Source organism: Megalops cyprinoides, chromosome 14 (assembly GCF_013368585.1).
Source record: "Megalops cyprinoides isolate fMegCyp1 chromosome 14, fMegCyp1.pri, whole genome shotgun sequence".
NCBI lineage: Eukaryota > Metazoa > Chordata > Actinopteri > Elopiformes > Megalopidae > Megalops > Megalops cyprinoides.
The window spans coordinates 28622634-28764177 of NC_050596.1; the positions used below are offsets into that span (position 1 = coordinate 28622634).

General features: G+C 46.5%; 9 protein-coding genes across 14 annotated transcripts in view; 6 read left to right on the forward strand and 3 right to left on the reverse strand.

Moving 5' to 3' along the window:
• LOC118788741 (CAP-Gly domain-containing linker protein 2-like) overlaps window positions 1-1169 on the forward strand; it is a 7908-nt gene extending 6739 nt beyond the window's left edge. Inside the window, exon 11 of the mRNA XM_036544775.1 lies at window positions 156-1169. Within this exon, the coding sequence (XP_036400668.1) occupies window positions 156-365 (210 nt within the window). The 3' untranslated portion in view covers window positions 366-1169. The remainder of the gene's footprint in view (window positions 1-155) is intronic.
• Window positions 1170-3185: 2016 nt separating this feature from the next.
• On the reverse strand, window positions 3186-32981 carry tlk1a (tousled-like kinase 1a). Of its 4 annotated transcripts, none has more exons than XM_036545384.1 (23): window positions 32915-32981; window positions 32624-32760; window positions 19077-19198; window positions 18842-18913; window positions 15897-15935; window positions 14192-14267; window positions 14048-14091; window positions 13580-13675; window positions 13118-13204; window positions 12920-13012; window positions 12367-12477; window positions 10042-10178; window positions 9100-9288; window positions 8854-8920; window positions 8258-8355; window positions 7632-7713; window positions 7420-7511; window positions 6995-7084; window positions 6407-6576; window positions 5628-5763; window positions 4988-5099; window positions 4775-4882; window positions 3186-4142 (listed from the first exon to the last, which is right to left on the reverse strand). In XM_036545384.1, the coding sequence occupies exons 2-23, from the start codon at window positions 32754-32756 to the stop codon at window positions 3951-3953; spliced, it is 2346 nt and encodes a 781-aa protein (XP_036401277.1). In that variant the 5' UTR covers window positions 32757-32760; window positions 32915-32981; the 3' UTR covers window positions 3186-3950. The 4 variants fall into 4 exon arrangements, with proteins under 4 accessions (XP_036401277.1, XP_036401276.1, XP_036401279.1 ...); XM_036545383.1 differs by having other exon boundaries at window positions 32624-32763; window positions 32915-32979; XM_036545386.1 differs by lacking the exon at window positions 32915-32981 and having other exon boundaries at window positions 19077-19245; window positions 32624-32737.
• A 3030-nt stretch (window positions 32982-36011) lies between these two features.
• Window positions 36012-51952, reverse strand: mettl8 (methyltransferase like 8). The gene is made up of 10 exons (XM_036545829.1): window positions 51877-51952; window positions 49428-49591; window positions 48496-48587; window positions 47264-47544; window positions 46842-46891; window positions 43268-43325; window positions 40856-40995; window positions 39227-39333; window positions 36580-36645; window positions 36012-36408 (listed from the first exon to the last, which is right to left on the reverse strand). Exons 2-10 carry the CDS (start codon window positions 49577-49579, stop codon window positions 36269-36271), a joined length of 1086 nt encoding a protein of 361 aa, XP_036401722.1. The 5' UTR covers window positions 49580-49591; window positions 51877-51952; the 3' UTR covers window positions 36012-36268.
• On the forward strand, window positions 51489-59729 carry dcaf17 (ddb1 and cul4 associated factor 17). The gene is made up of 14 exons (XM_036545830.1): window positions 51489-52155; window positions 52241-52344; window positions 52543-52633; window positions 53226-53362; window positions 54145-54223; window positions 54856-54945; window positions 55046-55153; window positions 55772-55877; window positions 55983-56125; window positions 56658-56767; window positions 57110-57197; window positions 58160-58243; window positions 59011-59166; window positions 59400-59729. Exons 1-14 carry the CDS (start codon window positions 51952-51954, stop codon window positions 59511-59513), a joined length of 1614 nt encoding a protein of 537 aa, XP_036401723.1. The 5' UTR covers window positions 51489-51951; the 3' UTR covers window positions 59514-59729.
• A 406-nt stretch (window positions 59730-60135) lies between these two features.
• On the forward strand, window positions 60136-63680 carry LOC118789370 (cytochrome b reductase 1). Its single transcript, XM_036545760.1, has 4 exons — window positions 60136-60622; window positions 61703-61911; window positions 62354-62508; window positions 62901-63680. The coding sequence occupies exons 1-4, from the start codon at window positions 60430-60432 to the stop codon at window positions 63196-63198; spliced, it is 855 nt and encodes a 284-aa protein (XP_036401653.1). The 5' UTR covers window positions 60136-60429; the 3' UTR covers window positions 63199-63680.
• Window positions 63681-67499: 3819 nt separating this feature from the next.
• On the forward strand, window positions 67500-94680 carry dync1i2a (dynein, cytoplasmic 1, intermediate chain 2a). Of its 2 annotated transcripts, XM_036545878.1 has the most exons (17): window positions 67500-67597; window positions 71146-71263; window positions 72394-72508; window positions 73918-74008; window positions 76248-76307; window positions 76913-77028; window positions 83359-83442; window positions 83676-83838; window positions 84095-84194; window positions 85193-85318; window positions 86995-87141; window positions 87697-87810; window positions 88198-88331; window positions 90343-90487; window positions 90776-90916; window positions 92357-92482; window positions 93092-94680. In XM_036545878.1, the coding sequence occupies exons 2-17, from the start codon at window positions 71156-71158 to the stop codon at window positions 93203-93205; spliced, it is 1884 nt and encodes a 627-aa protein (XP_036401771.1). In that variant the 5' UTR covers window positions 67500-67597; window positions 71146-71155; the 3' UTR covers window positions 93206-94680. The 2 variants fall into 2 exon arrangements, with proteins under 2 accessions (XP_036401771.1, XP_036401772.1); XM_036545879.1 differs by lacking the exon at window positions 76248-76307.
• On the reverse strand, window positions 94656-118047 carry LOC118789450 (calcium-binding mitochondrial carrier protein Aralar1-like). Of its 2 annotated transcripts, none has more exons than XM_036545876.1 (18): window positions 118022-118047; window positions 116924-116977; window positions 112880-113025; window positions 111812-111927; window positions 110097-110236; window positions 108286-108432; window positions 108052-108190; window positions 104945-105038; window positions 104008-104092; window positions 102359-102443; window positions 101051-101209; window positions 99920-99972; window positions 99643-99723; window positions 97517-97657; window positions 96422-96560; window positions 95319-95477; window positions 95081-95171; window positions 94656-94972 (listed from the first exon to the last, which is right to left on the reverse strand). In XM_036545876.1, the coding sequence occupies exons 1-18, from the start codon at window positions 118031-118033 to the stop codon at window positions 94765-94767; spliced, it is 2049 nt and encodes a 682-aa protein (XP_036401769.1). In that variant the 5' UTR covers window positions 118034-118047; the 3' UTR covers window positions 94656-94764. The 2 variants fall into 2 exon arrangements, with proteins under 2 accessions (XP_036401769.1, XP_036401770.1); XM_036545877.1 differs by having other exon boundaries at window positions 117939-118037.
• A 3062-nt stretch (window positions 118048-121109) lies between these two features.
• Window positions 121110-137423, forward strand: hat1 (histone acetyltransferase 1). Its single transcript, XM_036545323.1, has 11 exons — window positions 121110-121177; window positions 121960-122031; window positions 122321-122396; window positions 123796-123916; window positions 128510-128689; window positions 129054-129175; window positions 129777-129881; window positions 130783-130889; window positions 131935-132086; window positions 133678-133794; window positions 136896-137423. The coding sequence occupies exons 1-11, from the start codon at window positions 121171-121173 to the stop codon at window positions 137061-137063; spliced, it is 1227 nt and encodes a 408-aa protein (XP_036401216.1). The 5' UTR covers window positions 121110-121170; the 3' UTR covers window positions 137064-137423.
• Window positions 137424-138774: 1351 nt separating this feature from the next.
• The window catches only part of metap1d (methionyl aminopeptidase type 1D (mitochondrial)), a 32206-nt gene continuing 29436 nt past the window's right edge, over window positions 138775-141544 (forward strand). The window contains exon 1 of the mRNA XM_036544910.1: window positions 138775-138808. Coding sequence (XP_036400803.1) covers window positions 138790-138808 — 19 coding nt within the window. The 5' untranslated portion in view covers window positions 138775-138789. The remainder of the gene's footprint in view (window positions 138809-141544) is intronic.

The window sequence follows — 141544 nt, forward strand, 5'->3', positions numbered from 1 at the left end:
CCCATGCTGGAATCAGCAACTCTTGTTCATTCCCTGAAAAAGTGTCGTGGTGAACATGTGAGAGTTGGCAAAACTGTGAAGCAATAAAGGCAATCCATAATAGTGCGCAAACGCTTAAACTTCTGTGGTGGTGTAACACCAAACATCTTCCCCAGCTCTCCAAGCCCACTGGTTCCTGTGACGACCGTGACAGCCACGCGAACAGGCCAGACTCCAGCGACTCGGAGGGAGGGGGGAGCTCTGCCCCCAGGAAGAGCCCCAAAAACAGGCTCCGCAGGACGAGGAACCTGATGGACATCAACGCGCTGGTCCACTGCGACCCTGAACCACGGGGCAGCAGAGCGGGGCGAGAGGGTGTGTCCTGACCTGGAAGAGGGAGACTGGGCTGTGTCTCTCCCAGAGTCTCGCATACGCACATGCACACAACTACGATCTGCTCTGAAGGATTCAGCAAGGACTGAACACTTCCAGAGGCTTCCATACTTACCAGAATCTATCCCATGGTCCTCGGACAGGTCGTCTCATCCTCTGCCGCCCCAATCAAATGGGACCCTAGGGTAAAGGAACCTGCCTGCTGATCTCATTAAGCTGTGGGGATGAAGACTCCCTGAGAACAGGTAGTTTCTCCAAAGCATATCTTTCAGCACGAGAGAAAATGTTTTCTCAAAGTAGACTAATATGTTGTGCACTGATGGACACAGAAAGTGCAAATGCAGTGTTTAAGGTCCTTTTTTTCACCAAGATGAAATAACTCAGAAGCCAGACTTTGCACTCGCACAACCTTACCAGAAAAATGACCCTTTTAAAGTTGGACCGAAAGTATCGACTAAAGGACATTTTTCTCAGTGCTTCTGATGACAGGATCTAAAACCTTGACTGAAACCTTTGACTTTTTTTTTTTTTTTAGCAGTTAAATGTGGCTGTAGCAGCAGGCCACAGAGGAGGCAGCTAGCACGTCTCTCTGACGGGGCAGCCAATGCCAGGGTTTAGCACAAATTCGGGGGCGTTTCTGTCACCTGTTCATTTCGGATCGACTTGCTTCTATCCAAGTGAAGTCAAGCCCATTCTCAAAAGTTGCAGGTACAAAGATGGCTTGAGGCAATGAAACCGCAATAAAGACGCACTTTAACTGAAAAAGGTCTGGCTTGTTCAGTCTGTCTGCGGGATTTCACCACGACTAGCCTTGGATCAGTTTTACATCTGCTAACTATTCGTGTACCCATGTAATTAAACTGTGTAGTAATTTGTTTTACACAAGTATATGGATATTCAATGATCAGGTTATAGTGACAGGTCAGCCACCATTAGCCATACCTGTACAACCACGGAATATGCTTACATGAATTAATTTTTCAATCAGTACAGACTGCTACTGCTTGCAACTGCACCTGGCCATTTATTTGTCTCAGATTTGACTTTGACCCTAAAATGCTACAGGGGGCCTAGCTGCATCTCACTGACTTTCTACAGTCCATCTACAGTCCAAGGGGCCTTTGTTTTTCATTACTGTGACACACCATAAGCCAATTACTACAAATGCCTACAAATTAGGCCTTCATGTTTGAAGAGATTCCCTAGCTTCCTAAAAATCCACATGTACTCCCCACCCCCTGCAGAGCTGCCCAGTGTCCTTGCTAGTGTACCACTTTCTCCCCCTCTCCAAATACCCCTCACCCCCTTTTACCAGTGTGTTACCTCTCCCTCTTCCTCACACTCCTCCATGTTCCTTCTGAACGCCGGTCAGAACTGCAGTTATAATGGCAGATCAGCAAGGATCAGTCTCACCACCTTCTCTTGGGGGAAAAAAAAGGCAACACTTTCATTTATCAAAAGCTAAGGCGCAAACGTTAGTGATGAAGATGTAGGCCTGGATTCAACCGAGTGGTGATCAATGCTTTACTTTAAAAAAAAAAAAATACCACATAACCTCTCATCAAAATGAGATCATTTAGGCTTTTAGCTATGCTGTGACCCTGACAAAAATGAATAAAAACGGCACCTTCATTTCTTCAATGGACACTACACCAGAAGTAAACAAGTACAAGAGTCCCATTGTGCTGGCCTGGGCAGTAATCCACTTGGCAGCTGCCACATTCAATTCTCAGAGACTGGACACTGAATAAGGATACACATGGACTGCAGCAGGAAGCACTGGGCAGGCCACTGTCTATGAGCCTCGTCACATTCTGCAGCCAATGAGGCCTGATATTAGACAGTGTTTCTCACACCAACATTATACAGTGTATTTTTCCAATCCCCACATTAGGATAAAAAATTTTTCTAATATTCAAATGCATGAAACCAGGGTTTCTCTGGCTGAAACAGTACTGGTGGAATATCATGACCCCCCCCCCCCCTTAGTTCCAGGAAACCATGCTGCGTTGATGTATTAAAATCAGGGTTTTTTTTTAATATTTATTACTCTTTTGGCTACATTCTCTACAATTTCAGCAGCACCTTGAGATACAGTTATTCTGTTTAATGTACAGTGGAGAGGAAGGGGTGGGTCTGAATAAAAGCTTGCAACAACAACAAAACAAAAAAAAAAGTTAGCCAAAAGCTCATCTCTTGGACACTGCAGCGTAACCTGTTTGGTAGCAGGCAATTGGCCTTTTTCGGAAATTGCAAACAAGCATTAGTTCAGTTTTCATGGACACTTCAAGACACTGACCGGAGCAAAGTACAGTACAGATATACCATGAAGAGTTAGGAGATTGTACTGGACTTGGCGGTCACGGCACTTCACGGCAGCGGCATCTTAGTAGCTTCATTTAATAAAAAAAGAAAAAAAAAAACATGAGGGGGTATGACTGAAGAGCCCCTCCCACTCCTTATCCCCGTGACAACCGCGCCCAGTTGCCAAACAACAGCAGACAGCCAACAGTCTGCTAGCAACTCACTTTTATAGCATGCGGTGATTTCCTGGTAATTATTATCATTTATTTTTTTTTTTTTTTAAACAGAACTGTACAATTTGTACCTAAAGTAGATCATACAGCCTTTTTTCAAAAGTAAAAGCGACATCAATAGCAGCAAAAATGAAATGCTCCAGGAAACAATTTACAAAAACAAAAACAAAAAAAAAAAAAAACAGAAATGTTAAACTTTTGTACAGAATTTAACTGCTGAAATTTGAAGTTGAACTGAAATTTGACTCCTGTACAGTAAATATACACATATATTCTAAGAGGGATTTTTTTAAAAATCTTCCTGCATAGGATTCTATACATTGCAGCTTGTCTACATTTGGTTACGTTGTGCATTCGACTATGATGCTGCCTGGGCCAAAATCATGACAGACCTCACCTTTACGCACCCATTGCTCTCCCATTACTGGAAAAAAAAACATTATATTTGTATCCACATACTTTATACATATGTGCACATACATACCAAAGCAAATGGCATTCTCTGTGGGAGCGTCACTCCTCGTCTGAGAGTGAGACCGCTGTAGATGGGTGAAGAGTGTCAGGTCCTTGCGTAAACTCGCTGCAGTCCCACGGCTCAGCTTCCAGGCAGGCACCAAGTTAATTTACTCTAAACAGCAGGCCGCTATGTCTCCCTTTAGCCTCCCCAGTCATCCAACCAACGGGGAGGACTCCTCGTTTTCAGAGTCGCCTTTTCAAGCTAATTTTGTTGCAGTGCTCTATAATTCTGTATAACCTTTGAAAGGCTTTCGCGCGCACGTGTGTGTGTGTGTGTGTGTGTGTTTGTGTGTGTTTCTTTTTAAATATCAGTTTGCGCTTTTTCAAACGCCAGTGTCTGGCCCGGTGCGGTCCGAGCGCAGAATAAATCCCGGTTCCGCCACGGAGAACGCTACGGCAGCCCGGACCAGTCGTTTCACACACCGATTGGGTGGCACTTGGCCCCCTCCCCTCCTGCCTGCCGCTGGAAGGAGCGGAGCGGGCGATCAGGGGGTGGGGTGGGGGGGCGGTCAGTCGGTCGGTCGGTCAATCAGTGCAGGCGCTCAGTAGGAGATGATGCTGGATGAGGGGGGGGGCCGAGCCACCGGAACCCCCCATCTGCAGGTTCCCTGAGGAGTTGGACCTCCTCATGTGAGGAAGCAGGTAGGAGTCGCTGCCCAGCTGGTGCACGTCGAAACGGTCCTCCTTTCGGTACGCCAGACAGCGGCGTATAAAGGCCTGTGAGGAGCACAGGACAGACGCAACCCATTCACAACCTTCACCACTCTGAAAAACATCTCCGCTATAAATAAACACGGGACATCCCAGAGGGAGCACAGCCCAAGGCTCGGTCTGACTTTCAGCACAAACTTGAGCCAATCTCTGTCCTAGTGTGGTCTGTGCAAACCACGCCGTCAACCTCTAATGTCTATGAAAGGTTTGGCCACTAGAGGTCATCAAAGAAGCATTGCTGACCAACACTAAAGCACCCCCTGGGAATACCTCTTAAATACCATCCTCCCCTTTTCCAATGAAATGTTGACGACTGTCAAAGCCCAGCCCACAGGGAACTTGCTTTCAAGAAAAACAAAACCATTTTTGTTAAGTGTAGTGTAGCGGGAAGGAACAGGGCTCGTAACCCAAAGGTTGCTGGTTCCATCCCCTGCTGGGGCACTGCTATTAGACCCTTGGGCAAGGTACTCAATTCAGAATTGTCTTACTAAATATCCTCTGGGTAAGAACGCCTGCCTAATAACAATAACGTAATGTAGTAAGTTTAAACAATGACATTGTACCAAGAGCGCCCCCTTCTGGTGACCTGCATGTTTTTTTGTTTTTTTTTTTTTTTACAGTTCAGTGTGGACGCTGACCTTTGCTTCGTTACTGGCGACGGGCTTGACGGGAAACTGGACTTCCGTGGCTTTCAGTATTGTGTTCTCCTGAAGAATGTCCTGCTGGGATTGGTTGTGACCAAAAGGCTGAAAAAGAACATGAACCGTTTTATTATTTTTATTCTGTAAGAGGAACCAGTTTGATTTAAATAGAATTTAAAAAGAAATTGGGAACTGGAAAAAGTGGTACACCTTCCTCCCGTAGAGACACTGGAAAAAGATGACCCCCACCGACCAAACGTCCACCTTATTCGAGATCTTGGGAGGTTCTTTCCCAACTACGAAACATTCAGGAGGCAAATACCTGCAAAAACACAATCAAGCTTCAGATTTATCTAAATCTAACAGGAGTTTACAACGGCAGTGTAAGTCTTTATATGAAGGAGCTGCCTGAGATTGCCCCCTCACACACAGCTTGTACCCCTGATTCATTTACCCCATGATCTGGTGGGAAATTTCAGATCGTGTCGGTTTGAAAGCATAGACAAAGAACATCTGCAGCTGACGATGTAAAAATGTCATTCGCGCTTCTTGTCAAGAAGGGATGCTATCATTTCTATGGTTGCTTCCACTGCTAACAGCCAAAACGCACAATTATTATTAAACACCTTCAAAAATAAGAGTGTCACAAAATGGCAGATTAGAGGAAAAAAAAAGTCTTCTAAAAAATTGAAGGGAGCCTTTCAGCATATCTACCAAAGATTTTCATACTTCCAAACCACTTTTGCTATGGTTTCAACCCTAAATCACCAGGTGGTGTTTTAACCCAGAATGCACTGCAGCCCTGGGACTTTAAAAGGCGCTGGCAGACGGCGGAGTTGGCGGCTCTCACCAGTAGGTCCCCGCTCCTTGCGACGTGAGGTCCATCCCGTCCACGCCATAGTTGTCGTCGTCCATGATTTTGGACAGGCCGAAGTCTGTGATTTTGATTTCCCCGCAGGCCGTGCCATCCACCAGCAGGATGTTGCCTTCGCACAGGGAAACGGCGTTGTTGAACAGATCTGAGATCAGCTCGGTGCACGGAACGTCGCATTCAAACAACAGGACTCAACTGATTTCAGTCTGACACCAGAACAGACGGGTCGTCCACAGAGAAGAGTCCCATAAAAATGCATTTGTAAGGGGTTGGGGTGAGTGTGGAGAACAGCTCAAAAGCGAAAAAAAGCTCTGAACTGACAGCAATGCATTATTATTTCTTACACCAGTGCTATTTAACTCATAATTCCAGTGCACAGACACTAATCCACAGCGATTAAGAGAATGTAAACAGCACCAGTGCAGTGGGAATGTCGACAAGTCCCTCATATGAAGCGCGCTGTTAAAGGGCATCTAAGGGCAGCTTTGTCAGGACATGAAACCCAGGGAAAGTGTTTGGTAGGCCATATCCACCATTTTCAAATCAGTCTTGCCTCAGTACTTGGCATGGCCAACTAAACACATTCCCTGGATTTAACCCATTCTCATTTCAAATAATGAATTGGTATTTCCTGAAAGCTGAACATTAATTTCATGCTCCAGTTGCTAAATGGTAAACATGCGGTAAGCTACTGATCAGAGAACAGCTCCCGTTAGTGCCTGCCCGGGGTTTGAACCCTCTGCGCGCCGGCCTACCTGGCTTGAGGTCGTAGTGGATGATGGGGGGCTTGATTTCGTTCAGGTATCGCAGTGCATTCACTATCTGCATGACGATGGAGCGCGCCTCCTTCTCAGACATCAGCTTGTGCTGTTTCAAGTAGAAGTCCAAGTCGTTGCCTTCACAGTATTCCAACACTGTACAAAACCTGCGGGGACGGGTGGATAAATATTTGGTTCTGTTGCATCAAACAGTCATGCCAGTGCATTTAGAAAAGATGTTTAATGCTAGGCCTTTGAGGAAAAAAGCCAGGGAAGGAGTTTAATTGGATGAAACAAACTTAAATAAATCTGCCTTGTTGAATAAATATGCAGAATGGGCGCGGCTTGGTATGTCTAACACAAAATTTTCCTTGCTGGCTTTTTGCAGGACACTTAATATGTAGTTCTAGCTCCAATTAGGAACAACACGTTACATATACTCCCTGTGAATTGAACCACAGGTAACATTTCCCAGAACAGCCCTTTAAGGTGAATTTACTACCATCGGTCCACCCATCCGTTAAAGAAAAGGGTGGAGTTTTATCGCCAGGAAACCGCGAGAGTGATGGAGGTGGGGTTACTCACGTGTCCGTGTCCAATGAGAAGTAGTCGTAGAGCTTCACTATTCTGGGGTGGTCCAGCTGCTTATGTATTCTGTACTCCCGACAGGCGTGTCTGAAAGGGGACAGCAGAGCCACCACTGATGACAAAGCCAGCAAAACCCACACAGCAGGAGAGGCCGCGGGCTGTTTCACTGAACGTCTCAACAGCAGGGGCAGCAATCGGTCCCAGAGCAGAGCAGCCACACCGATTTTATCATTCACAAATCCACACTCCGGCTAGGACTGGTTTCACGAGGAAGCGTCTCACTGCGACACATAATTTGCAGTGGGAACAGCTTTCTGTGCCCAGCCGCACCAGAAAGTGCACTTGCTGCAACCGCTGCAATTCATTTATCCCACAGACATAATTACAGTCCCCACCCGCCCTCAGCAAACAGATCATCATACTTGTGGTAGTTCTCTTTCTTCTCCTCCCTCCAGTTTTTGTTGAGCTGATGGATTTTCACTGCAGCGTAGCGCTGTTCAAACAGGTCAAATGCCTGTGAAGGACAGTGGGACACAGCTTAGGACATCCTCTATGTAAAACACCACCCTCACAGGAGGTGGTGATTACCTGCTCTCATGTGCAGGAATTTAACCCAGATGCCGTTCACACGTACCTTATACACTTCGCTGAAGCCTCCTCTACCCAGAAGATGCAACAGTAGATACCGCTCGTTCAAAGTGGGGTGATCTTTGAACCTTGAAAGGAAAGCAGCACTGGTTAATCCAAACTCCGCTGTTCCTCGCCTTTTTAAAGGAGATCTCCATTAACAATCTAGTTCGATAACATTCAGTGAAATAACAGAAGATTTGTTCCTTTTGCTCTCATGGCTGAAGTTATACATTGCATATCGATCTAAAGCACAGAGCAGGTAATTTGCTCTTGGAAAAAAAGGTTAAAAAAGGTTTTTTTTTTTTTTTTTAAAAAAACCTTCCTTTCAGATGAATGCTTCAGCACCATCACTAATAATTCAGTCTCGGCCTCCTGTTCAGTTACCCAGAGGGGCCCCCCCACACTGCATGATGTGAGGGTACAGTGTCGAACTCAATTCCTTGTTATTACAGCTGATGTGACTGTTCCCCTTTACCAGGCCTGATCTGTGGACGTTTAAGACAGCTACCCGTCTCTAGGGACACACGAGAGCTGAGTCGTGTCCTCCTACGAGGTCCCTCTCCCTTTGTGAACCTGTGACGGCGGCGGCGGAGCCAATGGTGACAGTGACGGTGGCGGCGTGTGACTCACTGAGAGCTGTCCTCGTTATTTATCCTCTTCAGCTCCCGGATGTGAAGGTTCCGCACTCTCTCCAGACGCTCCAGCTCCGCCTGGATTTCAGCTTCTTCCTGTAAATGATTCACACACACACACACACACACACACACATGCAGGCCCATGCACCCACACACACACCATACGCACAGACACACACACGCACAGACACAGACATACCAAAGAAGGAGACCGAGAAAGAAAGAAAAAAGAAAAAAACATTTAATCAAAATACAGTTCGACTCGTCTGACTTGTCTCACATTAAATATTAACTGTTGACTTGACAGAGCTTCAGGCTGGAGCAATTCTCTGATAAATATTCACCAGGAAAAAGAAATATGTACATATTAATAAAATATAGATTAGTTCAAAGGAAAAAAACACTAGTCAGTCCTAACAAGAACTATCAGCACGAAACACAATGTCTGGATATTCCCATAGGGCTGTTTCAGGATTGCAGAATGAGCCTTGATGTCTGTTATCTGTGTACAATTCGCCTGCTGTAGAAGGTGATCCGTTTGATAACAAGCCAAACTAACTTTACTCTGCCAGGCTGGGAAAACGTACAGACCTTCTTAAGGTGCCCGAGTCGCAGTTTAAATATCTCCTCCTGCTCATGGTACTCAGCTAGAGTCAACCTGAGAACAAAAAAAGATGGGGGAGAGAGGAAAAAAAAATTCATCGAAAGACCCATTAAATTCGGCACAGCAAACAACCTTTTTAAAACCATCAATCTTTCGATCTGCATTAACGTCACAATCCAAACAGACGATTCTGAAGACGCGCCCCCCGACGGACACGCGGATCAGCCACTCACAGCTGAGGTAGGCTGGGTTTGAGAAAGGGGTCGTTGTCCGCCCCATTCACCGCCTTGGTTTTGCGCTGCTTTGGCTCAGAGTTGGTGGTGGGCGCTTGGGAGGTGTTCGTCGTTGGAGGTTTCCTCTTGGCCAGGAGTTTTCTTTGCCTCTCAATCTCCTCCCTCTGCTGGTTAATCCACTCTTGCTGTCTGAGGAGAGGAATTCCTAATGTTACAGATGCGCCGTACTGAGACCGCTGTCTGATGTCTTGTGAGAAGCAAGCAGTGGAAGCGTAAATCAAATTTGTAGCGAATTACTCAGTTTACCAGATACGAACTTAGAAACCAACGAGGGTGATGCTTCAGGCTTTGAAAAGTAAGTGTGCAGCCTACGCAAGCCACCCAGATTATACCGTCTGAGCAGTCATTAAAAGGAAAACATGTCCTGAAATACTGAAACACAGCTCATTACCATACTTCCTTGATCAGTGAAGACCCTTAATTACAGTATTACAGTGTAGCATAGTGGTAAGGAACAAATCTCGTTACCAAAAGGTTGCTGGTTCGATTCCCCACTAGGGCACTGTTGCTGTACCCTTGGCCAAGGTACTTAACCCAGAATTGCCTCAGTAAATGCCCAGCTGTATAAACGGATTACATGTAAAAACTGCAACCTATGTAAGTTGCTCTGGATTGTCTGCTATGTAATAACGGTCCGTCTTTAATGTAATAACGGCAGGTACATCACTCACATTGTACATGTACTGCTGAAAACTTAAAACTGGTAAACGGGTCGTACAGTACACCTCTGGTAATTTAGGCATCTCCCCTTATCTACACCAAAGGGGCAGCGGTAGTGTTATGAACGGGATACACCATCATAAACCCCCCCCCCCCCCCCCCCCCCCCCCCTCCAATGCCCCCAACGCCCGGAGCCCCGCCCACAGAGCCGAGGTCACTCACTTGACGAGGTTCTGGAAGGCGAATCCGTCGGTCCACTGCTCGGTGAAGGAGGCGCCGTGCCGCACCGAGGTGAAGTGGCCGAGCCGCAGCCGGTCCTGCATGCTCTTCTCCCGGCACGCCTGCTTCTCCTGCGTGCTCTGCAGACAACGGCACGGGGGAAAGGCTTTCAGCGCGGTGCCGGCGTTTTACCCGGTGCGGTTCACCTCCCGTTCACGCGTCAGTACAGCTCACGGCCCTCACATTCACAGCAGCAGGGCTCCTTACCACAGGGTCTATTCTCTGCTAGGGCGCTGCTGCTGTACCCTTGGGAAAGGTACTTAACCCAGAATTGCCTCAGTACACATCCAGCTGTATAAATGGATAAAACTGTAACCTACTGTATGCAAGTCGCTCTGGGTAAGAGCGTCTGCTAAATGACAACAATGTAAATGTACTCCGCCATTACATTCCTAATAGCGCAGCTCAAACCTCTCACATCTCACCACATCCCTGACACCACAGCTCACATTTAGCTCATTACCTCATCACACACTCAAAACTTTTACTTGTAGGGATGAGAATAACATTCAGAGACATACTCCGTTATCCTATTCCCCTTGGTGCTATGTTCACTACCTCAAACACATTTCATATCATGGGCTTGTGAATACACAGCGTTTACCTCTCCAACAGCATGACACAAAGAATTACAGCACTGAAGAGATGAATTAAGGAAGTGAGCACAAAAATTAGCTTTACAGCTCAGAAGCAGTTTTATTTCCCTGTACTGACAGTCTTTAAATTCAGGTTGAACTGGACCGTGCCACAACTAACCACAAAGGTAACAAAAGAACAGCACTATTTTGCTCAGAGGGAATTCTTACTTTCTTTGACTACAGCTACAGCACTGTCAATCAAGTGCACACACAGGTGACCACACACTCACCTCACCAGCCTCTCAAATCAGAGCAGGAAAAGTAATTTGATGCAAGTGAACTTACTGGAGAGGGGACCCACTGACAGACACATGCATGACTGCGCCGTATTCTGCACAGAACACTGCATGCAACCTAGCAGCAACAGTGCTCTGCTGGTGTAGCCGACGGTTCCTGCAACTGCATCTGAAGACCTGTTACCTCACACCTCCTTCCAGCCATTTTGTATCTATGAAGAAAGGGCCGGCCTCCAAAGCTGAAGCCTGAGAAGGTACCTTTGGGACTGATCCAGATTGCAGCTTGTGAATCCAGACATGATACAGCGCTTATTTCTTTTTAAACCCATGTGCATGATCGGATGGACACCAGTTTCATTACATTCATCACATTACATTACTGGCATTGACCGGATGCTCTTATCCAGAACAACTTACATAGGTTATATTTTTTTAAAATGGTAACCATTTATACAGCTGAATATTTACTGAGGCAATTTTACCTTGCCCAAGGACACAACAGCAGTGCCACAGCAGGGAATTGAACCGGGAACCTTTCGGTTATGAGTCCTGCTGCTTACCACTATGCTACACTGCCACCCCTTTGCAAATGATCAAATGCATAGATATTGCTAAACATACCTACACACGCTTCACTCTCACATAACTACCAGCTGAGGTCACAGCTTAGATTTCAATCATTCACACACCACTGTTCTGCACACACACTCCAATATCACTGTCACGGTTCGCGTACGTTCAGACTTCATCTTCGCACACTCAATCACCACTGTTCACCAGCGTTCGCATTTCATGGCCATACAACCGTTCCACACTTCTCTTACACTTGTTAAATTAAAAATAATGAACCCGTCCTTAAACACACTCAGTTAGCTAGCTGGCAAAACTGGTCCATTCAAAATGAAATACCCTGTGGCCCTTTTACCACACTGGGTTCGCTTAGCACACTCACTTATTCAGGGAAAACGATTATATGTATAGCTAACGATTATATAGTGATTTTATTATCCAAGTACACAGCTGGATATTCACTGAGGCAATTTGGGTTAAGTACGTTGCCCCAGGGTACTACAGTGCCCCTGCAGGGAAGACAGCAAGCAACCTTGGGTTACGAGCCCTTCTCCTTACCAGTGCACAACACAGGTGTCCTGTATTTAGGAAGACGCGTTTCATTCAAGATACAGCAGGTGAATCAGCCACCAGTTTTGACTGGTGGGCTTTTGTGCATGTGTCATCACCAGAGCTGCTGTCAGGATACTGTGAGCCCATTCACTGGGCCATTGCTGTAAGTTCCTCTATCAGGGTGACTACTGTCACAAAATGGCAGCTACAGGGACAAACCTTCAGATAATCATTCAAAAAATTTTACAGGGAAAAAAAAAAAATCACAGTACCTTTTCAATGAGCAACTTCTTGCTCATGGTGATACATTTATTTAAGCGTTCTTTGTACTTTTCAAGTAATTTCTGTTGTTCATCTATTTGTCTCCTGAGATCACAGTTGGCCTGCAGAGAGAAAACAGATAAAGCAAACAAAAAAAAATTATCCCATCATTCCAAACCCAAACCCAGACCCTTACAAACATCCCTCTTCAACATCACATTCATTAAATGATGCATGTTTCTGAGTTCAACTGTTACAGTCTCGGCCGCTCTCTCGGCCGCTCTCTGTGTACGGTGCTACCCGGGGCCCCACGAGGAATTACCCAGAGTGCTCAGGCGCCCTGACATGCTGCAGCTGATGGAGCAGCACAGCCAGATCAAAAGGCGTTTCGCAAAGCTACAGCACCCGCCTGCCGTTTCTCTCAGCACTAACACCTCAGACGGGAGCCTGAACCTGAGGAGACTGATCTGCGCAGGCAGTTAATTCTCCGAGTGCCAGGCGCACAACGCCTAGGTGAGAGAGAGGCGATCGGCGGACCTCGGAAGGACGGGGGCGCCCTCTTACCCGAAGCAGATCGTCTATCCTCCCCTCTTTCTTCTCCAGGTCCAGGTTCTTATTACTTTCAAGGGCGGCCAGCTTTATCACAGTAAGGTCAGTCTGCGGTGACGGGGAAAAAAAAAAAACAAACCCTGTTTGAGCTCCTCTGATCAGAGATACTGTGTGTGAGGAAAGACAAAGAAGGAATTAGAAGATCCTTCTTACCTGGACACATTTGATTGATAACTGTTTTGGATGCATCATATGGTCCCCGAAAGACAGACTAGTCGGAGATGAGCTATTTTGTCTAATCTGTGATGGAGAGAGGGAGAAAATGTTGTCAGTTACTCATGATGCATGTCTTTAATTAACTGCAAATTTATGATGGAATAAAACAAATGCTGGCAGCTGTCACATCTCATAATCTAAAATGACATCATAAACTAAAGCATGCTGGGAAGTGTCCCAGTGATGAACAGATACCACAGACATTCTATATTATGACCAGATATTTAGCTCCTGCGTTCCTTCTGCCCATCTTGTAAAGGAGGTTCCAGCACTGTCTATATTGCTATGCTAGCTGAGGATGTTCTGTGTTAGACCACACCGCTTCAGCTGTTTCACGTCCAAAAATCAGTTGAGTTGAATATCTAGCCAATGCATACAAAGTCTTGTGAAGATACTCACAGTGGAGCCCGGAGCGGAATGGGAATGTGAGTTCTGGGGAGAGCGGATGACGTGGGGGAGACCTCTCACCGGACTGGACCCATTCCCACCCTGAAACTAAGTGTTGGGGGGGGGAGACGACCACAGTGAGAACAAGAGAGTGACATCACTGCCTACTGCCTGGGCACACGGGCGCAAAAAGCCCTCTTTATGCCAAGACTTTGTTTGGAGATGCCCCCCCCCATCTTTGTGTGCATTTGGTCCGCTTGCATCACAACTTAATTAAAATTCTGTAAAAACGCAGCACGGGTAATCTCTCAGAGAGGCCGGGCGCAAGTGCACACACGGGCTTAAGACCTTCCGACTGGCAGCAAGACTGCAAAACCCTCAGATTAACCATCATCCCACATTCTCATCATCTGCAAGAGGCCTCTGAGGAGCTCTGCTCTTTCTCAGCTTTGGTGTCAGGAACACGGAAGCATTACTTACGTCAAAGTAATCGCTAATTTTGGGTCCTCGTACGACGGACTTCCCTGTAAAAATGAAGGAACGCAGAAGAGTTAGCCTGCATGTCACAATGACGACCGACAGCACAGTGCACGTATTCAGCGTGCGACACAGAGATGGGTGCACCTTGGCTGCTCTCTGACTGGTTCTCAGCTTTCCTCTTTCTTCCTCTCGAGGACTCAGAGTGCTTCTTTTCAGGGGTCTGGAGGGGAGAGACCACAAAGCATTTTTATAAAGCCTGCAAAGCCCTGGCAAACTGCAGCTGACAACAAAACAAGAGTGAAGGCAGCATCCTTCCACCACAGGCCGACTGTGAGAGCGCGCCCCGCGCTCCTCAACTCTCGTCGAAACGAAGTGGCTTCCTGTTTGTTGACGACGCTCCTCTAAACAGCCTCTTCTGCGCCTCACAGGATAACCAACCGCTTCTCTCAGCTTTGCGAGCGAATCGCGGGCGAACTTCGCCGGCGTCTTTTCCGCGAGCGGGCGCGCTAGCCCACCTCGGCTTCTTGGCAAGGGCCGGTCGGTGGAAAGAATGACAAAGCTGAGACAAAGCAGAGACCGCCCGAGCGGAGCGCGCGGAGCACGGGCTGGCCGCCGAAACCAGAACCGCGCACAGAACCAACTACCGGAGCGCCTCTGAAGGCCGAGGCATGCCAAGACACACACAGTAAATGCTGCGCTCCGCTTCCAACACAGACGAAAGCTGTGCCAACCTTCTCAACGAGCCATACATCAGCTGTCATCCGCATGGCTTTAACAATAAGGTTTTCTTGACTCCTGACTTCTTATTTCAGCCGAGCTATACTTGTTCCTTGCTTATAAATGCGCTGCTGTTACGCAGTTTGTTCTCGCGGGTTTCCAGTGGACCGCGGCGCCAGTAAACGCCGCAAAATCGTGCTGAGATTTTCTTTGTAATTGCGTGCAATTCATTAACAAGTGGAAGATTTTATATTAGAGGCGGACTGAAGTGGACTGCAGAATGTGTTTCCAAAAATGGGGGGGGGGGGTTGGAGAGACAAATCCAGTTATACTGAACAGAAACGCTGGGTAACCTGGCGGTCCCTTATCATTCCATTCAAACGGCGAGGGCTCTGTCTGTACTCAAAACGGTCTTGTCGTTTTGCACCGGAATGATGCCCTATTGAGAGCTCCGTGTGAAACCCATACGCACAATTCATTTACGCATAATCGGCCTCCTTTTTGTAACATAACCGATGCGGCATATCAAGGGGAAAGGTGCAGCAGTCCATCCAATGGACTTCAAACACAAAGGGCTTGGTGCACAGCCTGACAAGCAGAATGCTAATCTCTCCAGGGCTGAGAGAGACCAGACAGCTCTCACACAGGCAGGTGGGGGAGGAGTGGGGGGCCTACAGTGAATTGCAGCCTTGTCTCCAACCCCCCTGCACCCCATCCGACAAGAACCAGCTGGGTTTTAGCCCACAGAGCAGCCACCAGCTGGTTAAACATGCCTGTTTCAGTGTGGCCACAGTTGACACATGGGAGGGAGGACTTCCCCAGCATCTCTCTGCCAAAGAGAGGAGGGAAGGGCGGTCGCTCAGAGGCGACTCCTGGCCCCTGGCGCTTTGATTGATCTTGCAGGTTATCGGACCTTTCTCTCCAGAGACAGCAAGACGAGCCGCTCGTCTCCGACCTGGGAAGCGGGAACGACCCCTTCCTCCCCTGTGGCCGTCCCGCTTGCGCGTGGTCTGCGCGGCTTCCGGACACAACCAGTCATCCAGGGACAAGCCTCAGTGCCGGCCGTCACGTGACCGCAGAGTGCAGCCGACTGCTGCCCGAGACAGGAAGGAGAACACAAAGCCATACATACCGAGTAAGCTGGAGAGCTGCCCCTCTTCACGTCGGAACCCTGCAGAGAGACGGGGGGGACAGAGAGAGAGAGGGAGAGAGAGAGAGAGAGAGAGAGGGAGAGAGGGAGAGGGAGGGAGAGAGGGGGAGAGGGGGAGGGAGAGGGAGAGAGAGAGAGATACAGGGAGGGAGATAGAGAGGGGGAGAGAGAGGGAGGAGAGAGAGAGAGACACAGAGGGAGAGAGAGATACAGAGAGAGAGACAGAGAGAGAGAGAGAGGAAAACAAGTTCAGTTCAGTGCACTGTGCAAAAACGGTAACGGCACAGAAAAGTCAGGGGAAGAAAGGAAAAAAAAAACCTGACGACATCCTGTTTATATTTAGCCCCATTCTGACAAAGACTAAATGTAATGGAAAGCGTAAAGGAGGTGGCGGCGCAAACGGTTTTTAACAGCGCGTGGGGGCGAGTGGCGCGGGGGTGCGGGGGGTGTCGGGGGGGTGCGCTCTGCTCACTGCGTGCACTGTCATCGCTGGCATTTCCAGACCAAATCAAGGAGGGCACAGAGACAGACACGGTGTCTCAGATGTCTGCCTGTGTCTGAGAGGAGACTGAAAAATGAATTTGGACCCTAGGAGACAACTGTGGCCCACAGAAACCGATCTCTTTCATTCGCCCCCTTTGCTATGAATGCAGACCTGGTCACTCAGAATGGGATAAATATAGAGGCCCTGCTATTCTCACGCCGCACAAGGCCAACCAGACACCACTCCTCATCGAGTCCTACCTAAACACGCTTGTACACACGCACAAACACACACACACACACACACACACACACACACACACACTCTACAATGGCGACAGCAGCCAAAGTGCCCCTCTAGGCAGTCATCTGCGAAGGCGAAATATGAGACTGTATTCATCACACCTGCGTGCCACTTTCAGAGTGCGGGAATGTCAGGAAAATGTAGCACGTCCCTTTCTAAAACATTTCCTTTCATTAAAATCCCTAAAAATAATCTGTGGGTGATTTATACGCGGTGAGAGGCCCTGCAGACAGGCAGGCCGGGAGAGACCAGCGGGCTGCGGGCTGCTGGTGACAGGCTGTAATGGAGAGGGAGGAGCGGCGTGTCGTTAGGGAGCGTCTGTGTGTTATGGGTTCTGACAGAGAGGGACGCCAGCGCGTTGTTAGGGAGCGTCTGTGCGTTACAGGCTCTGATGGAGAGGGAGGCCAGCATGTCGTTAGGGAGCATCTGTGTGTTATGGGCTCTGATGGAGAGGGAAGCCAGCGCGTCGTTAGGGAGCGTCTGTGCATTACAGGCTCTGATGGAGAGGGAGGCCAGCGTGTCGTTAGGGAGCGTCTGTGTGTTATGGGCTCTGACGGAGAGGGACACCAGCGCGTCGTTAGGGAGCGTCTGTGCGTTACAGGCTCTGATGGAGAGGGAGGCCAGCGTGTCGTTAGGGAGCGTCTGTGTGTTATGGGCTCTGACGGAGAGGGACACCAGCGCGTTGTTAGGGAGCGTCTGTGCGTTACAGGCTCTGATGGAGAGGGAGGCCAGCATGTCGTTAGGGAGCATCTGTGTGTTATGGGCTCTGATGGAGAGGGAAGCCAGCGCGTCGTTAGGGAGCGTCTGTGCATTACAGGCTCTGATGGAGAGGGAGGCCAGCGTGTCGTTAGGGAGCGTCTGTGTGTTATGGGCTCTGACGGAGAGGGACACCAGCGCGTCGTTAGGGAGCGTCTGTGCGTTACAGGCTCTGATGGAGAGGGAGGCCAGCGTGTCGTTAGGGAGCGTCTGTGACGCATGGCCAGCATCTGTGCAGGTGACAACTGCACTGATTCAGCAGAGCAGACACGGACAAGGACGGTCTGTTCTGTCTCACGAGATCTACCGCAAACACACACACAGACACATGCACGCATACATGCACTCAGATGCATACATACACACTCACACGCATGCGTGCGCACACACAAGCACACACATGCACGCAAACACATTACGATACATACACACGCTTGTACACACGCACAAACACATTCAGACACACACACACACACGCACAAACACATTCACACACACACACGCACACGCACACACGCACACACACGCACACGCACGCACACACACGCACGCACACACACGCACACGCACGCACACGCACGCACACGCGCGCACGCACGCACACGCAAGCACACGCAAGCACACGCAAGCACACGCAAGCACACACACGCACAAACACCGCGTCAGTGATTTATTGCACCGGCAGGTGTACTGGCACAGAGGAAGGGAAGGGCTAGGAGGGCCCGAACAATGCGCCTCTGGGTGTGTGCACGCGCCCGTGCTCGTCAGAGACCCGGCACCCGGGAGCTAGCCCTCAGACGCAGCCGGCGGGATTCCGATTGGGTCGGCGCTGCCCGGCTCAATTGCCTCGCCGTTTCACCGCGCAGTGCGCCTCGGAATAAAGCCGCTCGATTGCCTCACTGTTTCACCGCGCAGTGCGCCTCGGAATAAAGCCGCTCGATTGCCTCACCGTTTCACCGCGCAGTGCGCCTCGGAATAAAGCCGCTCGATTGCCTCACCGTTTCACCGCGCGGTGCGCCTCGGAATAAAGCCGCGCGATTGCCTCACCGTTTCACCGCGCGGTGCGCCTCGGAATAAAGCCGCTCGATTGCCCCGCCGTTTTCCCTGCTCTCGCCGTGTTTAATTTTGCTCCGTTTCACTTTCGCTGACGGCAATAACGGTAACGGGGAGTACAGGCTTTTATACAGGCCGCTCCTCTGCCGAGCTGCCCTGCCAAACAGCCACCGCATTCGGCAACACCTAACCAAAACACAAAACACTCGCAAACCGTCTGCAGCATCTAACGGTGGGGTGAAAAACAGCCCCTTCGTCCCAGTCAAAACAGCTGTGGGGACTGTCCCTGATTCAGACGCTTCAGAACGTAAACGTGAATGAACGGGCCTACCTCGGACTCCTTGTCACTCGAGGAACCAAGGCTTCCAAAACTGTGGTTTGAACATTCATTGTTTGTCAAGCCCTAGGAAAACAACAGAAAATGTGAATTTTCAGTATAACAGGCGATCTTTCCAGAAAATAATGTTTTTTGTTATTTCCATAGCTTTCATCAGTTTAGTTCTATGAAAATAATTTAAAGTTTGTACGCGTATGTATGTGTATCTGTGTCTGTGTGCAAGACTCACTTTCATGCCCCCGCTGGCACTCCCTGTGCTGCCCCCGGTGCTGCCGCTGACCCCCCCCATGAAGCGCGCCTCCAGCAGCTCCTGCCTCCTGGGGTCCAGGCTGTGCAGCTCCTCCATCGCTCCTGAAACAGGGAGGGGGTCTGTCAGAGAGCCCCTTACACACACGCTCCTGAAACAGGGAGGAGGGTCCATCAGAGACTCCCTTACACACACGCTTCTGAAACAGGGAGGGGGTCTCTGTCAGAGCACTTCAGAGACCCCCTTACACATACACACAATCCATTACTTGAGTATACTTGTACATCATCATATACTTGTACATCACACCATCCTCTACTGAAACAGGGAAGGGGTCACCATCAGAGACCTGCTTACACAAAACCACACGACCATCTATTATTGAAACACCATAATTTTCTGCCTCACACCATCATCTACTGACACACCACACTCTTCTGCCTCACACCATCATCTACTGAAACACCGCACTCTTCTGCCTCACACCATCATCTACTGAAACATATCCCCACTCCTCTAGACCACACAGTCCTGAAACATCTCATATTCCTCTAGATGAGAGCTGCAGACACACACAGGGATGAACCCCACTGTGCCTGTGTACTTTTACCCCTCACACAGTGTGACTATCCCCGGCCCTTTCAGCCAGCAGCTAATTATATGACCTTCCGTTGGGGGACTTCCTCGAGGGACCGGGACCCTTTGGTAATGTCCCTCCTTTGTGTGGAAACAATGAGGCGCGTAACCACCCAAGCAACCGCTGAGCTCTGCTCTGTGCCTGCATCTACAGCAGCCTCCTGGAGGAAGACTGCGGCCTGCTCTTCATCTCTTCATCGCTAGGTAACCTGGCAGCACAAAAGCACACCGCTACATTACAATACTGTCACTTACTTCTTATCCAGAGCGACTTACATATGTTACAATTTTACATATTATACAGTACGTTTATGCTGCTGGATATTTACTGAGGCAAATCTGGGTTAACTACCTTGCCCAAGGGTACAACAGCAGTGCCCCAGCAAGGAATCGAACCGGCAAAGTTTCAGTTACAAGCCCTGCTCCTTACCACTATGCTACAGTGCCGCTTTTAAAATGGTTGCGACGTTGACATTTTTTGGTCAGTTACATCATCTGTAACTACTTCTTGTCGCTCCAAAAGCAGTGCTGAGGTTAAGCACAAAGCAAGCTGCCCGAAGCAGTTCAGAGTCATATGTCTCCATACATCTGCCAAACAGCAGGAAATTCAAACTGTGATCCTACTCAGCAGCTGGGATAGGGTGGGCTTCATGAAATCTCATAATGGAAGGAGCTATCACGTGATGCCAATCACTGACTCTTATGAACAAACCGAAAGACACCGCTGCACTAAGGTTGGTCTGTAAGGTCAAAGACCACTTTAGGCTCCGCCCACTTTAGGCTCACAAAGCCTCACTCTCCCAGCGCTACCAGTCAGGACCGATTCAAATCTGCGGATCTCTGCTGTCGACCCTGAGAGAAAAAAAAAAAAAATCAAAAGGCAGCACAGACAACCTGTAATAGAAACAGCGGGATTTAACGCGCCTATTCATTTAACTTTGAATAAAATAAGGTTTTGACAAAGTCACGCTAATGAGAAGATTGTTCCCCCGTCACATATAAAGAACAGCTGAAAGCAATTTCCTCCGTCTGCAAATTTTAATAGGCTGAAATATCTGGTTAGTTCATGTCTGAACTGAAAGGGGAAAAAAGCCCTGTGTTAATTTCCAAGTTTACTCTTTTCAAAGAGCCACTTAGCAACACTAAACAATACCGTAACAAACAGAAAGCACATCCTCTTCAGAAACAAATACGTTCATGGCAAAAAAGTACACAGAACAGTGGAAAAAATGAAAAAAGACAACTGTTTTCCTGAGATGTTTAAAAGAGCTCACAATGTTTATTTGATCACTGTAGAGAAGCATCAGGCTGGCTACCACAAGATTTAGTATCAAAATCTCTCAACAGATGGAAAAAAAAAAACCTCAGGACGTACATCAGAGCCTAAAGCTATATGTGAACGGTGGATGGTAAGAGAAGCTTTTCAGTGTTTTGACTGTAGAGCTCAGTCCTGACCTCCTTCAGCACACACAGGCCTCAGGCCCTGGCCTCAGGCAGAGATGAGGTAACTCTACTGGGAGAGCTCTCCAGGCAACAGAGGCGAAGCAGACCCCCGCGGGGGGGGGGCAACTCTCCAGACACGGTCGGGGCTCCACCAGGGCCACATTCCAAACGCATCCGCCGCGTTTCGACTGCGGCAGGAGGCTTCGCCACACCTGCATCTGCTCAGAACGCTCCCACAACGCTCCCACAACGAAAAACGTCACCCCTGCAGGTGCCACTGCGCGCATGTAAACGAAAAAAAAAAAAATACTGAATTTTTTTTCCATCAAAACTGCCGACAAAGAGTCAGCGATCGCCTTTTCACACGTTCCTCTGCCTTAAACAAGGCAGGGTGCTTGAGCAAGAGGTGGAAAAACGGCGAGATTTCCGAGGTCAGGTCAGGTCGCTTTCACCTTGCCGGTAGTGTGAGCTGGGTGAGAAGTGAAAAAAAGAACAAAAAAAAAAAAAGAAAAAAAACTACAACAGCGAAAAAGCCACACAGAGAGAATAAACTGGCTGATTCTGTAACCGCTCTGCCAACGCACTGCTGTGTGTCCCTGCAGCCGACACCGCGCCCGGGCTCTCCTGCCATCAGCCCCACGGGCTCAGCGCCGGGTCCTCTCGCAGAGCGCGTTCGCCCCCCCCCCCCGGCGTCTCCGGCCCTCCACAGACGAGGAGGCGCGACCCCTCTGCGGCCGGCGGTGCGGGCCCCGGGAACAATGCGGGTCTGTCTCCGGGAGGATTCCGAGTGCTGCGCCGCTGGCCCGCCCCGCCTGGCTCCGACACAAAGAGCTGCCGAAGCATCAGAGCTGGAGTCAAACGCGGCAGTCCGCGGGGCCTCAGTCTGCACCAGCATTCCTTTCTACCTTCGCATGAGCGCGCTCTCCCTGAGCCAACACCTAAACAGATCTCCAACAACTCTCCTCCCTTCGGGGAGCAAAGTATTAACACAGAGCAAGTGCGTCAACTCGAGCGCTTGGGTTAACACACCGAGACTGACATGATAGCCCAACATGGGCAGACACACCCCCGCCTGGGACTGCAACGCCCCGAGAACACCTACACACTGCCACAAGCACACATACCCCACCCAATTCATTGAAATCAAACCTGCACCTCCACACTCACATTCTGCGTATCAATCCCAGAATGCATGTGGGATTCACATACAGAGGTGTCATTCCAATGGTTCTACCCATTAGCTGGGCATTACATTACATTATCTTACTTTATTGTCAACAAACACTCTTCTCCACAGCGACTTACATAGGTTAAAAATTTCATATGTTATCTATTTATACAACTGGATATTTACCTTCCACAAGGTTACAGAGGCAGTGCCCCAGCGGGGAATCGAACCAGCAAAATTCTGGTTACGAACCCTACTCCTTAACACAACACCACACTGCTGCCTCATGGCAACAACAGTACCCGAGCACCACTGGCTACACATCAAAGCTGGCCTAAAGGCAGCCTAAAAGGGAGGCCTGCGGTCGCGACTATGCTAACAGCCCCGGTGTTTACTGATCCAGAGACGCCCGCAGAAGCCCACAAGCATGGCAAACGACCTGCTGCCCCCGGCTCTCCTTTCCTCTCACCCTCGGGCTGAAAACCCAGCCGCCCACCAGAGACCGCCGATGCCGGCTCACTGGAGGAAGGGGGAGGCAAGCATCACGACACCACCGAGACCCGGGGAAGCGGGGGAATCTAAACATAATTGTAATTGTACAGTAAGCTGATAGATTACGCCGCTCGTGAACAGCTGCCATTTTAAGAGGAGGTTTATTAAGTCCTTGTTAGTCTCTAACCTAATTCCACCCCCCTGCTGAGCCGCCGCAGATATTGCATTTAGGCTATATTACGCCGTCAGCGCGGAGTGTCGGGCAGAGATCATTAGAGTGTGCCTTACGCTCATGCTCAGGCCAGCAGCAGCCTGGCTCTGTCTCCCCTGAAGGCCTCGCTGCTGCTGAGTGCTAAAAAAAAAAAAAAAAAACAAAACACCCCTGAGACACAGAGGATCAGGTACTGCAGGCACAGACACCCAAGATGGACGCCACCTCTTCGTGTTTGTGGGGGAAAGAGAGGCGGAATGGATGTGCTGCTCAGAGCATCCTGGCAGGCTGTGGCCAGGCTTAGAGGCCTCTGCTGCGCCATGTGGCTCTTCACTGTGAAGAACTCCCACACCCAGTACGCTAAAAAACACACACACACACACTCGCACGCACACACACATATACTCGCTCAGACACACTAAACACACATACTCACATACAAACTAAACACACTCATACTTGCACAGACACACTAGACACACACTCACACACAGACACACTAAACACACACTCATACTTGCACAGACACACTAAAGACACACACTCATACTCACACAGACACTAGGCACACACACACACACACACACATTATACAGACACACTAAACACACAGTCATACTCGCAGACACACTAAACACACACACTCGCACTCACAGACACACTAAACATACACACACAATTACTCTAATCACACACACACTCACACAAGAGTGCAACAGAACACAAACTAAACACACCCAGGTACTCACATTCTAACACAAAATCTAAACACACATACATGCACACGCACACGCACACACAGGCTGGCCCAGAGACACACGAAACACATACACTCTCCCACATGCACAAACAAACACACACAATAAATTAGTAAAAGGACAAACAAAACAAGATGTTCTTGTTATGGGGAATCTTGCATTACACACCGGAAAAAAGTGATATCCAATACACTACATTTCAAAAAAGATCCTGACGGATTCGGCTTTCTTTCTGAGGGTGTTTTTCCACAGAGTTCTGTCCTGCCTCTTGCATCCTGAGGTCACGCTGAGGATCTTCGGGACTTATTGATTCAGTGTGTAAGCCGATATTTTACCAACAAGTGCCTCTGATTGCTGACCCCGACAACCCAGATCATGACATTTCCAGGAACGTTTGGGAATAAATAAATAATTACCCAACAAGTTTACAATCACTGGCAAAGTGCAGTGAGTAAAAGTGTCCCAAAAACACTCATACTTATTGAAGTTCATGAATATGTACTATTTGAACATCTATTTCTAACATCTAGCAATTCCACAAAAAAAAACATACAGAACGTCATACCAACGTTAACTAAGTAGTTATGCTAGCACACAAACTCACTAATGTGCCATTTTAATATTATGACTCACTTCATTCTCCTTCCTGCTTCTCTCCCCCCATTTTATGAACATTTCGCAGCCACTTCGGAAGAGCACAGTCATTTATGCAATTACCATCACAGGTAAGAACACAACAGCATAAAACCAATGTGTAGAGAAACAAACAGGATGTTTAGCCTATTTATTCAGCCTGGGTTTCAACACTCCAAGCGTCTCCTTAACCACTTCGAGTCCTGATAAACTACTCCTTCTATTAGGGACTCATGGGGTGAGAAAAATACTTCCTGGAGTCCAAGTGAAACGTATCTTTAACTACTGTACAGCTATCCCCTCTTGTCGTGCTGACAGAACTCAGCTTGAAATAGCTACCCTAATCCACCTCATTAATCCCTTTATTTGCTCAACAGCATTGGTCTTTTATCATTAAGAACAAGCCAATCACATCTGGAGAGGCGGTCATGTGACCCGAAATTAGCAATTGCTAATAATATTAACAAGTATCTTTTCCATCATAACTGTCATTGCTCTCTGCTGCTGACTTTAGGTGGAAAACCCTCCAAATTACTGCCAGTAAAAGACATAATGAGACACATGTTAATGTTGATGAGGGTGCCATCACCTTCATCGTGCCCGCTACCTGCCAACCCTTTTTCAGTGAAATGACAGGTATGAGAAAAAGCGAGGTTTCCTGAGCACTGAATACAGAACGGACACTGCAGCCTGTAGCCCTCCTGTATCTCCACCTTAACGCTGTTGACTAGAATGACCGAGTCTGTTCAGTTCGACAGCTTTAAGTCTGTTCAAATCAATGAGTGACCTGAGTGCTAAAACCACCATTATTTGGCGGATTGGCAAAAGTGGCACACGAATGGCAAAAATAAAACCGCAACACTGTTTGTGGTGGCAACCAAGCTGACTGGAACTTTCCTTACATAACTATGCATTTGCCATGCTGCAGTCACATGAGTGAGTTTGGTGACCATGGCACGGGGAAACTGTCAAACTGCACTGTGTCGCCAGCATGGCTTTCCTGGTTAGATTACCGCGACCACAACAAAGTTGCAGTTCTGGTTTTCTGAGATCCCACAGCTGCAAATAAACCCAAACTAAGCGCAGCGTTTAAAACGATGTTGAGGGGAATTTAAATGTCAGAACAAGCTCACGAGCTGTACAAGCAGACGCTGATCTCTCCTGAAGACACATTCATTATTTGCACTGTTGCTATTACTGTTAGTTTAAGCCCTTAGTGAGTACAAGGCAGATCCGCTGGGCCATTCAGAGACTTAAGCACTACGCAAACAGACGACAAATCAAATGCAACTTATTCAAGGTTTTCAAGATATATTTACCCAAATCCTTCAACTTTAAGAGAACCATTTGGCCATCTTTATTCTTCGTTCTAGGAAACTGAAACTTTGATGTTGTCATGAAAGCGCGGTAGTCTACATCCAACTGGCTACTCATGTAGAATTTTTTTTTCCACCCTCTCTGTCTCTGCGGGGTTTTCTTGGTCAAGCATTTCCAAGAACCAAATACTTCCAGCGAAGTTTCATATGCTGGCTTGATGTCAGTCAGGAAACCAAGACATGCATGTAGAGGATTAAAAAGACTTGCCTGGAAGCCCCACATGATTTTTTTTTTTTAATTTGAGAAACGGGCGCAATCATAAAATTCATGAAAATACACTCAGCGAGGACTTGGCACAGCAGCAAGGAGAGTCTAACTGTTCCTGGAGAGAATCAGATCTATAAATGGGTGACCTGTACCGAACAAATGACTTAGCGTAAGGCTAACTGTAACAACCAGAAACACTAAACAGCTGTTGAATGACAATGCCCTAGTGCTGTCAATGTGAAGAGGATAGCTACAGTCATTTCGACACATCTCTGGAGTACCTTCAGAAATGCCACAACGCAAATATGAAAATGAGCAAACACCAAGCAGCCCTGCATAGAGATCAGACTCCACCAAGTTCCTCAAACAATTACCTACCTTGGTTAGGCCCTTCATTTTCAAAAGAATCAAACACCTCTGCCTGTCCATTTTTTAAAAAATACAATCTATAAAAACATAGCTAATGGTCCAGAAGAAATTCTCTGTATTATCCGACAGGTAGAGAGACCTGTGTCAAAACAAATTAACCAGGCATTTCACTAGATCACTACCAGCTTACACTCTCGGTGGGCGACATGGGTAAAATATGTTAAGATAACCTTTGGTAGTATTTGTGTGTGCCCATTCTTCAATTCTAAGCAGACTTCCCATCTTCAAAAAACATCATAATTTAAATGCAATTTAATTTATTCTTTAAGACACAGTTAATATTATTGACCTTAAACATTTGTTTTTACCTAACCATTAATGGGCGGTCTGTATTTGTATGTTAATGGTGGTCCCACAACTCAGCTAATCGAACCTCTCTGACTGTAGAGCACTGGCAATTTCCCCCTCACACCTAATATAGCAAAATGCTGTTAAGTGCATTGAAAAATTTATTTTATAATCTTTGGCCGTGTAACTTAATGTTGTATGTATTACGTACTTCATACTTGTATATGATTTTCAAACTAACGGTACTTTACTACTGCTGTTTATTTATTAGGCATCTGTATTAATATGCAGGCCTTGCTGGGAATCACTCCCTTTGAAAATTACATTATGTCTTTAGCAGCCATTAAGTATATGCTTGCAATGCTCTTGCAAAAAAAACCCAGCTACTTTATGTACAGGTAAATATCCAGCTGTATAAATGGATAAAACTGTAACCTATGTAAGTCAAGCTGGATGAGAGCATCTGCCAAATGACAGTCATGTAGAGGTAAACAGGATTCAAAAGTATTCACAAAAGGTATTAAAATGAACTTGATGTTATGCTTTGACACAAATCCGCATGTTGCAACCCAATGAACTGCCTTGGTGAGGATGAATAGAGGATCTTGGAAACTCAGGCCCTTTGTCTTAATAAAAACGCAGCAAGTTTTACAAGTAGCGCTTACTAAAGGGATACAGTTACTCACTTCTCACTCAACCTTTGCTGAACCGGACCAGCAGTCACAAAGAATTACTCGCCCGAGAGATAACCGCTTGATCGTGAAAAACTTGATTCCGCCACCATACGTGACACTACAGCAGCTCACGATACCACACACATCAAATAATGAGCTTAACGTCCTGCAGATCCGCGTTAGCGCCCTGGCGTCTGACCGCCTCTGCACGCCAGTGCGTCTCGCCCAGGGCCGCTCCCGCGGCGATGTGCCGTCTCCAGCGCGACCCCCCCCCCTGAGCTCTCCGCGACCCCCACCATTTCGCTTACGCGCTCTTGAGCCCGGAGCTTCTCGGGTCAGGTGACCGCGGCAGTCAGCGTGTAACCTCAAACCCCGCCTCCTCGGCCCAGCGCTCACGCTGCCAACAGCTGACATGTGGCGTTATCCGGTAATCCCGGTGCCACCAAACTCAGCCGCCCGCCCTCTTTACACCGCGGGTTTCGCTACAATTGCGCGGGTCGAGATTAAAGACAGCGCTCCAGACACGCATGCGACACCGGCTGAGTGGATCTGTCCGACTGCCACTGTGATATCTAAGGAACGGTCAGGAAGCTTTACACGACCTCTCTTGCTCCATTTTTGATCAAATGGCTTGGCTTGACAGTGTTAAAATCCAATGGTAACTACATACAGCATCACTGTGTTCTCCTGCAGTGTGAGACCTGTGGGCCCCAGTGAGGATGAGGACGGCTTCCAGAAGATGCAAACGCTTCCAAACGCTGTACAGCAACAGGAGGATGCCCAATGTTACACACACATGCATGCACAAACACACACACACACACACACACACACAAGCTCATACTGAGGCAGACAAGCACACATGTATACATCCAGCGATACAGGTACACATACACTCACACAGAAGCAGACATACAGAGACACATATAATCACATATAAACAAGTTCACACTGAGGCAGACACAGACAAACACACAAATAGATTCCTTCACAGATACACACACACAAAGATCTGCATTAACGTACGTCGCACGCTCACATCCCCCGCCTCGTCCTCATGGTGTCTCAGAGCCACAAGAGCAGAGAATCAGGTGCCAGCTGCTGTGGCTTTGTGACAAGGATCAATTTCCTTAGGAAACAGAAACGTCACTCCCTCACCCCCCCACCATCTCCTCTCTCTAACACACACACACACACACACACACACACACACACACACATACAGACGTGTCTGTGCGTCACAGAGCAACACTCTGTAGTCTACATGAAATAAGGCCCTACCAGAGTCAGGCCCTACAGGAGTTTAGGAATGCTGGACTATAGCTTCTGCTGAGCAGCTGAAAAATGGCTGTGAGCTTGTTTACAGCCCAAAAATAGTCTGAACTTTGCCCTACTGCGAACGAAAAAATTATATTACCACAGAGAAAACGGCAGAAACCATGTCAAAAGAAACACAAGACAAAAATCCATGTAAATGTCCCAAGCGGATGAAAAGTGTTAATACACAGACCCATTTTAGGGCACACTGTTTTAAAACCCAGTACCATGGGTTATGTCAAAATAACCCCCTTATTATCACAATATTAGCAAAACATCATCAGTTTGTGGCAATGGTGATACTGACAGCAAACCAGCTCTCTGTATGGCTTTAATGTGAGGTTCATTCTAGCAATCCTACAGCTGGAATAAAAGGCGCAAATCTAATGGACACCATCTTTACTTTTCCCTGATAAATGACCACAACTTCCAAGATAGCCGAGTCAACATCAAGCATTGAATTTTTAAAACCTCAACCCTTTCCAACCAGCGATATTCTGCTAACTGCTACCTCAATAACAGAGCACTGATCCAGAAAAAAACAGAAACAAAGCAATAAGTAAGAAAAAAAAGGGTAGAGTTTTCTATCCATTCCTGAAAATTAAGCCGTTCAGTCCACCGACTGCAATTTAGAGCGTTTAAGAGGAATGAGAATTCACTTTGTCAGGGCTCCGTTCAGTGCACCTTGTCCTCGGATGACAGACGCATAATGGCCACGAGAGATTTTCCCCCTGATGAGAACCACGCCAGAAACCATCAAATCTAAAATGACAGGCTCAGCTTCACTTCAGGTTCCGAGGTGCAAAGGTAACCGAAAGGACACTGCGGGACACCAGTGAGAAAGCTGATGGACAGGAAGGACACAAGTGTGCGAGAGGCATCAGAACTGTCCTCCTTCACAGGTCACCTGCAGTCACTACACCAATGCTACACAGAAGCACAGTTAAGGAAAGGTGGTGAGGTTTAAACCCACTACAGCCATTTTCTGCTCGGCAAGATGTGGATTAAATGTCAATCCTTGAGGTCAACGAGCCTTCTTTTGCTTCAAAACTGGCAACCGACTTTATAAATAACCATTAGGTACAAAACTGAAGGGCAACATTGCTTACTGTTTGTTCAAAATGGCCACTGTGGCATTCCGGGGTGAATCATAGAAAGCATAGGAACTGTCCAGCACCTGCACATGGCCTCATCCACATCCTCCCGCCCACAGCATTGTGACATCATCGAGCATCACCCGAACCCATTGGACAACGTGCCTGTCAGACAAGGCTGCTGGCCTCTCAGGGACAAGCACATTTGCACCAGGTAAGAAAATGGCAGCAGGAGAATCAGACTCATCTCTTCTGAGGTTACACAAGGACAAAACAGGTTAAGGTTACTGGAGGTTACCATTAACGTTGATGGACAAAAAAAAAGTGATCTTTGAAACATTTGTCTATTTACCTGTCTTGATTCTTTGACACAATAGTCTATTACTGAGAATTATTTCCCAATCTGCTCATTTATAACGCAGTACAGTACAGCTGCAACCTTAAATTGCAAAGCGCAGTAGGTTCGAATTTTTTTTTTAAACTCCATGCAGTTACATAAACCTCAACAAACAAGAAACAAAAAGTCTCAGCTAAAGAAGCTTGCAGAACGCATTTCGACCAATGCAGCCTTCCTCTGGCAGCACACAAAGTCCATTTTCTACCGCTGCGATTCACTGCATGCCTCCCTCACTCCCCCTCTCTCTCTGCATTCTCATATGTTACTTCAAATAACATCTGATGCCAACAACAACACAGTTCATTTCTCAGTGTGCCACTATCATACGAGAAGGTATAGGTGCACAAGAATTCAGCCACACAGCAAATGCATTCCTGTTCAAACCAAAAAAAACATACACACACACACACACACAATTAGCCTACTATTTTAAGCAGGCTTCCTTGAATTGCAAATTCCGCACACCCTCAATCAATACCTGTGCGTCTCTGACCTGTGGACCGGCTGCGGAGCGCACAGCGCACAGGCATGCCCTCTGTGGCAGGGAGGGATTATTTCCTTACCATTTTGCATAAATATGACTTGAATACGCTCGCAGCCACCAACTTGGAGCCCCTGCGCCGGGAAGGAGTAGAACCCTTAGAATGTTGAGGATTTCATTTTTGGCTGCGTGCAGTTCCACTGGGCAGACTGTCCACCTGTTTGTGACAGACACTCCAACGCCCGGCCCAAAACGCTCGGCTCAGACGGGAAGGCAGCTTTTGTCAAATGTCTCCCGACACGCAGCGCAAGCCTAATTTTGGCAGCTCAAATACAGTCGGGATTATTTGTATAACCGTCGCCCCTGCAATTTAAGGGAGAATTCCAATTATTGCACCGACCAATTTACAAGCTCCGACGTTCAGCATCTGAACTGAACCGGGGCATGTGAAGATTAATGATGGTTTATGTAAGATGGGAAACAGGTGTCATGATATCGCCTCTTGTGTTCCCACTGTAAAATGAAGATAGACTGGTCAGTACACCAAAATAGCTGCATTGAAATAGTCCGGCAACTGTAAACAACCTGCTCATATACTAATGCTTGGGTTTAAGGTGCAGGCTGATCTCCTTGTAAAATTGTTTCATTAAGAGCCAAGGAAGAACTTGTTGCAATATCTCTCCCATGCAATTCAATGGATCCTTGCATCATCAGATGAAACTATAGTGTCTTTACAGCTTACACATGCCATATTTAACATATATGTATACATACATGCATACACAAACAAAACCTGTGAAAACTGGATTGGGATGATTTTCATAAACAAGATGCAGGCTAAAAAATGAGTTACTAGTCAAACCAAGCCAATCAATTAAAATGGGATATCTAGCAAAACAATATACTTGCCAATGCTTGCAAAACACATAATCCCAACTCCACACACCAACTTGATATAGCTGGCCAGTAACAGTATGTGGTTCCACCATTTTAACAAACACTAATAACACATCATCCGGCAAGCAAGCTGGCTACATTAGCTAGCTACAGTAGGAGAAGTGATTAACCGAAGATTGCAATAACTATCTACGGCAACGTTTGCTAATGACCTGCATCCACGCAAATCTACGCCGGATCCGCGGAATGTGCACACTACTTCCATAATCACAGAACAAGTCATCTCACGCAATGATTAAAAATGTTTTTTCCTCTCAGTGCAATGCATTTCTTTGTACGTGAGCAAAGACGTAGTTAGATTGCTAGCTGCGCCTGTATAGAACCGCACGCTACCACCGTCCTGTGCGTTGTATATGACAGTTTACTTACTGTAATAAAAATGTGTCATCCCCAAGCTACTTGATGCCAAAAAAGGGGCGAAGGAAGTTGGCAGCTACCGTTTACGTTAATAACGTCGTTATTGAACTCGATTAACTAGGTAGCCGGCTAGCTAACTCGTTGTGATCCTCAGATAGCCTGGTAGATCGTTGGGGCAAAACTCTTCTCCTCGGAACAAAATCCATGGGTCCTCCATTATGTCAAAAGACCCGACCCTTTTTATTATCAGACATCTTTGCAAATAGCTCCAAATTGGAAGCCGCATCTATTTAAGTGATTACTCTTAAACGGAGGCCGCTAAAACTTGGACAAATGTCCTTATCGGCAAGCCGAGATTAGTGTACTAATGCAATCGATGTACAAATAAATATACTGAGCCGTTTTTCGCTTTGGCCTCTTGAGATTTTTTTATACTCCGTATCAAGCAGACACCTATTGACTGGCTGCACTGTAGTACAGTAACCTAACCCACGGCCTCGGTGTAACTCGATTGGGACTCGTATTTCCCGACCGCTCGTCGCACGTACAACAAAACATCTAGCCATTTCCTAGAGATCGGACTTATAAGAGTAATATAGTCTTACGTTACCTTCCTTGGCCTTCACCGGTACCGTGATATGTTGCTGAGAAATCAAGCCCGGTGTTGGGGACGCGGAGAGCTGGGACCAAGATGGCGTCCCCTCCAAACTTCCACCACTTCCACTGTTACTTTGGACACTCATCAAGCTACTTTTTGGAACGAGAAAGCAAACAAACACGGGCGTCAGTGGCAGCGAGATCTTGTGATGTCTGAAAACCTGCGCAGCTCTTGACATCAATCGACCCCTTCACACCGACCAGCCCAGATTGTCAAATTTAACATTTTTTTTTAAACACAAACCTCCCTACACCTCTGCAGTGCGTCTTGAAGTAGCCTGTTAGTGTAACCTTTGCATTGAGCGTCACGCATCGCTTGTGCAAACACTATCGCGAGGCTCGTGCACCTCGGGCAAAAATTCATACTGATGAAAATGGTAAAAAAAAAGAGGCCATTTCAAAACATACGATTTGAACGCAACGCTATTCGGAAAACAATTACAAGTATTCAAACTTAAACTATGACCTGCTTGAATGCATTTGAAATGATGTATTATTCATAATATAGTATATCATGTACCTGTTAATTACGTAGTTACGAGGCAAAAAATTAGATGCATCCTCACGGATTTAGGCAACATCAAAGAAAAATGTTGCAACGTGTGCAATTACAAAAAATAAGTCAAAGGACATGTAATTTATGTCACTTTCAAAAAATATGGGGCGGAATATACAGGGTTTTCTGGAAAACACTACAATTTGGATATGATAGATTATAAACTTTGTCAGACACAGCGACATGCGTTCTGCCTTCCCACAATCCATTATGTTCGTAAAGTGACGTAATTATAACCTCTGCTGGTCTGGTTGCAAATGACCGCAGTAGCCGTCAATCAAACAGTGGATTTTAGCGTTGAAAAACAACTGGGGAAATTCACGATCCCTTTGTTTTGCTGTGGCCAGTTTAATGTAAATAAATAGCACACAACATAGGTGTAACATCCATATATGCATTAATATCTTCTACAAATGCAAATGTGTGGGGGGGAAAGTAAAAAAAATAAATAAAACAAACAAAAAAAATAATAATTTCACGTATCAGTTTAATATTGCTTATACTCAAAACAGTATGCAGTGTCGTGAACTATGTGCAAGTAAATGTAGTCACTGACTTCTTTCTGCAAAAAATATCGGTCAGTCACGACTTTCCCCTTTCACTTATTTTTTATTAATAACTAGCTGTGGCAAAATGCTACCCAAGACTTCTGGACTTAAGATAAACAAAATGTAGATTTTAACAGACAAGGAAAGGTGTGGTAGGCCTCTTTAGTATGTACTTTAAAGGTGTGTAGTATAAAATGGAATGAAGAAAAAATATTATCTTTACAGACAACAGCAAACAGATCATACATTACAGCCAACAGATATGACTATTTAATGCTACATGACTTGTTTTGATTGCTGATTGGCTGGTTGATTTGGCTGATTGTTAATACTGTATTCCATCGCCTTCAAGAGGTCGCTGCAATGCTCACAAACTGCTATGAACAGACATATCATTAAAAAAAGGTATATCATTAATCTCCTTAACACGTCCTTAACACATTGCAATGAAACAAAAACAACCTGTCAGTTTCAATGCTGTGCGAGTCTCATATTAATCAACACATTCAGAAGTACAGAAAAAATCATTACCGCATAAAATGGACCACACATTAACACGAAGCTTTGCTTTATTCAGTGCCTGTGATAGTGTGTAAGATCACTCATACGAAAAACATTAGTGGGTACACAGCCCAGGGTGGTGGGTTATTGGGGGGACGGGACATGGACTTGAACAAGGCAGTGTCCCTGTTCACCTCTGCACTGCTTTAATCCTGTTAGATCCCAAATGGCGTCCGCGGGTGTTTTGCAAGCCTGGGGACTGGAACACCCAGGGCCGTGCTCACTTGTTGTGCACGGCCGCGCACTTACCATGCACGGCGACGGCCCGGTGAAGGGGGTCCATTGATGTGACTGCAGCAGCTCCTCTCAAAGAAAACACCCCGGGCTCCATTTTCTCACACGCCACACTAAGCCTCCCTATTCAGCCGCCAGCCACAGAGCCGCAAATCCCCCTCGCCTGGCCCTTTGTCTCTCAATTGCACGCTTTCAACACCGTTTCAAGGCGTCCACTATGGCTCAACATAAAGATTCCAAATAAATAAATAAATTAGGAAACGGGCAGAGCGGTTAACAGTGGACCCTGGAGAAAAAAAAAAAAAACTTTGGTGTGGGAGAACGTAAAACTTTGCAGCAGGGTATGGTGGCTTCTGTCGAAGTGCGGGGGATTCTGAGATGCTGAAATTAACCTTAGCAGAGATATGAAGCCACAATGACTTCTTCAAGGAAGTCACAGTGTGGAACGTGGTTAAACTGGCATTCAAGATTGAAAGCAATATTCCATTTGTGTACTTCAGTGTTACGCAGTGATTTTAAACGTCTGGTAAATTTGAACTTCAACTGACAATGATTTTCCCTGATCAATTAACCCATTAGAAGGTGTTGAACACAAACAATGCACAGACAAAGGTTTATGACAGAAATATTTGAGAACTGCATTCACAGAAACCCCGAATGTTCCACCATCACATATCATTAACTTGTATCATTTGATTATTTGTAGACGAAGAGTTGCAAGCCAGTAAATACCAATCAGTTCTGCCCTCACATAGTGGTGCTAGAAATGGACCAATCACAGTGCTTTTCCGAAGAATGTGCCCGTTTACATGGAATCATATGTGACTTTGAATCACGCATGTGCCCGATCTCTCGTGCATGACTTAACCCTTTAATGTCAAGCCCAGGGGAACCAAATACTTGAGGTCAATGCAAAGCTGATGCAATGGTTACACAACGAGTTCTGTTGAAGCGTCTGTTGCTGGCACAATACAACTGATCTGATGAATGCCGATTGCACAAATAAAAGCACAACTGACTAAAACACTGATGAATTTTCTCTGCAGAGCTAGAACGTGCCTGGCTGCATCCACAAATTAAAAAGTTTTATAATCTAACCTCATACCTTGAAAGCACAATGAGGTTAAATGCATCATCAAGCTGTAAACTGCTGCAAACCTTCATAACTCTAAAAATACTCAGTAGAAACCCAATTTACAATGCAGATAATTAAAAATATGAAATATCTAAAATAAAACACATTCTTTTAAATATTCCAAAGAAAATATCTTAGCGTCTAAAAATGGAAAAATATTCTTTTATTTTAAAAACAGCACCACTGTTACCATTTCAACTGTGTAATTTCAGGTATTCAGGCATGTACCATTTCGTGGTTTATTAACTGCTTGTCACCGAAGACGTTCTCATTCAGCTCAGCGGCTCAGTACCGTTGTCCCCACATTACTGCAGTGGAAGAGACTTTCTCCCATGTTGTGCAGTGCTATGGACATGCACATGACCAGCCTGGTACCTGAGCACCACTCTCGCCTGTTACAGACATGCATTGGACTGCAGCTGCTGTCCTAGTCCTGACCTCTGACCCAGGAAGCATTGCTCAGTCTGTCCCGCGGTCATAGCGGTCCGATCCTCTGAGCCCTCATCCCTGTCCCGGTGAAGAGCTCCCGGTGCAGGGTTGGGCCCTCCGTGAGAGGGGCGGAGGTCACAGGGGTTTCTGGTACTTGCTCTGCATCCACACACGGCGCATCACCACCTTCTTCCGCCTGTTCACCTGCAGACGCCTGTCCTCCAGGTTCTGGACTTCCTTCAACCCGGCGCTGGTGAATAAACTATGCACTTCATCTGTAGAGGCAACAGGGTCTCCGCATGTTAATTATCCCATTCCAGCACCTTGTTAACTGCAAGTACAACCACCTCTCTGCTTAATCAACATACCAGCTTATGACCCCCAGCTTCAGAGATAGACCTATTATTGTAATTAATGCTTGGTGAAAGACTCTAAGATCAAGATACCTTTTGTGAAGAAATAAACACAGGTTCCATCTCCGCGGGAATAGAAATTCTCAGACAAGCAGCGGCCTGTTAAACAAGAAGATTGTTACAATCATCAGAATGCCAATTTCATGGTGAGATCACCAACACACATATAATTACAAGTAATCACAATTAGATTAAGATATGAGAAAATCTCACATTCATCCTTCACAGGCCTAAGAAACCTGGCATTCCCAACACATTGTACCTTTATAGGCAACATTTGAATAGCAAATGTACGAAACCCCAGTCCTGAAAGGCCCTGATCACAGAAATTTAGTTTATATCTATCGTATTTGAAAAGCGTGTGCAGGTATACTTTCCCATCTGTCTATCTAATCAACTATCAGACAACTAATTGATGGTGCTGGCTACTTAACAGTGCAGGAGCAAGGACAGCAATACAACATTCAGCTCTCCAGGTCTGGGGCTGTGTCCTCTTAAAGGGCACATAGTTACTTTTGTAATATCCATAATAAAAAAAAAAATCATATTTACATGCTGTGTACATCCCAATACTTGATAGGAGATCATACCCCTTTCCAGGAAGAGCAAAGTGGAAGTAACAGATTTTGAGGCAGATATTTTGCAGTGGGCTTCCACCTCTGCAAAACCCCCACTAACCCATCTCATCATTACTCACACTGACTCCATCTATCCGTACATATTGCGATGGATGACAAGTGATACATGAGTGTGGAAATGGAATATTGCTTGATCAGTACACAGTGATCTCAGCACTGAAACACTGTTTGTACAGCTTTTCGAGTCACTTTATTAGATTGCTTGCACTGTGTTGCTCTGGATCGGGGCCTAAGATGACAAAAATGTGAATGAAAATGATCAGTTTGATGCAACCGTCTCATTTACAGAAAACTCAGTTTTCCCTGGGGAGGACACAGAGCATTGCACCACAGACCTGTCCTTGTAGATGATGGAAAACTGCAGGACCTGTCAAGGTGGTTCATGGGAACTATTCTGGGAAAGCAATACTGATTACTAGATAACTTAATTAGCCTCCATCAATAATATATTGATACTCTCTGACTATGAATACATTAACTTTTTGTGAGATCCCTGGAGATGAGTGATTAAAACTCCATTGCCCTTATAGCCTAAACACACATTGTGCAATTTTCCCACTCTGCTTCCTAACTGAGGACCAGACAGGGCTGTGCAACACCCCATGGCATGACATGTCACCCAGAGAAATCAGCCAACAGCAGATGCTGTCTGCAACACTAAATGTAAACTAAAAAAAAAAAAAAAAACGTGACGTGATTATTTATTTAGATTCTTTGTGGCACATGGTTTCATTTGCTCTGTAGTGCTTTTAGATTGTAGGCAGGAAAGCTGGTGCACAAAATGGCACCTATCCTCTGCACGGAACAGACATGCGTAGCCGACCACTGCACCACCTCCCCTCACGGGCGGAGAGTCCGAACGCATTCAGCCGCCTGGACAAAGAGGGTATGCTGGGACATATATTCACTACAGCGCCACCCAACAGTTTAGCAGAAAAACACCGGTCCTGTTTAGCGTAACTGTATACTGCAATGTTGCCCTTTGATTCAATTCATTTATCTGGCAGATCCTTTTATCCGGAGTGATTCATAAGGCTAATATGGCAGAACATATTAAACGCCTCACTGTGGATACAAAAACAATAACACTGATATAGAGACGCCAGAATTACAGTGGATATGCATTTGGAAAGCCATTAGTTTCTTTACCATCGGCCATTATTGTGCTGTAAACTGTCACTGTGCATGGGACCTGCAAAGACTGTGTCTTAAATAGTGTGTTATGTTAAACAGTTGCTGTAACCAAAACAGCAGTGCAACGACAGACATTTTCTCTTTTCTCGTGTTATCTCACTAGCACACCATCGGCTTACACTAATGATGTACATGGTATAATTTCCACAACACCCAAAACTGCTTAAAGGGGTACCGCTGTGGTCAAAGCTTATCACATGAGTTTGCACCAGTTACGCTGTCTGCGATCTCAAAGCAAAAGAGAACCAGTGTAACACTGCAGTCCAAAAATGGCTGAAAAATAATGTTCTACTACTGCAATCGATGGGCAGCTCTTTCTAGTCTTTTTTTGTGCTTTGACAGCATTAAAGCCGTAGCGTTAGCACTCCTCTGGCCTGATACAGATGCATGGGCTAAGATACTGAAGGGAATGATTAAAGCTCAGGCACGCTAATGATTGATCTTCCAACTCCTTGCAGGGCCTGTCCTGTTTCAACTTAGAAAGATAAGGGCAAACAGTTAGCTGGGACAGTCCCTCTCCCTAATCACGTGTGAGGGATATTTTTCTAACTGATAGCAGAGAGCTAAAGTACTAGCGTGGACAATAGAGATAAGATTTATTTGTGTGTGTGTGTGCGAGTGTGTGAGTATAATCGTGTGTGTGTGTGTGTGTGAGTGTACTGAAAGGGAGTCCGTGCATATTTTGCAAGAGGCAACTGAAAAGATTAAAGTTCAAATCACTGCCAATATCGTTGGAGCTCCTGCAACACATACCTTCTCGCAATTCTAAAGTAATTAGCAGGGGCGTTGTTAATAGCACCTTGCTCCCGTATTGCAAATGCACCTGGAACAATGCTGGGAAAAACTACCTGTTTTAAACCGAAGCTGCGACAAGTCGTATCTGCCATAGTCTCGAAACAGGAACAGCCCTCCAGGCTTGAGGTAATGGCTGAGCCGATTCAGAACTCCTTGCATTCTGCCGACAAAAGAAGGGAAAAATAAAGAGATTTTATTCATGGCGGAAAACGATAAAATGGATTAAGTATGCGTCTGAAATATTTAACGAGCAGTTTTAAAACCTTCTTCGCAGGGCATTTTTATCGATTTTATGTCCTCGTTTTCTGTTCAGAATCCTGCGGCGAGGCCGAATGCGAGCTTGTAAAGATGCCTCAGTCAGTGCAACATGGAAACAGTCACTCCATAAACCGACGTATCCGTATAACAACACAACATTAAGTCATGTCGGGGGGGGGGGGGCAAAAGTGTGACTGTTCTTCCCCTCTGTACAGAAATACAATTACCATCTGCACCTGGGAGGAGGAGAGTGGACAGGGTGCCTGCCAGAGAGCTACATGAGCACTAGATGTGGTCCACAGCTCTGTCCTCTTTATATCTACAACTAATTGCTTCTCCAATGAACTGGGAATGCAAAACACTGGTTCAAATGAGCCAAGCCACTCTGTTTAAGATCCTGGGGTCTGCACTGCTACTGGCCCATCACCAAGTGGAAATGCGGATATCCATATGCACAAATACACGGATATACACAAGGCACCTCATGATACAAAGTTATGTCAGTAAATCTACGGTGCGTGAAAGCAGAACGCATCAAGCGTGTGTGAAATTCTACAGTTTCAGTTTTTTGGGGTTTTTTTTGTTGCTTGTAGGAAAAAGACATGACGTGGCCGTGGAACTGCTCCACCCTGTTCATTTGTACGTCTGAGGGAGAGGGAGGGGGGGAGTCAATCAAAAAATATGACAGAACAGAAGAAAAGCCATCATGGCTTGCTGTGAGAGCTGGCTGGCGGCCAATCCGCATCCAGAATTCCAATCAGCTGATTCCAACCGGAGGCTTTTGGGGGCGAAGTGAAATGTCACAGCTCATTACAAAGAGCGGCACGCCGAGCGGTCTCCACAAAGAGGGCTCGAGGGGCCGGGTTCGATCTCAGTGGAAGCAAGGAGATCACAAACAGAAAGGACCTTTGGCATGAAATATGTGACCTGACGCCGTTACAGGCACGGAAAAGAGGGGTGGTGGGGGCGGGGGGGGGGGGGTTCTCTCTCTCTCTCCTCTCATTCTTGCGAAGTGATCGTAACAGGGCAGGGCAACAGGGCAACGTTAAGGTTTCTGCACGGCCTGGTCCCACCTCACTGCCACCACTGCACCACCAGCCCATGAGAACAGCCCCGAGTTAAACGGTCAGTCACAGCACAGCGTGCGACCCGCTCAACACCAGCCCTCAGCTCAGATCTGAGCGCTGACGTGGCCTCCTTTAACTTAAACGGCCCTTGATTTTCATTTTCACCGCAGACCATATAAATGTAGAAATGGCTGGTTTAGAGCGCACCTCTGTTGGATGAGACAATGAGGCAGCACACATATCCACATGGGGTGGGGGTGGGGGGGGGGGGTGTATAATGAGGTGCAGGCAAAGCTGGGAGAGGGAGGGGAGGGGCAGGTGATGAACGAGACTTTGTCCCCCCTGACCTTCACCTACCGTTCAGGGTGAATGGAGGAGAGAACGAAGACCAGCAGGATGATGTCGAGGCTCCCGGGTGGAAAGGGAAAGAGGGAGGCCTCCTCGCAGACGTCCTGAACAAAGGCGTGACACAGAGACGGGTCGTAGGCAGGGTGGGCCTGTGCAGGGGGGAAGGGGGGGCAAGGAGGGGGTCGACTTAAAACAAAGCACCTGAAAAATACTTAAACATCCACTACACACAGGAACACTGACACTCAGAGGAGGGGTATGACTTAAAACAAAGAAACCTAAAAACACCTAAGCATTCACTACACCTTAGCATTGGCAACACTGTTTTAAGCCAGCCTGCTCCTGCGGGTGTCAATGTTGCCGTGTGTAGTGTACACTGAGATCTGTTTTTTTGGTTTCTTTGTTTCAAGTCACCGCCCTTCTATGAGTGTCGCAGAAAGCAAAAAAAACAACACCACCTCAGCATCTGCTGCACACAGGAACACCATCTTTCAAGAACAACTGGAAAGGGCAATTCAGGCAAGACAGGAAAATGAGGCCGCGAGTGATTTTCTCATCTCAAACAATACTTCATCTCAAAAGCCTCCGTAAGAGTAAGACTCTTCGTGGGCCTCGTGCTCATGAAATTTGGCTGTGTGCACGTCACAAAAAAAAAGGCAGATTCAAACTAGCCCCTTAATCACACAAAACATTTGCCTAACCAAATGTTAGAGATTGTTCAGATGCTTATCGACCTCCGTGGCACAGCGGAAAAAATGGACATGGTGGAGTAGACAACTTCCCATAAAGCATTCGCTGGGTTTTCATCGACAAAACTGCATAAATAAATAACTTAAGGAGCCGCGAAAGAAAAAGCTGAATATTTCATATCTCGCGCACAGAATGACTGTTAAAAAGAGAAAAGTCGCAATTCAGGTTTGGAGGTTAATGTGTCCATATTCCCTCTCATTTTGTCTCAGCTGCTCTCAGATTACATCAATAGCCCAATTCCATTTGGGTAAAAAACGTAAGAAAGTACAAATACCCTTATGCACCTGCACACAGATAACCTGATTTCAAGTCATGAGATGGGTTTCTATGGAAACTGAGCAGCATACCCAGAGACGTTGTCATAGCAGGAGCTTAAAAAAAGTAAATCACCACTAGAAAATGCCCAAAACAGAACCTACTCAGAAAACACCCAGGGCGCCTACTCACCCACATACACACACACACACACACACACAAAAAAAAAACAGATTAAGAAGCTCATCAGTAATTTTGTATCAGAGATTTCACACGACAATATATAACGCTACTGCGCAAAGCAATTCCTTGTGCACACTTTGCATTGAAAACGTGTCAAGACTCCTTATTAGGTTTACCTACACGTGGATTTTATTTTCAATGCACAACCTCTGTATCCGACGTAACAAAAATGTGTACCGTTATCACGGCTAACCCCTTTACGTCTGCTTTTTTTGTTTTTGGGGGGGGGGTTGTAGTGTTTGGTTCGTACCTACCGACAGAGCCCACACAGGCTTACAGTACTATTTCTTGCACTGAGGAGTTTAGCTCCTGCTATTCAACATGAGTACAGCCTTCCCCTCAGGACTGCTACTCAGTAATGAAGTCAGTCAGCTCGCTGGCTGCTGCCATTTGATAAAAGGCCCGGCATTCCAAGAGCATCAAATGTCCGCTGGGCTGTGAAGCAGGCAGACAGAGTTGGCAGCCATTTTGACAGGATGACATGTCGGTGGCAACGTGACTGTGAATCGGCACAATAGGGGCAGAGAAGCCGCGGTTTAACCGCGTTTGCCCCTCCCCGGAGAGAGGAAAAATCACACACATGGTCCTCTCCTCGGGGCTGAGGGTATGAGTCTGTCTGTAATTTCCTCTGTCATAATGTTTTATGTCTTTCACAGGATTTGAGCTCCCTCATTTAAAATTTTACATGCTGAAGAAAAACAGAGAAATCACGCCAGGTTTGGATTTGTTTTGGGACTCACAGCGCTCTGATAGCTAAATAAAAACCACTATTTTCTTTTCGTGGGCCATACAAATATGGGGAAAAAAATCAGCTTTGGTACTGTGTTTGTAACCAAAGCTGTTGATTCCGTTTGCAATGGAATTAGATTAAACATGAAGACGTTCTTTCATAACATGAATCTATCTAACTCCAGCCTGCACTCAACAGCTCTGGAGACGTACCCCCTGCATGCATCTGCACATCAAAACATGCAACACACTATTTTTGTGAGGGTGCGCTAATAAAAGACACACACACTGGGATTCCTCCACTGAAGGTCCTTTTGTCTCTGCCAATAACGAGCAGCGGTTTCGGAGTTGACTCCCATTCCCACAGTGGGAGGGGCAGCCGGGAGGAAGTGCGGCTGTCGCCGGGGGCAACAGAGAGGCACATTGCAGAGGGTCGGGGCTCACCTTGACCAGCTGGACGGCGCGTGGGGAGAAGTCGCAGCAGTAGAGGAACGTCCCGGAGCTTCAGGAAGAGAAACACGTTCAGTGACAGGGGCAGAGACATCGCATTGCACTGCATCACAGCTGCTTAGAGGATGCTCTTATCCAGCGCAGCTTACACAGCGTGCAGTCTTTAACGGCATCCATTTTAGACAGACATTTGAGGACCAGGTCAGTAGGCCATATTAGACAATGAATACAAAAGAAGAGAAAAAGAGAGAAGAGAGGAAAGGCTGGACACTGGAGGGAAAATGAAGGATCTCCAAAGGGATAAAGCACGCCAGAGGCTGCTGATATATAAGACCCATTCTCAAAGAGCACATCCATTAAGGGTTTTTTTTTTTTTTTTTTTTTTGAAAAGACCAAAAAAAAAAAACATGAGAAGGGACGGGACGGGCAGGTTTCTAAAGCAATGGAATGAGCCCGTTAGCTAGCAGCCCAGAGGGAAAGAGCTAGTGTTTCCTACTCATACGCGGTGACCATACGGTCCTCGGGAGGAACGGAGCTGGAGTCACAGGCCAAACTCTGCGGACGGATTTGGGTGAGCCACGATTGCCTCATACGACAAAAAGGCTCTGAGGGAAAAGGCCAAATTCCTGCTTGGTGCTGGGTAAGACCAAAGCATGTGATTAAGTCAGTCAAGTCCAGCAGGCCAGACCATGACAGTCAGATGTACAACCAGAGCGTTACAATATGTAAAAATAAATACAGAAACATCTGACTGGCGTGTAAACGGTGATTGGAAGCCTTTCATAATCCTTTCTAAGCCCCACCCACCGACACTCAAAGTCAGGCCGCTCACACAGGGGAATGTGCGGCTTTACCACACCACCCTGCTACTGTAGTTCCAGCAGGAAACTCGTACCCAACAGCAGGGAGGGAAGGCCCTGCCCTCTTAATCTGAGGATACATTTCCAAAAAAATTAAGCAGGGAGGTCAAGGGGAGGTAAAGACTTCCTCAACATTAACTAGAGGGTGGAAAAAAAAAAACCCCACAACACACATTTCGCCTGTCCCTGCCAAAATCTTGGGGACAAAATGTTCCTGTGAGGGGTGATGTCACACGCTGGCAACGGTCCTCTGTATACGGTGGCTAATCCAAGATCAGTCCGTTTCACATCAGCCTTTTCATTCAGAAAAAAAAAAAAAAAAAAACACTCAGAACAACAAAGATCAGCATGTGTGGCTGGGCAAGCAGCTATGCCAGAGTCGTGAAGTGAGAGACCCAGCTAAGACACGAGCAAAAAAATGAGGCTGTGCCGAACCAGCTGTGTTCGTTTAAATTGCTTTCCATGCAATTTGCATGCGGGACTTCCTGATTCAGCGTTTCACAGAAGCGAGACTGTGCCTCACGGTGAGGTGACGTTGGCCGGTATCTTTGATCTAAATCAATCAAATGTCAATGTGTGTTTATTTCTTAGGTTCTACACTAACCTCGCGTAGAGGAACATTTACATTTACATTTATTCATTTGGCAGACGCTTTTATCCAAAGCGACTTACATAGGTTACAGTTCTTTACAATGTTATCCATTTATACAGCTGGATATTTACTGAGGCAACTGTGGGTTAAGTACCTTGCCCAAGGGTACAGCAGCAGTGTCCCAGCGGGGACAATGTCCTATGCAAAACGATCTGAAGTGGCTCTCCCTCCTTAGGACCACGTACTACAAAACCTGATAGCCTTGTAGAAACGTTACAGGCGATGCTTCGTTCGTTATTGGGCAGCTGTTCCAGCTGTAACATTTAGCATGAATCAATATTTCATCAGTTCACTTTGATTACACGCACTTTGTAACACAGAGGAATTTGGAGGAAGATTTAAAACTCGCTTGAGGACATTTACCTCAGTGGCAGCTCCTGAGGAAACAGCTTGTAGGAAAGCTAGAATTTATTCAAATCCACACGCACGCTACATTTGACAAAGTAGTTATTTAGGCCTGTGTGACATTTATGCGATTGATTCTCGGAGTATAACGCCCTCATAAGCGGCTTAATGTTACACAAACGCTTCATTTGGAGTGCCACTGACGTGGATGGAATTTGGGTAGCATCTGCACAACAGCCAATATAACATTTTTCCTGTCACAGCCGATAACACACCTTTCCTCCTTCACAGCGTTATTACAGTGTCAGTTGCCTTTGGAATTCATCCATTAGTAATCTGCTCAAAAAAAAAAAACTAAACAGAGTTCCTTGTTGACTCAGATCCAAAGGCTGCGGTTTCACAGGCCAGTAGAGATTTCTTTTTTCCCCTGTGTGGCATTACAAATATGCAAACGGTGTGGGGAAATATTTGAATACCTTCAACACCGAAAGATTTAAGGACAGGGGCCTTATGTTTAACTACACCTCTGATTTAAATAAAGAGGCACCTTGCTTAATGATTAGCCCAGACCATGTGACTCAAAAAAGGATGGCCTACTCCCTGTATATTTCAGGGAAATATACGTCACAGGATGCATGCCAGCCAGGAAAAGCACCAATCCTGTAGCCACAATGCACGTTAAACACATACCTGGGCAACTTTGCATTACATGACATAATGGGCTACATAGACGGCCATAGCATGGATGACACATGAAGCATTAGCAGGATTTCTCTTAGAGCGAAATGCAGAATATTTGCTTGTTTGCGGCTATTCATCATCGGCTCAAAAGCTCCTGTTGTGGAGCTGGTGGGAGGACAATGGTGACAAACCCCGGCATGAATAGAGGGCTTTATCATGTCTACCGTAAGATAAACACAGGCCATTCTGACATGACCTCATTTTATGGCCCTTGATATTCAGAGAGAGCAGCTTCCTGCTCTCCTCCACCGCCGTGTGTGGACTGCTGCTACAGAAAGCATGTTCCTCCACAGCCCTCTGCTAAGCTGGCTAAGTACTGTACACTGCATTCATAATGTCACACTACGCTCAACTCGCATGTGAAGAGCTGCTTATTCTCAGTTATCTGCGTTTACAGGTTTCGCCCATACCTGGGCATCATCAATCAACAACCGTCATTATCAGAGCCAAGGGAAGTTCAGGGAAAATACAGGCACAATAGAAACTGCACACAGTTAATATTCACATGAGACCGTGGGAAGAGTGGGCTTTGAATAAGTCATGAGTGCTGAAGAAATGTACAGTAAGGGGATGGACTTCTAATACAACAGTACTGCAGACGCAAGCATGTTATCCTATCATACACTGTTCTGACATATCGAGCAGAAATGCAGCAAAGCAATACCACAGATACTCTATATTATGACCAGATATACATCTCCAACATCCCCCTCTGTCCTGCATCCAGGAGGTTTCCTTCGCTGTGTGCGTCAGTACGCTAGCTAGAGATGTTCCATCTTAGACCACACCCTTCAAGAAGGTTCAGAACACGCCAGCAAGTGACGGAACTTAAAGCATCAACAAAAGCAGAGACCAAACTCTGAACGCGAAGCACAGCCAAGCTGACTATCTGGCCAAAGCACAGAAAATCAGGCATTACTGCAGGCCGCTGGCTGGTGGCGCAGAGCGGCGGTTATTTTTCAATACTTACTTAATGGAACTGAGGATGGGAAACACACTGTTGCCCGCGCCGCATCCGACCTAGAAAAAGAAGGTTGAGTTTTGTACGAGCACCCCTTTACCACAGGCCAAAAGCATTCAGACGAGTCGTTAACACGACAGTGAGTCACGCTAATAAACACCTAGCCTTAAAATCCCATTAAAACATAAAAACTCTACATTGCCATGCAAACGCTATTACACACGGATTCATTACTCATTCACACTCGCTGTCCATTTCAGACCCGGTGGAGAAACAATTTCAACTCTGAGGGACTTCCAGTGGGCCGATCCAGGACAGATTTTGGCCTATCCCTGCGTTTCTCTGCAACAGCTCTCAGCCTTACACCCAACACAAAAGACAGCCAGCAGGGGCAATCTTTTGGGAAAAAAAAGGGGGGATGTGGAACATACCTCTAAGATCCTGAAGTCTGCCTCACTGCCGGGGAAAGCGTCGGCCTGGCTCCCCGTCTCCCCCCCCTCTCTCCTCCCCCCGCCCTCACGGCCGCCCGGGCTCTCGCCCTCGGCTGTGCCCCTCAGCTGAGGTATGGATGCCCCCCCACAGGGCGGACCGGGCCCGGCGGACAGGAGCTCGGGAAACTCCTGGAACAGCCAGGTCCGATCCTTGAAGAACTTGTCCTGATGCATCTCGTAAAACCCATCCCAGTACAAATGTGCATTTCTGTCATAATTCACTGCAAGGAGAAACAAGTGAGAGGAGTGATGCCACAGAGAAGGAGTTCACTCTGAACTACATACCCAGACCTGTATGGCTTTGGATTTCAGGTAAACACTGATGCAATCCACAGTCACCTGTGTGAGCATCCGGATGGAGCAACAGTTTGCAAATATTCAGGAATTGGGAATAAGTGAAGCTGAACCACCTGATATTTGTTGTGTGGACCAAATCAAAGTACAACGAATTACTGAAGGGTACGTTGTTCTTGCAGATGCTCCACTTCATCAATGTCGATCAAACTGTTTTACAGTTGTTATAAAAGTCTGTTTTACAAAGAGTCACTTTTTCCCATCTGGTATGTGCATTAGGAAATATAGTTCATAACATAACTTAGTTCATAACAAAACTAAGTTGGAACAAGTGGCCAGTCAGACAAGCAGGATATTCACCACGTCTGTCTCTCTTTGTTTCCCCAATTAATGTGCAACAAGGTTAAGCAAAGCCTTCTAAACAGCAGTAAAAACTGCTTCCAACCACCCACATCATTTGCGCTTTCCCAAAACAGAAGTGGTTCTGCCAGGGCAAATTTCTTCATTCAGTAATTCATGTCTTCTACTTGAGATTACAATGTTCAGTTGGAAACTTAGGACACGAGCTGTAATTTGCAACTCAAGGCAAAAAAATAAATGCGATTTTGGTTTCTTTGTGCACATCCACATACTCTATATCTCTATTTGCACATATTCACTTTTGCTCTGTTTCAAATACATGTCATATTGTGGATTTATTTTGTATCCTTCATGCTGTAAAAGACCAAGTTTCAGATATAAAAATATACATACACATTGTGTGTGTATACACACTAATAACATACACATACACTATCAAATATTTTTTTTTGAACTGCACTGACTGACCGACTGATTGCAGATTGATCAGTTTCACACTGCTACAGACCTCAGCTCACCTTGTTCCTCTGGCGGGATCCTTACGCTGGAATTTTTCTCCACCTTCTGTCTTGCATTCTCTTTATCCTCCTCGGACCACTGAACATGATCCCTGCAAAAGAGAATCCCAACTCCTCAATAAAAACACTGTGGATTCACACAGCTTCAGTCTGTTAAATCACCACGAAACAATGTACCCAGGCATTCAATGCAGCAAAGTCTTACACAAAACAAAAAAGGATTAGTTGGGAAGGAATCAGCATTCAGCTCCACCAATAATATGCAAGACGAGGTGAAGACAATATGCCTTTTCTATTCCTCTGCATATCTGCTATGTACAGTACACAACATTATTATGTCAGTTGAGGAGAAGCCACACAGCCAACGCTTCCCACGAAATAAGAGTGTGAATAAGAGTGTCTGCTAAATGCCAGTAATGTAATGTAATGTAAAAACAAATAACTGATTTGGACACAGCCAACTGAAATGGCCTCGCTTATTGATAAGGCTTAAAATTAGAGAGACAAGGATCCTCATGCACACATTTAAGCAATTAATGATTAAACAAACTTTACTGTAGGGGACAGGTGAAGCCTCTCCTTCACAGTCTGCTCTCCATGCTTGAGTGAATTAAAACAGAAATATTTGCATTACATTATTCTCATTTAGTAAAAACCCATAATCCAGAGCGGCTACCACAGTCGCCAATTTCTACTTGTTATCGAAATTTATACAGCTGGATATTTACTGAGGCAATTGTAGGTTAAACACTTTTCCCAAGGGAACAACAGCAGTGCCTCAGTGGGGAATCGAACCAACAACCTTTTGGTTGCAAACCCTGCTCCTTACCACTGTGCTGCACTGCCTCATCAACTAATACATAATACTAGTGGATGTAAACTGTTCTTTGAGAAATCCTGTACATTGTTTCTGGTGGATGATGCTGACGTACCACATGTTATGCTGGAAGATGTGGTCAGGGTTGGTCAGTATCCTCGCCCCCAGGGGAGCTGGGGGTCTGCCCTCTCGGCTGCTCGGCCTGCATGGGACCCTTAACAGGGACCTCACCACAGAGGCAAGGGGCAAACGACTTGCCCTTCGCATCCCCACTCCTCACTGAAAAAGACAAGACAACAAAACTCACCTGGGTGCTTTTCTGCCATTTCAGCAAATTTATCATCTCATCGTCATTACATTACATTACATGCATTTAGTAGACACTCTAATCCAGAGCAATTTCCAAGTATATCCATGCAATTTAAACGAGCAACAGTGTCAGACCAGGACAGGTCAATTACAGTCGCAAAAGAAACTGGCCAATTCTCTGAACAACAGACAATACAGTTCATTACCTGGAGCTACTAATCAACCAAGAGACAATTTGCTTTAAATGTAAAGTATAAAGACTACAACTGGCAGGGCTGAGAGATCCAGATAAAGTGGCAGAACTGTTTTCTCACAGTTCAGCAAAGGTGTGCTAAATTCACCTCAAAGATCTACCTTGCAGGCAACAACACTCTGAGAATGTATAATTATATCTGTTCGAAATTTCATTCCATTGTTTATAAAAATCAGATAAAACTGGACAAAACATCCTCTTATTTTTAATTTGTCTGTCATCATGCTGCTGTACAGCGTTTCTGGTCTTATTTCACTCAACTATTGTATGATGATACTAAAGTCTGAATTCTCAGCTATATGCAGGTAATTTCTTGTACAACAATGTAAGGCCAAACATCATTGGAAAAAACAATCGTTTAATTGCATAAATGTAAAACTTTGTTTTAAAAATTCTTTAATTTCACCATGGTTGCTTATGTGCAACGGTCTTCCTCTTGGCCAGTTGAAAATCCATAGAAACCGTAGGAACCCTCACTATCAGTGAAGGTGATGGCAAACAGAATTACTTTTTAACCAGAACCACGTTTCCCAGCTCAGAGTAAAGCACACTTCAATCAACACTAAAATCTCAGACCTCAAAGTCTCTTGCCAACTAATGGGAGATATCCCTCACAATCTCGTTCCACCACTCAATGAAAGATGAATTCCCTTCATGCTGCATACACAAGATGGAGGACAGAAAGAAAAAGAAAATGGCTTGGAGGAGCTTTGCTCTCAAACAAGCAGATCTTCTACAAGTATACGTATACTTTTATGTACACATAAACCACAATATTTAGAGGTGAGTAAAACTTTTGATTCCTATTAAGTGTGCTGAATAACTGTACTGTTTCTTTTCATACGAGAATCATGCAAGCACACTCCACAGCTTCTGAAATTACAGTTCAACTTTGTAAGGGAGGCAAGGGCAAAGACAAGAAATGTTACATACATTTGTCACTGTAATATATGTTTATGTCTGTATATCTATGAATACGCATGTGTATGTAGGCCTATATGTATGTATACATGCATAGATGTACATCTAAACGAAAAGCATTGTTCATATCGACTTATTTATATCTGACTTGAGAAAATACAATGCATGTACACCTCTCCATCAGTGTTTTTTTTCCCTGAAACACCAACAACCACTTCTGCCTATGTTAGTCTTTGCCATTCTATTCTATTCAGTTCAGTCCTCTTTGCTCACGGGCGCCGCCATTTTTTTCTGATTTGACACAAGTAAATGCTCTATTGGAAATCAGACGTGCAAAAATACTTGTTATTTCTAACAACATAAGAACGAAACTGCAAACTGAACTCCAACGACAATCTGCTGCGTATCAGAAAGTCAAATTACTCGGAGAGTATTTCAAACATATCGTAGCTTGAAATTAACCATTGTCTTAGGTCAGTATTCCACAAAGGACGGCCCACTGCTGAACTACATGTTCCAGCATGCATCAACATGGAGACCGCGACCGAAGCACTTCCGGCCATCACAAAGCTGCAATGTGTTATGCGGACACAGAGGCTCAGGACAGTTAGCTAGCGGCTATGGATTCAATGACTTTAACGTAAAATTCATTACACTGACAGTGGTGCTGGCAAGCCATGTGATATCGTAAGCTAATTAAATAATGGATATAATTATATAGGGTCATAACAAAGATATCAGCCTGGCGACTCGACAAGCTAGCCAGTTATTTTCCTAAACGGTATAGCCAGCTAATCAGCTATCCCTGGAGTTAGTTAGCTAGCTAGCCAATGTTAGCCACATTAAATCGGTGTTTGTCGCCGGCTAGCAAATACTTTCGCTAGTTATCGATGGTTTATTAGCTATAACTGTGAACCGAAAGCTACTTGTGTTAGCTGCATACAACAACGTTTGCTAGGTAGTCTGGTTGTAGATAGTTAATAGTCGCACAGAGTTTTCAACAGTCGATATTTGCTAATTAGTTATGGGTAGAACTATTACTAGCAATATAAACAGTATACCCATGACATTAGCCACGTACCTCTCGCTTTCACATACGAACAGGTTGACTTGTTTCTGTGGCTTTATGAGAAATTTCTGACGTCCCGGGCTCGAAATGGACTCCAGTTTCGCAGCGTGCTCGGAACCCCCATCACGCAATTCAGTTATCCTGGCGCGCCCCCGAGCGAGGTCACACGCCCAAGCAGCAAGAAAAAATGCCAGCATCTACATGCAGTCGAGAAAAATTGGACATTTTTCCAACGATGCCGGAACATTGCTCAGAAAAAATATGAATCTGCTTCGGCAAATTGTTCTTCAGGTATTTATATCCTAGCTAGGTAACGTGCTTAATATTCCCAATTTTTCCCAGATGCAAAAGGAGTTCAGTATTTTTTTGCCTGTAGGACACCACTGAATTCATAAAAGTCTGGACAAGGCAGTCAAAGTCCCCGATCGCATACGAGTGTGGGAGAATTTACTTGGAAAATTACCGGTGCTGCTACAGTAGGTAATGTCCTTGATTTGAACAAGATTTGACTTAGTATTTTCACTTGCAAATTCATGTTTTCTGTACCCATTCAAATACCCTTTGCAAGCCTGTGTTCATTTAATGTAATGCTTAATTGTGGTAATATTGTTTAACTTTTTGGGCAGAAATACCCAAATACGTACAATCCAAAACACAAATATTGCTTTGTATTTCCAGTATCCCTTCAAAGCCACAACACCTTTATGAATTACCAAAATGCACTAAGGCAGAGAAGTTGGAAGATGCATTACTGTGCCAGTGCTCCCTTGTAAGTTAACTCTTTTTTTACATTCTTATATTAATGTTAAGTGTGTTAATATCTGGGAGGGAATTATGACACATAGGAGTTAGAGTCCTTGCAGAGGAACTTTGAGGGTTCTGTAACAATGGGCCCCAATTTTCAATCCTAAATTCTAGAATTGCAGACCAGATTTGAACCCGTGGGCCCCTAAGTGCTCACAGCAGTGTGTTTCAGTGGATTTGGTTTCTGGTCACTATATCACGTCTTTTTATTTCTGCTTTGAGACCGTAAGTATGTGAACAAAGTGGGTCTAGACTCGCTGGGTTCCACCCAATTAGCATTGCACATGCTGACTGGAGGAACATATCTGTCCGGTTGAAGTCTGCTCCATCACAACCTTTCACAGCAGGAGAATTCCTGAGATGTTGGTCTGGAAATAAATCCAGCTTCTGATCCGGGTCATGACTTTACCTTGTTTTTCCGCTCAAAGCTAGGTGGCAGTATTGTACCAAACCAGACACTCCCTATGGCCGTTCATAGGAAGTTCAAAACAGGCAGTTACATTGTCATTGGGTATGTATTCAGTTTGTATCATTTATCTTCTTGTTTGTCTTTACAGGGCAAAACACTGCCTAAGCCCTCTGACCAGAAACCATGTCTCCTGGCACTTTCTGCCAATAACTGGTTATATCGCTTCTCAACAGAGACAGGAGAGCAGCTGCAGAGAGTATACCTCTCTCCACATCACAAGTTCAGGTAACTGAGTTCTGTTTAGAAGCGCGGTTTGCCTGTCTCACTACCCGGGCAGAAGTTAGCGCTATGTCAGTTTTGCTACTGTTGCGTTTTCAGTTTAAGGGTGGGGTCTTTTTTCCGTGTACGCATGCCAGCTGTCTGATGACTCACAGGACTGTGTGCTGTGTGCCTGGCCAAAATGAGAGACATTTTCGCTGCGTCAGGATGATGCTTTCGTAAGCATGGCGCTGGCTTACGAGTCACGGGCTACTGAGTTTTTTTTCGGGTGGGGGTGTTAAATGTGTGAAGTTAGCACATTTTCTTAACTGGGTTTGTAGTTTGGAACTGAAAATTAGCCATTCAAATCCAGAAAGGTCTATTAAGTGGTATTTACATGTATATGTAAATGATCCCTCATCTGTATGACTTGTGCACCTTTGGTTTTCCTATGCACATTCAGTTTATAATTATTAATGACCCATACAATGACAGATAGTGTGCATGCAGTACATGATTCATATTGTCTCTGAAAACCTCACCATTTGCAGTTTACTCAGGTTTGAATTGGAACAAGGGGTTTGGGTTTAAACATTAAAGTTATGTCTTGCAATAATGTTCCATGGGAGTCACTCATCATTTCAACCCATGATTCATTTCAACAACAAAACAACTTTGCAAACACAACAAAGTAAGCAAACAGCTTAAATTAACTAATGATGATGTGAAAATGTTACAGTTAAGCATTCTGCCTTTAAAACACTGCATGTTTTTTTTTTGGGGGGATTTAAAATTTTTTTCCTTGACAGATACCTTGGGTGGGATGTCCCTCAGGAAATGTTCTACGTCAAATCTGTCCAGAATAAGCAGATCCCCATGGCAAGACAGGTAGAGGATACCCAAATATTTGGAGAGTTCAGAGACTTGGGGTCCTCTCACGATGACCCTCGACCTCATTAACATTACATTATTGGCATTCAGTAGACACCCTCATCCAGAGTGACTTGCGTAGGTTACAGTTTTTACATGTTATCCATTTATACAGCTGGATATTTACTGAGGCAGTTGTGGGATAAGTACCTTGCCCAAGGGTACAGCAGCAGTGTCCCAGTGGGGAATTGAACCGGGAGCCCCGTATTCTCTTCTTGGTAGTTTTGGGCGTTGAGAGTTTTTCGGTCGTATTTCACAGCTGCGCCTGTTCCCTCCCTGTCTCAGAAGCAATATAGACTGTTTGAGATTAAAGCTATTTGATAACAAATTGCTGATGTCTCTAAATTGATAATAACAGTGTCAGTAGGAATTAATTTGTAGAGCACCATTCACAAACACAAAACACTGCACAGGTTTAAAGTTAAAAAGTTCTTTTTAATCAGACAAGCGGAATAAAGAAAAAAAAAAACTGTAGTGGGTAATGCCTGATCAACTTGTACGAGTATTATGGATGAGAATCGGGTAAAAACAAGAGACAGGAACAACACATAACACATATGATAATAATGTGTTCTTCTCCACCCTCAAAGACAGGCCTTGAACAGACTACTCTGATGTACCTGGCTGTGTTTAAAGTTGCACCCCTGGAACTCGTGGGCGTTCTGGAAGTCGACAAAAGGGTACGGCTGTTTCCACCCTCTCAAATAACGCTCCAAATGTCAGTGGGTGGGTGTTGGTGTCAGCTGCAGCAGGATCACCCTGTCGTCTACGTGTCCGTAGGTGTTTGGGACCACTGTTGTGGACGTGATTCTTACTCAAGGGGTGCTGGCAGTTTCCCACAGTTCTAAGGTGGTGAGGCTATACAGTTTCGAAAACATTGTACAGAAGGTAAGCATTGGGCATCATCAAGGGAGTTTTTACACCAATAATGCATACCTGTGTCTGGAAATGCTTCGACCTCTTTTCCCCTTTGACCATTGACTGCCATGGTCCTTGAAGTTGGTAATGAGACCTTTCTGCTTTCTATAAAAAAAAAAAAAACACGCATTACATTATTCATTTAGCAAACACTCTTACCCAGAGCGACTTCCAGCACAAGAGAACAGAAGTGTATCTTTCGTCTTTTAAGCAAATCAAGCATTACCACTAATCTGAAACTAGACTGCACCTAAGTACAGTTAAAATGATATTGTCTTCAATACCTACAACACAAGAAATACTACAAGTAAATATGCAGGACCTAGGTGGGGAGTGAGATAGAACTGAACAGATTCTGTTGTCCTGACCCCTGTGAGATGCTTATTCCACCATTGAGGCAATGAACTTCCCACAGGGGTCAGGACAGGTATGAATAACAGTGTTGTAAAGAGTGTTCATTTCATTTGTATTTTTGAGAATCAGTTTTAGACCAGCATAGCTTTTTGCAATGGCGTTAGTGCTTGTTTCTCACTAAAGTAAAACCTCATGGCGTGCACAGCGTTGAGGGGTTATGATCGTTGTTCTCAGTACAAGACAAAGGAGTTGGTGCTTGGAGAGCAGTGTGAGTGGAACGGGGTCAGGGGAACAGTGGGAGAACCCCCCTTTGGCATACCTGTGAACATACACATTAACGGTAAGGAGAACGGTATATTTGGCAACGCTGTTAAAATATTTTAGTACTCGTGGACTCATGGAATCTCTCTGACTCCTGATCGATCACCTTTACCTGATCCCACAGGCTGCCCCCCTGTGCTGTTTGAGGTGTCCTGCTTTAATAATGGCATTCAGATCGGCGGCCACCCATGGCATTACATCTTCACCCCAAACAACAAGAAACACCAAGGAACCCATCACATCTGCTCCCTCCGGGATGATTCCCTGGTAGTGACCTCATTTTACCTTTTCTAATTTTTGACTGGGAGGAGCTAAACTCTTTGCAGGATCTGTCTTTTTTCCCTGTTGGTTTTTTTTTTCCTGAGCATTTTCAGGTGCAGAACATTTGTCCTTCTTAAAATAGATCAGCTGTTTTGGGACCTAAGCTTCAGCAGATGTTTTTGGCAACCAGTCCATTCGCCTTTCAGTGGAAACGTGTGATTGTGTAACCTGTGCTAATCAAGATACATCGTGCACATGTCTTGAATCAAAGTAAAGCGCACAGAATTTGAAGGATAATGGAGTATAAAATTGTTTCATTTATTTGCGGCATGGTCTCCAAACAATACACTATGATACCCATTTATTGATTTAGTCACCCATCTAACCACTCAAATCAAATGCATAATGAGCATATCATTCTTTGTCCAGTCACTGAGAACACAGCTCACGTGTCTCTCTGTAAATAATGCTTTTAACCGAACACAGATATTCTGACAAGCGTGTTCAGTAATCCTCTTTGCTGTTCTTCATTCTGAAGGCTAAAAATGGAATCCAGGACATGAAGTGCTGCTCACTTGAATCGGACTGGATCTACTTCCATCCGGATGATTCCGGAAGAATTATCCATGTTGGACCAAGTACAATCAAGTGAGTAAAAGAGATCCATTTGCAAAGAATTCAGACTGACAGCAGGTGGTAAATGCAGCCATGTAACTGTAAAATCATTGGATGGTTTTGTTTTGATGGGATTTTTTAAGATGCCGTTTCATTAATGTAAATATTTCCCAGCAAATGTTTTTCTGCTGTTTTAAACTGAGCTTCATATGCCAGATGTGGTGCAATCCCGACACACTTCTTTCCATCTGTGGTGCAGTGTTGGCCTTCTCACTGTTTTTTTGTTGTACACAAAAGACAAATGGACCATTTTCACAATGTGATCATCATTGCTTTAAATAAGAGTCCATAAGGTTTATCTTCTATTGTTTCCAGTGTGCTGAAAATCCTGAGCTCACAGGAGCCCCCTCTGCAGTCTGAGGTCGTTCCAGAATTTTCTATCATGGCTCATCGAGACAATAATGTGAGTAGAATCATTTGGCATTGTAGAACAGACATGCCATAGGATTTTCATACGTTTTAAAAAAAAAAACTTATCATTGACTTATCAGTATCATGTATATGGCTTTCTCCAAATACGGTGTATGAAAAAAAAATGTCACTTTCAATACTCTTGACCTTAGTGTTCACTTACATTTACATTACATTTAATCATTTGGCAGATGCTTTTATCCAAAGTAACTTACAAGTGAGGTAGAGTACAACACGTTCTCAGGGCTCACTTGAGAATGCGGCTGAAAATTGTATTAAAGGAATAGCAATTTGTTGTACAGAGATACAACAAAGAAACATTTAAAACTCGACTGTCAGCAGAATCACTGTATCCGCATAGTCACTGTAATCCTAGAGCCAAGAGTGACAAAGAAACAAATGCATTATCTCTGAGGGTTCTTCCTTGGATGGTGTTCAGACCTTGTGTAAGAACTTGTGTGGGTTGTCCTCAGTCCAACAATATATCTGTTCCAAAATACAGTTCTCGCCCATTCACATTCCAGTTGTGTCAAGGTTCCTCATGGTTTACACACCTCCACTAGTCTTTAAGGTTAGCTCATGACAAATCAGACCTAATCCTACCCCCCCCCCCCCCCCCCCCCCCCCGAATTCGAAAAAATTCTCCATCAGGTCCACAGTAGCCCTCTCTTTAAATCCTGAATTCGGGGTCACACGCAAGCAGGTTTCACATTTCATCTGACTATGTGTAGACAGATTCTAGTGACAAGATCTAGGTTATTTATTCTAAACAACACAGTCCCCTCACGGGGAGTTTGGCTCACTGAATATTGGGGCGATTCTCCCTCAGAAATGGGAACAAGCTGAGAATGTTTTTTGAGAATGTGGCCCATGTGGATTCACTCTCTCGCTCCACAATGGGTTTGCAAACAAACTAGTGAGTAAATCGGCTTCTCCTCCCTCTGTCACCCCTAGGCTGTTCCCCTGGTTAGCGTCACCTCCTCGGGCAGAATCGTCAAGAGGAGATTTCAACAACTGGACGATGACCCAGAGCAGGAGGTACTGAGAGAGGCTGCAGCCAGTTCTGTCAGTTTCCTGAGCTCAGTTTCAGCAGCAGTCAGAGGGCAGGAATAACATCACGTGCTTGTAAATGTCAGCTTTTTCTTGTTTATCATTATGTTTAACAGTAAGCCTTTCTTCTAGCAATGTCCCCAAGGGACCCAAAGGACCCAAAGAAATTTCTCTGACTGTTTTGTCATTTAACACGCATGGCTTGAAGCTGAAAAGGATACTGCGTTTTCCGGAGGAGGTCAACAAGCATTTGTTAAGATGGATGTACCAAGTGCGCACCAAGTGAATGGTGTAACTCATACAAGGCAGACATAAGGACGCTTGGGCTGTCAGACCACTTTCCTTGGGTTTTATTTTTCACAAGCACCCTAGGTGCTGTTTCAATTATTTGTGAAAATATTCTCGGAAGAACTGCTAATGAAAAGTTTCCTTGGGGAAGACTATGTGTGTGTGTGTGTGAGTGAGTGTGTGAGTGAGTGTGTGAGTGAGTGTGTGAGTGTGTGAGTGTGTGAGTGTGTGAGTGTGTGAGTGAGTGTGTGAGTGTGTGAGTGTGTGAGTGTGTGAGTGTGTGAGTGTGTGAGTGAGTGTGTGAGTGAGTGTGTGAGTGAGTGTGTGAGTGAGTGAGTGAGTGAGTGAGTGAGTGAGTGAGTGAGTGAGTGAGTGAGTGAGTGAGTGAGTGAGTGAGTGAGTGAGTGTGTGAGTGTGTGAGTGAGTGAACGTACTTCCTTTCCTTATTAAGTTTCCCATTCCATTAGACATTCAGGCTGGTGGAATACGAAGACGAGCTTGACCTCCTTGCAGTTGTGGAAGTGACCCACAGAGAGGATGAAGGGAAGGCTCATGTTGGTCTCCATGACAACCAGACTGGGAAGTTAATGAAGAGGCTTCCCCTGATGGAATCCTGGGATGTGGTAAGTAATAATAATAATAATAATGAGCAACATTGGCTTGCCTGCCCATCCATTGAGTTACAAAGTATTGTTTTTTTTTGGTGTAGTATCACTTGTTCTTATTAACTGATAAGTGTAGTAGGCCAAACTATTTTTAAGCAGGTGGGTGTGGTATGGTGAGTTCATTGATTAGTTTTATAGGTTTGCATTTGTCATTGTATACATTAATGTTGTTTTTTGTTCCTCTGTTTCAGACTTACAGTCACGAGTTGTTCTTTGACCGAGACACAATTGTTCACATTGAGCAGGGGAGGAATAATCAGTTCTTTTGCCATGTCTACAAAGTCGCCTGTAGACAGCCCGACTGAAAGCACCTGTGAAAGAGGAAACAGGACTTGACATCTGGTGCACTGACCAGTGGCAACATTGAACCGAGGGCTGGGTTAACTTTTTAAATGTTAGATTTGTATACGGTATTATTTTTCTACTCTTGAAACCTGAAATACCTTTTTTATATAAATTTGGTGCTTGTTCTCTTGGCCTGTTCTAATTATTTCTGCATTTAAAGCATTCTTCTATTTAAAACGGGGATATTCGGAAAGGTTGATTGACAGTTTCGTTGTGTGAATATTATTGACATTAAAATTGTTATTATTTGTTTCTCCTTGTGTGTGATTCTCATAAGTATAAAATGGGAGGTATGGACTTCGGGTTTAGCTGCCGCTTGAGGAGATTGCTAGCGCTTTCGGAGTAATGATTGCTTGTGCGTCAGACTGTCGACGAATGAAGCTGGGGGGAGGTATCGTTTTCTATGACGCTCACAAAGACTGCTCCAAACTCTTATACTTTAATGAAATTAGTTTGAAAGTACAGTCCCGTCCAGAAAATCTAAACATACACTGTTGCAGGAAATCCCGTGTTTTAGTTACTATTCACAAAATGTTAGTTTATTTCTAAATACAAACTAAGTTTTCATATATGGTTTGAAAGACGCCGGTTAGAGAGGAGTTGTATTCAAAACTTTTTTTTTTCTCCATTGTAGGGTTTTGTAACTCTGAATGTCGTAGCATATTTATGCAGGTTTTGGTGTTACAAAACGCTGAAGTCGATGACATGTCTTGCATTCCGAACCTGCACTCAAGGACCAAGGGGACCTCTGGAAGTGACCCAACCCCCATCGTAAACTCTTGAAATTCCTGCAGTTGCACTCATTTTACCCTGAAGAAATCGGTCACATCTTCCGCAAAATCCAACACGGTTTACAACCCGGATTGCGTCGCAGAGATGGCGATGAAGGATTACAAACAGTTTCTCCTTTTGCTTGCCGCGGCTGTGTCTGTCGGGTTCGTCTGTATTGTTTTCGTGCTGCAATGGGTTTTGTATTTTAAAGAAGGGCTGGCTTGGGACGGAGGACTGGCCGAATTCAACTGGCATCCAGTCTTGATTGTTACTGGATTTATTTTCATGCAGGGAATCGGTGAGTTATAGTTTTGATCGCCTCCTCCTTTCTTTAAAATGGAAGCCTCAAGTTCTTAAAAGTTACCAGCCAAAGTTAGCTAATTCAGTGTCTGCTAGTGACAGTCGCCACTTACGTATCTAAATAGCGTTAGCTTCAATAGTAGCCTTCTAAAAGGGAAATATAATAGTATTGCAATGTAATCATGGGCAATAAGAGGTAGCTATGGACCTAACGTTAAGTAAGCTCGCTAAATAAGCGAAAAGATCAGGCAACATTAGGAATCCAACTTTTGGATTTTGCAAAATAGTGTAGAATTGGCAAGGATCTGTGTTAGTATTTGCAGAGTTTTGTGTAAATTTATGTGTTGTAGATAGAGGTGAATATATGCCACGCAAAGTTCTGTTTTGCTTAGCCCACTTAACGGTAGCTAAGCAGTTTGGCTAACTTTGTGTTTTTTTTTTTTTTTTTTTTTTGCGAAACTGTCCTGGGAATAGACGTTGCATAGGTTGAGTGGGATAAAACTTGTGGATTTTAGACAATGTAGCGCATACGAAGAATTTTGCAAACAATGCTTTTTGTTTATCGGGGAAACGCTAATTGAGCAATCTGGATTTACAGTGTACGGTTGGGTCGTTCTGGGTTCATGGGGCGTCATTAGGGTAACGGTAGATAGCTACAATGGTTTCTTTTTACTTAAAGAGCCAATGCAGAGTCTGAAGTCGGCTACCTTGCATGCCAGTATTTTCTACAGGGGATGCATGGCGTTGTTGGTTATGCTGAAAGTATTAATTCATGAATAACTACATTGTTGTTTTGCATTCTAAGTATCTGTATGCATTGACTATTGTTTTATCTAGGCCTTCAATAAATGACCAGTTTTCCCAACATCAATTATCATTACCTCGCATTATTTTCCGAACGTCTTGCATTTTATTCGAAAGTCGAACGTTTCACTTATATCAAACGAACAGTTTTAGAAGTAGCCCTGTGATTGATTCTTACAATATAAGTAAATAAGCTGTCGCACTTAACGTTGTTAAGTCTGGAGTTAAGTTTTGAGTCCTGCCTCGGCCCGGCTAACCTTGTACGCCGTTTCAGCCATCGTGGTGTACAGGCTGCCATGGACCTGGAAGTGCAGCAAGCTAATGATGAAGCTAATTCACGCCGGCCTCAACATCTTGGCCTTCGTCTTCGCGGCCATATCCCTGGTAGCGGTGTTTGACTTCCACAACGCGGCGAACATCCCGAACATGTACAGTCTGCACAGCTGGGTTGGGCTGTCCGCTGTCATACTGTACGGCCTCCAGGTGAGAGCATGGTTCTTACGGTCTCAGGCAGCACGGACCTGGGCTTCTGCTCAGTAACGTTCAATAATGTATTTATTTGAGTGAACTGCATCGCGCAATTTAAAAAAAAACCTTTATTCGACATGACCGTCATCACATTGGCGTCAGTAAATTCATTTGCTTCTGTACATTCAGTAACCACAGTAACCTTATTTCCTCAAGTACCTTGCATTTAATCACAACATTCCGGCATGACTCAGGGACTGTAGTATTTAAACTGATTACGATCAGGGTGTGTTTATGTGTGTGGAAACCATGAATATAATGACGCAATATGGCTCGCAGAACACTGAGGTAGCTGAAATCGAAACGCAGCTTGCAGGAGGTCTGCATCTCGGGCCATCATTTGACTAGACCACAAGCTGAGGAGCTGACGTCTTTCTGCCTTTCTGTGACCAAACAGATTGCTCTGGGTCTGTGTGTGTACCTGGTGCCCTTCACCCCAGGGCACCTGAGGGCTGCCTTCATGCCCCTACACGTCTACAGTGGCCTTTTCATCTTCACCAGTGTCATCGCCACCGCCCTGATGGGAATCACAGAGAAGCTCATTTTTGGCCTGTAAGTAGCACAGTATGTGGAACAGAAGGAAATCCTTATGTTGCTTATGGGGCAGAAGTGCAGCATAGTGGTAGGGAGAAGGGCTCAAACTGAAAGGTTGCTGGTTCGATTCACCACTGGGGCACTGCTGCTATATCCTTGGGCAAGGCATTTAAACCAAAATTGCCTCTGTAAATATCCAGCTGTATGAATGGATGACATATAAAATTGTAACCTAAGTTGCTTTGGAGCGCCTCTGCTAAATGACAATAATGTGATGTAATGTTGAACCCAAAGGGAAACGAGATAAATTTGCAGAATGTGCTGCACCTTTCTAATGTTTCCAAACTGCTGTCATCTGTAGGGGTCACATTGTTGGCCGTCCTCTTTGAAACCCGTTTTTTTTTCTTCAGGAAGGATCCCAAGTACAAGGACTCCCCCCCAGAGGCAACTTTCGTGAATGTGCTGGGTATGCTTATCTTGGTCTTCGGAGCCCTGATCCTCTGGATTGCCACCCGGCCTTCCTGGAAACGCCCCACCGAGCAGCTCCTCATCAGCCAAAACACCAACGGTGGAGGAGCCACCGCCCCCAAGGAGGGTACGGCCCTATCTGCGTATGGCAGCACTGGCCGAGACGAGGCAGATGCCAACTGCGACACCCGAAAGAGGAGCTGCAAACAGGATGAGTCTGGGCAGAAGTCGTCAGTGTGACGCCTTAGCGCGCGTTCATTTGCTGGTCTGATATAAGATACATTCCATACCGCACATTGACATTACGGTCATTTCATTTCTTTTAGTGGGGAGACGCATAGTACCCTCATACATAATTTGGATACATAATAGCTTTATGTACAGTATTTTTTATAAAGTCTTTACCCTCTGGTATAAAAAGTACATTGTACTCAGATAGGGCATTTAAAAATGAAAACGGTTTCAATTCACACATATCTCCTCCTCAAGTCTTAAAACCCATGTCAAACGGCATGCGTAATGATGTGGATCTTCTACAAATTTTGTTTTATTTATTCCAGAAGTTTTTCCTGCATTCCAAAGAAAATGATGAAGTTATTCACTCAGTACAGTATGCCTGCCAAAGTTCTAGCAGGAAATCATTAATATACACGTAATGTGTAAACATAAAGGGAGTCAAAGCACAGGACCAGTATATCGTGTGGATTTGTAAAAGGTATTTAACTAGCCGATATGTTGATTCTTGATTTCTCCATATAAATCAGTAACATTTCGACGTATTTTACAGCTTTTTTTAGGTTTATACATGTATTTTAATTCCAGTCATTGGAAACTCTCAGTTGCAAAGAAGTCTTCTGCATAGTTACTATGGAACGTATGATTGTATTCGAAATGTTTACAGCTTTCCTTGGGGGATACTTTTTATGTTTTGGACATACTGTTACACTTCTCCATATGCTATTATAAATTTGTCATATAAAATTGTCATTTCTTATTTTCATTTTTATTTTGTGCATCACAGGATCAACATGAAAAACGTATTTCATTTGTATTTTACTAATAAGAGTTCAATATTACATATTTATAACATAGGAGAGTAACAGTGTTTTAGAACAGTGGGTGTCCTTTAAGGAGAGTCAGCTTGAATTGTGTTATAAAAGGTTTATGGAATGAAGTGTAACTTAAAGCAATCTTTGAATTATTGTATTGAACTTTTCCAGATATAAATATGAAAGCTTCTATTTTATTATGCTGGATGTAGTAAATTTAATTAAAAAGCAATCATAAAGACATCTGTTTCATGAAGAATTGTGTTCTTATAAAATGAAAGTGTTATCTTTTTTCATAGCTTGTTTCTGACAGTCTTGATTCATGTCTGTTGAATCACAGTTATCTAAATATTACAGTGGAGTACATAATATGTTAAATAGCTTTAATTGCCCATTTTAAGTGATAATGGAAAATAACTTATGTTTTTCAGAGAACAGCTCTTAATGCTCTTTCCGGGGTATAAGTCCTTGTCAAACTAGACATGCAAGCAGTGCACGCTGGTGCGTATTTCCTAAAGCCAACATTGCATTCAGTTGGACAGGTCAGCCCAGCCCCCCGCATAGCCTTGCAGACTTCACACTGTTCCTGCTCTTTTAGTTTTGGCGTGTGTGTGAACGATATTCCGCTCCCAGTTGTTCTGTGAAAATTCAAGAGGTCTGTAGCACATAGAAATGGACAGAATATTATAAATCACTTTGTGTTGAGGTTAGTATTGAACTGAAATACAATATACATTACACTTACATTACATTCATTTAGCAGATGCTCTCATCCAGAGCGACTTCCAGCACAAAAGAACAGAAGTGTTTCCGTTCAAGTTGAATGAGCAACAGTGTCAGACGAGGCTAACACGCCCAGAGCAGTGAGTGTCTGGGAGCGTTGTTATAATCTGTAAGAAATGCTCAGAGTATCTGTTATTTAATCTACTGCTCATTTCTTTTCACCAGATATCCTTGATATAAGTAATACACTGTGTCTTGTCATTCCTCTCTGTGGATGATGGTGGAAAGTTACAGAGTTACAGGATATCATTACCCCACGCAGAGAACTCTGGTGAAAACACCGACAGCTTTTGGAGCGTCACGCTGGGATACATTCGCTGTGTCCCCAGTGATTTCCACTCCCAGGTTATCTCATTTCCATTTCATTTTCTTGTCAAGCGGGTTGACAGAGTAATTGAATTAAAACGCGGCTACTTGCCATCTTAATTGATCAAAACAACTGTTCCGAGAATCTTCGTTCTGTCTCTTTCAAAGAGACGGTTGGTGACAATTACAAATATTACACGTGAAGCGACAGATTCCTGTCGACCCTGGAGCGGTTTTCCCTCAGGTTGGCCCTTCAACATGTGTATAATCAAATGCGTCTTAATCATTCAAGGAGGCTGGTTGTAAATGACATTTCAGCACATTTGATATGTTGTACTGTCCGTGTGTAAATACATTAACACATAAAAGACATATGACAAATGATCTGAGTCAGTCTGTCTTTTACTCCAAGCCAGAAGTTGTGTTTTGGTTGCGTTTGTGATTATGTCTGTTACCGGTGACTGCCCTCTGCTGGTTGGAAGGCACACAACAGGGCAATCACATCAGAAGGCCTATACTCTGAAACATGACCTTTGTACGGTGTGTCCTGCATCTCTCATTGAGCTCCATAAGTTATGGAGTTGTTGATGGACATCTGACATTCATTTCTGTTGCCTCAAAAGCACCAGCAGCCATCCTGTGGCTGTGTCAGTTGACAATCTCCTAACCTTACCTGGCTTTACCCAACATAAGAATAACTCATTCATCATGTTCCACATCATTATTGTCTTTGCTCTTAAGAGCAATGACAATTTATCACATCCTATTGTGACACCCTGCTAGATGTAACAATAGAACATGATAAAGCTCCCTGAAAGAATCACGAAACAGTGGATTTTAAATTGCTATTGATCAGTTATGGCGTGGGGGTGCACTTAGCCTCACAATGACTTCAATTGCACTGTTAACCTAAAGTGCCTGTACTAGGATTGTTAATCAGCGCTATTTTCCCAAAATATCATCAGTAATATGGAAAACAGTCAATATTCTGTGAGGCACATTCCAACATTTAAACGTCAGATTGGATTGGTGAGACAATTTGATTCTTCAATGTGAGCTTGTTTAATGGTGCTATGATCGCTATGATTAGGTAAGACAGACATCTTAACTATTTTTGTGCCTATGAGTAACTTCATATTGAATGAAGCTTATGGGAAATTGAGGTCCCCAAGAAAGTGATCTTTTTGAAGAATAATGGTAAAGTACACATTTTCTGTAAAAGTTTAAGGGGGCATGCTATTTATCCGTCTTTTAACTGAAATGTGCCAGGGTTTGGACAAAACTGTAGTCACACAGTTCCATACAAGCATTATTTGAACTATCATTGATTCTGAGGAGCCAAATATTGCTCTTACATGTGCATGATTCTGCCATGAGGTTTTACTCTTTATTCAAAGACTTAAATGGCACTCTGGCAATCTGAAAAGGTGGAATCTCTATGACTTCTCTCTATCATCTTCATCTCTCCTCATACACCTTCACAAGATATACCTCCATATACCTTCACGTTATTGGATTCATCTTATATACAACATATATAGTTCTTCTTTTGTATTCAGGTGGCAGAGTAGCCATGAAGATAGGTTAAGGAGCAGGGCTTGTAATCGAAAGGTTGCCAGTTCAATTCCCACTGGTGCACCGCTGCTGTACCCTTAGGCAAGATACTTAACCCACAATTGCCTCCGTAAAATATCCAGCTGTATAGATAAAAAAAACAAACAAAAAAAAAACTAACTTATGTAAGTGGCTCTGGATAGGAGAATCTGCATATTACAATAATGTAATGTATTGACAGACATTTTTGTGCCAAATACATGTTAATATATTTCATATATTTTTTGTTTCCCTTTCACCAAATACAAATAACAGGGGAGTGATAAAAAGTGTTTTCTGGAATTATTTGTGGATAATGTAACTTTGCTCTGTGTAATGCTCTTCATCTTAAAGCAGAACATGTTCAAAATGTAAGAACATTAAATAGTCTGATACGTCGATTTTCTATTGATTTTCGTTAATCTCAATGCAGGAAATGACGTAAATTTGTCTGAATTGAACGCAACCACTTAAAACTGCTTTCGGCCACAAATGCTCACAGTCTAGTTGTGTTTGACGTCATTGCAATAAATCCATCAGTGATGAAAAATGGTTTCGTATGGATGATTGTTTTATTATGACTGTATATATAATTCATCATTATTTTTTGTTCAAAGTTCCGGTGTTGATTTATTTATCTGATTTTCTTTTACCTCCCAGACGGGCTCCATTCACTTCCGTATCTTAATGACAAATTGACCGTCTTTTCTTTAGAACTGTCTTCTCGCCACTAGGAAGCGCAAGTCTGCCATGGTTCTGTTTGTGACACCTTTTTGGCCTTTCGGAGTATCCGTAAATCTCCATCTTTGTCGAAATCCTGTGTACAACGCGTAAAAAGGGGGGACTGGATAACCAGCAGTTTATCCAAGCCACACGTCTTTGGAGATAAAGCTAAGGAGCTGTCTAAGGTTAGTCAGCTGATGTTGACCATAAAGAAAACGTTAATATAACACCCCACTATTTTGAGATGTAGTGGACACGTCATTGCATGGTATTATTTGTTTTGATCATCTGAGGCCGAGCCGGCTAACGACCCACCTAGCGAGCTAGCCAGCTATTGTGAGCTAGCGGTTTAATTTTGGCATATGAAGTACTTGATTCACATGCTAGCTTGCTTGATTTATTAGATAAATGGTGGCGACGTTTAGAGAGCTGGATGTGTTGTTTCCCGTAAATGTTAAGATCCGTTGAAGCAATATGGTCGGATTAAATCAGATTACCGACATCTTTCCACCTACCGTTCAGATGGCTAACTAAATGATCCTATGTCCTGTTTCTGCACGGTGACAGTTCGGGTGGGGCTGCAGCCCGCAAGCTAGCCTGCTAAATAGATATGATTTGAAAAAGAAAACTAGTCTGATTAGTTAAACGCTTAACTAAACATATGTCGTTAGGTAATTAAACGATGGCTAGATAAGTAGGTATCTAACCGGTTAACTACACAAATCGATAGCCAAAGCCAATTAATAGTGGAAGTAGAAAGTTCAGACGTCCTGTCAAAAGACGAAGTAATTGTTAGCTAGAATAGCTACTTATGCTTTGTTATTGTCCAGCCCTGGCTACCTTGCTAACCAGCTAGACTGTCGTGAAAAGATGCATTTTCATTCAATAACCTACGATAACGTTGGGTGTAGAATTCGAGTGCTAGCGAGTTGCCCCCATGTCAAAAAAGCACTGCTACTGGTAGTCATCGTAAATTCGCCGGGAAAGTGTATTTCAAAGCTCTGTTATTTAAACGTATTTATTAGATTTCCTTGATGAGGAATGGCTAGAAATAGTTTTTTTTCCATGCCAAGTTTCGCAGTTAATAGCTAACCTGCATTGAAAACTAGCTTGCTTATAAGCAACAGAGCTAACGTTAGATAGTCATTTATGTTTTACTGTTTTGAGGTCAGGTGGATAGACGTACGCGTTCTCTCGTCACCGCTCAGACTTTATTTGAAATGAATGAATTCCAAATTCACGGCCCTTGTTTAATTTACCTATTTTAATGAAATCTCTGTACCACTGACATTTGCCATTCACTGCGCCCTGTTACCGCTAATTTACGGACGGGGGGGGGGGGGGGGTCTTCGTAACATGGGGTTAAAAATGACATGTTCAACATTTTTGATGTGGGCGGTTATTTATTTATTTATTTATTTGTTTATTATTTTGTTTGTTTAATGCTTCGACCACATGATCGGAGTGAAAGCGAACATACTTTGTCAAACACCAGTTTTAAAACATACACTTGGATCCAAGGGCGTAGTTTTGGTCGCAACATTGGTAGGGACACAACAACCGAGGGGACATTGGAATTATGTAATATGACTTCACTCCAAAGATAATGCGAACGAGTTCGCTCAAATATTGGTAGGGACATGTCCCTACCGTCCATATGCAAAATTACGCCCTTGCTTGGATCGAATTCCACAAAAAATCACGTGTTGGGGAAAAAACTGAACACAAATAGCTATTTATCGCGCCACACACAGCGTTCTAATTTAGTGTTATGTATGGGTGGTGGCTGGGATCCTCGGGCATCGGTAATCATGTGTTTTCTATGTCTGCAAGACTTCTGGTAACCGTGGTCTGTCTGCGATCGGCCTTTGTAATTGAGTTGACAGCTCAGAAGCTCAGTTGTAATGCAAGCCCGAGAATGGAGAGTAACAGTAGTTTGTTAGGTGGTAAAGGGTGTATTGATTGTGATAGTTTCACCAAACCCCACAACCGTCGTTTGCATAAACCGAGTAAACTGCTGTGTTTGTGAGCGGAAAATGCATTCTTCATGTTAGGAATCGAAATGTTTCTTACGTTGTAGGCTCTTCTTTCGAACTCACGAACTTACTGTAGAAATAAAGACCACAGCCAAGCCGGTTTTCCCCTTGAGGTGATTGTGTGTTAAAACTTCATTGAGGAATAATTCACTAAGTTAAAGTTCTGTCAACCCGAGAGTTTTTAAAAGCGCTTGCTGCCGCTTACCGTTATATACGGCCTCTTTGACTTGTTAAAGGCCACATTATTTTTTTTACAGGCATCCCATTGTATTCTAGAGGTTCGGCACGAACTCGTGCCTTGGAGTATGATCCCTCTACAGCAGTGGCATAATTGTTCCTTCAATAAACTCAGCTATTCAATAACATGTCCAAAAGTGGGATATAAAGTCCTGACAATGTGAAGGCTGTTTGTTCAGACATCAGTGAACCGAAAAAAACACTGGCATCGTTTAGTATTAGGCTATTGCCTGTAATTTAGCAATGCGTGTTTTTTTTTTGAGGAAAATGTTGTATGGTTTGAAATTCTGCTAGCGTTTGATGTGAAGTACCTTGGCGGCTTCTTTTAATTTAGCGTGTTTTATGCTTTAGAGGATTTTCTTGTTTTTCTTTCCTAAAAGCCTGCATCAAATGCAAGCTAGGCATTTAAGTCTGTATTCGTGATTATATGTAACGAATTCCCAGCTGATTGCGTCGAACCCACGTCTAGCCGCAACCACGTCGGGCGTGCGTCGTCAGGCTTTTGCATTACTTCTACATTTGATGAATGCTTTGACTGTATCGGTCCTAGAACGCGAGATAGTTAGGCAGTGGTTGCTTTGGAGGCGGCGGGACACTTCAGGTTAATTAACTTTTAAGTTTCGCCATTAAGAGTAACGTCTTGAAGTGGTCCGCGGGGATGAAGTGCAAAGGGTCAGGTGCGGCACGGTGTCGGAGAGGCTGTTAAAAGCTCTGAGAGGAAAGACAAAGGCGCTCATCAGATTATGCGCCTAATCTCCCTGAGAGCGCATTGTGGAGCTGGAGACCGACCGGGGAAGACACAAGGGCCCTGAACTCTGGGGCAGGAGAGAGAGAGGCTTACGGTCCAGGTGGCCTGGGCTCACCTAATGGGACAGTCGTAAACCCTCCGAGGTCGGGAGGCAGAGAGTGCTCTAGAGGCGTCTCCTCGACCTTCTCTTTAAAATTCGGATCAGAAACCTGATTTGTCTCGGTTATTATGTTGAAAGTCGGGTTGATTTTTTTTTTTGGTCAACGTTACCTATTCACGTTAAAGAAATATACATTCTGTTAAGATGCAGTTTTTTTTATCTTTTACTGTGTATATATGATACTGTATGAATAACACTCTGTGAATATTATTCTTAAAAGTAGCCTGTTTCATGTTGTGCAGTGAAGCAGTTTCCTTAGGTTTCAATATGTGACTTGTATGAGGATATTTTATTTAACTGCAGTGTGCTTAGCCCTTAGCTATGAGAGAAGGAAATGTTACTTCTTACTTAGTTTCATCACAAAATATTTAAATGCACTTAAGCAGCTCCTAGACTGACAACACTGACAGTGCAGATTGAAGCTGTTCCGGAATGTCACCAAAGCACGTAGCAGTTAGGTCGCACAGAGGCCCAAATGCCACTGTTCCGCAAAGCCTTCAGTGCTGGGACCCGGGGAGGCTTTGGTCGGCTGACTGCTGAAATGTCTTCCAGCTTTGTCACCATGTCGGACAAGAGCGAGCTGAAGGCGGAGCTGGAGAGGAAGAAGCAGCGCCTGGCGCAGATCAGGGAGGAGAAGAAGAGGAAAGAGGAGGAGCGCAAGAAGAAAGAGGTGAATACAGCGCCGGCAGTGTGAGGGGGTCTGTACCTGGCACTGGATCCAGACCTGGGTATCTGCTTTATGTGGATACAGAGCCAGCGCTGTGAGGGGACTGTACCTGGTATTGGATCCAGCCCTATGTACCTGACTTGGGTTAACACAGCCCCAGCACTGTGGGGTCTGTACTTGCTGTTGGATCTGGATCCAGCCCTGTGTACAGTGCTATGGCGATACAACCTTGTCTGCATCCTTCAGCAGTGCTACTCTACTGCCTGAGAGGGCCTACACCTGGCACAGAATTCAGAGCTGTCTACCTGCTTCAGCATTTCCGTGGCTGATCTCTGCTGAGCTTGAGGGTCGATATCTGCTGTTGAGCCCAGGCCTGTCTACCTGATTTAGTAGTGCTATGCTACCCCACATTGTAGTAGTAGCGTCCTGTCTATCACTGTTAGAAATGTCAGGGCCCATCTGTACTGTACTGTGCCAGAGAGGCTACAGTTTTCACTGTCTGACCCCTGCTTGCTTCCTTTTGAAGTGCTTTGTTAGTGAGCTAGAGGGACTATACCTGGTGCTGAACACAGCCATGTCTGCCCAGTTTAAAAGTGCTATGATTGGTCTGTACTGCACTAAAGGAGTTAGACTCTAAATCCAGCCCTGAGTACCTGGCTTAGAGTGGCTGAGGCTGATCTCTGCTGTACTGTACACAGAGGAACTTCCCTAAATGCCCCAGAACAAGCCAGTAGTTAAGGGAAGGGTGCAATGTGTACTTGGAGCTGGTACACTACCCCAGTTTATGGGGGGATAAGTCAACTTTACCCAACTCCATCATTTGTAGTTTAAGCCTGAATGTTACACAGTCTCCCACAGTCTGTCCACCCCTTCATCGCTCCTACGTCACAAGCCCATATAATCACTATATACTGTACACTCCCATGTCCCCCTGAGCTCAGGCCCAGTCCTGAGAACCACTATGAGTGAGAGGGACAGGCTTACTGAATGGATGAGCCCAGGTCAGTGTGAATAGTAGTGAAGGGGTGAATGTTTGGGAGGGGGTAGAGGTTTCAGGAACAGCCCCCCGGTGTTCTGAAAGGCGCGTGTACTGGACTGGCGCTCTGCTCTGCTCTTATCCGCACCCTTCCTAGGCGGACCAGAAGAAGGACGCGGCCCCAATCCAGGACGACTCGGACCTGGAGAAGAAGCGGCGGGAGGCGGAGGCTCTTCTCCAGAGCATGGGCATCACCCCCGAGGCGCCCATCGGTAAGGGGGGAACCCAGCCCAGCATCTCGGGTCACGCAGGCCTGAGCTGTGAAAATAATCAATGTGCTCCTCCACCAGCAGAGGGCAGAAGTGTTCCACTGCAGGCCTGATGATGTGGCAGGATCAGTTACGTCATTTTTGCAGGGAGTCATACATGCGGCTCCTGAAACAAAGGCTTCCTGAGCCGTAGTTATGCGGTTTAGTAACACCAAGCAGGAGTCAGATTTTAAGGTCTGATTAAGCAATGGCGCTGTTTTAAAACAACAAAGGAACCAGCTGCTTTTTTAAAAATCATTTGTGTTTTACCAAGAAGGGTAACAGTAGCATATTTGACAAATTAATTCTCTGCATTATGTATGTTATGTTAGGAAAAATGCCTGTCTCAGTTTGAATCCAGGATCTGATATCCGTTAATGTGCATGTTTTGTGCGTTTGGTTTACTTGCCACGTTTCATTATAGAAAAGATGTGGCTCTGAGGCACTGACACGCTGGTGGGTGTTTGTTTGTACAGCGTAGATCACAGCCCCTAGCAGTGACCATGTGACGGCCCGTGTGACGTCTCTGTCACAGTAGTCTCTGTGTTGAGTACGTGGTGTTAAAAACAGGTGTTAAAGCCACACGAGCACCACCACGCCTGTGTGGACTGTTCTCACTCATCCAGTTATCTCTGATAGAGCAGGAGCCATGGATTATTGTGTTTCCGTTCAATGCCAGAGTCAGTCTTCTCTTTGTAATTAGCATTTCCAGAAGTCCCTATGCATTTACCTTACATTTGCATTACTGTGATGAAATTTTGCTTTTGCCTCAATCTGGAAATAGAAATTACAAAGAGTAACGTCCACTGTCCGTTAGAACCTTTGTTTCCATCGTCATTTAGCTGTGCTGTTAAAGATGTGTTCGAACTGATGCTGTAAATTCTCCAATAAATGCTCCAGTCTCCTCACAGTTTAGTTGTCCCTAATAACATACTAACCGTTAGCCGTTGTATGAGTTGCATATTTGTAATGTGTTGATTCCTGTGTGATTCCATTGGCTGTATTCTCTCACTCATGTGCATTCTCTGTGTCCATGCACTGTAGTTGCTGATTTGGCCTGAGAGCTTCTGTGTTTCTGAAACTGCATTTCTTGCATGCCGTGCCAAAGCATGAATGTTAATCTCTTCTTTTTTTCCTTCTCTTTCTCGCTGCTGACACCCCCCCCCCCAACTCCTCGCTTCTTTTGGTTGATGGTGAACCCCCCCGCCCACCCCCAACCCCCCCCTTTCTGTTTTTGTTTGTTTTTTGTCTAACCACCCACCCCTTCACCCTCCCTTCACCCCCCCCTCCCTGTTGAATGACTTTTTCGGCGCTCTCTCCAGCCCAGCCCCTGCGTATAGTAACGGAGGATACCTGTCTGTTTCACTATTTAGTCCCTCCACCCCTGTCTCCAACCTCCAAGTCGGTGGGCACGCCCAGCGAGGCAGGGAGCCAGGACTCTGGCGACGGCGCCGTGGGACCAAGGTATAATCACCCACATACCCACACACACCCACACACACCCACGCACACACACACACACACACACACACACACACACACATGCGCTATTCCCCGACCACCTCCCGCAATGTTCCAGTCTCAAAGACCTTTCCTTCTCAGTCACCTGTAAGCCTCCAGCGCCCTGCAGGAATTGTGACAGTGCGGAGAGCGGGCTTCTGGTTGCAGGAAAAGTGTGAGGGAGCGTCTCCCCACTGTAGGGAAAAATTCACCCCCCCCCCCCCCCCATATCCCCGCGTTTTGATGCTGAGGTGCACATGTTGGGACAGAGCGCAGAGAACGCAAGTCTGAACCGTGCTGCCGGCGGCTGCGTCTCTCTCTCTCTCTCTCTCTCTCTCTGTGTATGTGTGTGTTTGTGGGCTTTCAGTGTGCTGTCGTGTTTGTCTGTTCCCCCTTTCCGTCTGCACCGATTAAGTCATTTTCGTGAGGAGGCTCAGAGCGACCCCGTTAATGCGGTGCGCACTTGCAGACTGCATTGTGCCAGTGATTGTGGCAGTCTCGTCCTGTGTGAGGGAACCGTCCTCCCCTGAATGACTGTCAAGCTGTTTATGTTTGTTTACTTGTTAGTGATTGCTTATTTTGTAGGTTTCCACCTGAGAAAATTGCTCTTTTTTCTCGTCCCTTCATAAGATTATTCATCTTGGGAATTTATGGAAAAATTCGTGTGAAACTGCACAAACTCAGTTTTCTTTCTATCTGGGGGGGAAAGTATCTAAAGAAGAATGGAAGTTGTAAAAAACATTCTTACATACTAAAGGAAACCTCATGCATATTTATGAAATGATGACATTGTCTTAGATAACTTTAGACCAGGATAATGTTGTAATTGTTCTCTTTTTTGGGAGTGCATTCTTTGGCAGTGTGAGGGCAGTGCGGTATAGGCCAGTTTCATAACATGCTCGCCTACATTTAACACAGAGACCCGCCTTCACCCTACAACAGATCTGCAGCTTTTCTGTCCTTGCATTTCTCCCTGAATCTGAAACCTTGTGCTTTTCCTGCTCTCTGCAAATGCTCACATTGCACATTTCCTTTGTAAGGCTGGATATCTGCAACATGAATATACAGTGAAATCAAGGGAAATGAGAATGTCTACACATCCATAGATTTCCACAGGTGATAGGTTCTAAAAAAAAAAAAAAAAACATACTATAGAAATGATTATATCCACACTCCCAGTTGCATACTTTATTAAGTGATGAAATAAAGCAAGGATTTGACGATGGATGTCTTCGTCAAATGGATGTCAGGTAAGTGAAGGTGTTTTCCCTCTGAGCACTGCAACAGTATGTGGGCATATTCATTGAAATAGAATGAAATGACCTATTGTGGCACCAGGTCTACACGATCGCCCTGTACAATCAGACAGAGCACAGCATTGAAAATTGAGCGTCTCATTGCGTCTGACTGTGGATGTGAGTATTTGTTTCGTTTGTGCTTCCATTAGCAGGGCACCGAATGAATAATAACAAGCAGGGAGAGGGGGTATTTTGGAGTGCCCCAGGCAGTACATAACCCCTAATTGCGCCCCCCGTCCCGATCTGGAAACCATACCTCCCCCCCCCGAGTGTCCCATCCGGGCTGAGGAGCTGTGCCTCCCGCAGGTCTCCCACTCCCCCTGAATTCCACCCGCCCCCCCAAACCCCCCCAACCCACGGGGCCGTTTCCTTCACACATGGAGGGCACGTTTCGGCCCCGGGGGCGATCCGCAGACAGGCGCGGGATACAGTCCAGACCACATCGGGCCTCAGATCCATGCATTAGTCAGGTGTCCTAATGCTGCAAAGCACTCTGGGGGATTGTGTGCCTGGCGTATGTCTCAGCGTCTTTGGGTAATAAGTTCAGGATTACATCTGACCTGGTGTCAGTATTAACCGGGTGGGGGTTGGGGGGCGGTGTGGTTTTGGGAACTAGACTTCACCTCAGGGATGCTGTTTCAGACCCCCTGGGCTGGGTGCTTAAACAGCATTGCTTCAGCAAGTCTACAGCTTTTGGAATCATTGTAAAGCGTAGGGTTTTTTTAAGTCGCCCGTGTGGATGGACGATGTAAGGTTTCTCGCTGACGTCAGGCCAAGCGCAGCGCTCTGTTTCAGCGTGTGATCGCCGGAGTCATATGAAATGAAGGAGCGGAATGCCTCGTCCGCCCCTCTCTAACACCTGCTCTCTCTCACTAACGCTGTCCTGTCGGGGTGACACTAACCAGGACCCTGCACTGGGACTCTGACCCGTCCACCCTGCAGCTTCACTCTGACTCTGACCTCGGGTACAGCTCTCCTCTCTCCTCCCTTTCCCTGTCTGTCCCTTTCTGTTCATTTCACCCCCACCCCCCATACTCATCTGCAGGTACTGCTCCCCCCCCCCAATTCATTTTGCCACCCCCCTCCCCCCTCCCCACACCCCCACCCCAACCCACAGGCACCTCTCTCCTCTGTCCCCTCTACCCTCCTGTTCATTTCACTCCCTTCCTTCCCCACCCACTTCCTGCTTCTGCTCTCCTCTCTTCCCCCTCCCCTTTTATTCGTTTTCCCAGCCCCCCCCACAACACCCACAGGTACGGCTGTCCTCTCTCTCTTCTTCTGTTAGTTTCACCTCTCTCCATCCCTCCCTTCCCCTCTCTCCTCTTCAGTTTGCCTTTGCCATTCATATAAAGATTCCTCATTTCATATGACCTGTAGTGACCAACCTGAATGTGTAGCTGGGTGTGTGTGTGTCCGTGTGTCAGTGGTAGAGAGCCTCTGTAGCCCCTCTGTGTGTGTATGTGTGTGTTTGTGCTTGCATGTGTGTGTGTGTGTGTGTATTTGTGTATTTGTGTGTGTGTGCCGTGTCCTCTCTCCCTCACCGTTTCTGAAGCCGGGCTGTCTCCTGCAGGCGGGGACCCTTGAAGCTGGGCATGGCCAAGATCACCCACGTGGACTTCCCCCCGCGGGAGATCGTCTCCTACACCAAGGAGACCCAGACCCCCGTGCAGACGCAGCAGAAGGAGGGTAAGTGCATCCCCCCCCCCTCCCCCCCAGCTCTCGCCCTTTTCAGCCCAGGTCCCGGGAGGTCACGTGACTGGAAGCCGGAAGAGTGGAAGCGACCCCCCCCCCCCCCCCCCCTCACCCCCCTGTCCGGAGATGAAAGCCGTGGGGAAAATTGCAGGGAGCCCGGGAAACATTAGAAGGCAAAGGAAAGATTAAATTCGCACACGGGGGCCAGCATACCCCCCCCCCCCCTTCAGAGCGATACGCAATTAGGCCCCCGCAGGAGCGGCAGCCGAGGAAGAGGAGAGCGGCAGGAGATTGGAGCGCATATGAAAGGAGGCCGCACGCGCCCGGCTAATGCATCTCGAGCATGGCGAGATGTATGTAATTGCTGCGCAGTGGCTTTTATGCGGTCGTCCTCGTGCGCGCGGCCCGAGGGGCTGTGCCGCTGGGGACGGGCCGCTGCGTTACGCCGCGGCGGTTACGCTGCTGATTCTCCCCTTTGTGGTTCAGATGTAGCGCTGTCGGGTCTGCCGTGAGACGGAGCGCGCTATCGGCCCGCCGGATCGGTGATGTATGCGTTTGTGGTGCTGCGTTTTGATGAGGGTGTGAGGTCCTAGGAGCTGTCCCGAACAGGGGAGCGGCCAGCCACCCTCTGACGAACCCCCTTAGAAGTGCAGCTGCTCCCTGAGAATAGCTAGCACTGCTGCTGAATTCCAAAACTGGTGCCGACACCCAGCACTGGCCCTTCCCCAGTCACCATGCAACGTTAAGGCCCAACGCGTGCTCAGCACGGGGCCCCAGTCCTGATGGTCCCTCTCCGGTGGAGCCGGGACGAGTGGTTCGCGGTGACCGGTGTGAAACGGCAGCGGCTCTGTCAGGGGCCTCGCTGTAGACGGTTCGTCTGATTGGTCGGATTCTCGGTCCCCGCTCTCTCGGCCGCAGGGACCCCGTAACGCCGCCCCCCCGCCAGGCCCCCGCGGGGAAAAGCGTGTTAAACAAGGACAGTCCCCGCGGGGCTGCCGAGCGCAAAGCACTCGCCCTCCGCCACCGTGTAATCATTTCATCAGCTCTCCCGCTCCCCTGTCTGCGCCCCGCGCCCCCCGCGCACATAACAAAACTCACTCGATGACACCGCCGCGCCTTCGTGTCTCCTGCCCCCCCTGGCCGTGGCAGCCCGCGCGCGTTGATATTCGCCGCGGTGATGGCTGATTGAGCGATTCATCATGTTGTCAAAAGGAGGCAGCGGCACGGCTCTCTCAAGGTCAGCGGGCGGCGGGGAGGAGTGGGGCGGACTCCGCCGGGCCCTGCTGCGCCGGGGGGGGGGGGGTGTGTGAGCGGGCGGGCGGGCGACCCGCGGCTGATTACGGGCCCTAATTGCCCTGCTCGCGAACGTAAAGCGCAGCTCGCCTCCGCCGTTCCATTAGCGCGGGATTCAGTGGGCTGATTCTGACACACTCTCCTGTCAGGGGAAAAGCGCTGAGGGAGGATCCCCCCTCGGCGCAGATCTCAAAGGCAGCCAGAGTTCAGCCAGTCGTGAAAGAGAAGCCGTCACTCTGAGGCGGCCCTGCGCGGGGTTACGGGCCAGCCTTCCTCGCGCCGCAGTCGTTTCTTTGTTTTGTTTGTTTTCAGTGGCCATGACTCTACCTTCACCTTGAGGTCATGGCTTTGATTTAGAGAGAAATCACAGAACTAAAAGTGTGATTAGCATTATTAATGTATGACTGAAAGTTAGGAAAGTAAAACGCCTGCTGGAAAATGTTTTTTTTTTTTTTTTTTTAGAAATTTGTAGCTGAAAACATAAAATTACAGTCATGCTATATTTTTAGATTAGAAAGGTAAGTTGTTGCTTCACTTCTCCTAAACTGAAGCTTTCCTGCAACAGTTCCCTCCCTGAGTTCCCTCCGGACCAGAGGTGCCACCTCATGTCATGTCAGCACAGGTGTGTGGATATGCAGGGGTAAGGAGTGGATTGCTGCCCCGGTGCGCTAGCAGCTGCCAAGAAACAAGACAGACCCGAGTCAAGCTGGGCAGTTGTGCTGAGGGGAATGAGTAACAGTTGCGGCACTGGGGTGGTGCGGAAAACAACACTGTGAACAATTTAATGTGAATGCAGATGTATATATTGTTTAGAAACTTGCAATAATCACCCATCGGCCCAGAAGCCCTGGAATCACAAGCTTTAACATGAAAGAATTGATTTAAAAAATAAAGGAATCACAGGCTGCGGAGTGGATCTGACCAGTATCGCAAGAGGTGGCGGTGCATTCAAAACAGGATAAAAATACATATTTAACAATGAAGAGAAATTTCAGGTTTCCACACCGGTGTCAGAAAGGTAATTTAGCGTTCTGGGAGGATCTGTGACACGCTAAGCGATGAGCGATTGGCAAGCTCCGCTCCTTCACTGCCGTTCGGTTCTCTTGGCGAAGCAAGCGCTCTGAAGCTGTTTCTGCAAACGCACGACTGAACGAGCGGTTTACCCCCCTTGGGTTTGGCAGAATGCGCTTAGCGCACCTCACTGCACCGACGCCGCTGCCCGGAGAGGGAGCGGCGCCGCGAAGTAAAAGCCGGCTTAACAAACGGCTCCCATTTCACACACCATTTCACTGTGATTAACCCGCCGCTGGCAGAGGCGTTATTCTTACCGCTGGAGCCGCGGCGGAACGCGTTACCGCGGTGTCTTTCTCCGCCCCGGTCTCCGCAGAGCCCTCGCGTTCTGCGGTGGGCTGAGCTGAGGCACTGATCAGAATCAGTGGGGCGACATGGGCGAAACGCTAAGCGCTGCTGCTATCACTGCACTTCAAAACTGGCTCGAGTCTGATACATGGCTGGCTTAGTAAGTTTAGATTGTGTGCCCTTGGTAAGGGTGTGTTTGCCATACGATGAATTTAGACTGTGTGCTCTTGGTAAGGGTGCATTTGCCATATGGTGAATCCCGCAACATTGCATCATTAAAGCTGAAAGCAGATAGAGTTCAAACTAAGTTTAAGTATGTTGGCCTATTTTTCAATTCTCAAAACGCTAAATAAAATAAGTTGTTACCTTGGAGTGATACACATTTTTTTATTTATTTGTAATTATTTTAATTTTGATATATCTTTGTGTGCCTCTCCCAAAGATCAGTATCACCCTCTGGGACTCTCCTGCAGTCTGTTGCAGTGGGTTTGCAGTGTAGGCCCTTTCTCTGGGTTGCTGCTCTTTCTTTAGCCAAACTAGCAGCTCTTACAGCAGTGTGCTAGCAAACCCATTGTGATCTCCCATTCAGAAAACGTACGGAGTTTGTGTCTGTGAACAGATACATCGGTAAACGTCATCGTCGACGTTTTTTGCAGTATGGCAGTGTAGGACACCTCACTGCATAAGTGGTAGTATTTTCAAACAACGCAGATTCCTATCTGTCCTCTACAACAAATAAGACTGTGCAATGGAGCGGCCATTGTTGTTTGGTAGCGTGTGTAATATTATCAGGCCCTTAAATGTAACTGAAAAGTTTGACATCTAAAATCTAAGTATAGCAGCATGCGTACGCACACGGTCAGGTTTTTTCAGTTGCAAACGAGTCATACCTAATTTCATAATCTCATTAAATTTCAAATTTAAATCCCTCTACATTACATGTGCTGTGTTCATAGCCTTTTAACCAAAATATGCTCTGAGGAAACAGGCCTTTCTGTAATTATTTTTTGTCTCCTTGGTGCACACAGTATTTTATTCTTGAAAGGGGCCGCATGGTTCGTTTTTAAAGCATATTCTTTTAACATCTTTAAATAATGCTTTACAGAACCGAAGGAGACGGAAAGCGAAACGTGCCGCTGATTGGAGGAACGAGCGCCTGCAGATGTCCTGTCATTCTTTGTTTCTCGTCCCTTTTTTTGCGGAATATACGCCAGGCTAATAGCTGCACACAGCAGCGGTTTGAATAAGCGGAAAAGTCAGTGCCGCGCACCTGCTGTCCTGAGCAGAGGACGTTAGTTTTGTACTTGCTCAGCGGCGGTCCCTCTGCATGCTCCGTGTTGTGTCTGCATTAATGTATTGTCCCGTGACAAAAAAGGGAAGGCCTTTGTGTTGGATCTGTGTGATTACCCCCCCACCCCCCCACCCCCCACTCCCAGCCCATCCTGGCCCCTAAAAAGCTTCCATTTCTTAAATGGCACAAAAGCCGTAATTGGGCCCGCTTTGTGGCCTGGTGTCAGCACGCAGGAGATCGGAGATCTCCGCAAATTCTGTTAAAGGTTTCTTTCTGTGTTGACCCCCCCCACCACCACACACACACCCTCACCCCCCCCCCACCACCACCACCACCACCACCACCCTCTTCCCCAGCGGGGTCACTGGGATCATTAGCTTTTCTCCAAATGGCCATTTTGGCTGGCAGGTGCATTACACCCTTTATTTTCGGATAGTTTCTCGGCTCGTAATGCCTGGCAGGTTGATTGCTCTGGCCACGTTGACGGGGACATGTCTGACGAGCGCGTCCGGGCCCCGGGCTGAAAGACAGTGATTACTGTTTTCCTTTAAGCTTGATTGAGGCCCTTGAAAGGAAAGATTTTAACCTTCTCCATTTGTTTTTTTTTTTCCCTTTTTCCCTCTTCCCAGAGTACGGGCGTGCGCTGAAATGGCCCGTGCCATCAACCCAGTTCTGTAAACCTTGTCAGAGCGCCACACCCCCCTCCCACTCACCAACCTTTCCCATCACCCCCCCCCCCCCCAGCATCTGAAAGAGAGGGGAAAGAAGTACTATGCTGAATAGGGAATTGCCAGATGACATTATCATTTTGATTGTGTTGCCACAAAATGAACCCGGGTGTGCGGGAGCTCAGTGCGGCAGCTCAGAAATGTCTTAAACCACAGTTCGTGTGTATACATACATAATGTATACGTAAAAAATACAATATATAGGAGGAGGGAAAAAAACTTTCATAGATTCCTGTTTTAAAAAAACGTCTGCGTCGAGCAGGCGTGTGGCTCGGATGCTGGTTTGTCCCCCCCATGTTACTGCCAATCAGTGAGAGGCACGACCAGTAGGCGGTCGCGCAGAAAGCCTCCGTGCCGTCCCCTGTGACACTCACCACAGTGACCCTGGAGTCGCCACCTGTCCGACACTGTCCTGTCAGCTGCATGGCCAGCGGGAGCGGGGATTCGGGCACCTGCGCACCCCCCCACCATCCTCACCCCATCCTCACCCCCATCCCGACTTATTACTGTCACACAGAAGAGATGGCCAAGTTAACAAGTGGCGGGCTCCCCCGAACCCCCTGCTGAGTGGCCCCTGTCTCATTACTGCGGCCGTCCTGGGGACCCCCTGCCGGGCCCACACACACACACACACACACACACACACAAAAACCACAGCCTGCGCTGGCTCTGAGAAGCGGGTCTTTTCAGGGGCCTGACACTGTGCAGGAGAGGCCACGAAGGTGAGACGGGAGACATCTTGTCTTCTTGTCCTGTTTCCCACAGACTGCAACTCACTGAGGGGGACTGGGCTCAGAGGCAGCATAATCACTGAGAGGACTGGGTAGTAAACACTATATTAAAACGTAATAAGCCCTTTGTGCACATTTTCGACCTGTACCAGGTTCCGTCACATTGTCTCTGGGATAACTAGACTGTGCTTAGGGAGCCTATTGGCCCAATATTTGTAAAACTGGAGCTCATTAGAATTGCATGACTGTGCCGTGGAAGTCACCTATTTAATATCATGCCGGCCTTGCATTTTTGAGTTCAGTTTAAGTTCAACTAAAAGTGTCTTTCCATTCTAATGTTCTTTTTATCACATTGTCAGTTTTCCCTGTCATTCTCTCTTCAATTGGAACTGAAACAAATATATATTCCTGTGTTATGATTTCATGATTTTATTTTTTTATTTCTGTGACTCGTTTTCACCTTCAGTAGTATCGCTGTTTGTTATCTTCTTGCATGTACCGGACCACTTGGAATTCAAAATCCCATTTATGTAAAGCGTTCTGTGCACTGTGAAGGTCAGTGAAAAGGGATCAGTCACTAGAAGAATTGAAGCGCTTTGCAAATAAGCATGGGGCTACGAGCCTGCAAGCAGACAGCGGAAACAGGGGAGGCCCCCACGCGCCCCTCTGACTGTACCCACGTTTTCCGGAGATCGTGTTCGGGGGGTGGACCGAAATCATTGTGTTACAGCTTTATTTCAGGACATTTATAACAGTGGGAGAGGATGTTTCCCCCTCATTTAACTGTATTAACCAGAGGCTCGGGGAGATCCCCTGGCTGACACCATCTTGCCACTTCATGTCACATTCACTATGTCTTTATAGCCGGTTACTGGACGGTGATTTGTATTGCACTGTAAAAAGTACGTTTTGTCTCCCGCAGAGGAAGAGGAGGAAGAGGAGATTGCCCCGCCCCAAGCCCCCCTGGAGCCCCAGGAGGAGAAGCCGGTCCAGCCCGAGGAGGAAGGTAGGGCCTGGGGTTCCATCCGCTGAAAGAGACCTTCGTTATGACGCATGCCGTAGGCGGAAGCTATCCCACAATCCCACACCTCCCGCTGCAGCTGGCCCTTATGTGAGGTGTGGCGGTGAAGCGGCAGAGTTTGAGGCTGGAATTCCGGCTGACCGCGTGTCATCAGGGCGGGTGTGTGTGTGAAGCGCCGTGCGCGTTTGCCTGACGGGCTATGCGCGTGTCTGTTGCAGCGCCCCCCCACGAGCTGACGGAGGAGGAGAAGCTGCAGATCCTGCACTCGGAGGAGTTCATGACCTTCTTCGACCACAGCACCCGCATCGTGGAGCGCGCCCTGTCCGAGCACGTCGACGTCTTCTTCGACTACAGCGGGCGGGACCTGGAGGAGAAGGAGGGGTAAAGGAGCAGGCCACGCCCACCGCCCCTTCCCAGGGGGATCACGGAGTCTTTCATTACTGCAGATTTAAAAATATTTTCAGTTTCGAAATGCATGTTAATATTCTGTGTTAATAATCTCTGCCAGGTTTGAACTGTAATACCTGTGTGAGTGATGGATATAGGCACCAGATTTCATAATGACTCATTGATGGCATGCAGTACGCCGGTGTGAGGGTGTGTCTCTGTCCTGACTGCGGCCTGTCTCCTGTCACAGAGAGATCCAGGCCGGGGCCAAGCTGTCTCTGAACAGGCAGTTCGTTGATGAGCGCTGGTCCAAACACCGCGTGGTCACCTGTCTGGATTGGTCCCCACAGGTAACACCCAAATTCACAGCACCCACGGCACCCTCATGTGCCCTCTCTGTGTGTCTCGTCCTCAGGGTAACACATTTAAATGAGGATTCATTTTTTTAGCTGTAGGAATTCACACAAATGAAGGAAGATGTTCAGAAAAACCAACTGTACTTGTAGTTATAGGTAGAGAGTACTGTGAATAGTTATATATACATAAATATACATACATACTTAAATATTCATGTTGTTTCTTGCTGGCCCTCAGTACTGTAACTGTACATACCCTCTGCATTTCTACATGTAAACATTTGCTATGTATGTAAAATGTATTGTTTCTCTAGGCTGTTAATGCCTAGAGGAACAATTGTCAGCTCTGTACAAAGACGCTCATTGGTGATCTTTGTTGATCTTTTTTGAACTTGCTGGCAAAAGATTTGCTACTCAGCCAGTCACGCTTATTCTTTGTTTACAAACATGAGCCTTCTACCATGAGCAACGTCTTAACTGCGTTTTATAGAAATTTTAGAGACAGGGTTTTTGGGCAGACTGGCATGACAGAGGTGGTTATTGCTGTCTTGGTGCTGAGGCGAACAATTAACTGTAACTGTAAACTGTAGCTTGTACAGTACAGGGACCGGCAGTGGTTAATGCTGTGTACATCTGGGAAGCATTTGAGAGCTTAACCTTCAGGCCGCCCTGCCCGGCGCGCGTAACCATCTCTGGCAGTGTTTTCCGTTTTGACTGCGGCACAGGCTTGAGTTTTGGGGGCTTGCAGCGACCTGCCCAGACCTCACTCGGGTGCTGCTGTACTGCGGTTCTGTAGCGTGGGCTCCCGTGAAACGGTCCTGCAGTAACCACATCGAACCGGAGGCTGCTGGAGGGGGAAGCTCTTTCCTGCAGCGCTTCCTGTTGCAGGAGGGTGGTTGGCAAGCGCTCCCCATGCCTGAGGGTGGGAGGTTTGGGGGGGTGATGCTGACTTCCTCTCCCTGTTGATTTTGGCGTGATTTGTGCGCCAACAGTACCCCGAGCTGCTGGTGGCCTCCTATAATAACAACGAGGACGCCCCGCATGAGCCAGACGGGGTGGCCCTGGTGTGGAACATGAAGTACAAGAAGACCACGCCCGAGTACGTCTTCCACTGTCAGGTAAGAGGCCAGAGACTCTCCCCGAGGAGCCTGGAGCTCAGTCAATCAGCACACCACCTTCCTCCTTCCTTCCTCCCACCCTCCCTTCCTCCTCCACATTGTGATGTCACCACCCCCCACCCCTCTTTCCCTCCCACTGCATTATGATGTCACCACCCCGCACCCCTCTTTCCCTCCCTCCGCATTGTGATGTCACCACCCCCCACCCCTCTTTCCCTCCCTCCGCATTGTGATGTTACTATCCTGGCATGCATCTCCACCACATCTGTCAGCAAGCACATGTTAGCCAAGGCGCTGGAGAAGGCAGACGGGGCCACGGTCAGACTTAATTCACCGCAGAGGCATATTAAGACGTGGCTGTGCACGGACGAATTTCTTAAGGCAAGGGTTAAGACAAGGGGCCCAGTGTTGCATGGAAACGATGCAGCGGGACGGGGGAAGTGAGCAGCCCCTGCTGTTTCGCAGGTCTCCGTGCCCCGAGGTTCCCAAACAGGACAGGCTGAGCAGAAACACATGGGCTGCCTGCAAAGCGGATGCAGTCAGAGCCAAGCTCAGTCAGACAAATAAAACAGAACAGGAGTGTGAACTCATTTTCCCCTCCCGGCCCCTGAGATCGAGGCAGGGGAAAAAGGGGGATGTTTTTCCCCCTTCCCGGGGTGTCACATTTGAAAAATCGCCCGGGCAAATCGAAGCCAGCGTTTGGGCCGATGTCATCGGATTACGGGGCCCTAAGCCCGCATAATCGCTTCAGACTGGCCGCCACCTGAAAAGGAAAGAAAGCTTTACACATTGTAAACTGGCGTGAATAATGTAGACATAAATCACATCTGAGGTCCCCGTCATGGCGGTGCAGCTCCCGTCGGAGACGGAGGAGGGTGGTGTAACAGTATAGCGCAGGCAGCACGCCAGACGCCATCAGAGAGCAGCGCAGCCTTTCCTCTCAGCGCGGGGGCCGCGTGCAACGCTCAGCGAACCCCGCGGTCTCGCTCGGAGCCGCGGCTCTGTGATTGGAGCCAACGCAAAGCCGCGCCGCCCGAATGAAGTCATCCCAGCCGGCCTGCCGCTTTCTCGCCACGCGATCCTCCGTTTGCGCAGGTGTTCGCGCAGATGTGTGGCTGAGAGGCCGACCACTCCTTCATGCTGTTTTACCCTTTATGCAACCCCATGTTAGTGTAACCATGACAACCTCTGCACTCTCACTCTGCACAGGAGCGCTGAGACCGGATGAGTGCAGGCCTCTGATACACTCGCATGCAGCCAAAGGCTGTTTTTCACAGTACAGTCAGCCAGTGCACTACAGCAGAGTGGGGGCTGATTGGAGGATAGGTGATCCTCCACTGACATCATCCCAGCATGCTGCAGGTGGCTGATGAACTGTGGGGTACCTGAGAGTGGCGAGACCAGGGAGCCCTACCTGCCCACCCCTGTCAGATCAAAGCCAGTTTGTTCCGCTGCTGTCCCAGCATTTGTCTGCAAATGACACAGCTGCTTTCAAACCCAGGCCGTAGGCTCAGCCTGTACTAAAAGGGAGTACCTTGCTAACTGAGCCAGTCACAGGACCGTCACTTCTGTGCTGTATGATCATCCATTCATGCAAATGTTTATGAAAATGCTGGGGTTATCACTGAGGCCTGGCTGTCTCTCTCTCTCTCTCTCCCTCCCCCCTCCCCGAGCAGTCTGCTGTGATGTCGGCCGCCTTCGCCAAGTTCCACCCCAACCTGGTGGTGGGGGGCACCTACTCAGGCCAGATTGTGCTGTGGGACAACCGCAGCAACAAGAGGACCCCCGTCCAGAGGACCCCTCTGTCTGCAGCCGCGCATACGGTACGGTCACATGACACTCCCCCACACCTGGGCCGCAGGTGAGGGGAGGACCCACAGCAGGGCCTCAGGTCTTCCTCCTCCCCGGCTTTACTGTCTGTTAGTTTCCGTTGCTGTCGCCAGCTTTCTGTTGCAGTTGCAATGTTTGTCTGACTTTGGCTGGTTTTTGTTCTTGTTCGAGTAGGCTTTTTCGCAACTGCATTGTGTTTAGAGAGCTCTCAGGACGGGTAAAACGCAACACATGGAGTTTGTTTGGCCACACCAAGCCTTTATGAGTCAGTATTCACAGTGGGTAACATTAACATTCTCTGGTATTAACAAGGGTTGTCTACTTAGTGTCTGTTGGGCATGTCCAGCCACACACTTTAATTTTCAGAAACTTTTTGGAGGATCTTACTTCTGTATAAGTATATATATTATATATAATAGGTGCTAGACGTTAATAGTAAGTTAAAGTATGAAAATGAAGCCATTTATAAATAAAAACCAGTGGTGCCCTGTAAGGGGTTGTTGGAAGTGAATGGGTTGTGACTGACTGACCCCTCTCACCCTGTGCAGCACCCTGTGTACTGCGTCAATGTGGTGGGCACCCAGAACGCCCACAACCTCATCAGCATCTCCACCGACGGCAAGATGTGCTCCTGGAGCCTGGACATGCTGTCCCAACCACAGGTACCACCACCGGCCAGCAGGGCGGCTCCACCGCACCAAGTCCAACTTTGGCTCACCTGCCATGCTGCTGGTCTCAGTTATCCTGCGAGGAACTCCTGCTGTTCCTGTCTGTAACACAGGGAACTGTAGCGCTCTTGAGCCCGCCGAGCTCCAGTGTCTGATCATTTATGAAGTGGTAGCTGAGCTGAAATTGAGCGTTAATAACGCGTTGAGTGAATTTATGGGATGTAAGTGTCCATTTGTGTGTGTGACAGTGAGTGTGTGTGTGTGTTCGCGCGTGCGTGTGTGTGTGTGTGTGTGTGTGTGTGTGTGTGTGTGTGTGTGTGTGTGTGTGTTGTGGAGCAGTAGAGAGGGCCGAATATGACCCCATTGCTCCTGTTTCTGCAGGACAGTTTGGAGTTGGTGTTCAAGCAGTCCAAGGCTGTGGCGGTCACCTCCATGTCCTTCCCCCTGGGTGATGTCAACAACTTTGTGGTGGGCAGCGAGGACGGCTCTGTGTACACGGCGTGCCGCCACGGAAGGTACGCCCCCCCCGTACCCCCACCCCAAACCCCCAAATCCTCAAACCCCCAAACCCCCCAAATCATCAGACCCCTGAGACCCAGCACCACCAACTGCGCCTCCAAAAAACTGAGGCTGACCTAAACATAAACTCAGACAAACCAAGTGTTAATGTCATCTTTTACAATGTGCATTGAGCACTGTAAGCCTAAGAGCTGACTCCTCCCCCTACAGCTGGTGACATCATCCCGCCTCAGTGCCAGTCAGAGCTGTTCATTCAAGCATATGGAGGAGTGGGAATGCAGAAATGGTTACTTTTCTGTAATCACTTACGGACACAACGATCACGCATAACAATGTCTTGCATCGGTGTGTAGTTAGTGCACGGTAATGACTTCATTGCCTGTAAAATGTTAGCGGTCTAGCATTTCACTCTGAGGAAACGAGATGAGACTCCCTCAGACTCTTTCCAGCGGAGGAGGACTTGTTGAAAGGGGAAGCCTTGCTCCTCACTCAGTTTCCAAACATTAAAACGATGGCCATGTTCAAACCATTCACTGATTTGCCAGTGAGACTGTGTTCGGCTCTCCGGTCTGTGAGTGATGAGACGGGCATCCGTGGGAAAAGCGGCTTTTCCGTTTTAAATTTCTCTCTAATGAAAAGCTCTGGCTGGGCAGATAGGGTGGCCTACTTCCTTAGCTGGGTGGCTGGTCTGGTTTTAGGCCTACAGGACTTGGTTCAGAATGCTCAGTCAGATATGTCAGTATGTTATTGCATATCATAAATACTCATTTTTAACCAAAAGCTCAATCCCCTTACATTTTAAGCTGTACTCCTCCAAGGTGTCCTTCCAGCTGTTTGCCTTACCTGTCTGGCTGTTTAAATCTGTTGCACCTTATTGGCAAAGTGTCCTTCCTCCAGCCTAAAGCAGCGCTTTCAGCATAACCAGTTCAGTGTTGCTTTGGGGTGAAAGACATGTACCGATGTAAACACACACCCCGGCAGCGGATACACATGCAACACACACCGCATCACTATGTGTGTTGGACTCTAACCAAGGGATGGATTTTCCCCTTTCATTTCCAGCGGTGTAACACTCATCCAGGCTAATCGCGCGTAAGCATAACCCCCCCGGGTGTTTACCTCTGCTGGGTTATCAGAGCGAGAGCCCGCTGACGGGGCATGGAACCGCGCCCTCGGAGCCGCGACGTGGGGTTTACGGATCCCCGCATCGCCCGATCCGAAATACTCGCCCCCATGCTCCGCCGCAGCGCGGAGAGGCAGGACTTTGTGCGCAGCGGAGTTTTGAGATGCTTGCTCCCACGCGGCCGTTCTGCCCCTAGGCTCGGTATGGTAATGACGGAGTCGGGTTCTGTTTCGCTGCGCCACTGGTGATTATATACCAGCCTGTTTACATTGCTGAGCGAACCCTCCAAACAAAACAGTGTAAGCTAAAAAATACAGTGGCCCGTCCCATGCAGAGATATTGTACGCTCACAAAGGCAGAGCACTGAAAAGTGGTACGTGGTTTGTGCAGTGTGTTTATTCTGTCTGGTGTTGATAGTGCTGATGTGATCTGTATATATCAAAGCAGGGATCAGAGGGGTATTAAGGTGTTTTGACGCAGTGTTGCTCGGTTATATTTGCCTTGTTTACTGCAAAGCTGGGATGAGGTTTTTTATTTTTTTGAGGTGTCCTTAGGTATAAACTGCACATGCTCCTTGTAGTCTTGCTTACAGCTCTACATCGTTGGTCTGTGTAATCCTGTTTACCGTTGTACTCTATTGACGGTCTGTGTTGTTCTGATCACAGCTGTTCTGTGTTCTTTAGTTCTTCCTCTGTGTTTGCATTTTGCTCTGTTGATGGTTGGCGTTACCCTCTCAGCAGCTGACAGTGCTCTGTTGATGGTCTGTCTTGATCATCGTTGACCTGTTCTGTGTTCTCTACAGTTGTTTGCATGGCGCTCTGCCGGTGGTCTGTGTTGTGTTGTTAACATTTCTCTGTTGGGGGTCTGTGTCGTCCTGGTTACAGCAAAGCAGGGATCAGCGAGATGTTTGAGGGGCACCATGGCCCCATAACCGGCATCCACTGCCACACCGCTGTGGGCCCCATCGACTTCTCCCACCTCTTCGTCACCTCCTCCTTCGACTGGACAGTCAAACTGTGGAGCACCAAGGTACCGTCAGACCCCCCGTTATCATATATCCAGTTATTCTGTAACTGCAGCATTCTCATAACCACAAACCCACGCAAGCTTTTGTTGGTGAACTATTGGATGCGCTTTCTCTTTTTTTTGCTGTATTTGTTCTGTTTTGTTTGAATTGGAGTATTGACTTCATGTGTGTGGGCAGACTTTTTTTAACAACTGTATGTGTGTGTTTGTGTGTCTGTGTTGGTGGGCCCTGATGATGTAATGGTCATGTGATGTTTGTTTACGGCTCCGTCTCTCCTCTCGTCCACCCAGAACAACAAGCCGCTGTACTCCTTCGAGGACAACTCGGACTACGTCTATGATGTCATGTGGTCCCCCACCCACCCCGCCCTGTTCGCCTGCGTGGACGGCGTCGGCCACCTTGACCTGTGGAACCTCAACAACGACACAGAGGTGAAGTAAACAGCACACACACACACACAGAGCCTTTGACAGAGGTAGTCATTACGGCCGTGACACACCCCTACCTGACTGAGAAAAACCAAGCAGTCCAACCAAAGATGATTCACTGGTTATTCTTATGGAGGCACTGAGCACCTCAGAGGTCATTACTGTCCTGACTCACGCAGCACAAGGCAGTGTCCGGGCCTGGGTTACGCTTTACTCACAAACACCGGTGCTAAGACACCAGTGCTTTTGCACACACCGCTGTGCTGAATGACAGATTGTTCCATCCACTTTACTGTATCAGATTCTGTCTGGGAAATACCAGGTGCTGCAGAACATCTGGCAGATCCATTAAAAAACACAGGCTCCTGGTGATGTGTGTGCTAGTGGAGACTGATGACACTTTTTTTTTTTTTTTTTTTTCATGAGGTTTTTAAATCAGCTCAATATAATACACAAACACTTGTAATATACTTGTAATACATATCATTTCCAATAAGCTACTTGTGCTTCCTCAATTGCCTTCTATAAATGTAAAACAATACCAAGGTCAACATTTATGCCAGTACAGGAGCACTGGTGCTATGCCAGTTCAAACATGAGAAGGTTACAAGAACGAACTACTGAATTCACGAAAGCGAATGAAGTTTCCTTTTAACTCAATTCCCTGCCTCTTACGTTTAGTTAGTTCATTGCTCCGATGCAGCCGTCCTTAAGCCCGTCGTGTATTTTCGTAACAGAACCCTTGCAAACAGAAGCGGAAAGGTTTCTGCCGTAGCTGCTGTGGCCTGGACCGGAGCGTCTCTCCCCTGGTTCCTGTCGCGACTGCAGCCCTGACTGTTTACCCAGAGCTGACGGCACAGATCCCAGCAGCACACGCACAAACAGGCCAACATCAGCAATTAAGAGCACTTTTATGAGGCGCGCAGCTAAACAAGGATGACTTGAGTCGATTTCAAAGCACCCCCTTCACAAACCGACTCGGCTACCTAAATACACAGAGAGCGGATCTTTTCCCCGTTCAGCCGCTGCTTAGCAACTGCGTCATGCTCTCCGAGGTGCCGAAACAACAAGAGAATCTAGCTTCGTGTTTCATTTCCCACTCGGCAAACGGCGTCAAGAAATGAGTTTCAGAAATGGAAAACGCCATCGCGATTGCCCTGAGGGGCGTTATCGATCTTTGCAGTGGGAAATGTGGGCAGCAGTGTGGTGCAGCGGTACGGATTAAGGCTCATAACGGAAAGGCTGCTGGTTCGATTCCCTGCTGGGGCACTGCTGTTGTACCCTTGGGCAAAGCATATATAGGATATCCAGCTGTATAAACGAATAAAAACTGTAACCTATGCCTGTATTCTAAGCCTTTGCTAAATGACTAATGTAATGTAAAAGTAAATTGTGGGAATGCTGGTCATTTCACCAACATCTTCCACTGCTCTCCTGTTCCAGGTTCCCACAGCCAGTATCACGGTGGAGGGGAATCCGGCTCTGAACCGAGTCCGGTGGGCCCAGTCCGGTAGGGAGATTGCTGTGGGTGACTCTGACGGGCAGATTCTCATCTACGACGTCGGAGAGGTGAGTCACAGGGGGGCGGGCTTTCCAGCCTAACAGAGATGCGTCCCCGCAGGTGGGGGGAAAAAAAACATTTTCCTAGCCTTGGCTTTGACTCGGGTTTCACAGTAAATGTGGTTTTGTCGCAGTTGTTCTTGCATCAGGAGGGATCTAATGGCAAGCTTTAGCCAGTGAAGAGTGTTGCTCTGGCTGGCCTAAGCCTAGATGAAGCTGTGTCCTGGCCCTCTCTGACAGAGACATAGGTGTAAAGGCCAGATCCATGTCTCTGTTTAAGGCTCTAATTTCACCCGCTCCTCCGCAGAGCACAATTAACCCCTTGTCAGAGCGGAGCCCCTGAGGACGGCGCTCAGAGAGAGCTCTAAGTGTCTGTGTCACTTACGCCATTGACAGCCCGGCCCACAGATAGAGGACGATTGTAGGCCCTGATCTCTCCCAGTGAGGGGTCGAGTCTCAGTGACAGTTAGAAAATTGCCTGTGATCCTGTGACCCTGCGGAGACAAGCCACTTGCAGACCAAAAAAAAAAAATTACCACAGATTTGAGCGGAAAGAAGAAAGTGTGCTTATTTTAATGACTGCTTAAATCGCGGGCAATGTCTTCCGTTCTCCTGCAGCAAATCGCCGTTCCCCGAAACGACGAATGGACCCGCTTTGCCCGTACGCTGGCGGAGATCAACGAGAACCGCGACGACGCCGAGGAGCTGGCTGCCCAGAGATTGGCTGCCTGATCGCCATGGAAACGGCACGGAGGGGACCAATCACGTTCAGTTTTCCCAAACTCTCATAGATTGTACTGTTGAAGTGCATGAACATGTTCTTTTTAAACAGCAGCAAAAAAATGGTCAGATTTTTTGATACTGAAACTGTACTACAACACCTCTGCCTTTTTTAAATGTTCATATCCTGGGGTATGTCTGTATTTCTATGGGCTGGGAATACTGCAGGTTTCTGATGAACAACAGGGCTATCAACCTCAAACAGCGTGCACACAGACACAAAAAAATGGGTTTTGTACTCTTGATTGTAATAACTCCAAAGCCTTAAGCTCTACATGCATTTGTGACTGAGATCAGATTAAACGTCAGAGTTCTGTCACCATTGTCCAGGTTCAGTAGCAGCTACCCCACCCCTCCCCCCAACACGTTCCCCCATTTAGTGTGCTCTCAGATTACACCTGGAGCCCGTAATTACCGCCATGACTGACGCATTCACTACCTGGGCTGATAGGTCCCTGTGAAAACATAGTAGTTTAGTCATTTCTTCATTATGCGCAGAGCTGTAGTTTTCTCATCAAAATAACCTGAACTGTTAACCTCTGATCACTTGCTTTCTGCAAATAGCCCTAGTTCCCATTAATGCCTCAAGTCTACCTGAATGTTAACTATTTAAAAAAACCTTTTCTTTACCTTGCCTTTGCAGGCTTATGTACACTACTGTATATTACTCTTTTCCAGAACCAAAGCGAACAGTTTCTATCCATATGTCCACAGACATAAACACAGGAAACCTTTTGATCAGAATCTCTCTGGGAGCGTACTGTAGACATGGTAATATGAAGGCATTTCACACTGGAAGCCAATTCTTTGAACGTGCATGCGATCCGAATCTGAAATGAAGTCCTGTATACGAGCAGAACTGTTTTCCTCCCCTGACCTTCGTAGATTCCTTGCTTCTCACCTTTTCGGTCTAGTTGTGTAAAGAACAGCAAGACGATTTTCACGCGTGTAAAATTAAACCATGTCGATGATTTATTCCAATAAAATACAATACAAGAATGAAATGCATTTAAATTATTTACTAATATTCTGGTCATGATCTTCCTTTGTTTTTCCAATAAAACCCCTTTGAAAACATCTGTACACCGTTTGAAGCCGCTATGTTTGATTGCAGAGACGCCCCCCCCTCCCCCGACACGGAAGCATTGCTGGTGAAGTGCACCGCTGCGTCGGTCCAATCCGCTCTGTGTTGTCTCTGTACAGAGATGTACAATATGTACAGTAACATTTGTGCAAGCTACGCAAAGCAAATCATTAAAGCACTAAGCATGCAACAGGTTATATAAGAAAGGAAAAAAAAAAAACGAAATAAGAGAGAGACCGCTTCCGGAAAAGCAGAGAAAGGAGGTCCGTGGTGGATCTTCGTCTTGGCAAACCGGTTCTGATGAGAAGGGAGGAAGAGGGGGGAGAACAAAAAAAAAAAAAAATCACGTATAGAAATATTTTTAAGTGGACGCGGTGGCTCACAGAGCATGCAGCCAATCACGATCCAGCACTTGTGGAAGGACAGTCTAGGAGTCCTGTGGCGTCTCTTTGGGGGCGGGCGGCTGGATTGTCACCACACCGGACGACTTGAACTTGGGCAGGTGCAGGCCGAACTTGTTCTCCACGCCGGCGAAGGTGGCCGCCGCCAGCCGGTAACCCCCTACGTGGTCGGGGCTGGGAGGGGGCAGCTCTGAAATCCGGGACTTGGGGGTGGGTTCTGATCCAGTGGGACGGCTGGAGAGGGAGAAAGGGGGTGGGGGGCGGAGGGGAGAAAGGTGAACCTTCAGAGGCAGCGGAAGTCATTGGTTCTCATTGTCGCCAAAGTCGGCCACGAGCACTTACTGTCCTCCAAAATCGATGTAGAACCATCTCTGCAAGAGTTCGTAGGTTACCAGGGTGACACCGAACTGAGGCGAGGACCTGCAGACGCGGGCTGTGAGGAAGAACAGGGGTGAAATTAAAAAATGCTGAAACCCACCCCCACCCCCCAACGCAGAAGGACCAGCGCCCATTCACAGACGCCGTATCGTGCTTCATTTCCTGGCAGTGAAACCTCTCATTTAGGAGAGCCGGTGCCTACCTCCCGCCCCCTTCCACAGGGCTCTGAAGCCCTCCTCGCGCAGAATCTTCCGGAAGCAGTCGATGACTCCGCTGTACGTTGTCTGACCGGCGCGCGCCGCCACCTGCAGTCTGGTCTTGATGACATCAGCAGGGGTTACCAGGGAGGCAGCGGGGATTCCTGGGAAATTTTACAAGCCACGTAATCAGAGACGATTCCGCAGCGCAGTGAACCGTGTTCTGTGAGCCTGAGTGTTGGGTTTCTGTGTCATTCGCAGCTTTAAATATTTGAGTGGGGGGGCCATGCCACAGGTTTACCGCCCCCCCCCTGCTTCACCAGCTAGCTGACAGAGAGCACACAGACAGAAAAGCAACACTCCACAGAATGCCACAATCTCTGGCTCCTGGGTGGCTCAATGGGTAAAAGCACTTGTTTCAAGTGCAGGCTGAGCCCTACTAGGAGCCCACAGCAGCAAACTGGCTTCATTTCTTCAGGGATATCGGGGTGGGCAGGTAGGACAGGAGCTGGTCCACTCCACTGCTCACCAGCGACCCCCACAGGTCAATCGGGCAGATCGACAGATCTATCTTTGCAGAGCTGCGAATGAAGTGTCTTCCTCCAGCTCTCTGCACTATATGTCTACGCTAGCTTGGAATGAAGACTGCGGTGTGTTGAAAAAAATGGCTGCAACATCTTGTGTTTCGGAGGAGAAACACCCTCTCAGACTGACAGTAGGGGTTGTGGCAATGGGAGCGGCTTCTCTGACACAATTGGGCAATCCAAATCGGAATCAAATGGAGAAAAAGCACTGGGCATTCAAAATAAAAAAAAAAATTAAAAAAGCATATGATGTGGTGCATCAAAGCCTGCCAAATGTGTCAGAGCACAAACATCTACCGCATGAGGTCAGGCATCCACTGTAAAACCATATTCCATTATTCACGCTCGGTAATTAAACACTACGCTGTACATCAACGATGACAGGGAAACAAAGGGGATTTGTGATGTATACTGGCAAAAACGCAGAGGCTCACTGAGGGCACCAGTGCTGCTCCATTCCTGTACCCGTGGGTGAATGGTTTCTGAGTGGTGAGGATGGCCTGGTGGGCGTGGCCGAACCCTACCTGCGATGGCTCCGGCGGTCAGCAGTTGCAGGGCTCCCAACCTGCCCTGCTCGTCCTTAAACTCCTCCTTCGTGTGAGCGTACACCGGGAAGTAGATGGCGGAGAAAGGGATGTCCCGCAAGAAACAGGCCTTGGCACCCTGGGACACAGGACACCACAGTATTCAGTCCAGCGGGAGACTCTCACCACAGGCAGGCATGACCTTAAATTGTTTCGGTTAAGGCTGGTACTGTGCTATTGTTATACAAGGAATTAAACAACCATAATATTTGCCAATAGAGACACAGACATCTGCAGTGGTCAGTGATCCAATGATGATGGTGACATTTTACAATGATTTAAAATGACGAGAACTAAAGGCGGTTTTTGATCAGGCTTTGTGGTTCTGGGATTATCCAACATGGAGGTTCTTCATCTCCCTGCCTTGCCAATGGTGGGGTGCAGCCCTAACATAGATTGAGACCATGAAATTACAGACCTGCCATCTACCAGGTTCATTCTTCTTGAAGAAATCACACTTCTAAGGAGCTGCTCCCTGTCTGTTATTCATTTAAATATGGAGTCAGTATGCGCTACCCAGCAGACCCACAAGAACCTGGACAGGAGTGGTAGTAAGCTTAATACCCTCACATAATTTGCCCTTGCCTTTCTGCCAAAAAGTGGTCTCTACAGGCTAAACACCGTTTGCTCTTTTTGGAAAGAGGCTGCAGGACTGCCACGGTCAGTGAGAAGTCTAATCCTGCAGACGGCAGAAATCTTGACGGCTTACGTTTCAATTACATTTCAATCAGCAGCCGCGCAGTGTCTCCAGGACTGATTTTATTTACTTCATGCGATCGAGTCTTTCCGTGGAGCGAATAGCGCTACCCGCCGCATTACTCATTACAGCTGACACCGTAGAATTGCCAGGGGATGAAAAAACACTTAAGCTGGAGCAAAGATACAGTGTACGCTGGTTGTTTCCTGAACATGGACACAGGACACTGTGACTGAAGATAAACATCAGCGTTAAAACTCAGGCAGAGCACTGCGGAATGGTGTTGAGAGATGACGCGTTTGCAGTGTGTCCGTTTGACGCAGAGGGGCGTCGCCCACCTTATAGAGTCCAAAGAAGCCCAGGTCCCGCACAACACTCAGGGCGCTGACCCGCGGGCCTGTGGTGATCTCTCCCGCCACCTGCAGGCGGATCTTCACGATCTCCAGCGGGTTGGTGAAGATGACCTGGGAGCCTCCGGCCTGAAGGGGGTGACAGAGAGGGGGAGACAGGTCAGACCTCCTCCTCAGGAAGGAGGATATAGGTGTGCTTGTATTAACTCCTTGTACTACTTTACTCCTCTATTGAATATGTAAAAAAAAATACATATTACAATTTCTCAGAGACAGTTTTAAAGTATCAGACAGCATCTGCATAAGCATTAGCAATAAATGCGGATTTTTCACAGTAATCAGCATCTATAATCACTGAAGAAAAACGAGCCTTTTTCAGACTGAGCTCTCGTGCAGCGAGGTTTTGGCCTTGATCAGCAGGGAAACAAACAGGCCATTGAGAGCGGGGGCCGGAGGGGTCAGGCTCGAACAGGCCCGGGGTGAGGCAGAGCACGGCTCACGGCTGGAAGGGGTCCGCCCTGACCTCCGACCCCCGGTGGCAGCCCCCCCCCTTCCCCCCTCAGGCACCTCCTGCGGAAGGGCGAGGGGGCCGCCCCACCTCCGCCGCCCCACGCTGAATCATCCTGTCTACGCTGAGCCAGCGCAGAGCCGCCCCCGGGGCCTGGGGCCCGGCCCCACTGACTCACACCCCATTTATCACTCCCCCCAAATCTAATCAGGCCCCCAGAGGGAGGCCGCTCTCTCTGTAAACATCCCGGCTCTCGCCTAAAAAAAGCTCCGCCGCCACATCCGCCCTCCTGATGTTTTTCGCCGATCGATCCCTCTTTCGTTTCCCTGCGATCCGTTTTAGTCAGACAGCACTGCGGTGCTGCTGCATACGCAGGCTGGGAGGCCCAGCCTGAGGACCAAACACAGCTGAAGCCTACACCAATAACAACGTCGCTAATAATAAAACGAATGAAACAAATAATATAATAAACATTGTGACATGTTCCTTGCAGGTAGAGGGTTCTGGCTGGACCAGTGGAACTCCAAACCCAGGGCAGCAGTGTAGCATAGTGATAAGAAGCATGGTTGGTTGCTGGTTTGATTCCTCGCTGGGGCACTGCTGCTCTACCCTTGGGCTAGGTGCTTAACCCAGTGTTGCCACAGTAAATATCCAGCTGTATAAATTGATAACGTTGCCAATAATGCAATAACGCAATGCAAAAAACCCCACACATGGGGCAGTGACAGGTAAGGTCTCAGACAGGTGACCTGCTGTCAGACTCCATCACGACGACGCGGGGCCAGATACAGATCTGCTGCCCTCCAGGGCCTCCTCCTCCAATTAAGGCCCGGCAGAGGTCGCGACCCTGCCCGTCCCCCCCCTCCTGCCCAGGAGCGGGCCGGCGGTGCGGGGGCACCGGCGCCGCGACCGAATGCTGCCTGAGCCCGGCGCTCCGAATTTGCCGGGATAAAAATAGGCCGGTCACGGGCGTCACTTTTCAAATTGCCTGTAATTACCGGCTTGGCAGAGCAGGCTGTTTAAGCGGAGGCCTGCCGCTTTCCCCGGGCCCCGATTGGGCTGCCGAGAGGTCAGTGAACTCGCACAAACCTGAATTTCAGCTGCGGATCTAACATTAGACACAGCCTGTGTAAACAGAGTAGTAACATAAGCGAAGGAAGGGGAAAAAAATCATTTTACAACTGCATGGAAGTCTGGCTGGGTTACATTACAGAGGAATTCCTCTCTGAAGGAATGTGCTGAATGAATAGGTATACCGTGGAAATATGACGGTTTTAAATACCTCTTTTTTATTTACTTATTTTACTCAACATTTGCAATTCAGGATTTATGCTCAACAGAACTGAAAACGTTCTGAAAATGAAAAGGAGACACTGTTTTCATTTTAACGAAAGCGTTAATTTTACTTCCTGTATGTCCGACTCCATTAGAGTTAAGTGGGTTTGTTACACCACCTGCTCCACTTGCCTCTATCCCACACTGCACTGAAATGGCAGAACAAGAGTGCTTTCAGGTTTGGCTAGTTTTTGGGGTGTGCATGTTACGGTAGACCCCCCCCAACCCCAAGCCCCAAGCCCAACCCCAATCCATCTCTCCCAATACTCACACATCCACCAGCTAGAATCTCGGCAAACAGCGGAATGGTGTCATCTTTAGTGGTGAACTTGTCTCTCACAAAGTCATTCACCTGTACAAAAACCACGGGGGTCAGACATTGGCTGGAACTGCAGCACTACATAATTACACAAGCAGAAGAATTCTGGGGTAATGACTAACCTTTTAGGCCAGGACACTATCCCAGGAGTTACCTTTAGGAGTTACCTAAAGTTAACACAGCAGTGTACTGAACTTGGTGAAATTCTGACCCTGCAGGACAGACTTACCGTGAGCTTGATAGCTTTCTCAGGAGCGACACCTATAAGCTGTGGCAGGAGACCTGAAAAACAATTCCCACAGAGCCTGCTCAGATTACCCCACATAAAACAGGGCCTGTCCGCTGGAAACACCAGTCATGAGAAGTCCGTTTTCCTCATTATTCAGCAGTTCATTAGGAATGGCGTACTTTCAAAAAGAGGTCAAATCAATTCGTAAATGGTTACAGGTGTAATCACGTAACCCTTTAAATCTGCTGTTGAACCCCCACCCCCACCAATATTTATATTGCTGTTTCGGTGGAACATTTGGATCTTTGTTCTGTTTGGCTGAGGTGGGGAACAGACAGAGGCTGTGTTGCCTTGTGTGGAGGGGGGCTGGGGGGAGACGTCACTTTGGCGGCGACGGGGGGGGGGGGGGGGGGGGGGCGTAACTGTGGCGGCGATGGCGGCCGCACCGTTTCACCATCCCTCATCGCGGCAGATAAAGTTCTGCGGAGGCTGGTGAATGACTGTGGCAGGCAGCCAGAGAACATCTGAGCGTGTCGGACTCCCTCTCCCTCGCCCCCCTCTTCAGCGGAGAGAAGGAGAGAGAGAGAGGAGATGCAGGAGGGGTAGAGCGCAGATGCAGCAGCAGCAGCAGATGGCAGTATTGACTTCTATCGCCTGCAGGTCTGAGTGTAAAGCGGGACTCGAGTCAGACCCCCTGATCCTCTTAGTGGGTGATCCTGCTGCAGGATAGCACACTCAACCTCTGAGTACCTGGTGCAGTTACTGCGGCCGAGTTTACGGTGCATGTTTACCGTTCACTACAGTGCTAAGCAGCGCAGCAGAAATGCTCCCCTGACTGGCTGCTTCGTTTTATTTCAGGACCGCAGACCCCACAGACTAGTGCCACATCACACCAAAGCAGAGATCATGTGGACCGTTCTTTGGAGTTGCAGGGGTTCTGCATGACCCCACGGTCCCACATAGCATGACTGCATGATTGTGCTTTCCCATAAAACAGAGTGGTGCCATGTCATGACCATACGGTCCAAAGAGGTCCTGTATGACCATGACAATCCTCTTGAGTGACCTTGTGGCCCCACAGAACTCTCCTGGACCGTGCGGTCAAAGACGTTCCAGGTGACAGCCCCTTACCTCTGTAGAAGCCAAAGAAGCCCTCGTATCTCAGCACTTTCTTCGCGCAGTCGAAGCTGTTCTTGTACATGAGCTCTCCCACGAAGGAGCCGGTGGAGCGCTGGTTCTGCATGCGGGTCTTCACCAAATCGATAGGGTACACCGCCGTCGCCCCCGTGGCTGCGGAGCACAAGGGTCGACCACAACATGAGCGCCCCCTCTCTTTCTCACACACACACACACACACACACACAAGCACACATATCACAGTCAACATACACAAGTCACATTCTCCCACAGCTGAAGCACCCTGTGCCGAGCTGCTCAATGCGCAAGTTCTACTTTTCAGCGAGTTGCACCTGTAATGCAGGTTGTTAGGAGGTGTACCTGCACACAGACCAGAAAGCGGCAGAGCCAGCTGTGTGTCTCAGACAGAGCTGTGACTCGTCCCCATCTGCTCGGAGGCTGAAGCACACGGTGCCTGACTCATCGCCGCGGCGACAGGCCGCCGTAAACACGGCTCTCAGCCTCGGTGGCTTGTCACTTCTTGTCTGACATCAAAGACTCCCCCCCCTCCCCTAAAATGACTGTCTCCAAAGGAGCTCTCGGTTTCTCCCCTCCCTGAGCGCAGAGACGCAGAGACAGGTCTCATTACCGCTACCAGGTTTCCATCATCTTCCAAACACTTCAGATGTCAAATTATCCATCGATCGCGCATGCAAATCACCATCAGCACAGACGTCTGATGAGGGGACATGACAGAAGCCCGACGACTGCAGTGCTGCCTGAGGAATGCCAAAATGGCCGAAAACCATTATCCTGGGCAAATTCAGGTGGCCATTTTTTTTTTCCTTCAGCGCTTGCGTTTTCAGCATACTACATTACATGAACTGAGCACTGCGACTGAATTAATGTGTCAGCGCAGCCGAGGCACTGATCATTTCTTAATGAAGCATGGTGGGCCTGTGGTAAGCAGCCTTCTGCTTTATGTGTGTCGTGTGATTTTTAAGGGCCCAGTTCTGCGCGCGCACTCATGTGAGTGACTGTACAGTCAGAGGATTAGGAATGCCGCTCCTCCTCTCTTTCCTGGTGCCAGCTCCATCCAGCTTAATTGCACTGTGGTTCCCGAAGACGAGTCATCTACCACCCCCCCCCCCATCGTCCCAGGACAGGCTGGAGCCGCCCGCATCGCGGAGAGAGCGCAGAGACCCGTGGGACAGGAGGGCGGGGATAAAAAAAAAAAAAAAACCCACTTCACAATGCCCTGCCGCGCATCCGTCAGCCCCCCCCAGGGGTCAGGTTGCACCCTCACCTCCCCATGTCACTCACCTCCGGCGATGGAGCCCAGGGTGAACCTGTACGCGGACTCAGCCGCCTGGAGCCAGACCGGCCGCGACGTCTCCCCATAGGCCTGCTGCGGAGAGAAGAGGGGGGGGGAGAGAGAGAGAGAGAGAGACAGAGAGCCACTCAGATCTGCTGGAAGACGACAGACGGGACGGGGATCAGAGCTATGAATCGAATATGAAGCTGGTGTAAGGGATACAGAGTAGACGGAAGCACGTTTGGGGTGGGTTGGGGGGGGGTGGCTGAGGAATGCAGCCGTCCTGCAGCGGTAATCGCTATCGTCTTCATCTCGCGCGGGAACCGGCTGACGCTGACAGGTCTAGCCCCGGGGGGGTGGAATCAGCAGCAGACTCTCTCTCATGAGTCGGAGTGTTTTAGATTAGGCTGGCCGATCCCTCCAGCGACCGACCCCTCTTTCGCCTCCCCTCTTCTTGAGGAACCGTGGTTCTCGCTCCCCGTCTTTGGCAGCAGGTGACTCATTCTGATTCTGTTGTGGGGGGGAGGGGGGGGTCTTGTTCCCGTGAGTGTCCCATGTTGAGATAAGGATCTACATGACTGGCTGCGTTGGGGGAGCGCGAGTCGGGACATGTCCTCTGTCCGCAGGGTGAACAGCAGGTTTCGCTGATGACGGGAAGCTAACGGGGGCGCGGCCATGATCAAAGCGCTTAAACCGTTACCCGCTTCCACAGGAGTGGCCATGGGGGTTGCGGGATTTTTTTCCCTTCCTAAAACACTGCTGCCAACTTCTCATCTCCCGGGACACGCCCTCTGCTCTGGCCACACCTGATGACCCTTTTCCCAGGTGTCCCACCCAGGGCCACCTCTACTGCTACACTGTCTCTGCCTTTACATAAAACACACTTCCACTTCCACCAGCCTTTCATGCTAGCGAATTCTTCCTGGAAAACTACTCGAGAAGCTTATTAAAGTCTCTCAGATGTGCAATCCTGCCTCATCTGGACGTCCTCTTTGAAATGTGCCTTTTCGTGCAGAGACCATTATGGGAGTCCTTTCTCATTTCAGAGAGGTAATTGGCAAAATTTCTAATCCTATTAGGTTTTCAGTAATGCACACTTACAGCCCGAAGGAGAAAAGCACCACAACACCACTAAATCTGGTGCCTGAAACTCCTACATGCATACAGGTTGCCCGCTCATTAGAAACTCACATTAGCGAGAGCAGAGTCTTCTCCTGCAGGGTCAGAAATGGCTTACTTTAAAGGACTTTTTTCACTTTTTTGGTCTGCATTAGAGCTTTCATTTCTCAAGCTGAACTTTTCTCAATATACGAAAGCTGCTTATTTCTCGAAGGCTGAGTATGACAGTTTTAAAAAGAACCTTTTTAGTCTAAGAAGCCATGTTGACCAGGGGGGTTTGGGTTTGAATAGTCTCTTAGCAGACGCCCTCTTGTTAATGGGATTTCGAACCCTTTAATTTTGAGCTGGAAGACAGGGCAGTGATTCACGTTGCTTCAGGGTGCAGCAGCGATCTCCCAACGGGGACTCAGCCTCTGAACCCTTTGGCCCAGCGCTGGCTGTTCCCAGGCTGTGTGTGTGTGTGTGTGTGTGTGTGTGTGTGTGTGTGTGTGTGTGTGTGTGTGTGTGTGTGTGTGTGTGTGTGCTGGCTGTGTGGCACCTGTCTCTGGACTTCGGCCAGGTGGTAAGGCAGGGCCCCCTCCTCCAGCGGCGCTATCCTCTCGATGTCTGCCAGGTTCAGCCGCCTGCAGGTGAGACACGTCGTTAAGGGGGGGGGGACAAAATCCTAGCATCCCCCGCTGAGAATGATGTCACCTTTTCCACAGCCCTTTTACTGCCTCTGAATGAAGTTCCTGCTGCTTTAATGCACAGACACAGAGACACACAGACACACAGACAGAAAAACACACACAAACACAAACTCTCTCTCTCACACAGACACACAGAGACACAGACACACACACACACACAGACACACACACACACACATACAGAGACACACACAGAAAAACACACACACACACAAAACACAAACTCTCTCTCTCACAGTGACTCACAGAGACACACAGACACAAACACACATACAGACACACAGACACACAGACACAGGCACACAGGCACACAAATCCAATAAACCAGGCCCATGCTGTGACCAGGCTGAAACATGACTGTGCCAACAGTGAGCCAAACAGCGGGCAGGAAATCAGTAAACTGCTGCTTTGCTGCCCAGCATGCCATTGACACAGATGCCCCTCCAGCAGAAATCTGCAGCAAAAACTGTCCTGGATCAGAATTCCACCAGCAGAGGCGCTGTGGTTCGGCTAATCAGCTTTCACACTACGTACAGTACACAGGGATATAAATCTTACTGTGTGGTCACTGTTGGGCAATCATGTCCGGTTGAATGCAGTAGGGGAGAAAAAAAAAAAACTAACGATTGCAAAACGTCCGGATCCACTTCACAAATTTCCTGTGTGGCATCACCAATGAGGAAGGTATGATGAGGTGCTGTTGTCATGCTGGTGTGGACCAGGGAGGGCATGAGAGAGAGAGAGAGAGAGAGAGAGAGAGAGAGGAAAAGAGAGAGAGAGACGTACCCGGAGTGAGTGTGGAGGCTGGACAGCTGGTACAGGATGTCGATCTCCATTGGAGTGATCTGGCCGAACTTGTTGGCCGCATGGACAAACTCCTCTGTTCCACCGAGACAGAACGAGACAAGGGTGAGGGTCGCAAGTCATGTGACGCGTGCCTTTGTGACATCATACTTCCACGTCTGCCTACTACTACACAATCAGATGCTCCTGTGAGCCTCCTGGGATACTACCCTCTACTGCTAGAGATGGGGGCTCCCGAAACACGATCCAACTCAACAGACAATGGCAGCAAGATAATGAGACAGATGGCAAACAAAAAGAGGACAACATCCAACTTAAAAAAAGATCTATTCAAAGGCACTAAAGGCTGTTCTATTAGAAAAGGAACCCACGGAAAGTGTTTAAATTCATACCTCTACAGCCAGCGATTGGGGTGGGGGGGGAGAGAAACAGGACACAACTCAACTGATAATGGCAGCAAGAGAATGATGTAAGGGAGAAAATAATGAAGACTACATGCAACTTAAATACAAGTCCACAGAAACGGTGCTTCAGGTTGTCCTGTCAAAAAATAAACCCAAGGAAAGTATTCATTTGGACATGCCAATATTCCTCCTGCGACAGGGCTCTGATTTCATGTGTGCTTGGTGCATCCAACTGAACACTTTTCTTGTGGGTGAAGTTCAAATACATTTCTGCATTGTCCTGGAAAACTTCTACCCATTTTCAGTGTCTTACAATACGTATGTTGAATGATTGAATGATACCTGTCATGTAAACTACTGCTCAGAGGACAATAACATACAGTGCTGGCCAAAAGTATTGGCACCCCTGCAATTCTGTCAGATAATGCTCAATTTCTCCCAGAAAATGATTGCAATTACAAATGTTTTGGTAGTAATATCTTCATTTATTTTGCTTGCAATAAAAAAACACAAAAGAGAAAGAAAAAAAAGTCAAATCAAGTATCAATTTACACAAAACTCCAAAAATGGGCCGGACAAAAGTATTGGCACCCTTTGAAAAATCATGTGATGCTTCTCTAATTTGTGTAATTAACAGCACCTGTTACTTACCTGTGACACATAACAGGTGGTGGCAATCACTAAATCACACTTGCAGCCAGTTAAAATGGATTAAAGTTGACTCAACCTCTGTCCTGTGTCCTTGTGTGTACCACATTGAGTATGGAGAAAAGAAAGAAGACCAAAGAACTGTCTGAGGACTTGAGAAGCAAAATTGTGAGGAAGCATGGGCAATCTCAAGGCTACAAGTCCATCTCCAAAGACCTGAATGTTCCTGTGTCTACCGTGCGCAGTGTCATCAATAGGTTTAAAGCCCATGGCACTGTGGCTAACCTCCCTAGATGTGGACGGAAAAGAAAAATTGACGAGAGATTTCAACGAAAGATTGTGCGGATGGTGGATAAAGAACCTCGACTAACATCCAGACAAGTTCAAGCTGTCCTGCAGTCCGAGGGTACAACAGTGTCAACCCGTACTATCCGTCGGTGTCTGAATGAAAAGGGACTCTATGGTAGGATACCCAGGAAGACTCCACTTCTGACCCAGAGACATAAAAAAGCCAGGCTGGAGTTTGCTAAAACTTACCTGAGAAAGCCAAAAACATTTTGGAAGAATGTTCTCTGGTCAGATGAGACAAAAGTAGAGCTTTTTGGGAAAAGGCATCAACATAGAGTTTACAGGAAAAAAAACGAGGCCTTCAAAGAAAAGAACACGGTCCCCACAGTCAAACGTGGCGGAGGTTCCCTGATGTTTTGGGGTTGCTTTGCTGCCTCTGGCACTGGACTGTTTGACCGTGTGCATGGCATTATGAAGTCTGAAGACTACCAACAAATTTTGCAGCGTAATGTAGGGCCCAGTGTGAGAAAGCTGGGTCTCCCTCAGAGGTCATGGGTCTTCCAGCAGGACAATGACCCAAAGCACACTTCAAAAAGCACTAGAAAATGGTTTGAGGGAAAGCACTGGAGACTTCTAAAGTGGCCAGCAATGAGTCCAGACCTGAATCCCATAGAACACTTGTGGAGAGATCTGAAAATTGCAGTTTGGAGAAGGCACCCTTCAAATCTCAGGGAGCTGGAGCAGTTTGCCAAAGAAGAATGGTCTAAAATTCCAGCAGAGCATTGTAAGAAACTCATTGATGGATACCGGAAGCGGTTGTTCGCAGTTATTTTGTCCAAAGGTTGTGCTACCAAGTATTAGGCTGAGGGTGCCAATACTTTTGTCCGGTCCATTTTTGGAGTTTTGTGTAAAATGATAATTGATTTAATTTTTTTTTCATTGTCTTTTGTGTTTTTTCATTGCAAGCAAAATAAATGAAGATATTACTACCAAAACATTTGTAATTGCAATCATTTTCTGGGAGAAATTGAGCATTATCTGACAGAATTGCAGGGGTGCCAATACTTTTGGCCAGCACTGTATGCCCTGTTAAACAATTACCTTTGAATAAAGTTTGCTCAATTTCATGGGAAGCCTCTTAATAAAGATACAGCAACATTAATCATCCTTCAAAACAAATCTGCAAGTCTTAAAGTCCCTGATGCCCTGATTTTCAACCTTTACGCATTGGGGGGGGGGGGTTGCCCTCTATGTGAATGAAGTCCACCATAATCGCCAAATCACTGCAGTGCTGTCTGGAGCAGCTTTCAATTTACCAGCTGACCGAGGTCAATCCATCTCCTCCGAGAGTGATTTTTACCTGTCTCTGTCAACAACACCAGGCTGTCCACTTAGAGGAGCACCACAAGTGCTTGCTCACTGCCAGAGAGTGTTGTGTTTTTACCTGACTCACAGTCATCAGTGGTGACTCATGGGTTGAAAAATGCACTGCTGTGATATCCGGATCACTTCCCGTTACGCTTCTTCAAGGCATTTTTGAAACATACAAAAGTACTGCCTTGGGGTTCTCTTTTTTTGGCAAACTGGCAAAGGGCCGGTCTTGGACACTGATATGCGCAACAGCTTCAGCCGTGATTTGTTTCCCCGTCGATACCCAGACTGCACTGCACATGCCTGAACCCTGTCCTGCCCCCCTGCACCAATTCGGACCCCTCCCCGGCCAGGCGGTAAGGAGGAGCAGGCACGCACCTTTGGTGACAAGCGTGTCCTTGCGCGAGCCCGCCAGGGTACTATAGATCTTGCGGATGAGCTCCATGTTGTTGAGCAGCGAGTTGAAGGCGTTGAAGTAGGAGAAGCTGACCAGGTGGGAGGTGCTGCCCCCTGCAGCCTGGGAGGGGGAAGAGACGGAAAGAGGCGAATTCAGACCCCTTCACTGACAGAACAACGATTCCCGCCCCGCACGCCTGCCCCCCTCCCACTCACCGACACCAGGTTCTCCTCCACGAAAGGCGTGAGCATGTGGTGGCGGATGGTGGCCATGATGTCGCTGAAGTCGAGAGCGGAAATGGCGCCGCTCCTGCCCCTGTCCTTCTGGGCGAAGGCCTGGCGGGCGTGCTCCAGCTGCAGCTCCTGCGGGGAGGGGTAGAGACAGAGCGACTGTCACGCCTGTGCCGAGGGGGCGGGGACTCACAGCTCAGGGATCCTCCAATCAAACGGCAGAGGTGCAACATGACACGTGGCAGAGGGAGAACCTGACACTATCCTTTGGGGGGTTTTGGGACGTAGTGTTAAGTTTACTTGCATCAGATATGATGGCCTCTCAGTATCAACCTTGTGTGTAATGCAAGCCACGTCAGGGGAGACTGATCCCAGAACAGCACATGCAAAATGAAGCAGAGGTGTGTGTGTGTTTGTGTGTGGTAGGCTTGGTGGGCACTGCTGTCAAATATTTGTCCACTCTAATCACAAACGATCACCAGAACCCTTCCATTACACACGGCCCCACAAGAGCTACCGTTCTGCATTCTGGGTAATTGGGCTTTCCCCACACGCTGCTATCGCCTTCAGCATGTACATACATGCTGCACCTTAACCTTGCCAGTTCTTAAGCAGATTAGCCTGTTTCTGGCACAGGAATGCAAACACCGCCCAATCGCTGGGAAGGCTGGGGGGGGTGGGTGATTGGTTAGTGCCAGAACTCGCGTCACGTGGTGTGTGGAGGCGGCTGTCAGAGTGTGACCTCACAATGCAACACCTCGCCACACTTAACTTACACGCTCATGCAACACACCCCAAACGTACACTGCAGTTTTACTGTGCTCTATATGTCTATATTAATAATATGTTCTTTCAAGCACTGGATTTTAGACCGAAAAATATCAATTTAAGAGATGTAATTTAATGTTACCCTGCATACAACTTCATGTAGATACAAGCTGTTTTTTTTTAATGTAAAATGGTATTGGAATCTATGTGAGCACGACCCCTACCAGGCTAAGAAAAGGCACCACCAAACTACAGTATTAGCTTTATAAAGTTTTCCTCAAAAATTCTGTGGCTGGTGTAACTGAAGTAAAAAAAAGCCATGTGATTACTGTATAACTAGCTATCAGCAGACCCTCAGGTGTGCAGCTTGTTATCTTACTTCCTATGTGGCAATCGCATCTGGGACTTATTGTTTTGAAGTAACACTCCAAAACAAAGAGAGCCTGGCACTTTGAATTTGGAGCGTGTCCACCCAGCGCAGAGAACCTGAAATGTCCTTTCTATTTCATGAGCTCCACACACCTCCCTCCTGTCTGTCTCTCTCTTGTTCTCACTACACTCAGGTGGGCAGGGCACTGATCTCTGCCAGCCATTTTTTTTCCCCTCAAACTCTCCAACCCACTGCGAGTCGAAACTGGGAAATGGCACCTTTCTGACAAAATGGCCTCTATGTTTGGTAACAGGCATTATGTAACCAAAAGCCACCATATCCCCATATCTCTGTATACACACACACATACATACACACACACACACACACACACGTGTGCAGGCATGTGTGTATAAACACATGTATATACCCGTACATATATATAAATGCATACATATATATGTATGCATTTATATGTATATATATATATATATATATATATATATATATATATATATAAGAATAATGTGCATGTGTATGGTTATTATATACACACATATGTAAAACACATATATATACATGTATTATATTTAATGCTTATAGACATGGATAATTGCATGGTGTGTGTATGTGTGTGTGTGTGTGTGTGAATCCCTACCTGCAGGAACTGAGTGAACTCTAAGTAACTGAGGCGCTTCTTCCTGTCATGGCCGAAGTGCAGCCGGATGAACTCGCAGTCCCAGTTGAAAGGGATGTGGTGGTGCACTGTGGTCTGGCTGAAGATGTCTCGCACATTTTCTGCAGGGAAAGGGGGAGAGAGAAGGAGAGAGAAGGAGAGGAGGAGAGAGGAGGAGAGAGGCGTCACGGCAGGCAGCGCAAGCATGGCAGGCTCAAGCCTCCGTACGGCATGCCAGCGATTCCTCTCACTAAACCGCTCCTTTCTCAGAGGACACTGTGAGTTCAAATCAAGTCAACAAGCACTGTGAGAAGGAGCGGCCTGCCAAAAAAGGGCTTCTCCTCGGAGTATTGAGGCGCGTCTCTGTGCGTCCCTGTGTCTGAACGCGGCCTGCGACCTCTGCCCTTTGTCGCCCCTCTTCCAGCAGCATCGGCTTTGCGGGGGCTCTTTTGTGAGCCCGTCTCCCTGGCTTTGTCCCGTGTTACTCTCGCTGCTCCTCACAGGGTCATTGTGCCCGGCTCACTCACGCGTTTGTTCAGATGGAAGAGTGGAGACAATGCTGTGCAGCGCGGTGCCCCCAGAACATCAGCTGATGTGTGCACGCACACACACACACCACAGCGCAGCGCACACACACATGCACCACAGCACACGCACGCACACACGCACGCACGCACCACAGCACATGCACATGCCCGCACGCACACACACACGCACCAGAGCACACACATACACACACAGACCAGAGCACACACACGCGCACGCACACACAACCAGAGCGCACACATACATACACACACCCACATACACACCAGAGCCCACAGACATATACACATCTGCACACATACACACACATCAGAACGAACACATACATACATACATACATACATACATACACACATACACACACAGATCCATACACAGAGATTCACACAGACACAGACACGGACAGACAGACACACACAGACTCACACACTCACATTCAGATGCCCTCCAGTCACTCATGCTTGAGTCACCCTGCATTTCCAAACGGGATCTTTCTCACAACTGGCGTGAGCACCGACACTACACACATGCAGTCCTAATGAACAACTGACAGCAACATCCCCAATACCCAGGGATGCAGTCAGAGACGCAGCCCATTACTCCATGGATTTATCAAATCAAATCAATTATTACTGAGATCACTTAAACCAAGTGGATGGATTAGTCCAGCAAGGCATGTTTTCAGTCTCAGAGGTGTGTGTGCGTGCCTCTCAGTTTCTGAGCCTAATCTTCTCAACAATTAAGCGATTAGTGCATTCTTGTCCCGGCTCAGCGGAGCCCGCGACAGCTCTGTGAGAAACACTGAGCCCGTTGTAAGCGTCACAGTTCAGCTCACAGACACTGTACAGCCATGTTGTTACTGAGGTTTCACACATACACAGACCAGAGCATCATACATTATGAACAAAACTGCAGTTAGGGCTCCGACTTGTTCAACTTTAATTTAGCCCATTTAAAAGCAAGTAGAATTCACACTGCTTGGATAAAATCAAAGGCATCCCTGTTAATAAACCCACAATTGGTATCTTAGGTTTAGAGAATGGTTCACTTGATCATGTCACTCTAACTACATGAAACCTAATGATATTATAGATGGCAGTAGTGCAGCTGATGTCAGGTGGATGGGTCAGGGCACCTTGGTGTGTACGTACCGAATGAGATGTCCCCTGTGCCAGTCTTGTCAAATAACTGAAAGGCAACTATAAAGAGCGCATCTGGGACACAAAGTACTGCCTCAAAGGCTTGAAACTCCTGGAATGAGATCAGTCTGTTATGGAGAGAAGGAAAGGGATAGGGAGGGAGGGGGAGAGAGAGAGAGAGTGGGAGGGAGGGACATGTTAAAAAGACAGCATTTCTCTGTTCAAACAGAGCTGAAACTAAATAAACAAGGCTAGATAAACTACTGATCTGAAGGATCAGCAAGTCATGTGTACACATACATGGCATGAATATTAAGGCATGGGTCATGCTGTGTGGAAACTGAAGTGGAACAGAAATACACAGAGAAAAAATGCTGTATGGTTGAATCTTTTATGTCATGTGACCAGTAATTCAATATGTGTTTTGTTGAAACTGATTTTCATCAATTTACAAATTAAAAGATTTGAGCCATCAAAAAAGTTGAAGTTTTCACAGCAGTTAAACAGAGTTGAGTGTTGAGTGAAACAAGAATCTGACTGTTCTCCCCTGAGGAACTGACAACACATTCAAACCAAGACAGACAATAGCCACTGCTCTGACTCGAGAGGGAAAAAAAACGCTGAAAATGTAATTGTCATTTTCATTGTTTTTTTTTTATTTTTTTAAAGAGGGACCGTACATTTCCTCTCCTTGCTCTTACTTGCACAGAAGAAAGGAGAGCTGGACAAAAGGGTTTATCTAATCTGCTTCATGAATTGCTTTGTAATTTGATTGTAAAGCTGTAAAGGACCTGATAAAGGGATCACCGGGGACCTCCTACAGCCACTGCAGGGTTTATGAAGCTCTTTATAAAGCTCTGCTTCTGCACTGTCCTCATCAGCAGAGTTTGATGAGGAGCACATAGGCTTGGCACACAATGATCTGCACGTCATGTAGGCTGTAGTCATGTTCTGGAGAAAGCACGGTGATTTCCCCTGCCTGTTCCAGTGAGAAATCTCATCTGTGCTGTTTGGCGGCCCACCATTTTGCCTCTCGGTGAGTTCCCAGCCGGCAGCAGCAGGCCGCGGGGCCTGGCTTACCCGTCTTTAGTGGTGTCCGCCACTCCCGCGATCAGCTGCACAGTCTTGGGGTTGTGATGGGGCTGCGTGTGAAGGCCCAGGTACTTCTGCACGAAGTCCGCCGGGGTCATGTAATGTTCCCCATCCTTGTCCACCACGCTCGCATTCTAGAAACACGGGACAGGGGGGCAGGGGGACAGGGGGTCAGGGGGAACAGGCAAGTGAGACACACCACGGCATTCGCACACGAATCACAAGCGAACGACTGCACCGTGGAAGCCGAAGGGTCCCATTACACCAGGTGGAAATTTCACATGCTTACACCGATGATTCGCTTTTACCTGACTCGTTTAATAAACTAAATAAGTAAATAAATAAAGGTAAAGAGAGAAAAAGCAAGCGCAAAAATATCAGAGAAGAACTTCAGGCTGAAAACCAGAACAGCTGTTCTTTGTATCGGTGTCTTGTCAGCTTTTATCCACGAACGCCTCATTCACATCGGCAGCTCGGCGGTCGGCAGAAACGATCAGCACACGCTTTGGAGGCAGCGCTACACGCGCTATTCAGCGAGAGCGCGTCGATGCCATCGATTTTTATTCCCTCGCACTTACAGGTCTGCTCTGAATTAAATCAATCATTTCATCTGTACTTTTCAGAGCTGCCATCAATGACAGAAAGGAGAAAAAAAGAACAGACAAAGCTCACAATTATCCAATGCTTTCAATAAAATTTCTCTCTCCTGTTCATTACAGGGCTGTATTGGAGAGGGAAGTGAAATCGGCTGGGAATAGGTATTAATGGCATCTCGGTTTTTTATACACCACTTTTACAACTTTCCTTTAGCTGTTTTTACAGTTATTTTCCCTGATGATAAAAAGTCAGAAACTTCCTTGTGGCTTTTTTAGTGACCCCTATGGTGCTACGGGTGACAGCCACTTTAGCGCAAAGCTTCCCATGTAAGCATCACATTCAGAGTGTGTACAGCAGCAGCTGCCCTGTACTCAGGGATAAGGTTGCTGACATCACTGAGAAGAGGCAGAAAAGAAAATGGAGGCAGAAAACAAAGACTGCAGCAATAACAGAATTACAGGATGTAGCTGGATACTGGAACGGAGTGGTACAGTGCGACAGGCGTGTCGTTTCAGCGGGCAAACAGTAACCGGGGTCTGCAGCGTTCCACTGACTCAGCCTCCAACCCAGCCCACTGCAGCACGGACAACACCTTGTCTGTCGGCTGAAAATCCTGCACTGCAGAAAGGTTAAGTAAACGTCATACAATGACATGTGAATGTCACACAAACTGGTCACGTGACGGGGTCCGAGCAGAGACAGCCCGGAAAAACAAACACAGAAGGAACTTTCACGCTGGAAATGAAAACCCTGATCCCAGTCCGGTTCACAGTACTAGCAGGAGCGTGAAGCTAAATTGACAGAGGTCAAGCGGCACTGACCTGAGACCCACCTGAAAAGGTGTTCAGGAAACACTTGCCCTCACCATGGGGTCCTCCGTCTCCCTAGAGATAACTTCCTGCCATTCAAATTCAGCAAAATGACAGATGCCCGAGTGAACACGCCTAGTCCCACTCTGGGTTTCCTTCAGACCTGTATCACCGGGGGTGGCAGTGTGGTACAGTGGTAAGGTGCAGGGCTTGTAACCGAAAGGTTGCTTGTTCAATTCCCCGCCGGGGCACTGCCCGCTGAACCTCTGGGCAAAGTACTTGACCCACAATTTCCTCAGTAAATATGCAGCTGTGTAAATGGATAGCATGCGAAACTGTAACCTATGTAAGTCATTCTGCATAAGAGCATCTGCTAAATGACAACAACGTAATGTAATGTGTCCCAGTGTGAGCGAACCTTCCACCAGTGCCATTTTCATTCATCCCACTACATCAGGATCCACACATAAGAGTTAATGTTTTAAGTGAACATATTAATTCCAACCAATTTATTAATATCTTCACCAAACCACTGAGCACAGTTTCACTAACACCCGTGTCAAGCACTTAGCCTAATCATTAAATTAAGCAAGAAAACTGGGCTGTGATTTTATTAACCGGCCTAAATGTGCTCTTACTTACAGTAGCCCATTTACCCATTCATTTTACACCACAGCAACATGACCCGCTGAATTATTAATTTTTTTAGTGGCACATTAAAAAGCTATTTTCACAGTTACTGATTTGAGGGCTTTTGAGCCAGGTGGACTATATTGTTTGCAATCGGCACACAGTGAAGGAGGCCTTTAAATAGCACCGGGTCAAAAAAGGAACTTCTCCTACAACAAGCAGCTCTTGTTAGTAGGGTTTCCCCTTCACTGGATGTGCACCTACTACAATCCACCAAACCCAGCACTTCAATTAACAGCAGAGATAAACCCCTCATTGTAGTCATGCGAAAAAAATAGGCTGCTACAAAAAAAAAAAAAAAAAAGTCCAGTACGAGTGCTGAGTATCTATCCACCGCATGTATGCCTGCGTGCATACAAGGGATCTGCATAATTCAGATTCTGACATGCTTCGGGTGTCAGCAATGTGGCAGCCTTGTTCGGTCAACACGACTTCAGGCAGGCTCGAGTAGACAGGCGGCGCAGCCACGCAAATGTCAAACGCCAGGAGAAGCCAAGCAGGGAGCAGCGGCTGGGTGCGGGGGGTCCGGGAATAGGTCCGGGCATGCGCAGTTGACCTTTGCTCACGCGCGCCGGACACTGTCCACGCCAGGGGACACTGAATGTCACAAGTCAAGCCAGCGCGTCCCAGATACAGAGACCTCCCTGCCCACCAATTTCACAATCACAGAGGAGAGAGAGGACACTCACTCTCTCTCTCTCACCGGCTAAATTTACTACTACCCAAGAAGAGCGAGCACCCTCGTACCCTCCATCAGCCTCTTCGGCAATTTCTCCAAACAATGGCTTTGTATGACACACCCCCCCCCCCCCATTCCAAACAAACATTCCCCTCAAGCTCCCTCCCTCTGATCTAAAACAGGCTCATTCTTCAGGACACTGAGGCCTGTCACTGAGGCCGTAATTTGTTTGTGGTTCGCCCAGAGACAATAGGACATTCAAGAATGTGTCACTGTCAACAGGGGCTGTGTGATGGACACAGCAATGACCTTATATAGGTTATTCCCGGATAACTCAAATTGCCCAATGGTGACCGAAACACTGGAAAGGCTCGTTCTGACCACAGTAAAAGCCAACAATGACCAGAATGTATATGTATGAGTGAGTGTGGGTCAGGTATTGATGCCAGCTTGCTGAAAGAAGTGGCAAAGTCATCACAGATGGAGACAGTGAGGTTAACACGAATGATTGATCAATGTGAATTTAAAACCCTACCCACCTTTAAAGTATATACTGAAATAGTGTGATGTAGCCATTTATTTTTACTACTTACTGTAAAACACCTTGAGCTGCATTCTATGTATGAAAATGCTGTATAAATAAAGATTATTATTATTTACAAAATACATTTAAATCCAGCAACTAGCTTTGCCATAGAACTCAGACTATACATAGTGTAGATTCCAAGACTGGACAGTACTGCTTGTCTCCATTGTCAGTACAAGGGCACACCTTCTTTCAACGTGATGAGCAAACTGGGCATGATCCCTCACTTTTACACATACTGATTATTCTCTCACCATGCACCTTATCCAATACGTGCCTATTACATAGCTTTGTATTATATGGGGATAGTCCCAAAACCTACGAATAGTTTAATACTACTTAGGTCAGCAAGGTCAAAGCTTGCGAACATTTTTCTGGAAATGAAAAACCACACATGCAAAAGCTAAATGCAAAATAAAATGTATCCACTAAGTAAAGCACATTTGATCAACCGCATACGGCAATTTCGTAAAAAAAAACCGTTTTCAAAACAGACTGCAGGTCTGCGACTACGACTTCAGACTGCGACTTCAATACCCTTCACAGCTTCCTCGAAGGTTGGCACAAGGGTACCCGTATCGAGTTACCAGTGGTTTTACAGAAATATATGCTGAGGCCTCAATTTAGCGCTGTTCATTTAAAGATCATATTTGTACTACAGCCTGTCTTACCTTCAAAAAGATAGCCTTCAGCTCATGAGGATCGGCCCTTTTGGTTGATTGCACCTGAGAACATCAAACAGACAGCTCGTCAGATAAACGGAGCACCTTCGTGAGGACATTACGTTACAGGACCATAAAATTAATGACATACTTCTACATGCATTGCGGTCACTGGTTACTTAACTTTCCGAAAAGGTTTGAATATATGCAGTTGCCCACTAGCTAAGTTAGCCACCAAATTGTGTATAGCACGCTAGCTACAATTAGTGCATTTACTGAAGCTCAGAACAGGCATTCCTAATAGCACATTCTGATGCAATCCATCCGTCCAAACTTTCTCGCTTTAGATCGTCTACATGGCCCGTCGCATTAAACAGTGAGAAACGCGAAGGTCTAAAAACATGCAAACTACCTATGCACATCAGCAAACTAGTTAGCAAGACCAGATACATTTCCAGGCATGACAATGCAGACGTTTGGTAGCCTTGGGTTTTACCTGCAAACTATCAGCTAGCTAGGTAGTCAGCTACTTTCTCTTAAAATGTTAAGATTTTAAACAACATCATGTAACCACCTAACTAGGTAGCCAGCCCATTAGCAGTAAGACATCTGAATTTACACAAGGACAAGTGAAATCAAACCGAATTTTCAAGTGTCTGGCTAGCAAGCTAGCTGGGTAGGAGTAGAAAAGGTAGGTGGCTAACTAGCTAACAGTATCATGCAGCACAGCATCAGTTTCCCTAGCCAGGAACCACACCAGACAAGCCGTAAAGAAACGACCCACAACACACATTTAACTAGCGCAGACTATGAGCCCGCGATAGATAACAAAGTAGCCAACTAAGCAACCGGCGATCGATAACGACATGATGCCCAAAGGCTGCACTGTAACACAAATAAACATAAAATGATCATTCCAAGGCCAAACGAGGGGCCGGGCGTAAAACGCAGTGATGCTCACAGGCAGCATGCACACCGCACTTTAAAAATCCACATTACATTGCATACGAATGCCCTTACATACCGCCATTAATTTGTTAAAAACTAGTGAAACACGCAAGTAAAAGTAAAAGCAATCTCTGTTCAGTGAAATTTAGCCGGAGTCACCTTGACCGCCATGCTGGCTGTGATGTCACTTTGGTCGGCGCAGGCGCTTAGCTGTGGAACACGAGAGACCCGGGTGGGAAAAAAAACAGCACGAGATTTAGGGTGGCGAGCTAAATTAACTTATCATATTCGTTTATTTGATTATGTTTTTCTGTTTGTGTAAGAACACACGCTCATCATCTCGTTTCATTAAACAAATAAAATCAACTCCTGTCTGATGGTGAGCAAAGTTTTCGTGGTTCGATTCTTGAACCACGTGGGTGATGTAAGGACATGCTTTTCTCGCCCTTATTAAGGACGAAGACCGTGCAAAGTGTAGGCGGAAGAAGCGTTAAAAGCCATCAAATTGATGTATTTTACTGCACAAGATAACAATGTTCTTGTTTCTTGCCGCGCCCAATGTTAAATATTGCCAGTTGTCAGGGAACGACTCTACAACCACGGTGGTAGACTGCTGCTGGGAAAGAATTTAAAACGTGGTGAAACCTGTTTGAGCAGGTTACAGAAATTACAAATGTCTTAAAATACCCGCCAGGCAAAAACTATTTTCACAGAGCAGGACTAGCGGGACTACGTTAAGAATGTAGTCAAATAGATTAACAAGGCCTTGCGCTACGGTTTAGGGAAAAGAGGCACGCTGGAAAGTGGACCAGTGACAGATCTACTCATTTGGACAGTTTCTTGGATACAGAGCTTGATGTTATCCTATTCTGTGCAGGCCTTTCAACTGTCCTTCTTTAAGAAGAATTCTATGCACATTTTATACACAAGCTGTTAATCCAGTTCAGTGTTAACAAGATTTTGTCTTAGGTCATGTGTTAAAATCACCGTGGATACAGAGAGGGCCGTCCAAGAGGCACTCGTTAGCATTCGGTGTTGCTTGTGAGGGAGAGAAAGGGCCTACTGTCTCAAATTAGGACACTGGCATTGGTCTCTTTTTCAGTACACAAACACAGGTTTAGACACGTGTATCTAGCAGGGGACATCTAATTTAAATAAATCAAGGAAAATGAAAATATCAAGGGATATGTTCAATGGAAATGTCTCTCAAATGTTAGTTGTGTGTAAGTGTGTGAGACACTGTTTGGTCCACCTGTTGCTGCGTTTGCAATTGTATCTACCAGCTTGCACTCGTTTCTCTACCAGCTAGCTTGTACCTTGTCTGGCCATCTATTGAAACTCGGTCATACAGCGCTTCTAATATTGCTGACTCCTTATACGGCTTTTTGCCTGTGTTGTACTCTGTTTCACTTGTTAGTCGCTTTGGATTAAAGCATCTGAAGAAGCAAATGGGAAAAATATAAATGTAAATGTTTGCATCTACTGTTGTCACAGCAGGGGTTCTTCTGCCATTTTAGTGTGTGAACTCCCAGTGATGCAGTGAAGGAGAAAGACTGTTAATGCAGGATAACACCAAGATCCTGCTTAAACAGAGCGAAAGGGATCAAACTGCATGTTACCTGCTCAGCGCTGCTGGAGTAGCCACAGACACTGGGAGAAACCATGAGGTACTGCAGTCAGAAAAGTGGCATCTCAAAGTCAGAGGTCAAATTATCCCGAGTTTTTAAGATTACCGTGCAAGCCATACATGGCTGCATCTGCCACACAGAGTGAGGTAGAAAGGATAATAACAGCATTTCCACAGTTCAGTCTTCCTGGTGTGCTTCACTTCAGCACGGTCATTTCTTTTATTGAGCTTTCAGTCTGCTGTAAATCCTCCATTTTGATTGTTTTTTTTTCCCAAATTAAATGTTTTTTTTTCCCGAAGGGACTGCACTGAAGTGAAGTAATAGACCATAAAGGGTCATTTATTTTTGACAACAGATTATTTTGGAGTGCCCCCCCCCCCCCCCCCCCCCATGGAACACTCGTTTGTCACAGTGACCTTGTTATGTTTTCTCAGATAAGGACTGGGATATTCCCAGATAAGATAACCTGTACAAACTACTGTCCCTTGCCAGGTCTGTATTATGATGTAATAGTGTATACAGCGAGCGCTAGAATCTGTCCTGTTATCTGTTGCCATTGATTATGATAGATTTATCTAAAAGGGTTCTTGAATGGAAAACAAAACAGTGTTATAATGACAGTGCACGAGTTTGAGGGTTCCTGTGAAGGAAATCTAAAATATAATGAAATTTAAAATAAGGAAAACAATGTTACACTTATTTTTCATACTTTGAATTCCATATATGATTGCCCTGGATAGTCTAGCTTGGCAGTTCATATTTTACCATGAACTGAATGGTTAAATGTCCAATGTGCACCAGTCAAGGCACTTGTACATTTAAATGCTCATCATATGCCGATGAAATATAGGTGCCTGCGATCTTTTTCTAATGATTTCAGTTAAAGTGACATAAGATAGCAAATGAACCCTAGTTAGCAATCAGCTATGTTTTAGTGATATGGTACTTAACCTGTGCTAAGTTAAATAGTTCCTTACCTTTTCTGTGGATCAAAATACATTTCTTTTTAGTATGATTTTAGTGTGATTTTTATTAATTGCCTGTGTCTTTTGGCTTCTTTCTGTTTCTAATAGAATGTCTTATATCAGCTGTTTCCACAGGTTTGATAATGTGTGTGTTATATACCATGAAAAGTAAACATCTCTGAGAGGGTGGTTTACCTTTTAAAACATAATAACATAATTGATTTTGTGATTTTTTGGGGGAATGCCATTCATTTTTGTTTTTGTAAAGTTTATGCTTGAGTCTAACGTTCCATTCACAGTAAAGTTTGATATTGAATTACAATTGTAATAATGTCTGGAATGTTCATTTTTGTACTTTTGGAACATGTCAATGGAAATACTTTTACTAAATTTCACCCAATATACGGTGTCTCTCAGATGCACCCCCCCCCCCCCCCCCCCCCGAAAAAAAAATAAAATAAAAAATAAAAATAAACTATGCTTCAAGTGAGTTTGAGCCTTGCCCTTGTCATATTGTCCTTTCGCTTATCTTTGTGCTCTCCCCTATCTTTGAAGTTGTAGACAAGCGTGTGATCCAACCCACGCTAAGTGCGGCATGAGGAGCAGGGTCCCTTTGTTTAGCATCGTTTACGTCTTACGCAACCACACGTAGCGGAAACACGTGGGTAAATAGGAAGTCCCTTGCATTGCGCGGGTCCGACTGCATTGCTCCGAAATGGCGGGTAAGTTGCACGTAAAATAAAACACCTTTGATCTCGGGCAATGTAAAGTCCGTAGCACTTGTCACTGGCACGGTACGGAAATGTTGCATTTTCTACAATGGCCAGGGTGTGTTTGCGATCAGTTCCAGAGTGTTCAGCGATGTGTTAGTGTTATGACGACAGGTGGCTAGCTCGCTAACGTCAGGTAGCTAGCAATGTAGGGCTTTCCAATGTAAAAATATAAATGCGTTGACAATGCTAGTCAGTAGTGTTTTATTTCTCTGTATGTATGTTTGCCGTCAGGTCGCTAATTTGACTTGGCACGTTTGCTATATGTAAAACCGAAGCGCTCTCATTTTGCTAGTTGGTCTACCTGGTTAGCTAGGCTGCTATCTCACGTTAATTTGCTTGCTAGCTAACGTTAGCCTGCTATCAGAGATCACCAACGCTGCTATGTTTTGCATTCAAAAGCAATGATTCAGTTGTAGCTAATTAAAGGCCACAACTTCTCGTCAAGGATATGGAGCTAACTAACTAGACTGTCAGGTGAAAAGGTACAAATATTTACTGTACACTAGACTGTCTAAGGAGGTAGCTAACTATAGCAAGCTAGCTAATTCTGTCATTGCTGTGTCACTTAGCAGCTAGCTAGCTCGCAAGTTCGTTAACACCAGTTAACGGTCTTCACCTCCGCATGTCATGAAGAAACTGTTATTTGTGTTTTGTTTTATACAGTCATTGGCAAACCTGGATTTAAACTGTTTGAAACTGACAACACTCTTTTTTTATGTGTTGTCCTCTAGGAATGAATGCAATGGAGAAGAAATTGGCGGAATACAAATGTGACACCAATGAAGCGATATGTCTGAAGCTAGGTGAGCTCAGGACGACTACCTGAATATGTCGCTCTTGCATTTTTGGTGTTTTATTTGCACCATGTCACAAACCACTGTAATTAAAGACGTTATTTGCAATAACGTTTGTGTGTAACGAGCTCCATTATTGCAGAAGTATTGTAGCTCTCAACGGAATTCCTGTGATTGATCGAGGTCGGGTTTATATTGGGGAAAGCTTTTCTTTATGGTCCCAGTTCAGAGCCAGTGTGGAGCAGTTTACTACCTCTTGGATAAGTTCCGGTAATCGATTACTTCTGCCTTTCCACAGTGCGCTTCCCTGAAGACATAGAGGACGACAGCACAACATTCCATCCAGAGTACACTCACCAACTCTATGGTGATGAGTAAGTGCGGTGTAAAAAAGGGCCATAATATTAGTTTTGATTTACTGTAAAAGACAAAAGATGACTAAATTTAAATGCATTCCACTGTGCATTTTACGGTTGTGAAGAGGCCTTCACAAAGTGGCTTACACCTGCAGTCAGGTGTATAAAATCATATGGAGTACTACCCATTTGTTGGGTGGTGTTATCCATTTCATTAGCTGTGTCTGGTTTATGCTTTTAAGTAAGCTGACTAAATCTCTGCTTTATCTGGCATACTATAAATTTCCATTCTTGTGAGGGAAATATTGCTCTTTTGGTCAGTCAATATTTTACCTGGTATGGAGTGACCTTTGTTGACTTCCTCTACATTGGCATTTTCCATTTCCCTCCAGATATGTAGCAGATGCTATCATCCAGAGCAATACAAAGAGTGCACCTTATAAAGTGGCACGAAGAACATTGCATACAGGACATAGCTGACCATGTGCACCAGTACATGTATCAGCTACTAACTCAGTGCAGTGACAGCTAGTTCAAGCATGTCTAAGTGCATTCGATACTTTGTCAGACTTATGTGTACATAGATCTTCCTGAGAACAGTCAGAAGCTCGTTAAACTACAAAAGCAACACAGTCTTTGTTCTTAAATGTGAAGCTTAGAGATGGGCTTTTTTGCCATTATGCACTGTCACTTCATGAATTTGTAGTCGTATTCAGTACTGTACATTAGAAGTAGAGTATTTAAATGTATGTCTTTGAGTTAATGTTGGAAATGTTTTAGAAGCAGTGATGCTGATATTATGCCCTCCCAATATAAATGAATGGATTTGATGCGGTTTTTTTTTTTTCCACTTGAGCAGCAGGAACTGCCTCTGGAGAGATACAGAGCTCTCTGTTTTTGCGAAATGCTAAATGTGGGCTGTTGCCATGGCTACACATGTGGGTGGAGCCTGGTGGTGTAATCATCTAGTGGATGTGAGCCAGCTGAGGGAGCCATGCCAGGCCCTGTTCAACAGAGTTCTTATTCGGGGGTTATGGTGGCTATTGAGGTTTCCTGTGAAATATTCAGTGCTTTAAACATGAGACTGAAATATTACACCTCTTGAGACAGCAACATGAAATTATGCAACAGACGTTCAATATGTACACCTAAATCACAAAGCAGGGTATTGTAGCAGTCTGTTTTGTTTTGTTTTATTTCAACTGGGATATGATAATCACACTTGACACTTGAGTTCATATGTGTGTGTGTGTGTGTGTATGCCAACACAAATTTTGAGCAAATATTTAATTTCAGAGGGGATTTATTGAATGACCAAAAAGCATGCAACAGGATACAGTTTAGTCTTTTTACTGTATTTTCCCCAGTTTGCGTGTAGTGCTTTGTCATTGGTTTTTGGTTTTTTGTTTTTTTTTAGTGAAGTGGCGTTTGGATACAAGGGCCTACAGATTCAGCTGTACTACAGCGCTGGAAACCTCGCCACCCTCTTCAAAGTCAAATACGCAGCAAAGGTCACCGAAAAGTTTGACTGTGTGGAGGTAACGTGAGTGCCCTCCCATTACAGTTTCCTAATGTTTAAAAGAAACGGCACCAGCACACCAATCACGCTCCACAGTCGTGGTGGTTTATTGTGCGGGACAAACAGCGTGTTTTCCTTACTGAGAAGAGCAGTGAGGTTTAACCTCTTGTTTGCATTGTACACCAGGATTACAACAGCGTGGGGCGTGGAGTGACCGGCTGGTCATGTCCGTGCAGCAGGTGTCCGAAGCCAGGTGTTGCCTTGAGGGAGGGAGGAAGTCGCAGGCTGTTGAGATTTGAGGATTTTTTTTTTTTTTTTGATAAAAATGTTGTACTTTCCTGTTTGGCCAAGCTCAGCAATGTAGATCAAGACAGTGTGAAAAGGTAAATTCAGTGGTTCAAAAGGACATGAGTGTTTCTAGGACTGATGGCCGAGCAGGAAGCGTGACACGATGGAGCTGTTAGAAGGAAAAGGAACCTTTATTCACAGGTCCTGTCAGGCGGGGTGGGAGTGGCGGGCTCTTTCGGTCAGGTGACAGGCAGGCTCTCTGCACGGAAAGATTGCTGTCAGTCAACCTGATGACAGCACTTCATTTTACCAGTCAGGGGAAAAATAATACGGTCACTAGTCAAATCGGTCACAGAGTGCTCTGCGGTGCATTCCGTGCACAGTGCGAGATCATTTCGGTGAAAATGCGGCACTGAATATTCGTGAAGGACACCATAAGAACCCTGTGTAAAATGACCAGCATGTATTTATGTTTCTAATTTTCCTGTATAAAAATGTAAGTAGATGCATCTGTGTAGATAGAGATATACAAAAGATATAGGATAATGATCTATTTAGAGTGAAGTCATAAATTACACAGAGAGAACTTTCAGCCATTTTTCAGGGAAGAGAAAAGCAGGGTTTGATGTGTGAATATTTGGTCTTGGCAGTGCTGTGACATTCAAATATTGTATCAATTAGTTAAAATGCACCATTTAATTAAAGGACCATTTAATAAATTCTGCTCTTAAGATGAATTAAATAATAACTTTCAGAATAAAATTTGGCTGGCAAAATTTCCAGCAGGTCACCTTTTACTGTCACTTAGTTTTTAAATCTTTAAATTAATTTTATTTAATTTAAATGCCAAAAAATAAATAACAAAAAAATAAATCTGCCAGAAACTGCTAATTGGCAGCAAGAAAGAGCATTGGGCCTGGCCTGGTTTGTGGAATAGTGAGAGAAGCTCTGATTTGCTGCCTGAAGGCCTGGATCAGCCTCGCCTTCAGGGACTGAACAACAGCGGAGGTGTGATGGATTGAATTGAGTTGAATTGAACATACTTTATTAATCTTTCCCCGAAGGGGAGAGTCATTTCGTCATCTGCCACGGGCAAACCGTTACATAGACATCCAGATACAATACAGGACCACCCCAGACGTAGGACAACGATGTCATGGCCTCCAAATGTAAAGTGCATAGGGCAGCACAGTGGCTCCATTACAATCTGATAACCTCATGTTCCTCCGGGCTAAATCCTGCCCCCCCCCCCCCCCGCTAAGTTAAGGGCTGTGTGAGCTTCAGGTGAAGACTCCGTGGAGGAGTCTGCAGGGAACAAATGCACTGTATATCTGACAGCTGCTCTGTCCACACAAGCAGGCCTGGCGTCTCTGCTGGTCAGTAATTATTGGTCCTGGGGATAAAAGTGCTCTTTGGCTGTAAGAGTGCTTTAAGGTTGTCACTTTTCCACTTGCACGACACTAAAGCTGCTGGTCTCTGTCCACGTGAACAGTCATGACTGCCCTCTGATCATTTTGTTGGTTATTATAGTTGTGAAAAGATCATATAGAAGGATCACAGCCATCAAAATAAAACTGCAAATAATTTATTTCTCTTAATATTCACTGTACAAAATTTAAATAAGGCAAAGGAAATTTTTACTATAGGTTTGCTGGCATTTTTGGATCATTGGTCAATGACCGTATGAATACCTCTGTATTTGAAATACAGTGCAATTTGCATCCTTTAAGTTGTGATGCGGTATCACACCTTGAATGGTAAAACCTATGGGATGGACTTGGGTGGCCATATAGTCCTAATTTATAAACTGGAATTTAGGTAAATGTGCAACTGTTGCAACTGGTATGTTGCAGTATTGAATCTCAGGTCAGGTAATGCTGTTGTACCCCTAGTGAACTAAATTATTTTTGGAAAATGTCCAACTTCAAAATGCGCAACGTACAAAATAAGCTTTGTTTGTTAGTCTGTTAAATAAATAAAGGTGTATAATGCAATGTAATACAAACCCTAAATGATAATTTTTTGGTAGACACTCTTGGCTAACATTGAAGAGGTTGCCAGGTTGTGGGGATGTTTGGGAGACATGTGCCACGTGCTCTGACATGCTTTTTAGAATGACCTTTCTCAGCGAGGGTAAAATCCAGTCCTAACCCGCACCGGCGGTATCAGAGCCCCGTCTTCATCAGTGTTAATTCCGATAAGTGGACCCTGCTGTCCGCAGGACGCGTGGGGGGGGATTAAAGAGGAAGGTCGCTGATTGGCTGAGCGTGGAGAGTCGTCCCCTCTCCTGCCTGCCCCTGCCGGCGGTGCAGCTGGGCAGGGGGTTGCGAGGGCAGGCAGCCGCGGGACAGAGTTCAGCCTGCAGCTGCTGCTGCCTCCACCGCTGTGGCAGACCCCCGGTCAGGGATCACCCTCACCCCACAGCGGCCAGATCTTTTAATCACGGAGCTCCCTTCTGGGGTCTGGGCTTTTGTGTCCACTAGCTGTGTCACACAGGAGGCAGGGAGAATAAAGGCAAAACAGATTTAATGTAATCTCCTACCAAAGCGTGAATGTATTGGAAATATCATACTTCCATTTACAGTTAAAGACGTATTTTACATATTCACGTTTTCAGCATTTAAAAACTAATTCATGGATGGAGGCTTTACTTTGTATGAGGCTGGGGAAAAATGCAGTTTAATTTAAAAAGAAATTTTGCTTATTCTCATCATTAATAAAGATCTTGCCAATGAACAGATACATTTCAACCACAATGCAGTCCTTGTCAGATTATTAATAAACCAGATGCTTGTCCTTTTCAATATTTCAAAAGAGACCTATCATATCAAGGTCAGCCCGTGACTGAATTTAGCAGCAGTTCTCTTCTCAGCCTGTTGGGTCAATTTGTAAGTGGCACGCGGGCAAGAACATGGACAGTCTCTCTTGTTAGAAACCCCCCCCCGCCTTTACGCTCCTTGTTCCACAGAAATGCAGTTGAACAATTACAATGCTGAAGTGGCATTCGGCTGCAGGTGCATTACTTACAGTTGGGTATTAGGTGATGTCTGAAAGGGGAGGAATTAGCGGCTTGTTGTATTAGCCTTTTGTAGTGCATTTTGCTCGGGCCTTCTTAATTTCCCTGTTTTGAATGCGGAGCGGCAAGGGTCCTGGTGAAGAACTAATGGCCATCAGGCATTGAAACGGTGTGAAAAGGGCTGCTTAGCAAGTTAATACAAAGTGTTCTTGTGCCAGCCCTTGTGGAAACGGATACAATACAAACATTACAGCCGAACTAACCACGCATTCTCCTGTGTAAAAATCCCTGGGTGGGGGGGGGATCCTTCATTGTCCCCCTGACTCTTTGAAAAACAGGGGCAAGTTCATTTGATTCAATCCGCTGGCAAGGATTAGAGAGGGGGGGGGGGGGGGCTCGCATTGATGCACTGGAGTTTGTTAAATCGAGATCAATTCATTAAATTTTATTGCCTGGCGAGAGGGAGAAATGCATTATTGTCGGGGGGGACTTCATCAAATATTCATGGCTTAAGATAAGTAGTAAATGTATTCAATTAAGTGGCCTTTCACCATGGGATAGGAGAGGTGGGGATCTCGGTTCTGCTCAGCTGTCCTAATTGCCTAATGGTTTTCCCTTTTTTTCCGCGGCACAAAAATATGTATTCTTTCCGTTAAATTCCACGTGCCCTCTGTCAATCAGGGCTAAAGTATACCCTAATGACAGAACAATGGAGGCTTATTTTGTTTTTGTCTCCTCGCTGATTACATGTAAGGGAGTAAAAAAAAAAAAAAAAACATTGTTTATGGGAAAAAATTGGACTTGTCCTTCTGTCGTTTTAGGTGATTATCTGATTACGGCTAATCTTGGTTTTTTGTGCTTTCAAAAATGTATATAGCCTCAGTCTGGGGTCTGCTGGCATGGTGTTTTCAATATTGTTGGGCTCATTTTTTCTGCATAAATTTCTGAATACATGGAAGTAAAGATGCAAGGCCCAATCGTTTTATGGCTGGACTGCTGGACACAGTGTGATATAGATGATCTCATCATTTGTCTGTGGCGATATCTATGTTGTGTCTTGATTTGTTATTAAGATTAAATTATTCTATAATATCACATTATTATTACCAAATTATTATTGATTACTTAGGTGCCCAGGAGGAGGTATTAATTTTAGTGTTGGAATGGTTTGCTGTACACATTGATTACAGACATGTGCGCAAAGACGCCTCTCACTCCCTCATAGTAAGGCTGTTCGGTAGTGCAGTGGGGTGCGGACGCGCTAAGCCTTACCGACTCTCTGACACCCGTGTGGGGTTCTCCCGTCAGCCCGACGACGTGGAGGGGAAGATTCGGGAGGTGGTGCCCGCCGGGTTCTGCTGCAACACCGACGACTTCATCACGCTGCTGGAGAAGGAGGCCAACTTCAAGCCCTTCGGCACCCTGCTGCACACGTACACGGTCCACAACGAGGAGGAAGGAGAGGACATCCCCTATCAGATCTACAAGGCAAGCGGCCTCTCTGCTCTCCCACCGACGCCAGAGCTGTGGCTGACGTGCCTGTTGCAGATTACATTTACTCTCGCTTCTTTAATTAAGGGGCCTAAATTTGTAAGGGTGGGACGTGTCTGAACCGGGGATTGTGTTGTAGAATGCAGTCCTCAGAGGAAAGTTTCAATCTGAGTAATAAATTGCAAAAATGTTTGATACACACACACACATAATTATTATACGGTATACAGTATTTTCACCTGTTCCTGGGTGTGGATTTCTCCAGCCCTGTGCTATGCAGTGTGCCCATACAGTCTGCAGGAAACGGTGATTATTCTGTGCCCCTGTCCTTACGCCCCCCCCCCCCCCCCTTACCCCCCAGGCGGACATGTCCAGTCCTGGGTTTCGGGAGTACCACGAGCGCCTCCAGACCTTCCTGCTGTGGTTCATCGAGACGGCCAGCTTCATCGACGTGGACGACGACCGGTGGGACTTCTTCCTCATGTGAGTGTCCTTCACGAGCTGCTGCCCCCCCCCACCCCCCACCCCAGCCGGTCCCCCCCCCAGCAGTCCTCTTTGTGAGCCCTGCGGCCAATTACCCGCCTGCTTTAATTACATTTCTTCCCCCCAGACAGAGGGGCATTGTCCATCTGGCAAGAGTGTCCTTTGTGCAGGGTCCTACTCTATCCGTTTCCCCCCCCAAAGCTGAATTGAACGCTGTTGTCTTTTCAAACACCGAATGAAGGCTTAAACAGTAAAAAGAGCCTCTGTCAGTGTTTTCTTTTGCATGTCACATGTTCGTCCCGACAATGGGGGAAAATGGACTGAAGTGATTTAAAGTGGCTGGGTAAACCGACCCCCCCCCCATCCGCCATCCCCCAAACATACACCCCCCCCCCCCCCCCTCTAAATTGCAGAGCACCAATTAAATGCATTATAGACTAAGGCAGTAGCAGGTGTACCAACACGCCCCCCCCCCCCCCCATCCCGGCATGCTGACACTGAGAAGTGAGCCGGAGAATGGACAGAGCCAAAATGGAGGCCGTGGGGGGGGGGGGCATGGCTCCAGTTGACCCGCCTGCCTTTGTGTTTTTTTTATCTGCAGATTCGAGAAGTACAATAAGGATGGAGAGACCCTCTTCGCCACTGTGGGCTACATGACTGTTTATAATTACTACGTGTACCCAGACAAAACCCGACCACGTGTAAGGTAATTGCCGGAGGGAGCACGTGCCTTCCCTTTCTCTCAGAGCCACGAATAAAAAGAAAATTACACAGCTCTCTCCCTCTTTCCGCTGACCCAAATTACCAGCCTGCGCGTCCAACCGACCAGCCCTTGCTTTGAGATCGCGAGGGAGCCAAAATAATGCAAAATCTTTCAAAGAGCCTAATGGATGACCGGCCAGGTGAATCTTTCATGTGCTGCAGTGATGGACATGACATAATACTCCCTCATTGTGGCGGCTGTGATCATATTAACGAGCCAGACGTCCCCCACGATGCTAATTAAACAGTTCTGTGTTCACACTGAAAAGAAAGGAAAGGTAATTCATATTTTGCTATTTGCAGATTTTTTTAGAAAGTGTTACCTACGCTAGTAAGTAGGTTCAGCAGCTGAATTATTTAAAATGATGACCACTGCTTTTTGTTTTCATGGGACACAGACACTCTGTGCTTTGTCTGCTGCTTTGACCACATGGATTTTTAATTCTTAAACAACTTCCAGTTTAATGCTTGCTGAAATAAACCCTTACGTGAGAATCCAAAAATGCAACACTTATCTAAGTTCCTTCCTCACACTTAATGAAATAGCTCATTGCAGCTGAACTGAACAGGAACAATCTTTTAAACACAGTCAAAATATTAGCAAAACCATATGGGAAAACTGCTCCAAACCTATTCACGGCGTCTTTTCTGATTTGCTTTAACCCTCACGTTTGTTTAATACTTGGGAGCTGCAGCAAGTTTAAATGACAAAAAAGATGTAACTGAGGCAAATTAATGGACACCTGTGTCTGTCTGTCAGAAAAGGTTGGTAACACTGTTGTTGCGTGTTTTTTGTGTGCCCCACACACCCACACACACACACACACACACACACACACATGCAGCCAGATGCTGATCCTGCCCCCGTTCCAAGGAGAAGGTCATGGGGCCCAGCTGCTGGAGGCGGTCCACAGGTTCTACTGCACCTCCCCGCTGGTCCAGGACATCACAGGTGAGTGCATGAGACCCTGCACTTCCTGTGACCACTTCCTGCTCCGCAGACAGGCAGCCCAGCAGACACTGCCAAACGATGCATTCAGGAGAGTACAATCTGAAATGTGCTTTATTTTTTTAAATACCGCCCAGTACATGCTCACAGCACAACAGGAAACTGTTTTAAGAAATGCTTCCTGTTGTTTCTCTGCTGCAAGCTAGCCTGAAAGTGGCAGGCCCAGCAATCGTGCCTGGAATTTGAGTATTTGTAATTTGTATGCTTTCAGCAGGCCCAGAAGTCTGTGTCTGCACCTAACGCAGTTAGCTATAGCATTCGTAGGAAGTTCCCTTAATTTAGATGAGGAGGTGTCGGGGGCACTGAATTGCCCTGGAGGGAGGTCATGTGCCCCGGAATCAAGCCCCCCCCCCCCCACCTTTTTTCTTTTTCTTTTTCTATTTTTGAGAAAAAGAAAAAACCTGCCTCCTCAGCCACGGGACCTGGGATCAGGCCGGATGCAGGGGAATTGCGAGTTGTTTGAGCAGAAATGTGCTCGCCACATGCGACCACAATCAAACTGGAACAACAGCATAATTATTTTCCTCACTCAGAGCTCAGTGTATCTGAGATTAGCCCTCACTGACACCAGAACACTGCACTGTTTCAGGGTGTCAGAGATTTGCATATTCAGGAACAATTTTAATTATGTTTGAAAAACATCATCTTCAAGGCTTTTTTTGTTCATTTTACATGCATCTTTTTTTCAGTAAAAGCCTTGAGAGATTAATTCCACTTTATGCAACCATATTTTCCTCCAAACATTTTATCACCATCTGTAACCTCAAAATTTAGTATACACTGTATCTACTAAATGCAGTTGAGATTTATGACACTTTAAATGTGAGATCTTAACTTTCTTAGGGGTGTCCTACTGGGTTATAACCTGGACTGAAAACAATATGTCAAGTCTACAAAGAATTTACAACTTCAGCCTTCAGCCTCCATGTGTATTTTTAATCTGAAGTAATGATTTTTTTGTATTATTGTTTTCTGTTTTTGGTGTTAGCGGAGGACCCCTCAGAGAACTATGTGAAGCTGAGAGACTTCGTCCTGGTCAAGCTGTGCCAGTCTCTGCCCTCCTTCTCCACAGACCAGCTGTCCCAGGGCTTCAGTGAGGAGATGGCCACAGAGGCCCGCGAGAAGTTAAAAATAAACAAGGTAAATGAGATCAGCACACGTGCCCATTCATCAACGCCATAAACATCGTGACTACTACGACCTGCTAGTTGTAGTCCAGGCGGCCTGTGTTTACCTGTGTGGATGAGCTAAGACAGGCTCTGAGGGAGTGCAGAACTGACAGGCCTTCTGGAAAGGGTTACCGTTGGCTCAGTATACCAGTATACCACTCAATTTACGAACTCGTTATGCTAACAGTATCCTCTAAGGTTCCCTTAGGATCATTCATTGAAGTACCATTCATTGCCTACTACAGAATGTTTGATACTACCGATGCCAAATGGTGAATACCTTTAGTCTTGGTCAAAAAAAGGAGAGCAATATAGACCAAAATAAGCTGTCAAAATCGACCAAACTGTGATTGATGGTGGCAGTACATAGGTATTATGAACTCTTGTGTGACCAAATGATTTCGTTTGGATGGTTAGCGGGCTAACCAACAATATTTTTTTTTCCTTCTACAGCTACAGTGCAAAACAGTTTATAGATGCAGCCATGCTGTGGATCCCTGTGAATCTGAATTTTTCAGTGATTTCACATCCAAATTCCAAAGAGAGGGAGTTGCTGAATTGTTTTAAGGTTCTGGTGTGTTTGCTTTGTGAAATCTATAATGTCCTCTTTTGCACCATGCCTCTGGTACATTGATTGCTTGAAGATTGTTGCCTAAAAATAGAATTATGCAGTTACAAACGCTTTGGAGCTGTGGTGAGAAGTCCTGACCCATCAAAAGCCGTAACTGCCTTCACAGCTGGATACCGTTTTATCCCGATTGCTGAAACTTATATTGAATTAAAAAAAAAAACAACACACAGAATTGTCAGGCCAGTTTTTAGGAGTAAATAGACATTATTTCCTTACTGTCACAGCATTGCATTTTTGCTAATTACACTTTGACAGTTTAAGACCAAACGGTTCTTAGTCTGCTTTTCAAAAATAGAATGATGATGGGATGTTGAACAGCGTTCGTGTTTTGCGTTCAGATTTGAATAAGAAGGGCATCTTCTTTTACACAGAGCCTGAAAATGGACGGAGTCAGACAATGATGCCTGAAAGCTGTGGCATTTTGCGTTATTGACCGCATTTTGCCGCTCGGGGAAAAAAACAGCGGCAACGATTTAGTTTTTGGCAGCTGACGCGAGGCCAACATCCATTTAGAAGCAAAAAGGGCAGGGTCCGCATCGCACCCCTGTCAGAAAGCGGGCCTTTGTGTGACATCTCTTTGTGCCGTTTAATGCACTATTTAGCAGCTGTAATCACGCCGCTGGTTCGTAGGTGATTATCACAGCCTGGTGCCTGCGGCACACGGAGCCGTAATGGCTGCCGTTTCCCCCCCCTTCCCCTGCTCCGTAATACCACACGAGCCGCGTCGCTCCGCTGAGCGGTTTCATCAGACCCTCCAGCCCCACAGACCCACATATCAAACTGGCTGTAATCAACGTGGCAAGACCCTGCCCAGCTGCTTCACGGGAGAGCTGACCGCGGATCAGAGCAGAGCTTTTTGGAAGGTGCCCCGTAACCCATGGATTCTCTGTTTTCTCTCTCTCTCTCTCCCCGCCCCCCGCCCGCCAATCAGAAACACGCCAGGCGAGTGTACGAAATCCTGCGTCTGAGGGCGACGGACATGAGCGACGAGGAGAAGGCGCGGGCGTACCGTCTGGAGATCAAACGCAGGCTCTTCGGCCCCTACAAGGTACGGTACCCCCGCACCCCCTCCCGAGCGTCCCCCACCCGAGCGTCCCCCACCCGATCGTCCCCCACCCGATCGTCCCCCACCCGATCGTCCCCCACCCGATCGTCCCCCACCCGATCGTCTCCCACCCGATCGTCTCCCACCCGAGCGTCCCCCACCCGAGCGTCCCCCACCCGAGCGTCCCCCACCCGAGCGTCCCCCACCCGAGCGTCCCCCACCCGAGCGTCCCCCACCCGAGCGTCCCCCACCCGATCGTCTCCCACCCGATCGTCTCCCACCCGATCGTCCCCCACCCGAGCGTCCCCCACCCGATCACTGCAACTGAGCAGCCCCCACCCGATCGTCCCCCACCTGAGGGCCCCCACCTGATCGTCCCCTGCAACTGAGCGGCCCTATCTGAGCGCTGCACCCGCCCTTTTCCCTTGTGAAGCACGTCTCTCCCTGCCTCCCAGAAATCTCCACATGAATGACCGCATGAATTGTAATCGCAGTTCGGGGTCTGAGGGATCTGATTTGAGTGCTGGGCTGCGTTAGGCTGTGGACGGTCAGGTGAGGCCTATGGAGCATTAACTTGTAGACAATTCCAGTGACAGACAGGTTACAGGTGAAGACAAATACAGGTGAAAGACGTAACGCATAATGAATTCATGTGATGGATCCTCATTCTGATTCACCTGGGTGGCAGAATTTCTTAAACTGTGTATTGTTACTTGTTGTTGAGATTAGAAATTGGACAAGTGGGTCTGAAGAACAGCAGGCTGTACAGAGGTCCCCGTGTCCCCAGGTTAGAAAACAGCACATCCGTAGAGTTGCCTCAAAGTAAGGTATCCTGTACATGCTGCTGGACCATGCAGGATGCAGGGGATGTTTATGTGACCAAAGGGGAGGAGCTGCGATCAGTCTGTGAGGGCCAACAGAACAGAGCTCACGTAAGACAGGTCAGGACTTCCCTGGACATCCAGTGTGTCCCAACCCAAACCACACCGCCACCCCCGCCCCTGCCCCCGCCCCCGCTCCCGCCCCCGCCCGCACCCCCGCCCCCGCCCCCGCCAGGTTTGCAATAATAATATGAATGTCCTGTCTGAACACAGCTAATGCATTGTGGGTAGCAGGAAGGGCACTCGTATCCCAGCATCCTCTGCTGTCAGTCACAGATAAATACCGGTATGTGATTTCCGCCACCGCGGTAGACCAAGAGTAGATCAGACAAACCGTGACGGGGGTCATGAGGATTCATTTCCTCACATGCACCCTTTGCTGCCATTTTTAACATCTCCTGCGTGCAGCTGGTATCAGCAGAGGCTGTTAATTGCGGCCAGTTCTGCCTGCTGCACCGTGTAGCGCGTACCGTGGACTGAAACTAATGACAAAAAAAACAATTTCTCTCTAGCAGCGTGGAGGATTGCGAAGTGAGGTATTTATTACGAGCGGGGTGACATGGCGCGGCGGGCGGGTGGCCATGGTGGAGCGCACGGTGCACACACGCGCTCCCAGGCTCCCCCGCCGCCCCGTCGCCCAGCCTGGATTTGCATCTCATTCAGCCCGGTAATTTCCCCCCGAAAAGGCGCGCCGCTAACAACGCATTTCCACATGCTCTCACATTTACAGACCCGGCGAGGGGAGCGGGCGCTTAGCGGCCGTAGGAAGCTTCATTCGGGGATTAATACGGTTCCTCTGAGGTTTCGTTAAAAGTAGACGGGGCGCGTCTGAGACTCGCCGGCGCGGGGAGCCGTTTACGAGCGTCCCCGGATGACTCTACCTGCGGTTTTTCCATCGGGCTGTTAAATTCCTCAATGGCTTACAAAAGCCGCACTGCAGAAGAAAGATGTCTTACCTGGCCTTTTGGGAGGTTACATAGTTACTCTGAGTTGAATACCTTACTTGGTGGACTCTTGCAGCCGACTTTGATTCTTGGCCATCAGTTGTTGTACCTCCATTAGTGTTTGTCAGATTTGGTTTGATGTAGACAAGTGTCCATATCTGCATATAAACCACATGTATTGCATTTATCATACTGCTCACAAGTTCAGGCCTGCATACAGCGAATGTTAAAGAATTAAGCTCCAACATCCGTTGCCAAGGGAACCGCAGCATGTCACCCGGACGCCACCCGGTAGAGGCTCCATCTGCAGACGGTGGTGTAACCACACTTCACAAAATAATAATAATAATAAAAAAAAGCGAGGGAGCGGAGAAAGGGAGGAAGAATTCCTTGGAAGAGAGCGGGAAAAGGGGGAGCTCTGGAGACCAGATGGTGCAGGAACCGGAGGCCACAGTTACACAGCAGAGCCTGTGTGGCGTTTGAGACCCCCCCAGCGCTGAGTGTGTATGTTTGCCTCTGTAAGGTTCTCCGTTACATGCAGAGCAGGGAATCCTGCCGCACTGCCAGGGCCTTTCAGCACGTCTCGGCACGCAGCGTCCCTCGGCTTGCTTTTCCACCGCTCACGCCGGCGGGTGGTATTTACAGCCGTAATGCAGTGCAGCTTGCTGACTGTACGAGGCGGCGTATGGAATTTAAACTGCGTGGCCTGCGTGGTTGTGGTTGCTCAACAACGGTGACACGACCTCCCGAGTGGCCTGGTCGGGTCGAGCGTTCATTCGGAGTGCAGGCTGAGCCCTACAGCTCAAACCAGGGTTCGAGGCTGAGCTGCAGTGATCAGGAGTCCATATTGAAGAACACAGGTGACTTTGTTCTGCCGGGGTAGGGTGGGATTTCGTCACCAGTAGAGACGCATCTGTCCTCCAATCACCGTTCGTTTCTCTTAATGTAAGACAAGTGGCAATTCCAAAAGGGTGGAAAATGGCCAAAATTGCAAGGAATTTTTAATTCAGTACTTTTCCATTAGCGTCCTTATTTTAGGTTTTAACAGCAATCCTATTATGTATTCTTAAGTGTGTGAGTTTTTCTATCTCTGTTTAAGATGTATGTTAAAGTTTGCCTTTAGCATTATAGAGAAAATTAATGGTGAAATTAGCACCCTGACACGTTAGTGGCCGGAGACACTTCCCTTTGCCCTGGGCTGTTAGAAGCAATATACACTTGTGGCAAAGCACTAATTCCCTGTCTGTTGTTGGCATGTTTTGTGATTTTGTGCATACAGAAAAACCAGAGGGAGCTGACCAAGATGATGAAGTGTCTCAGACCCGAGGAGCTAGTCTCTCACATCAATCAGATGGACACCCAGGTGCAGCACGAGGAGCTGGAGAAGAGCTACCAGGAGCTGGTGGGAGAGTACAGACGAGTCATCGAGAGGCTGGCCCGGGCCTGATCGCACCCGCGTCCCCGCCCCTTCTCAGCAACAACACCCCCCCTTGGCTCCACCCCCCTCCCCTCCCTTCCTCTCCCCTCCCCTCCCAATGTTGTTTATACACATGTACAGTAGATGGTCTGCCCGGTGGAGCTGAGGACAGCCCAGTCTGTCTCCCGCGGGTGATGTCACCACGGGTGATGTCACCGCGTATGAGGGTTTGTAATCTGAATTCGCTCGCAGGCCATTGTCACCGGTGAGACGAGCGTCACCTGTTTTGGGGCAGAGTGAGGCCCCCCTCCTCCCCCACGCGTGGATCCGGCAGTTGTTCTTTTCTTACGCTGTGAATTTCCATGCTCAAGCTTTTCCTGAAAACATCTTGGTTTTGAAGCACTTCATAGAAAAATAAAAAAAAAACCTTTTTTGTACATTGCAAAAAAACAACAACTGGATGTTCTCTTATTTGACTTGTCTTGACATTCCTTTACCAATGTGTAATTTTCTGACTGGAACTGCGATTTAAAATCAGTTAGAGAAGCTTGTGTGTTTGTTTGGAAGGTCTTGATTTGGCGTGCTGGTCTGGCATTCTGTTAACACATTTAGTTGTTTTAACCGTGTTCAGCTTGGAAGCCATCCCTCAGTGATTCTGTGCACGAGCTAATTACCCTGACAGTAATTAAAAAATCTATTTTTATAGCTGTGGCTCATTAGGTTTCAGTGCTTTGCTCCTTCTCTCCCAGTCCTTTCCATCATCAGCCTTGCGGTCCTCCAGACCTTAAGGACGGGAATTGCTGAACGAGGAGACAATTACTGTTAATTGTGCAGGGTTCCTTTCCGCGGGGAGGAGACCAATCATCGGTTTCCGAGGCGAGGGCATGGGAGATGTGCTGCGGATTGACACCAGGGGCGCCAGCCCTCGCGTTCAGAGGCGCGGTTCGAGGGGGGCTTGACTGGACGAACAATCGGACCAGCTGCTGTTTGACGTTTTTATTGGCGGTGGATTCGCACTCTTGCTTCAGCCCGGAGTTTTAAAAACAGGCATGTAGATCAGAAGCCTACACTCACAAAACATCTGCAGTCAGCGTTCTTTAGTTAATATTTGAATTCACGATTCAAACGTCTCATACTTGAAGTTGTGTTCCTTCACCGATTGACAGTATCGGTGTTCATTTGGCAAAGGTCTGAAATTTGATTATAAATGGAAGTTTAAGGGAAAGGAAAATAATAAAATGTTAAATATAACACGGTATGCCCATAGTGTAAACCTAAAGAATGTCTTGCGTTCAGGGAAAAATGCGATCCCTGTTTCACTGACGTGTTACAAATTCCTGAAATAAGAGGCTGTACTGCTCTATACACACGCATACAAACATATACAGATTATGTGTTTTGACTCCTTATTTCATCGTACGGGGACAATAATATTCTTATGAAATCATTCGATCCATGTATGTATACACATGTGTGTGTTTGTTTATTAAACCGAAGCAAAACTATAGTAAATGCACGCATGCAGTTAATGTAAGTCTTTGTGTAAACGCTACATACTCAGTATAGCGACTGTACCTGACCGCTCAGCCTGGCTATTTACAGGTGTGGACGTTTTCTACCTACGACGTGTTGTTATAATCAGAATATGTCGAAATTACAGCAGAGCGAAAGGATGCCAGAGCTACTGCTGCAGCCCGAAATGATGGTGTCACGTGGTTAATTTTTTACGAACAATATGGCGGCGCCCTGTGCCGTAATGCGTGCGGTAAGAAGAGGTAAGGTGGGCTTGATTTCAGTACGTTTGGTCCAAGATGTAGCTAGAGTCGTGTGGCGAGAACATTGCATATATGGTTGGCTTAACAGAACAATAGCATCGACCAAAACACCTGACTTGATCGACGCTGGTAGCCCCCTTTGCAGGCTAGCTAGCTAGCCAGTTAGCCACCTAGGAACAGCTAACTAAAACAAATTTCAGGTGTAACTCTGCAGTTCATTGTGAGGATACAGTATTTAAGCCTTGCTTAACTCATTATAAAGTTATATATGGTGGTTTCAGAAACAACTCAAGACTGCTTACGTAGCTGCAACACCCTTACGTTCAACTTCACGGAATGTAAACAAACTAAAGAAAAGCAAATATGCGACGCCCCGTCTCGCCGCCTCTGAAGCACCATCTGCATCAACCGGTTGCACAAGTAGAGAATTCCTAATTTGCCGCGGTGGAGCAAAATACAGGGCTGTGCTGTGCTCTACGGGTGAATGTCAGCTTGTTTCGCGCGTTCAACAGCACAAATAAATAGTACCATGAAATATTACAGGTATTTGGAGACCATGAATTAAGTTTGCTGCAACAGTGGCCCGTTGGAGTAGGGGAACTAAAAGTTGTGTATACTTAACGGCTCTGATTTAATCAGACTGTCAACATTTGTGTGTTAAACTATTGCAAATTCGTTTCCACATAATTAGTTGTCAGAGGCGGGTTGCGAAAACGATTGGCATTCAAGCGTGCAATTCCTCGGTAGTTAGCTCTATCCCGAGCTCTCGGTTTGCAGAAATGGAAAACGTTTTAAAAATATACAAATCGAAAAATAGTTATCAGATGTCAACATGATGTTATGCACATAACAGTCCAAAGACCTTGTTGTGACAATCTTTTTTAAGCAAAAGGGATTGTTTTAGGCTGTACACCAAAACCTGTACTTAACCTTCAGTGGAGCATCATTGTTTCCAAGGGGCCGCTTGGACTGCGACCCAGCTCGCATCATATATAAACAGACCACTTTTTGTCTTTTTTTTTATTATTCAGATTTTTTGGCAATGTATGATATTTGGATTAGTCTGTGGAAAACACTTCGTTCCTTCGAGCATTCCTTGGCGGTCGCCTTCGCGTTTTAACACTGTGCAGATGTTTCCAGAATGACAATCTGTTCACGCACGGCGACTCAGTGGCCTGTTCACGCTTTCCAGACATCTGGATCTTACACCATCCGCCACATCGTGATTCAGAAAACACATTTGTCTTTGCACGGTCGACAGGACAGTTCTCCAACAGCATTCGGCCGCCTTCGTTCTCTTCTGCACAATAAATGTCTCCCACACGTCTGCAGTAGTAGGCTATTATCAGTATTGGAAGGGATACGGCCAGTCATTTTCAGTTTTCTCAGCTGTAAGGTGTGTTGTGTGTTTTATCTAGTCGAACGTCAATTAGAATTGTGCCTTGCACAAGACACTCTGTATGTGCAAGTATTTGAAATAAAATAAGTAAAAAAAAAAACAAAAAACATGTTAAACATCTTAAAGTCATTGTCAGACGAAACTGTGCGCCTTCCTAATTCTGAATTATGTGTTGTGAATTTGCTTTTGTTTGAGCATTCTTTTTTGAAAGAATTTAATACTTTTTTAAATTAATTTTGACTATATTTAAAAAAAATTTCTTAACCTCAAACTATCTGTAGAATTTGAATATAACATTCTGCATAAGTATAAATCTGCATAAAAGAGGACTAAATCTTTCTTGCAGACTTGCCCCTCTGGATAAATCTTTGTCATTTCTTGAGCATTTTTGTATTGTTAAATTACTGTCCTCAATCTAAATGCAATTTTTGTCATGCAGGGTGCAATCTAAAAACAGTTGGGGACATTTTGGGTTTGTGCTTGCATTAGGTGGCAGCACCCAGCATTGAACTGGTCATTCGCGGGATGGCTAAGGTAGGGAACCCTATATTTGACTTAATATTAGAAAGATTAAGATCAGTTATGAATGAAAAGCTTTGTTCATGAATTAGCAAATATGCTTTGTCTGGCAGCATTCTGGAATGCATATAGTTCTCCAGGCCAGCCAATGAAGAGTGGGAATGTTGAATATTTCACTAGTTTTGTCTGTTCACATTGTAAAGTAAAAAAAATGCTGTACTCTATATTGCCAGCCATTGGACTCACTCAGTTTCAGTCATATGTTGGTGTTGATATTAAGGGAGTTTGAAGGCATGATCATACGGAATCTGACTGAATATTTCATTTGTGTTTTAAACTATATATAACATACGCATATCTGTTAGCATAGTGTCAGTTCAGTAATACTCTGCATGTTTAAACTACAAGAAGGAACCCTTGATGCATTAAGCAGTGCTACAGGGGACCTCCACGTCAGATACATCTATCTCCAGATTTGTCCACATTATACTGGGTGTTTAACATAACTGGCATTAATGTATTCCTCACCAGCTACAGCACATAGATGATTTTGAAACCAGGTGTGGAAGCTGGACATGGATGGATTTTCCTTTACTCAAGCCCAGCACTATGGGGTGCTTAGGGTTGCTTTGCACCCCCAGTTGCCTCCCTGTGTCCCGATATCTACATAGTATTTATGACTTTTTGTGCACCCCTGTGGATTGCAGTTGCACCCCTCTGTATTTTCTCCTGGCGCCGAGCCTGCCTTTACTGCTGAAAATGCAGAGTTAAGGCACGGTCTCATAAATTTACATCTTAAGTAGCGCTGCAAAGAGAGC

What these genes read in the sequence shown, in the direction of transcription:
- tlk1a (XM_036545384.1), bottom strand. Translation starts at nt 32,756, where the DNA reads ATGAGTGTCCAAAGTAACAGTGGAAGTGGTGGAAGTTTGGAGGGGACG. An exon ending in ATTCCGCTCCGGGCTCCACT is followed by an intron (nt 13,205 to 13,579) that starts GTGAGTATCTTC and finishes TCTCCATCACAG; the next exon opens with ATTAGACAAAATAGCTCATC. An exon ending in AAACCCAGCCTACCTCAGCT is followed by an intron (nt 8,921 to 9,099) that starts GTGAGTGGCTGA and finishes TTTTGTTCTCAG; the next exon opens with GTTGACTCTAGCTGAGTACC.
- LOC118789370 (XM_036545760.1), top strand. Translation starts at nt 60,430, where the DNA reads ATGGCGATGAAGGATTACAAACAGTTTCTCCTTTTGCTTGCCGCGGCT. An exon ending in TCATACTGTACGGCCTCCAG is followed by an intron (nt 61,912 to 62,353) that starts GTGAGAGCATGG and finishes GTGACCAAACAG; the next exon opens with ATTGCTCTGGGTCTGTGTGT. An exon ending in GAGAAGCTCATTTTTGGCCT is followed by an intron (nt 62,509 to 62,900) that starts GTAAGTAGCACA and finishes TTTTTTCTTCAG; the next exon opens with GAAGGATCCCAAGTACAAGG.
- mettl8 (XM_036545829.1), bottom strand. Translation starts at nt 49,579, where the DNA reads ATGCGAAGGGCAAGTCGTTTGCCCCTTGCCTCTGTGGTGAGGTCCCTG. An exon ending in CCCATCCTCAGTTCCATTAA is followed by an intron (nt 43,326 to 46,841) that starts GTAAGTATTGAA and finishes CTCTTCCTGAAG; the next exon opens with CTCCGGGACGTTCCTCTACT. An exon ending in TGTTTATTTCTTCACAAAAG is followed by an intron (nt 36,409 to 36,579) that starts GTATCTTGATCT and finishes TTGCCTCTACAG; the next exon opens with ATGAAGTGCATAGTTTATTC.
- LOC118789450 (XM_036545876.1), bottom strand. An exon ending in TGAAGGCTATCTTTTTGAAG is followed by an intron (nt 113,026 to 116,923) that starts GTAAGACAGGCT and finishes CCGTGTTTCTAG; the next exon opens with AATGCGAGCGTGGTGGACAA. An exon ending in AGCCTCCACACTCACTCCGG is followed by an intron (nt 104,093 to 104,944) that starts GTACGTCTCTCT and finishes TCTCACCTGCAG; the next exon opens with GCGGCTGAACCTGGCAGACA.
- dync1i2a (XM_036545878.1), top strand. Translation starts at nt 71,156, where the DNA reads ATGTCGGACAAGAGCGAGCTGAAGGCGGAGCTGGAGAGGAAGAAGCAG. An exon ending in AGGAGCGCAAGAAGAAAGAG is followed by an intron (nt 71,264 to 72,393) that starts GTGAATACAGCG and finishes CACCCTTCCTAG; the next exon opens with GCGGACCAGAAGAAGGACGC. An exon ending in CACTCTGACTCTGACCTCGG is followed by an intron (nt 76,308 to 76,912) that starts GTACAGCTCTCC and finishes TGTCTCCTGCAG; the next exon opens with GCGGGGACCCTTGAAGCTGG.
- dcaf17 (XM_036545830.1), top strand. Translation starts at nt 51,952, where the DNA reads ATGGACTCCAGTTTCGCAGCGTGCTCGGAACCCCCATCACGCAATTCA. An exon ending in AGATCCCCATGGCAAGACAG is followed by an intron (nt 54,224 to 54,855) that starts GTAGAGGATACC and finishes CCACCCTCAAAG; the next exon opens with ACAGGCCTTGAACAGACTAC. An exon ending in CCCTCCGGGATGATTCCCTG is followed by an intron (nt 56,126 to 56,657) that starts GTAGTGACCTCA and finishes TTCATTCTGAAG; the next exon opens with GCTAAAAATGGAATCCAGGA.
- hat1 (XM_036545323.1), top strand. An exon ending in TCCCCTATCAGATCTACAAG is followed by an intron (nt 128,690 to 129,053) that starts GCAAGCGGCCTC and finishes CTTACCCCCCAG; the next exon opens with GCGGACATGTCCAGTCCTGG. An exon ending in AGAAGTTAAAAATAAACAAG is followed by an intron (nt 132,087 to 133,677) that starts GTAAATGAGATC and finishes CCCGCCAATCAG; the next exon opens with AAACACGCCAGGCGAGTGTA.